The sequence below is a fragment of the Chrysemys picta genome, chromosome 16 (assembly GCF_011386835.1).
Source record: "Chrysemys picta bellii isolate R12L10 chromosome 16, ASM1138683v2, whole genome shotgun sequence".
Taxonomy (NCBI): Eukaryota; Metazoa; Chordata; order Testudines; family Emydidae; genus Chrysemys; species Chrysemys picta.
Genome location: NC_088806.1, coordinates 3,312,196 through 3,450,460, shown reverse-complemented (window position 1 = coordinate 3,450,460; position 138,265 = coordinate 3,312,196). Strand labels below are relative to the sequence as shown.

General features: G+C 53.9%; 3 protein-coding genes across 4 annotated transcripts; 2 read left to right on the top strand and 1 right to left on the bottom strand.

Annotated features, from left to right (window-relative positions):
• Positions 1–7,099: 7,099 nt before the first annotated feature.
• Positions 7,100–33,993, top strand: LOC101948565 (hydroperoxide isomerase ALOXE3-like). The gene is given in 15 exon segments (XM_065569300.1): positions 7,100–7,274; positions 14,971–15,175; positions 15,930–16,014; positions 17,869–17,991; positions 23,989–24,092; positions 24,469–24,641; positions 25,003–25,041; positions 25,043–25,147; positions 25,632–25,835; positions 26,182–26,268; positions 27,811–27,980; positions 29,975–30,096; positions 30,665–30,765; positions 32,949–33,119; positions 33,768–33,993. Coding segments are annotated over 15 exon segments (2,016 nt in total). The 5' UTR covers positions 7,100–7,127; the 3' UTR covers positions 33,948–33,993.
• Positions 33,994–71,593: 37,600 nt separating this feature from the next.
• Positions 71,594–102,151, top strand: LOC101942909 (hydroperoxide isomerase ALOXE3-like). Of its 2 annotated transcripts, none has more exons than XM_065569257.1 (14): positions 71,594–71,756; positions 83,858–84,062; positions 84,279–84,363; positions 92,510–92,632; positions 92,891–92,994; positions 93,421–93,593; positions 93,965–94,108; positions 94,616–94,819; positions 95,177–95,263; positions 97,054–97,223; positions 99,212–99,333; positions 99,853–99,953; positions 101,227–101,397; positions 101,870–102,151. In XM_065569257.1, exons 1-14 carry the CDS (start codon positions 71,733–71,735, stop codon positions 102,047–102,049), a joined length of 1,893 nt encoding a protein of 630 aa, XP_065425329.1. In that variant the 5' UTR covers positions 71,594–71,732; the 3' UTR covers positions 102,050–102,151. The 2 variants fall into 2 exon arrangements, with proteins under 2 accessions (XP_065425329.1, XP_065425328.1); XM_065569256.1 differs by lacking the exon at positions 71,594–71,756 and adding an exon at positions 76,921–77,188.
• Positions 102,152–105,004: 2,853 nt separating this feature from the next.
• GUCY2D (guanylate cyclase 2D, retinal) lies at positions 105,005–127,763 on the bottom strand. Its single transcript, XM_065570368.1, has 19 exons — positions 126,907–127,763; positions 125,222–125,523; positions 124,286–124,640; positions 119,957–120,041; positions 119,329–119,425; positions 118,735–118,842; positions 114,362–114,442; positions 113,959–114,135; positions 112,073–112,229; positions 111,774–111,923; positions 111,309–111,457; positions 110,750–110,913; positions 110,214–110,406; positions 109,535–109,709; positions 108,815–108,913; positions 108,531–108,625; positions 108,182–108,267; positions 107,750–107,870; positions 105,005–106,869 (listed from the first exon to the last, which is right to left on the bottom strand). The coding sequence occupies exons 1-18, from the start codon at positions 127,613–127,615 to the stop codon at positions 107,789–107,791; spliced, it is 3,264 nt and encodes a 1,087-aa protein (XP_065426440.1). The 5' UTR covers positions 127,616–127,763; the 3' UTR covers positions 105,005–106,869; positions 107,750–107,788.
• Positions 127,764–138,265: the final 10,502 nt, after the last annotated feature.

The following is a 138,265-nucleotide window of genomic DNA, read 5'->3' as shown; positions in this document are numbered from 1 at the left end:
GAAGCATGTCTGTGACCCCAGGAAGCAGCCATGGGATCCTGTTAAAATCTCCTACACTGGAATACCTCTGTTTGTGTTCCCCACGTGGGTACTTGGGGCGAGATCCTGACCGGATCTGACCTGAAGGAATGAACAGAACAGGTAATCATCAAGTGATCCATCCCCTGTCGCCCATTCCCAGCATCTGGCAAACAGAGGCTAGGGACACCATCCCTGCCCAGCCTGGCTAATAGCCATTGATGGACCTATCCTCCATGAACTTATCTAGTTCTTTTTTGAACCCTGTTATAGTCTTGGCCTTCACATCATCTCCTGGCAAGGAGTTCCACAGGTTGACTGTGCATTCTGTGAAGAAATAATTCATTTTGTTTGTTTTAAATCTGCTGCCTATTAATTTCATTTGGTGACCCCTAGTTCTTGTGTTATGAGAAGGAGTAAATAACACTTCCTTATTTACTTTCTCCACACCAGTCATGATTTTATAGACCTTTAGCATATCCCCCCTTAGTCGTCTCTTTTCCAATCTGAAAAGTCCCAGTCTTATTAATCTTTCCTCATATGGAAGCCATTCCATACCTCTCATCATTTTTGTTGCCCTTTTCTGAACCTTTTCCAGTTCCAATATATCTTTTTTGAGATGGGGCGACCACATCTGCACGCAGTATTCAAGATGTGGGCATACCATGGATTTATAGAGAGGCAATAGGATATTTTCTGTCTTATTATCTATCCCTTTCTTAATGATTCCCAGCATTCTGTTCATTTTTTTGACTGCCGCTGCACATTGAGTGGAGGTTTTCAGAGAACTATCCACAATGACTCCAAGATCTCTTTTGTGAGTGGCAACAGCTAATTTAGACTCCATCATTTTATTTGTATAGTTGGGATTACAGTTTCCAATGTGCATTATTTTGCATTTATCAGCATTGAATTTTATCTGCCATTTTGTTGCCCGGTCACCCAGTTTTGTGACTTAGGTTCTTATGGCTTCTTTTCCAAAGTTCTGGAAGTTCTACCAGACAAGTCAGTCCATTCTGCTATTGGAAAACTGAGAGACCTGGCATCCCTGATGCAAGAAGGGAAATGGGAAACTTCTCAAGATCTTGAGGAGTTAAAGTCGTTCACTGCAGTGGCCCTGGATAGCCACAATCTCATGGAGAGATCCAGGCAGACTATCAAATCAATGTGTCACCAAATGGCTGCACCAAGGAGAGAGAAACTGAGACACACACCATCGTTCTTTGCAGCATTGTTGTAGCCATGTGGGTCTCAGGATATGAGAGAGACAAGGTGGCTGAGATAATATATTTTATTGCACCACTTTTGTCAGTGGTAGAGACAAGCTTTTAAGCTTACGCAGAACTTGTCTTCAAGACCCAGTGGCTGACGGAGACGATGTTGAAAACCACTCTTCCATCTTCATGCTCACTGCTACAACCCAAAATACCTTGGAGGGACCATGCCATATTAAAGCAACAACAGGAAAGACAGTGACCAGCTATCATCCCAACACCGAGATCCAGCCTCCATGGAAACAACATAACTGGCCAGGGTGACAGGTCTGGAGACACCCTTATATCACATTGCGACACCTACCAGTGAAAAGTACAGATGTAATAGAAGGCACCTAAGACCTGACTGTACGAAGCCAACCACAGATACACAACAGACATCTAAATTGGAAGAATCACCCTAGCAAGCGGTACCTGTACCAGAGAAACCGCAATTAGAATTGACACCAACATCTTCTGAGACGCAGGTTGTATCAGATCTGTCTTTATCCTTGAGTTCCTTCAGGAACGAGATATTAAACAGGCACAACTGGACTCCAGAACGTTGTTTAAGGCCAGATTGGCAACACATCAGTGAAAGTAGTTGCAGATGTAAACAACCACATGCCAAAGTTTCACACCTCTTCTGTACCTGTCCAAAAATGTGTGCGTGCCTGGGATGCCATATTCAGTGCGCTCTCAACAACTCATAAGGGATGGAATGGGTTCCCTAGGGAAGTGGTGGAATCTCCATCCTTAGAGGTTTTTAAGGCCTGGCTTGACAAAGCCTTGGCTGGGATGATTTAGTTGGTGTTGATCCTGCTTTGAGCAGGAGATTGAACTAGATACCTCCTGAGGTCTCTTCCAACCCTAATCTTCTATGATTCTATGATGCCATCTTTCCTTCTCCACGCTTGTGTATTGGAAGGGTGCCAGATGGCTTGATATGACCAGTTCCCATTAAGAAATGTTTTAGTGGCTAAGAGTTAGCTTGAGAAAGTGGAAATCTGCAATTCCACCCTCATACACAGACCAGCTTCGTGAGCTCTGTACACCTGACTTCATGGGAAAAAATGACTAATAGGCACGCTTGGAAAAATATGATGCTGAAACTATTGCATACCTTTGGAGTTTAGTATATATTACTCCCTGATATGCATAGGCTATGGTCTCACTTATTTATCTATATAGTCACTTTAATAATTGATGCTCCGCGTGCTTTGGGGGCAGAGGTGGGTTTTGTTTGTTTGTGTTTTGTCCCCCCCCCCAGATTTTACAAATAATGACCATTGAATTTGGTTATTTAGATGCTATTTCCATCTTGTGCATGTATTTCTAGATGTCTCACTTCATTATGTGTTTCTATTTGATATACAAACCAATAAAAAGTTAAAAGAAAGTAAATTCCCAAGAATGAGGCCGAACACTGTTTCACTCGTAGTCTTGGCCTTCACAACATCCTCCGGCAAAGAGATCCACAGGTCGACTGGGTGTTGAATTTGCTGAGACTTGTATGGCAATTTTGTAGACTCCGCACCAATGGCAAAAAGTGAGCTCCACTGGGTTACGCTTCAGAGTAGCAGCCGTGTTAGTCTATATGCATCCGAAAAAGTGGGCTGTAGTCCACGAAAGCTTATGCTCTAATAAATTTGTTAGTCTCTAAGGTGCCACTAGTACTCCTGTTCTTTTTACTGGGTTACGCGCTAACCACCTCAGACGCACGCCGATTAAGATTGAACACGGTGTAACCAGCCCTCCTGGCATCGAGACCCGTGTTTGCAGGAGATGGTGTTTGTTGTGACAAGGTCGGTAGCTCACCGCTGCGGCGCCTCCTCCTGGTCGTCTCAGGGAATTAGTTTGAGCCAGAAGAGCGCCCTCTTTGGGTGGCGCCCCGCCTGTCGTCTCGCCTTTGTGAGGTGCACGGACTTGCGTTGCTCCCAATGTTCGGCGTCCTCTTCCGGAACACTGTCCTCTGACAGTGTCCCTCTGTCCATTCACACCCCCTTCCGGGTGGGGGGTAAACAACAGCCCTACACCTTCGAGTCGGATCCTCACAGTCCAGAACCTGGCATGGTTCTGGCCGGCCGCTCCCTGCGGCCTGTGGCTGTGCTTAGGGCAGCACAGCAAACAAAGGGGGGAAAAGGGGAGGGGGAACTCAGGCACGCCCACTACTCTGAGTCCTGGTCCAGAGGCCTCAGGCGACAGTCTTGTTGTCTTCCTTCTCTGACTATCCCTCTGGACCGCTTCCCCAACAGCCCTTCTCTACGCTAGGCCTCCTCCTCCCAGGCCTGCCGCCTGGCAGGCTATGGAGTAGGGCCTTCTCCCACTCTCTCAGGCTGGCCTACACTGCGCTGTCCGTGGTGCTGGCCTCCCAGCTCTGGAGACAGACAGACCTTCCCCTCTGAAGGCCTGGGACAGACTGACTGCTCCTGCTCTGGGCAGTCTTTTATATGGCTAAGCCGGGCCCTGATTGGCTGACCCAATCTGTCCTCTGATTGGCTCTCTGTAAGCCCTTCTCTTATTGGTTGCACGTCTGCGCAGGCGCCTAGGTCTGCCGCAGTCCACCCTCTCTGGGCGTGGGGCAGCCGCCCCACCACAGGCAGGATTTTGAGACCAAAGAATGGAAGATTTAGAATGTGTGTTATCACCGGAGGGGCCGCTGGCGCTCCTTCTCTCTCATGCTTCCACTGGCCCTGTTTTGCTTTCTCTTGCTCCCAGACACTGGCAGTCAGGCTCTGTGATGGGCTTGGTCTGGAAAGAAAACAAGCTGGAAGTGCTTGACTGCTAATTAGCACACAGCAAACAAACCAGCTGTGATTGAGTTCTGTCTTCGGGGCTAATCTCTCTTTCTCTGCAGAGCTCAACCAGCTGATTTTTCTTCAACTGTTGGTAATTCACTCCCCCCCCCCAGCCCTGCCCTGCCTTGGCCTCTCTTTTTGGCTCTTCCCTTTCCCTGAAAAGACTGTTGAGATGTTTGTCTCTCAGCTTTTCCTTGCACTGCTGCCATTCACACTGCAGATCCCACTACAACCACCATGTCTCCTGGTTCAGGGCAACTGCCCCTGGCCTTCCCCTCGATGATCCAGCAAGGGCACCCAGGCTCGGCTTTCATCTCCCCAGCTGTTGCCTCTCTTGGGTGGAGACCTGCCTCTGACTCACTTCTCGCTAGGGTGTCACTGTCTGCACACTGCACAGTGGTTTGAGCATTGGCTTGCTAACCCCAGGGTTATGAGTTCAATCCTTAAGGGGACCATTTGGGGAGTTAGGTGGGGATTGGTCCTGCTTTAAGCAGGGGGGTGGACTAGATGACCTTCCAACCCTAATATTCTATGATAATGTATCTTATGTGAGACAGGTCATGTGAGGTATCATTGGAAAGGCTGTGATTTACTGAATATGATGATCCCATTTCCCAGCAAAGACAATTAGCCTGACAGCCCTACTTGCTTTCTCTTTGGAGACTGACAATGGAGAGTTTGCCGCACTTATGTTACCACCAGGCTCTTTCGAGGCGAGCTGCTTTCTTCTTTAGGTGAAAGTGTGACAGAGGAAACCTATTACAAACAACACAGGCACCTACACGCCTGCTAAGAAGCCGCACCAGGGATCACTCCACCCTAAGGGTGTCTTTACGGTTACAAACTCATCAGACCTTCAGCTCAGAACAAGCACTTAATTTTATGGGGCCTATCAGTTCCCCACTCATGGGGTCCCTCTGTGGAACCTGGGGGTCCTGTCCATTTGAGGAGCAAGGCACTGAGTGAGTTTAAGACTCAAGCTTTTACCCAGAAGTCTGTTGGTCTCAGGAGAATCCAGTTGGAACTAGGGTGACAAAGCGGGGGATTTTTTTAAAATGTTTTTGTATGACTAGTGTGTGCGTGCCTCAGTTTCCCACTATGTGTTGCACAATTGACCAGGTGGTGGGACAAGGGTGTTTGATTATTGCAGAGATAGGGAGGGACTGCCCTCTCACTGCCTGGATATTTTGTAACGTAGCAACTGATGGCAGGGAAGGGCCCAACCTCTGCAAGAAGCCATCCAGCTATGACAAAGAGAGAGAGAGGTGGAGGCCTGGGGACCCGTTTTGCATGGGGGAAACTCAACCAAGAATGGAGGAAGTGCAACTGGGCATGACTGGTCCTGCCTGGGTTTGAGTCGGGGTGGTTCTAGGAAGGCTGATCATGGAGGTGTATGCAGGTTGGCTGTAGCCTTATCGGTCCCAGGATGCTGGAAAGACCAGGGGGGGTGAGAGATTCTCTTTTAGTGGAGCAACTCCTGCTGGTGGGAGGGACGAGCCTCTGAGCACCCCGCCCCACCTAACTAAAGAAGCCCCATCCTCTGCCACTGCAACCTGTGTCCAGTGGACCTTTTTAATACCACACCCCCCACACACAAGAGGTTAACCCTCATTTAGCAGGGTTTTGCTTAACTCTGTAACAATGAGCTTAATGCCGTTGGGTTTGTCCAGGGTATCAGGCCTGGGCTACATGCCACAGTCATGGCGGCGGATACCACCTTGTGTCCGCTTCACCCTGCAAGCGTCTTCACTTAAATCCGTCTTTCCCCTCTGACCAGCACTTCCCTACACTGGTGGGCCCCACCGATCAGCTCCTCCCCCTCCCAGTGTCTCCCACTCACCATGATCAGCCCTGTGGGAGCAGGAAGAGGTGTGGGAGGGGGCAGGAAGAAGCGGGGTGGGGTGGGAAGAGGCAGAGAGGGGATGGGAGATTGGGGGAAAGGGTGGAGTGGGGGCATGGCCTGGGGTGGGGGAGGGTGAGAAGAGGTGGGGGAGGGGGAGGAAGAGGTGGGGAGGGGTGGTAAAAGGCAGAGTGAGGGTGGGGGTGGGGCAGGAAGAAGTGGGAAGAGGTGAGAAAGGAGGCGGGAAAAGTCAAGATGGGGCGGGAAGAGGCAGAGTGAGGGTGGGGCCTTGGGGAAAGGAGCGGAGTAGGGGCGGGGCCTTGGGGCGGAGCAGGTGTTGAGCACCCACCCAGAAAGAAGAAAGTCAGTGCCTGAGTCTGGGGTGGCAAAAATTGGTCAGTGTAGCGAACCGATGACTCACTGCGCAACACCTCCTGCTGGTGATCCTGGGAATTAGCTCAACTTCAGCTCAGAGCGCCCTCTGCAGGCAGGTGTCTCGCCCGCCGTTGGCCCCATGTCCCCCCTGGACTCCAGTGCCCGTTACCTCAGGGTTTTGTCCCAGCAGTAACCCCACACTCTGTGTCTCCCCTCCCCGGGGAACCCCCAACCCTCTATCCCCACCTCGCCTCAGTGGCTACTGCCAGTCATCATCCAGCCCCCGCTCACTGGGGCAGACACTGTCTGTAATGGTCACTCATCACTGGCAATCAGCCTAGCATTTTTTCAGGAGCAGGAAAGGCTGGAACCGACCCATACCAATTGGAGGTTCTCGGAAGGCAACGGGGACCTGGACTGGAGAACTGATTCCTATCCGGAGAGCACTGAGCCTGGAAGACACATGGCTCAAGCCCTGGGGAGAGACGTGAGCTGAAGACACCTCTTGCTGTGGTATCCTGGCTTCCCCTGATTTTTGTTCCCACCCTGATGCCATCCCCGGAGAGAGAGTCCTGTCCAGCAGGAGGGGAACTCAGCAGGCAGGTTGCTGGAGGTGCAAATTAGCTGAGCCAGCCTCCATTTGCCTTGCCCTTGTCCTCCCCTAGGGCTGGGGAGTGACTGAGCCATCAAAGAACCCACAGTTGCGTCACCGAGGGCGAGCAGCGAATATAAAAACTACAGCCTGTCCAGGAGCAGGAGACAACAACGCCGGATCTCCAGAACAGACAGACAGCAGGACAAGGAATCCCACCAGATACGCTCCTCTGTGCCTCCCCAACTAAGATGGGCATCTATAAAGTCCGCGTTGCCACTGGGAACTTCCTGCTAGCTGGGACATTCAGCTCCATCTCCATCACTCTGGTGGGGACCCATGAGGAGAGCGACAAGAAGCCACTCGACAACTGCGGGAAGGACTTCAACCCCGGGACGGTGAGTACTAGTAGAACGGGGCCATGCTCTGTGGACAGATCCACCCCGTCGATATGGCAGGGTGTTTGATCATCAATCCCTAGCTTCTGGAGTCATGGGATCATGATGGAAGACACTCCCTTTTTTGTTTAAAAAAAAACATTCAGTCTCTAGCCCTCATGGGTGCATAGAAAAGCCTAAACCCATGAACGTGGAGCAGGTGAAAGTGTCTGGAGATACTTTATGTTTTTCTTAAAGCTCCAGCTCCTAGATTCGAAGGATCATGCTAGGAAGAATCACAGCTTTAGTTTTACAATATAAACTTTTAGCCCTCAGTAGTGTGGAGAAAAGCTTCCAAACTGCTTTTGGTACATGACATTTTTTGATGGAAACTTTTTTTGTTGTTTTTTTTTTAATGAAAAATGAAGATTCCATGTCCCTGAAACCTTTTTTTTTTTTTTGCAAATTTGTGTCCATTTTACCAAATTGTTTTGGTTAGGAGGGGAACCCTAAAAAACATCCTCCCCCTCAGGTCTTTTCTTTTGTTTTTAGTTCAAAATGATTTTTCCTTGAATTTTATTTTTAAGAAAGTTGAAAAAAAAAACTTCTTTCAAATGCCCCAAATCGAAACAACACTTTTCGCTTCAGGCCCTTCGTCCCGCCATTATTTTTCCCCTGCCTGTTTGATTCCCTGAAGATTTCATTTTTTGCTTTCACTCAAAAATGGCATTGTTTTATTTTTGTTCGTCAGAATTCCCCAAAGGGAGAAATCCTGTATTTACACAGTTGTACTAGGCAGAATGGTCCAGGCGAGAGGTAGTCAATTTTTTGTCAAGGTCCAAATTTCTTGGCCAAGGTCTAGTTAAGGTCCAGCCTCCAGAGAAATTAATAATAAAAACCCCAATAATGATAAGGAGAAAATAAAAAGATTTTGAGGTCTGTTCAAAAGCATCCGGCGGTCCAGATTTGGCCTGTGATTGGCTTATTGACTACTCCTGGTCCAGCGGTTATAGCAATCAGCTGGATTGTGGTTGATGAGGGTTCAGTGCCCTGTCCTGCCACAGCCTTCCTGCGTGACCCTGAACAAGTTACTTAGACCGTCTCTGCCTCAGTTTCCCCATCGGTACAATGGAGATAATAGCATAGCCCTGCCTTAGAAGGTGTGGTTAGGCTAAATAAATTACAGAGTGTGAGGTGGTTAAACTGGAAAATATGGGGATCCATATTAAAATTCAGAGGTGGATAAGGAATTTGTTATTGGGGAGAATGCAGCGGGTGGTATTGAAGGGGGAACTGTCAAGTTGGAGGGAGGTTACCAGTGGAGTTCCTCAGGGTTCGGTTTTGGGACCCATTTTATTTAATCTATTTATAACTGACCTCGGAACCAATTGCAGGAGTGGACTGATAAAGTTCACGGATGATACGAAGGTGGGAGGCGTTGCCAATTCGGAGGAGGATAGGGATATTCTGCAGGGAGACTTGAATGAGCTTGTGAATTGGAGTATCAGAAATAGGATGAAATTTAATAGTGAAGAGTGTAAGGTGATGCATTTAGGGATGACAAACAACAATTTTAGTTACAAGATGGGGACGCATTGGTTAGAAGTAACGGAAGAGGAGAAGGACCTAGGGGTTCTTGTAGACCGCAGGATGACTATGAGTCGACAATGCGACGTGGCGGTGAAAAAAGCCAATGCGGTCTTGGGATGCATTAGGCGAGGTATATCTAGTAGGGATAAGGAGGTGCTGCTTCCGTTGTATAAGGCACTGGTGAGACCTCATTTGGAGTACTGTGTGCAGTTCTGGTCTTCCATGTTTAAAAAAGATGAACTTAAATTGGAACGGGTGCAGAGAAGGGCCACTAGGATGATCAGAGGAATGGAAAACCTGTCGTATGAAAGGAGACTGGAGGAGCTTGGGTTGTTTAGTCTGACAAAACGAAGGTTGAGGGGGGATATGATTGCTCTCTTTAAATATATCAGAGGGATAAATACAAGGGAGGGAGAGGAATTATTCCAGCTTAGTACTAATGTGGACACGAGAACGAATGGATATAAACTGGCCGTGGGGAAGTTTAGGCTTGAAATTAGACGAAGGTTTCTGACCGTCAGAGGGGTGAAATATTGGAACGGCCTTCCGAGGGAAACAGTGGGGGCGAGGGACCTGTCTGGTTTTAAGATTAAGTTAGACAAGTTTATGGAGGGAATGGTTTAATGGTAAAACATATTAGCTGAGGAATACCAAGCAATGGTAGGTAAACAGTAGAATGGCTTACAAGGGTCAGGCTGGAGACTCTTGCCTACATGCTCGGGGTCTTACTGATCGCCAGATTTGGGGTCGGGAAGGAATTTTCCTCCAGGGTAGATTGGCTGAGGCCCTGGAGGTTTTTTGCCTTCCTCCGCAGCATGGGGCAGGGATCTCTAGCAGGAGGGTTCTCTGCCAATTGAAGTCACTAAGACACAGGATTTGGGGACTTCATCAGCAGAGTCAAGGAAAGGGTAGGGACGGTTTTGTGGCCTGCAGCATGCAGGGGGTCAGACCAGATGATCATAATGGTCCCTTCTGACCTTAAAGTCTATGAGTCTATGAGTCTATGAGTGGTGATGGGTTCAGAGAAATATTATAGATGACTCAAAAAGAAAAAAACAACAACACACGGAAAATATAAAGCGCCTGGAGTCATGTGAGAATCTCAGCTTTGGGGGGGGATTTGGCCCTGGGGAGGCCGCTGCTGGGGTCCTGAGTCCAGTTCTGGGGTCTCCCCCCAGTTCAAGAGGGATGTGGATAAATTGGAGAGAAGTCAGAGAAGAGCTACAAGAATGATCAAGGGCCTGGAAAACCTGCCTTAGAGGGACAGAAGCCAAGAACTCGACCTGTGTAGCTTCACAAAGAGAAGGACGAGGGGTGACTTGGTCCCACACCGTAAGTAGCAGAAATGTGACCACAAAGGGTCCTTTCCTCTATCAGAGACAGGTCTAAGAAAGCCAGTATCGGGACGCTGAAACTGGGCAAATAAGACACAGTTTTTGTTAACAGGGAGTGTAATTAACTAGTGGAACTTACAGCGAACCAGGTGATTGCAAATTTACCAGTGACAGAGAATCCCCCACTGCCCTCGACCGGGCATTAATTCAGCGCTGTTCTCTCAAGAGGTACAGCCCCTAGCGTAACGGGCTGCCGGTCCATAACCGGAACTGCTACTGCCCCAATGTAACAACCATAATAATGGCCAAAAAGAAAACAGGACAGTCAGCAAAAGGGGCAAAACTTGATCGGATGAAAGGACTTTACGTTCCCCCACCCCCGTCCAGGATCCAGGAGGTGGCTTTGCAAGAGGATTAAATACTTCTATGAACAACCGTAACAGCATCAGGCTTTCCACCTGCTGCAATAAACATGGGCCGGGGTTGTTCGCCCTCAGATCCCTGCTCTCCCTCCACTCCCTAAGCTCCCGGGGATGAGGGACAAACAGCATTTACGGGCAGGTTATTGCAACTTGGTCCTTGATGGGGTTTCTTGCTTTCAAGCAGCTGGGACTGGACATTGTGGGAGACCGGACACTGGGTTAGATAGGCCCGTGGGGCTGATCGAGGGCAGTAAGGGGCAGGCAGGATGCCAGGATAGATGGGCCCATGGTCTCATCCGGGAAGCAAGGAGCAGGCAGGATGCCAAGGTAGATGGACACATGGTATGATCCGGGAGTTCAAGGAGGAGGCAGGAGGCCAGGGTAGATGGGCCCATAGGTCTGATCCACTGAAGCAGTTCCAATATTTCTTTGCGGATTCATAGGCTGACTTCTAAAAACCAACCCATCTCCAGCAGGATAAGAGAGACAGGCCACCTGGTCTTTATATTTATTACAACAGGACCACAGTGTGCCAAGCGCTGCCCAGACCCCCCTGACCAAGATCAGGGCCCTGTTTTACCAGGCGCTGCCCAGACCCCCACCCCCACCCCCCGCACCAACACAGAGTGTGAGTCACTCCCTGAACTGACAAACCCACAAAGCAAATAAACAAGAAAAATAAGGTGAGGAAAAAAATGGAATATTAATTACAGGTCACATGCCTGGCCTGGCGCAGGTACAAATTACAGAACCTGTTTCGAAGACAGGGAACCTCAGTCACTCTAAGAGGCAGGAAATATGCCTATTGTAACACAGTGAGTTTCTTGGACAGAATCCAGGAGTCTGGCTCCAGCTCCCTCTCTTGGTCCCTTTGGGCTCCATTCCCCTCCCAGAGCTGGGGATAGAACCCAGGAGTCCTGGTTCCCAGCCACTTGTAGTTTCCCTCAGCTCAGACTTGTTCTCTTGAAGACAGACCCAAAGTTGCCGATTTCCCACACAGGTGTCTCATGCATCGATCATGTTCCGCGATTGCTCCCGGGGGGAGATTCCCTCCACGGCTGGAGGCTGGAATGGGCAGCTCAGCACTATAGTGGGCCTGGATGGGATGATCCACCCACATGGAGGGGGGGCAGGTTCCTGCATGGTAAACCCTAGTACTGTCCCAGAGATCATTAATTCCCCCACAGTGGGAACGGGCTCCCCCTAGTGGGGACCATTGGAAAAGCAGCCTGTTTAAAAATGGGCATGGGAGTCAACTGAGCTATGCTGATTTACACCAGCTGAGGATCTGGCCCCATTGACTCCAATGGAGAAACGCCCATTGACACCGGCTGGGGCATGGAGGCTGCGCTGACTGAAGAACAGGTTCGGCTTCCTGCCTCTCCCCGGGGGAACCGTGTCAGGATGTCTGGGGGATGTCTGCTCCAGATGTTAATGAAACTACGACTGCCCACACCCAGCTCAGCAGTTATCAGACCAATTCTAGTAATGAATCCTTGATTGGTATCCAAAATACTGAAGCTGCCTAATTGCATTGTGAGCTCCCTGGAAGGAACACCACCCATAGCCAAGAGTGATCAGCTCCTATTGTCTAGCCTAAAGAAAACCCTTGAGTCATCAGTTTACCCATAAACAAATCTAGTGTTCTCCCTTGAACCATTGTTGTTTCCCTACAAAAAAAACCCACACTCCAGTAAGTGTTCTGATGCCTGGATCCAAACTCTGCATCAGTTTCACCGGGATTTCATCTTCTCCTGACTGTTCAGGCTGGGGACTCTGCCTGTCTCCTGCCCTCAGGACCCTGAGCTACCACCATCACCTGGAACCTCGACCAGTCCAAGCTTCATGGAGCGGTGAGATCCCAACTCTCTCTCTCTCTCTCTCTGTTTTCTTTTCTACCTCAGGTATAACTTTCTAACCCTGACTTGTTTGATCAGGTATAATTTTACTTTTGCAACCTTTAATAATGTAACTGTTACGTTGGTTTAGGCTCTCCTTGGGTGGTTATCACTATTATTCAATAAATAACTTTTATGGTTAAGCTGGCTGCTTCCCTCCCTCTCTCTCTGAACTTTACTCTTTTGTGGTTTTGGCTTCCCCCATTGACGCTCCTCTTACTTAAGCTAAAGATCCCTGTAGTGACAAAAATACTCCAGGGTTTGCTCATCGGGTGGGTTACTACCAGTACAATTGTGATGTGAGAGTGGGGATAGGGACGTGCTGAACCTGGGACACACGAGGGTGGCAGCTTGGAAGTGCTGCTTCATCCAGCCCAGTGAGTCCAGAGACATATAAGGGGTCAGCTTGACAGTGCTGATTGACCCAATCCGCTCAGACTTGCTGTGTGTGTGTGTGTGTGTGTTCATCCGGTTCTAGGGCTGGAGAAACCCGGCCCTAGGGAACCTAGGTCCTGCAGGATAGCTCCATTGGGAGGGGACTTGCAGAAGGGAGAAGTAGAGCTCCTTATGAAAACACAAGTGACACAAGCAGTACACTGATAGAATTACAGAGACACACACACACACACACACACACCCCACACACAGAAGAGTAACCCTAATCAATGAGCATACCCCAAAGTGACGGGCGAATCTCACAACAACACCGGCTGGTCTCGAACCCAGGACCTCCAGCGCTAAAACCACCAGCTTCCCCTCTGGGAGGAAACGCCCACCCTTCCCCAGTCTGATTCGGAACAACGAGGCCAAGCCGTTCCAATCCAGGACAGAGGCACCGCTTCGGCGCGCCGATCTCGAACTGCCGCCTTTCCACACCGCGCCGATCTGCCCCTGCGCGAGGACTGAAACCTTTCGACCCTCGCGTGTTGACACCTCTAGTTTCCCCTTCTTCAGCCTGGCCAAAGGTTAACAAGAAGTTGCCTGTTGTGTCCGAGAGCCCGGAAAATCATTTGAATACCGAATACAAGTCCGAGCAAAATCAATCCAGAGGATCCTGTTGTCTTTTTACCTTCAAGACACGGATATCCACCTTGTCGGTCCCACGTACAAGGCCGGCCTGTGTGGTTTGCCAGGCTGGGGTAGCTGTGTCCGGCCCACAGTAGGAGGGCAGGTCGTATCTTTTATCGGCCCAACTTTAGCTGGAGACAGAGAGGCACTTTCAAGCTGACACAGAGCTCTGCTTCGGGTCTATCTCGCCAACGTCTGCCCCAGGGCTGGATTAACCATTCAGGGGCCCTGGCGCCCAGACTGTGGGCCTGCCCCCATTGTTCCCCGAGGCCCCACCCCCCGCCCTGCCCCCCCAGTCCTGGGGGGAGGGGCAGAGAGCAGTCAGTGAGGTGTGGAGGGGTGAAGAGGAGTGAGCAGTGGGGGGGGAGGTGCAGAAAGGAGTAGGTGTGGGGGAGGGGTGGAGAGGAGTGGGTGTGGGGGAGGGGCAGAGAGAAGTAATTGGTGGGGAGGGGGCAGAGAGGTGTGGGCAGCAAATGGTGGGGGACGGGTGGAGAGGAGAGAGTGGGGGGGATGGGTGGAGAGGAGAGAGTGGTGGGCAGAGAGGAGCGAGTGGGGGGTGGGGCCTCAGGGGGGAGAGGTCAAGCAGGGGGCGGGGCCACAGTCCAGTGACCAGGACCCCTTCTGAGTTCGGGTTGTGACAGAGAAGGCTCGCTTGGGGTAGAAACAGGAGGGGTCTCCTCCCTGGGCCATTGGACTCCTCCCAAGCTATGTCTGAGTAGGCCAGGAGCAAGGGCTGTCTCTGTGTGTCCCTAACCCTAATCCTGACCCTAACCCGGGCCGGCCAGGACCCTGAGATCCATCGGCGTCTGTGCAACGCCCGATTGAATGGGGGGCCGTAATCTCCGTTGGTGTCCGTGGATCTGCCAGCACAATGAAGCAACCCGGATTTGTTTACCCCCAGCAGAGGATCTCCTCCCCTGGGTGTCAGTGCCAAACGGCAGCAGCTGGGGACGTGGCTGCAAAAATTAGCTGACAGCAGGACATCGGCCTCTACTTTAACTGAGGCCAAGCTTAGATGCACAGGGCTGCTCTGACCCATTTGTGTCAGCTTCTAAAACATGGTGGGCACCGCTAGAGGGCTCACAAAGGCTTTAAAGGGATTGTGCCCTTCTCCTATACACTGCTCGGCTATGCTGAGGTACCTCAAGCTGTAGCCAAACCGGTAAACCTTGGCCTCTACCTCCAGGCTAATGAAAGGCAGGTGCTGAGTAGAACAGTAGTTGCAACAGTGACCTGACAGATCTGTGTTTCCTTGGAGACTTCCACACAATGGGGGCACAGTAGGCCAACATGTGTTTTATTTTGAGGGGGGGAGGAAACAGATGCTGACGGTTAACCCCTGAGTTGCTGGATTAATCCCTGAGTCCCACCCTCATCCTCCGGTTTGCCCCCTCCACCGCTGCAGGTGGAGGAGTTCAAGCTGTGCAGCCGGCGCTGGCTGGGGGACATCGTCCTAGTGCGGCTCCACAAGGAGCCCTACTCCTTCTACCCCACCGACAACTGGTACTGCAGCTTCGTGGAGGTCGTCTCCCCACACGGCCAGTGCTACCGCTTCCCCTGCTACCAGTGGATTGAGGGCTACCGCACCCTGGAGCTGCGGGAGGGCAAAGGTAGGGGCCTGCGGGCTGGGGGAAGGCACATGGGGGATGACCTGGTGTCACTTGGGGTCATAGATAGCTATCCCCGTACACACCCCTCTATCTGTCCATCCCCATGCACCCTTCTGTCTATCCATTCCCATCCATCTATCTATCTATCTATCCCCATCCACACCCCAATGTCTATCTATCCCCATCCACACCCCTCTATCATTCCATCCCCATCCCCATCTATCTATCCCCATCCACACCCCTCTGTCTATCCATCCCCATCCACCCCTCTTTCTATCCATACCCATACACACCCCTCTATCATTCCATCCCCATGCACCCCTCTGTCTATCCATCCCCATACCCATCTATCTATCCATCCCCGTCCACACCCCAATGTCTATCTATCCCCATCCACAGCCCTCTATCATTCCATCCCCATCCCCATCTATCTATCCCCATCCACACCCCTCTGTCTATCCATCCCCATCCACCCCTCTTTCTATCCATACCCATACACACCCCTTTATCATTCCATCCCCATGCACCCCTCTGTCTATCCATCCCCATACCCATCTATCTATCCATCCCCGTCCACACCCCAATGTCTATCTATCCCCATCCACACCCCTCTATCATTCCATCCCCATCCCCATCTATCTATCCCCATCCACACCCCTCTGTCTATCCATCCCCATACCCATCTATCTATCTATCTATCTATCCCCATATACACCCCTCTCTCTCTCTCTCTCATGTTCTCTCTCTCCCCCAGGCCAGACGGTTTGTGATGATGCCGATTCCCCGTTGCTGCTGGAGCAGCGGCAGGCTGAGCTGAAGCACCGACGCGAGTGCTATGGGTGAGTGAGATGCCGGAGGGGGTTGGGGGAAGCTCCCCGGGGCTCAGGCCTCTGTGGGGTTCTGACGATGCTGCCCCTGGGAGCCGGCTGAGGTCACTCAATTAGGGTGAACTGCAAATAGAACAGGGCAGACAAACTCCAAAAGTTGGTGGATATTCCAATACTTAGGTTTACCAAGCCAGCCCAAAACAGCCTCTGTATTACCTCACTGGTTACTCAGAAGTCCAAACAATGCAGTTCCCTTAAAGTACCCAGCCTCAGGCCTCCATCCAGACACACATGTCAGATATGGTGATGATTACTGAAAATCTTATTTCATCATATAAAGAAAAGGTTCTTTCAATCCCAAAGGATCAGCCACACACCCAGGTCCAATTATAACTTAGATCTTACCCAAAATACACGCTATAGTCAATTCTTGTTAACTAAACTAACATTTATTTAAAAAGAAAAGTGAGAGAGTATTGGTTAAAAGATCAACATACATACAGACTTGAATTCAATTCTTGAAGTTCAGGTACATAGCAGAGATGAGTTTGTAGTTGTCAAGAGTCCTTTTAGAAATAGGAATAGAAGATAAGGGTTAGAAGGGACCTCAGGAGGTAGCTAGTACAACCTGCTGCTCAGAGCAGGACCAATCCTCAAACAGATTTTTGCCCTAAATGGTCCCCTCAAGGATTGAACTCATAACCCTGGATTTAGCAGGCCAATGCTCAAACCACTGAGCTATCCCTCCCCCCATAGTTTATAGTCCAATGTCCATATTCAGGGTGACTTCAGTCAGTGACTGGGGATCTCAATCCTTATGGCTTAAGGTTTCCCCCTCTTGAACCCCAAAGCAGATCTGAGATGAAGCAGGATCATGTCCCAGGGTTTTTATACATTTCCAGCAGCCTTTTGGCCTGAGAAAACAATAGGCTTAACTTCCCTTCTCCCAAACATCATGGCAATTAGCACAGGGTAATCTATCCATTAAACAGTTCAGATACAGGGTACCATGTGGAAGCAGGGAAAGAAAGAGAGGGTTTAAGTGTAGCCATATAAGAGACAGAGCAATTGTTCTGTCAAGTCTTAGCCTAATATCGCGAGACCTGTAGAAGCCGGGCTCATGTCAGAAGCGAGTGGGAAACAGCAGAATAGTCAGTGTGACCCAACCTTGAGATAATGATGTTTGAGAAGAGAAAGTGAGAAAATACTGGACTAGATAGCAAATAGCCTAAATAAAATGCAGATGTTTTTAATTCATGCACGTCACAAACAGGTATAAATGCTTGTGTGATTTTGCTTGTACTTTGGAGAAACTGAGGCAGAGATGCTCTCTGTCAGCTGTATTCTTCCCTTGCAATTGCATGTCCTGAATAAAACTGTCTCTGATTTTGTTGCTTCCAACCTGAGAGTGGAGTTCGTTTCTTCCACAACCACCACTTTCAAAGAGACAATAATAGGATTTCATTCAAGTGTCTTCCTAAATGTTAATATTCCTTTTTTGATCTTTGAATCAAAGCCAGAGGAATAGACAAGACGTGGTTGCTGACATCACAAGACCTGAGCAAACACCTCCCCTTCTAGCTCTAACAATGCCGGCTGCATTTCAAAGCTCTGTTCATTTACAGATCTTCCTAACCAGTCTCTAAAGTTTGGCCATAGGTCAGGTCAGTTTGTGAGTTAATTAACTCTTTCTGGCCCTGTCATCTTTCAATGAGATATTATATTACACTCATAATGTCACAGGGGTCCCGGGGATGGAGCGGGTGATAGGAACTGCAGGACAGGTCAGCCTGGGACTATGGCTGGGGGATTGGCAGGGCAGTGGCAGGCCAGGGCTAACATCCCTCCCGGTCTCTCCCTGCCCAGGTGGAAGGAGTACGCTGCCGGACTGCCCCGGTGCCTGGCGGTGGAGAACGTCATTGAGCTGGACTGTAACACCATGTACTCCTTCACCAAGAGCACCAACTTCCTGCTGCGTGGAGGGAATGCGTAGGTGCTGCTTCCCCATGGCCAGACCTGTTCCCAGCACCTGCCCCAGGCCTGCCCTTAGAAACTAACCCCAACCCTCTACAGTAACCGTAACCCTGTACACAACCATGTACAGTAACCATAACCTTGTACACAACCCTAACGCTCTACACAACTGTCAAGGCTGGATCCCCACTTTGAACTTTAGGGTACAAATGTAGGGGCTTGCATGAAAACTTCTAAGCTTAACTACCAGCTTAGCTTTGGTTCCGCTGCCACCATCAATTTTCCCTCCCTGGGAAGCCTTGAAAAACCTTCACCAATTCCCTGGTGAATACAGATCCAAACCCCTTGGATTTTAAAACAAGGAGAAATTAACCATTCCCCCTCCTTCCTCCCACCAACTCCTGGTGAATACAGTTCCAACCCCCCTGGGATCTACAACAGGGAGAAATTAACCATCCCCCCTCCTTCCTCCCACCAACTCCTGGTGAATCAAGATCCAAACCCCTTGGATCTTAAAACAAGGAAAAATCAATCAGGTTCTAAAAAGAAAGCTTTTAATTAAAGAAAAAAAAGGTAAAAATCATCTCTGTAAAATCAGTATGGAAATTAACCTTACAGGGTAATCAAACTTAAAGAGCTCAGAGGACTCCCCTCTAGTCTCAGGTTCAAAGTACAGCAAACAAAGATAAACACTTTAGTAAAAGGTACATTTACAAGTTGAGAAAAACAAAGGAAAACTAACACGCCTTGCCTGGCTATTTACTTACAAGTTTGAAATAGGAGAGACTTGTTTAGAAAGATGTGGAGAACCTGGATTGATGTCTGGTCCCTCTCAGTCCCGAGAACGAACACACTCCCAAACAAAGAACACAAACAAAAGCCTTCCCCCGCCCCCAAGATTTGAAAGTATCTTGTCCCCTTATTGGTCCTTTAGGTCAGATGCCAGCCAGGTTACCTGAGCTTCTTAACCCTTTACAGGGAAAAGGATTTTGGAGTCTCTGGCCAGGAGGGATTTTATAGTACTGTACACAGGACAGCTGTTACCCTTCCCTTTATAGTTATGACACGCCCCCCAAATCACAGATAGTGTTGGACGTTCAGATCCACACTGGCTGTGATTTCTTCCTGGAGTTCTAGGAGAAAACAGAGTTAATAAGACACATGTACCTTTAGACATACTACTGATTATATAAAAACTAACAATATGTTTCATTCCAAGAACAATTGTTAACCAGTTAACTCTGGGAAACTTTCCCGGGAGAGTGCATCAGCCACTTTGTTAGAAGCTCCCGAAATGTGTTGTATTTCAAAATCAAAATCTTGGAGAGCTAAACTCCACCGAAGAAGTTTTTTGTTATTTCCCTTGGCGGTATGAAGCCACTGTAGCGCAGCATGGTCTGTTTGTAGTTGGAAACGCCGTCCCCAAACATATGGGCGTAGCTTTTCCAGCGCGTACACAATGGCATAGCATTCCTTTTCGCTGATTGACCAATGGCTTTCCCTCTCAGACAGTTCCTTACTGAGAAACACGACAGGATGGAATTCTTGATCCGGTCCTTCCTGCATTAAAACTGCTCCCACGCCTCGCTCGGACGCATCTGTGGTTACTAGGAACGGTTTGTCAAAGTCTGGGGCCCTTAGCACAGGGTCAGACATGAGTGTTGCCTTAAGCTGGTTAAAGGCCTTTTGACACTCATCAGTCCACTGAACTGCATTTGGCTGTTTCTTTCTGGTTAGGTCTGTCAGCGGGGCGGCGATTTGGCTGTAGTGGGGTACAAATCGCCTATAATATCCAGCCAAGCCTAAGAAGGATTGGACCTGTTTCTTAGACTTTGGAACCGGCCACTTTTGGATAGCATCCACTTTGGCCTGTAGGGGATTTATAGTTCCTTGACCCACCTGGTGCCCCAGGTAAGTCACTCTGTTTTGGCCTATTTGACACTTTTTAGCCTTAACAGTTAGTCCTGCCTGCTGGATGCGCTCGAAAACTTTTTCCAGGTGCTCCAGGTGCTCTGCCCATGAATCAGAAAAAATGGCCACATCATCGAGGTAGGCAACTGCAGATTCTCCCAATCCCGCTAGGAAACCATCTACAAGTCTTTGGAAGGTGGCGGGTGCATTTCGCAACCCGAAAGGGAGTACATTGAATTCATACACCCCTGCCTGGGTGACGAAGGCTGACCTTTCCTTAGCGGGTTCATCTAGTGGTACTTGCCAGTACCCCTTGGTTAAGTCTAAAGTAGAGATGAATTGGGCATGTCCCAATTTCTCCAATAGCTCATCTGTGCGTGGCATTGGATAGTTGTCAGGACGAGTTACAGCATTTAGCTTACAGTAGTCCACGCAAAAGCGTAGTCATGCATCCGAAGAAGTGAGGTTTTAACTCACGAAAGCTTATGCCCAAATAAATCTGTTAGTCTTTAAGGTGCCACCAGACTCCTTGTTGTTCATGCAAAAGCGTATTTCCCCATCTGGTTTGGGAACTAGAACCACTGGAGATGTCCATGCACTATTAGAGGGGCGGATTATACCCATCTGTAGCATGTCCTGGATCTCCCTTTGTATAGCAGTTTTGGCATGAGGTGACTCCCGGTAGGGTGGGGTTCTAATAGGGTGAGCATTACCTGTGTCAATGGAGTGGTATGCCCGTTCGGTCCATCCTGGAGTGGCTGAGAAAATTGGTGCAAAGCTTGTGCACAGCTCCTTGATCTGCTGTCGCTGCAGACGTCCAAGGGTCGTGGAGAGGTTCACCTCTTCCACGCCACCATCCTTTTTTCCTTCGTAGTAGACACCTTCAGGCCACTCCGCGTCATCTGTTTCCTGGGCTGTAAACTGGCAAACGTTTAATTCTCTGGAATAAAAGGGCTTAAGAGAATTAACATGGTATACCTTAGGCTTTATGTTGGAGGTGGGGGAGGCTATGAGATAGTTAACAGCTCCTAGGCGCTCCTGGACCGTGAATGGTCCTTCCCACGACGCTTCCATTTTATGGGCCTGGAGCGCCTTTAAGACCATGACTTGGTCTCCTACTTTGAAGGACCGTTCTCTGGAATGTTTATCATACCAGGCCTTTTGCTCTTCCTGAGCATTCTTTAGGTTTTCTTTAGCAAGGGCTAAAGAGTGTCGGAGGGTGCTTTGTAGGTTGCTTACAAAGTCTAGAATGTTAGTTCCTGGAGAAGGCGTAAAGCCCTCCCATTGCTGCTTCACCAACTGTAATGGCCCCTTAACCTCGCGGCCATACACAAGTTCAAATGGTGAAAACCCTAAACTGGGATGTGGTACAGCCCTGTAGGCAAAAAGCAACTGCTGCAACACTAGGTCCCAATCATTGGAGTGTTCATTTACAAATTTACGTATCATGGCCCCCAAAGTTCCATTAAACCTCTCCACCAGGCCATTGGTTTCATGGTGGTAAGGGGTGGCAACCAAGTGATTCACCCCATGAGCTTCCCACAGGTTTTCCATGGTCCCTGCCAGGAAATTAGTTCCTGAATCTGTAAGGATGTCAGAGGGCCAACCTACCCTGGCAAAAATGTCTGTTAATGCCTGGCACACACTTTTAGCCCTGGTGTTGCTTAAGGGTACTGCTTCCGGCCATCGGGTAGCAAAATCCATGAAAGTCAGTACGTACTGCTTTCCTCTGGGTGTCTTCTTTGGGAAAGGACCCAGAATATCCACAGCTACGCGCTGAAATGGGACCTCAATTATGGGTAGTGGCTGGAGAGGGACTTTAACCTGGTCTTGGGGCTTTCCCACTCGTTGGCACACCTCACAAGACCGGACATATTTAGCAACGTCCTTGCCCATTCCCTCCCAGTGGAAGGACTTCCCCAACCGGTCTTTGGTCCTGTTCACCCCAGAATGGCCACTGGGATGATCATGAGCTAAGCTCAAGAGCTTTACCCGATACTTAGTGGGAACTACCAACTGTCTTTGAGGATGCCAGTCTTCCTGGTGCCCACCAGAAAGAGTCTCCTTGTATAAAAGTCCTTGTTCTACAACAAACCGGGATCGGTTAGAAGAGCTGAGAGGCGGTGGGGTGCTCCGCGCCGCTGCCCAAGCTTTCTGAAGGCTGTATTCTGCTTCCTGCTCGGCCTGGAACTGTTCCCTTGATGCTGGAGACATCAGTTCCTCTTTGGACTGTGGACTGGGGCTTGGTCCCTCTGGAAGCGATGCAGGTGCTGGGGCTGTTTCCATTGACTGTGATCCACTGTCCGCTGGTGCACTATGTGGTATCTCAGGCTCTGGCTGAGCCTCTTGGGTAGGGTTATCTGCTGCTTCCGCCAGGTCAGGCTCGCTGGTGCCCTCTGGCATTGGAGTTGTAGACGGGTTTGCAAGCGCTGGACTCAGTGCTGGCAATGGTCCTGGTGCTGGTTGCGTTGCCAGTTCCGGTTCTGGGACTGGCTTTGGCTGGGTCTCTGGGAACACAGACGGGGCCCTGGTGGACGGCTCAGGAACAGGGATGGAGGTGAAAGCTTGCTTAGCCTTTGCTAGTTCCAATTCATGTTTCCTTTCTTTTTCTCTCTCCTCCATCTCTTTTTCTTTCAGCTCCATCTCTCTCTTGTGGGCCTCCTCTTTGGCTTTTTCTTTTCTTTCTTTTAGCTCCATCTCTCTCTTGTGGGCCCCCTCTTTGGCTTTTTCTTCTTTTGTAGTCATTTTCCTGTTTTCTTGTGCTGGGTCACCCCCTCTGCAGTTGACTGAAACTGGGAAGCTGTCAGCTCTGGCTGCTGCTGAGTTAACAGAGACTTTCTAACTAGCTACTCCCGAGGATGTAAAAGAAAAAAAACACAATTCAGCTTGTAAATTCCCTTTACCTTTGTTTGCCCATTGAACCCTTCTCTTGACAAAGGACCTGTTAAAAAAACTTAACACCTCTGCCTTCTGGCAAGGAGAGATAAGATATGCATCTATCTACCTCCAGCTCGGCTTTCCAAGCAGCTGGAAGGAAAAAATAAATCTCACTGGCTTTTGGGTTTAAAATGATCCCACCGCTCTGTCACCATGTCAAGGCTGGATCCCCACTTTGAACTTTAGGGTACAAATGTAGGGGCCTGCATGAAAACTTCTAAGCTTAACTACCAGCTTAGCTTTGGTTCCGCTGCCACCATCAATTTTCCCTCCCTGGGAAGCCTTGAAAAACCTTCACCAATTCCCTGGTGAATACAGATCCAAACCCCTTGGATTTTAAAACAAGGAGAAATTAACCATTCCCCCTCCTTCCTCCCACCAACTCCTGGTGAATACAGTTCCAACCCCCCTGGGATCTACAACAGGGAGAAATTAAACATCCCCCCTCCTTCCTCCCACCAACTCCTGGTGAATCAAGATCCAAACCCCTTGGATCTTAAAACAAGGAAAAATCAATCAGGTTCTAAAAAGAAAGCTTTTAATTAAAGAAAAAAAAAAGGTAAAAATCATCTCTGTAAAATCAGTATGGAAATTAACCTTACAGGGTAATCAAACTTAAAGAGCTCAGAGGACTCCCCTCTAGTCTCAGGTTCAAAGTACAGCAAACAAAGATAAACACTTTAGTAAAAGGTACATTTACAAGTTGAGAAAAACAAAGGAAAACTAACACGCCTTGCCTGGTTATTTACTTGCAAGTTTGAAATAGGAGAGACTTGTTTAGAAAGATGTGGAGAACCTGGATGGATGTCTGGTCCCTCTCAGTCCCGAGAACGAACACACTCCCAAACAAAGAACACAAACAAAAGCCTTCCCCCGCCCCCAAGATTTGAAAGTATCTTGTCCCCTTATTGGTCCTTTAGGTCAGATGCCAGCCAGGTTACCTGAGCTTCTTAACCCTTTACAGGGAAAAGGATTTTGGAGTCTCTGGCCAGGAGGGATTTTATAGTACTGTACACAGGACAGCTGTTACCCTTCCCTTTATAGTTATGACAACAACCCTGTACACTAACCCTGCCCTGCGCCCCATCCATCTCCGCCCCATTCCCGGGGACAGGCCCGAACCCCCGGCCTGTTCCCACACATTTGCTCTGCCCCCCCCCCCAGGCAGGCGGAGCTGCGGCTGAAGGGTTTCCTGAGCTGCACCAACTCCTGGGCAAAGCTGGACGACATCAACAAGGTTTTCTGCTTCAACAAGACCCCGATCACAGGTGGGTGACCCCCCGACCCACCCCCAAATCGCACTCACCTGGGCCCACGGGAGCCCCCCTGCAGAGAGCAGGGTGATTGGGACGGGTGTGACACAAGCAGCTAGAGACTCCAGTGCTGCTTGTGCTGGGTACTGCCCAGACACCCCCCGCCTGACCGTACTCAGGGACCCCCTTGTGCTGGGGGCTGCCCAGACCCCCACTGAGATTGGACCCCCCTCATGCTGGACCGTTAGCTCCGTTCTCCAGCGGGGGGAGGCCGTGGCCCCGAGAGACGCTGAAAGCTGCCCCAGGCACCTAGGGTAGGACTCAAACCCGGCACCCCTGAGCCCCGACAGAGCACATTAACCATGTGGGTGCCCTGCCCATGTCCCCCCAGAGTACGTGCTGGCGCACTGGCGAGAGGACACGTTCTTCGGGTACCAGTTCCTGAACGGGGTCCACCCGATGGTGATCCGGCACTGCACAGAGCTCCCCTGCAACTTCCCTGTCACACCGGCCATGGTGGCCTCCTCCCTGGGGGAGAGCACCAGCCTGCAGGACGAGCTGGAGGTAAGTGGGGTGCCAGGGACACCCCTGGGGGGACTCCGCCACGTCTGAGCTCTTGGCTCCCTCCCCAGCGTCACTCTGGGCATGAGCAGCCACAGGTCAGAGGTGTCCAGCTGGCCCTACTCCAGAGCCAGTGGCTGCATTCACACTGGCCACTCGGCTCCAGGGGCTAGTCCCAGGACACTTCTGTGGGAGGCTCACAGTGCTGGGAGAGGCACTGCTGCGTGGAAGCTCACAACGCTGGGAGAGGGCACTGCTGTGTGGAAGCTCACAGCACTAGCATCCCAGCTTTCCCCTATGCCCCGGGGTCCCCGCTCTGCACCCCCGGATACGCACTCTGCTCTCCTCTCCCTGTGCCTTGCAGAAGGGGAACATCTTCCTCACTGACTATAAAATCCTGGAGGTGCCTCCCAGCCAACACGATCAACGGCTACCAGCAGTACATCGCCGCGCCCCTCTGCCTGCTGCACCTGCAGCCCTCCGGGGAGCTCATCCCCGTGGCCATCCAGGTAACAGCCCCTGGCGCCCCCACACAGCCTTGACCCCTACACAGTCCCAGGGCTGGGCATTGCCGTCTAAGGGACCAGCCCAGGAGAGAACCCAGGAGTCGTGGCTCCCAGCCCCCCTGCTCTAACTCACTATCCCCCACTCCCCTTCCAGATCCAGGGAGAGAACCGAGGAGTTCTGGCTCCCAGCCCTGCCCTGCTATAACCACTAGACTACACTGCCCTCCCAGAGCTGGGGAGAGAACCCAAGAGTCCTGGCTCCCTAATCCCCCCACACCCTTCTGTGTGTGCCTGCGTGTGTGTGCACACACCCCAGCTGTGTGTCTCCTCTTCCTAACACTGGATTTGCTGTACCGTCATGTGCCCTCATCCTGGCAGCCAGGTCCCAGCCCCTGGGCTCCCCTGGGGAAGCAGCAGGATTCACACCCCCGGCATGCACCAACCCGGCCCCCCAATCCTCCTGTGTCTCTCTCCCACCCCCGCACAGCTCAGCCAATGCCCAAGCCCCGACAGCCCCATCTTCCTGCCCAGCGATTCCGAGTGGGACTGGATCCTGGCCAAGACCTGGGTGCGCTACGCCGAGTTCCTGGTGCACGAGGCCGTCAGCCACCTGCTGCTCACCCACCTGATCGACGAGGCCTTCGCCCTGGCCACCCTGCACCAGCTGCCCATGTGCCACCCGCTCTTCAAGGTGAGAGAGGGGCCGGGGGCCAGCTGTGCCCAGATGTGTGGGAGAGAAGAGCCCAGCAGGGGAAGTGTGCCAGAGGGGCCCCACTGCCAGCATCCAGCTGTGTCCAGCTGCACCTGCATGTGCCCGGTGGGCTGTGTGTGCCCGGCATACCAGGCTGGGCTTGCCCCCGCCGGCTGCATTCTACCCATCGCGGTCCAGCACATCCCCCACCTCCTGGATGACGGGGAGAAGGGTTCTTGGAGGGGCCGGGGCCGGGTCCTTGCCCCTCCCCGGATACGTGCAGGAGTGGGGGTGGGGGGTGGCTCCCTGCTTATCCTCACCCACTCCTGTGTCTCTTCCCCCCCAGCTGCTGCTGCCCCACACCCGCTGCACGCTGCACATCGATGTCATGGCCAGGACCCTGCTACTCAGACGCGGAGGGATCATTGAAAGGGTGAGAGGATGCCATAGTCAGGGGCATTGGACCCCGCTCCCCTCCCAGAGCTGGGGAGAGAACCCAGGAGTCCTGGCTCCCAGCCCCCCCTGCTCTAACCCACCAGCCCCCACTCCCCTCCCAGAGCTGGGGAGGGAACCCAGGATTCCTGGCTCCCAGCCCCCCTGCTGTAACCCACCAGCCCCCACTCCCCTCCCAGAGCCAGGGAGAGAACCCAGGAGTCCTGGCTCCCAGCTCCTTCTTCTCTAACCACTAGCCCCCACTCCCCTCCCAGAGCCACGTACTTGGCCTATCACCCGAGGTACCGGCCTCCTCTGGAAAGGGCAGAATTAGAAATCAAAGCAACTGTGACAGCTCAGAAAATTGGGCTGAAATCGACAAGCTGCAATTCAATGAAGAGAAGTGCAACGTGCATCACTATGGAAGGAAAATGTCAATGCCCATCTGCACAATGGGACATAACTGGCTGCCAGGGGTGGGGGAGGGGGGTCGTACTGCTCAAAAGGATCTGGGAGTTATATTGGGGTCCCAAATGGAATATAAGAGAACAATACGATGCAGTTGGGAAAAAGACTAATATAATTCTAGGCAGAATTAACAGGATTGTCGTGTGTAAAACCTGGGAGGTCATTGTCTGGCCCTGGTGAGACCTCAGCTGGAGAACTGAGGGGGCTGGGGTCACACTTTAGGAAAGATGTGGCCAAATTGGAGAGAGTCTGGGAAAGAGGAACAAACATGATAAAAGTTTTCAGGACCCTGACCCATGAGGCCAGGTTAAAAAAACACTGGGCACATTTAGTCCTGAGAGAAGACCGAGAGAGGGGACCTGATAGTCTTCAAATATGTTGAGGACTGTTGAGGATGGTGATCAATTGTTCTCTGGTCTTGCTAAAGGCAGGACAAGAAGTAATGGGGTTATTTAGTCTGCAAAAGAGAAGAGTGAGGGGGGATTTGATAGCTGCCTTCAACTACCTGAAGGGGGGTTCCAAAGAGGATGGATCTAGACTGTTCTCAGTGGTGGCAGAGGACAGAACAAGGAGTAATGGTCTCAAGTTGCAGTGGGGGAGGTGTAGGGTAGATATTAGGAAACACTATTTCACTAGGAGGGTGGTGAAGCACTGGAATGGGTTCCCTAGGGTAGTGGTGGAATCTCCATCCTTTCTCTCTCTAAAGGGCAGGCATGCAAGGGAGGGTGTAATATCTCTGTCCTTGAAGGTTTCTAAGAACTGATTGGACAAACACCATTCAGGCGTGGTCTAGGTTGACTTGGTCCTACCTTGGTGCGGTGGGGCTGGACTCAGTGACCTCTCAAAGTCCCTTCCAGCCCCACGATTCTACGTTTCTGTGAAAACACGGGTGTTATGAGTGATCGGTCATTTTGAGGTACAATGCAAAGTGAAACATCGGAGAGGCACATTTGTTATGGGGTGTATTGTCCATCGTTGTGTTGTGCTGAAATAGATCGTGGCGGTATTTCATTCTAACCCACCTCCTGGTCCAGTGGCTCAGAGGTTGAAGGCTCTGTCTCTGGTCCCTTCCCAGGCCATGGGCTCGGGGCTCGAGGGGACCAAGGTGCTGATGGCCAAGGGCATGTCCTGCCTGACCTACACCTCCCTCTGCTTCCCTGATGACATCCAAGAGCGCGGGGTTGACAGCATCCCCAATTACTACTACAGGGATGATGGGCTGAAGATCTGGTCGGCCATTGAGAGGTAAGGAGCAGGAGCCGGGGCAGAGGGTGGCGATGAAGCAGATGGCATGTGGAAAATTCCCACCAGCTCAGAGTTGCTTAGAACACTGCTTTCCTGCCACATAAAGAATTCTGAGTTAAAAAAAACTGGGATTCCCCAAAAGGCACTTTTTCCAAAGACACCGCCCCCCCCCCACACACACATACCCAGCTAGATTGCATGAATGATCCTTGAGCCACTCATGAATCACACAGAGAAGGGCAGCAGCCAATTCTCTCCAGCCTTGCACACAAGAATGATACCATCTTGCCCTGGTCAGAAGCCTGGTCAGTTTCAGTTTATTACCCAGTCCCTCCCTCCCTCAATGCGGAGAGGACATGCACCAGTCTTTGTACCTGAGCTGAGATTTCCTGAGCCCTTCAACCAAACCAAATTGTTTTAGGTAAAATATAAAACAGGTTTATTAACTACAGAAAGATAGCTTTTTTTAGTGATTATACGTGGTAGGCATAAGAGGTTAGAGATAGTTACCAAAGAAAATAAAAGGTAAGCGCACTGTCTGAATCTTAAACCTTATTACCTAGGCAGCATTTAGATCAAACAATTTTCTCATCCCACTGGATGTTACAGTTCTTAATACACAGGCCTCTCCCTGAAGCCTGGGACCAGTCTCCTCAGTTAAAGTTTTCGTCTTCCCAGCATTCTTGTTGCTTCCAGCGTAGGTGAGGGATGAGAAAGGCCAAGGAATGATGCCAATGTCCCTTATTTTATACCCTCAGTCCATGTGCCTAGAAGACACTGGCCTGGACATGCCCCGTTGGGCTTTGCTGAGTCACTGGGTTGAGCAATCCCCCTGGTGGTCTTGTGCAACTGAGTCAGAGAGTGGAGCAGTTCCCATTGTGCGATGCTTGGGCAGCCCTCATTGAAGTGTAAATTCCTTAATAACAATTCCCCTGTTTATTAATGATCATTGAACACCCTCCTGGGTGGGGTGCGGAGAAGTTCTTTGTATGTCACTAGCAAATTTACAGCATATTTCAATAACAACCACACAGCAAAATATCATAACTTCATACACACTAACGATATACATATTTGGAAAGAACAAGGGGTTTCAGCAAATCATGACCTTTCATATGATATTGTACATGGCATGCTTTGTATGAAATATGACAACTATATATGAATGATGCATATAGGTTTTACAGGGAGCTATTTTGAGGTACAGTGTGTCACAGATTCTATTCTTAATACCTGGAGGTTCCCTGGTAACAAGGCAGCGTGATCCCAACAGGCAGCTTTGGGCACTAAAAAATTAATCCTACCACAATGGAAAAGTCAACCACCATCAAACATTGATGCCTGGCTTGGCGATCTGGCTGATCACACAGCTAACGAATGGCTGGCATTCCAGAGAAAGGGAATGCCCGAAAAATTCAAAGCAATTTGGGCTGATTTATTAGAGGTCTATGATCAATGTAGACCCTGAAGATAGATATGTCACATCCCCTCCCCTGCCTTTATCCTAACCCCCGTTACTTACTTTGTGTGGTAGATTGGTTGGCATTGGAAAAATGAATGAAAATTTGTAAATACACAAAAATTGAGAGGAAATGTCAAATTTTTAGCAATTTTGTCCCAACCCAATTTCTGGGGAAAGATCACATTGGGGGTGAATGGAAACACTTGGTTTCAGTCAAGCCAAGACGTTTTGTGCCAGTGGCGACTCTTGTTTAACATATTAACTTCCACAAGAGCAAGTCCAATTTGAAATGAAAAGTTCAACTCTGCCGTAAACGAGATCCAGGATCACCTGGAGTTCAGGCCAGCGGCTTAGCCACCAGGCCATGCTCCCACAGCTAAGAAAGGGCGAAGTGGAGGGGACACTAGGTACCGGCAAGGGTGCATGGTAGCATTGGGCTGTTGGCAGTCACTGGCTGAGTGACGCTGGTGCACTAGGAAGCGATGAGGCCTGCATCGACCCATCCAGGCTGACACATCTCTGCTCTTTCCAGCTTCGTCTCCGGCATCGTCAGACACCATTACCACAGCGATGCCCACGTCCTGGCCGACTGCGAGCTGCAGGCCTGGGCAGACGAGATCTTTCGTGAAGGCTTCCTGGGGAACGAGGCATCTGGTAGGGACCATGTGAACCCAGAGCTGTGTAGCCGCTGGTCACCGGGCTCCATACGGGGGCCACTGGGGGGCATCTCTGGACTGCATGATTCAGGAGGCTGAACGACTGTCAGTTAGATCCTGGCTAGTGTTAATGGGCATCTCCCCATTGGAGTCAAGGGGCCAAATTCCGACTGATGTCAATGGGCGTCTTGCCATTGGAGTCAATGGGGCCAGATCCCAGCTGGTGTCAATGGGCGTCTCTCCACTGGAGTCAATGGGGCCAGATCCCAGCTGGTGTCAATGGGCATATCTCCATTGGAATCAATGGGCCAGACCCCAGCTCATATCAAGTGGCCCTGCAGGCAGGGGTCATAACCCCCGGACGGGGAGCAAGGTGTCCGACCCTGCTGGAACAGGGTGGCCTGGGTCACGGTGGTTGGATGGGGCCATGGGGTAACTGGGAATGGCCCCACTGTGGGAATGGGCAAGGGGGGGAGATGGCACATGGCCAAGCTGAGGCCCGGAGCAGCGGAGTGAGGCAGTGCAGGGCTGGGCCAGGTCACTGATGCCCACTCTCCATCCCGCAGGCTTCCCCTCGTCCCTGCAGAACATCCCCGAGCTCATCAAGTACCTGACCATGTGGATCTACTGCTACTCGGCCCGGCACGCCACCCTCAACAACGGGCAGGTAGGGAGAGGCCAGCCTGGGTGCTCGGGGCCCCATTCCCAGCCCCCCACGGGTCCTGGGGTCCAGCCACCAACACCCCCACCATGCCCCCCACAGCACCCTGTGGTCCAGCCACTGACACCCCCACCCTGCACCCAACACGGGTCCCTGGGGTCCAGCCACTGACATACTCACCCTGTCTCCCACCCCACTGACACCTCAATCCCCAGGACCCTTCTCAAGGCTGCTTCCCCACTCTGAACTTTAGGGTACAAATGTGGGGGCCTGCATGAAACTTCTAAGCTTAACTACCAGCTTAGATCTGGTCCGCTGCCACCACTCCCAAAGTGCTAATTCCCTTCCCTGGGTAGCCTTGAGAGACTGTTCACCAATACACTAGAGGGTAGGGATCGGATACAGAGGGACCTAGACAAATTAGAAGATTGGGCCGAAAAAAACCTGATGAGGTTCAACAAGGACAAGTGCAGAGTCCTGCACTTAGGACGGAAGAATCCCATGCACTGCTACAGACTAGGGACCGAATGGCTAGGTAGCAGTTCTGCAGAAAAGGACCTAGGGGTCACAGTGGACGAGAAGCTGGATATGAGTCAACAGTGTGCTCTTGTTGCCAAGAAGGCTAACGGCATTTTGGGCTGTATAAGTAGGGGCATTGCCAGCAGATCGAGGGACGTGATCATTCCCCTTTATTCAACATTGGTGAGGCCTCATCTGGAATACTGTGTCCAGTTTTGGGCCCCACACTACAAGAAGGATGTGGAAAAATTGGAAAGAGTCCAGCGGAGGGCAACAAAAATGATTAGGGGTCTGGAGCACATGACTTATGAGGAGAGGCTGAGGGAACTGGGATTGTTTAGTCTCCAGAAGAGAAGAATGAGGGGGGATTTGATAGCAGCCTTCAACTACCTGAAGGGGGGTTCCAAAGAGGATGGAGCTCGGCTGTTCTCAGTGGTGGCAGACGACAGAACAAGGAGCAATGGTCTCAAGTTGCAGTGGGGGAGGTCCAGGTTGGATATCAGGAAAAACTATTTCACTAGGAGGGTGGTGAAACACTGGAATACGTTACCTAGGGAGGTGGTGGAGTCTCCTTCCTTAGAGGTTTTTAAGGCCCGGCTTGACAAAGCCCTGGCTGGGATGATTTAGCTGGGAATTGGTCCTGCTTTGAGCAGGGGGTTGGACTAGATGACCTCTTGAGGTCCCTTCCAACTCTGATATTCTCTGATTCTATGATTCTATGAATTCCCTGGTGAATACAGATCCAAACCCCTTGGATCTTAAAGCAAGGAGAAATTAACAATCCCCCCTCCTTTCTCCCACCAACTCCTGGTGGATCAAGATCCAACCCCCTTGGATCTAAAAACAAGGAAAAATCAATCAGGTTCTTAAAAAGAAAGCTTTTAATTAAAGAAAAAGGTAAAAATCATCTCTGTAAAATCAGGATGGAAAATAACTTTACAGGGTAATCAAAGTTAAAGAGTCCAGAGGACTCCCCTCTAGCCTTAGGTTCAAAGTTACAGCAAACAGAGATAAACACTCTAGCAAAAAGGTACATTTACAAGTTGAGAAAACAAAGATAAAAACTAACACGCCTTGCCTGGCTGTTTACTTACAAGTTGAAAATATGAGAGACTTGTTCAGAAAGATTTGGAGAACCTGGATTGATGTCTGGTCCCTCTCAGTCCCAAGAGCAAACCACCCCCAAAACAAAGAGCACAAACAAAAGCCTTCCCCCCACCAAGATTTGAAAGTTTCTTGTCCCCTTATTGGTCCTTTGGGTCAGGTGTCAGCCAGGTTACCTGAGCTTCTTAACCCTTTACAGGGAAAAGGATTTTGGAGTCTCTGGCCAGGAGGGATTTTATAGTATTGTACACAGGAGGGCTGTTACCATTCCCTTTATAGTTATGACAACCCTGCTGTAGCAGCCAATCCCCCACCCAGCACCCAACCCCAGTGAGACCCTGGACACTTCTGGATCCTGTCCCAGCACCCCCAACCCCCACTTTGACTTTCCTAACCATTGCCCATGGGTGAGACTGTGACCAAGCCCTGGACGCCCAGATCCCTTGGCTGAGCCAGACCTTCCCTGTGCTGGTGTCCCCTGGGCTGGGCTGGGGGGTGGGGTCCTTAGCTGAGCTGGTAGGGGGTCCCTGGCTGCTCTGACTGTGGGGGGTCTCTCTGGGCCGCAGTATGACCTTGGTGCCTGGATGCCCAACTTCCCGTCCTCCATGAGGAACCCCCCACCCCAGGCCAAGGGCACCACCTCCCTGGAGAGCTACCTGGACACCATCCCGGAGGTCAACAGCACCAGCCACATTGTCCACACCCTTTGGGTCCTCTGCTGCGAGCCGGGAGACTCGGTGAGAACATGGGCACTAGGGGTCACTGTGGGGCAGGGAGCAGGGCTCGGGCTCAGCAGGGGCCACTCTCCCCTGGCAGGCAGGGCTGGCCCCAGGGTGGCACTAGGGGGCACTGTGGGGCAGGGAGCGAGGAAGGGAGCTCAGCAGGGGGCGCTCTAACCTGGCAGGCAGGGTTCGCCCCAGGGCGACACTAGGGGGCACTGTGGGGCAGGGAGTGGGGCAGGGGGTTCAGCAGGAGGTGCTCTCCCCTGGCAGGCAGGGGTGGCCCCAGGGCGGCGCTAGGGGGCAATGGGCTGCGCGTGTCTTTTCAATGAGCCGTTCTGCTGATTTCTCCATCCCCTCCTTTGTGGTGGCAATAAAGGACCCACTGACATTTCACATGAGCCAGGGGATGAACCGGGGTGTCCTGGGCCAGTTGCACTTTGGGGGATGCCCTGTTGTTTCAACCGGCTGCAGGATTCTCCTTCCCTCCCTGGCCTGAACTCTTCCCAGTTTTCCTACAGTTCTGTTAAACACCTGCCCTGTGCTCTAGGGCACATGAGGGATCCTTGTGTAACCGGCTGCCCCGCCCCAGAGGTGGCTGCATCTCAGCGCAAGGTGAGGGAGCCCTTCCGGGCTGTACCTCACCGCTCTACCATTCCCTTGCAGAGATCCCTGGGCACATACCCCGATGAGCACTTCACGGAGGAGGAGCCCAAGCGGCAGATTGCAGCCTTCCAGGGGCGCCTCACCCAGATCTCCCAGGAGATCCAAGAGAGGAACAAATCCCTGCCCATCTCCTACCGCTACCTGGATCCCCACCAAATCGAGAACAGCACGTCCATCTGAGCCCGACCGGCGAGCCCCAGGGACGGGCCCCCTGCGGCTGCTGGCAACTCTGTCCCGGAGATCCTGTCCCGGGAGCAATAAACCACAGCCTGGCTCCACTCTGAATGGCTGATTCTGTCTAGTGGGGTACAACACGGGGGGCTGGGAGCCAGGACTCCTGGGTTCTCTCCCTGGCTCTGGGAGGGGAGTGGGGGCTGGTGGGTTAGAGCAGGGTGGGTGGGGAGCCAGGACTCCTGAGTTCTATTGTCCATAAGCAACAGGGATAGGTCTCCTGTGCTCACTGTGCCTCAGTTTACCCCTCATCAAAAGGAGATGATATCCCCAAGCTCCTCCGCAGGGGGAGCTAAGATTAGCCTGGAGCAGGGCCAAGTTCTAACCTGGGTCAGACTCGGGGTCAGCCCCAAGTGGCAAGAACAGATCACCCCAGGGAAGGACACGCCTTGAAGTCTCTAGCCTGACCCTTTATTTACATGGTCACATACAGTTTTTAATGACTCCTGTCGTGAGGTGTCTTGTTCATCTCCTCCCCATGACACATTATATAGATAGATAGATTGATATTCCCCTGCCTTTCCCCCGCCATCCCGGCCGCTTCCCTCCCCCACAAGATATACCCAAAAGTTATTGCGCAAAAAAAAAAGTACAATTTGTACACAAGTCTATGAAAAATGATAGACAATCAGATTCCCAGACTGGGTGGCCGGCTCCTCCCTCACAGCTATGAGCATCCCGGACCTTTAAGACACAGCTGATCATGGACCATCCCTTTAAGAACATGTTTTTTGGTCTACAGACAAATATTTACCAAGCTCATTGAGTGTCATCAGAAATACAGGTTAGAGAACGATGACCTCTCACAGGCCACCCCTTTAAGAGATGGATGATCACATGCCATCCTTTTAAGAAACTTATTTTTTGGTCTACAGACAAATATTTACCAAGTACATCAAGTGTCATCAGAAATGCAAGTTAGAGAAAGATGGCCATTCACAGGCCATCCTTTTAAGAGATGTCCGCTCACAGCTCCCCCTCTCCTCAAGGAAAAAAATGTTTCGTCTGCAGACAAATACACCTCTACCTCGATATAACGCTGTCATTGGGAGCCAAAAAATCTTACAGTGTTATAGGTGAAACCGCGTTATATTGAACTTGCTTTGATCCACCGGAGTCTGCAGCCCCACCCCCCCGGGAGCACTGCTTTACCACGTTACATCCCAATTCGTGTAATATTGGGTCACGTTATATTAAGGTAGCGGTGTATCTTCCAAGGAAATCGAACCATCACAAAAAATGTAGCATAGACAAATGTTGCTAGACTCAGGCCACCCCTTTAAGGAAAAACAACTCTACAGATTAAAAAATGACCATCCCTTTAAGAAATATTTTTTTCCCCCGCAGACACATCCTGACCAGGTACATGAGGCACCACTAGTTCTGATACTATGGCCCATCAGAGGCCATCCCTTTAAGATTTTATTTTGTCTGCAGATTCACCAAGTCTATCGAGGACCACCTGAAACACAGGTCGGACTGCAAGTAAATATTGACCGAGTACTATGGCCGCTTGGCCTCCACCTCTGTATGAGTTTTACAGAGGGGAGTTTGTTGTTGGGTTGGGGGTGGGGGTGTTTGTCTGCAGATCAATATTGACCAAGTCTGTCGAGCAATGACAAAATCCCATGTGGAAGAACCTAGCCAATCAGCCTCTAGCCCTTTATGACTATATTTTTTGTCCACAGACAAATATTAACCAAGCGCACCTGGGCTGGCATTGCTATAATTTTCCAGACAGGTCACTGGATCCTGGGACCTCAAGGTCGGGCATATTACGATTATTTTGGGGCCAGTTTTTCATACAACATTGTGGCTGACTAACGATCTGGGCAGGTTATGACCCTGCCGAGGGGAAACCTGGTCACAAGGTGTTGGCATTTCCAACCATTTCATAACAACTACGAGGGCATTACTGTGGTGGCCGGCTATTTCACTCAAGCAACCAACAAACAGCGGGGAGAAAAGTCATCCCGGCTAAAGATTCGGCACAGCTAAGAACGCCGAAGACTTGCGATTCCAAGCAAAAAAACAACTGCGGAGGGCCCACATGCCTGTAGCCCCCATGGCCAGGGGCAGGAACCAAATGCAGGACCTCCAGCCCCACAAAGCAGCTGTGTTAGCAGGGAGTGAGCGGAATATTGTTCCTATCGGAGCCCCTAGAGGGAGCTCATCCCCTGGCACCCAGATTAATATATATATATATATATATATATATATATATATATATATATATATATATATATATATATATATATATATATAAGAAAACAAACCTTGAAGGCCCTCTTTACCCATCCCAAAGAAGCAAAAAAAGAGCAAAAAAATTATTTGTTCATAGATTCCAAAGCCAGCTGGGTCATTTTGCTCAGGTAGTTTGACCTCCAGGAGAACATAGGCCAAAGATCTGCCCCAAAAGCTCTTTAAAAACAAAAAAACACACCCAATCTTGACTGAAAACTTGCCCAGGATGGAGTATTCCCCCCACGACACTCAGTAACTTGTCCCAACAGTTTGTCCCCTTTAAATTCACACCAACACCTTTAAGATCAATGGTATGGTCCTTTTCTGCATCTGGGGATTACCATGGAGGAGAAGCTGGATATGAGTCAGCAGTGTGACCTTTGCTAATTGTCGGCCACCCTTTTGCCAAGAAGGCCAACGGCATATTGGGCTGTATTAGTAGGAGCATTGCCAGAAGATCAAGGGAAGTAATTATTCCCCTCTATTTGGCACTGGTGAGGCCACACCTGGAGTATTGTGTCCAGTTTTGATCCCCCCACTACAGAGGGGATGTGGACAAATTGGAGAGAGTCCAGCAGAGGGCAACGAAAATGATCAGGGGGCTGGGGCACATGACTTAGGAGGAGAGGCTGAGGGAATTGGGCTTCTTTAGTCTGCAGAAGAGAAGAATGAGGGGGGATTTGATAGCAGCCTTCAACTACTGAAGGGGGGTTCCAAAGAGGATGGAGCTCGGCTGTTCTCAGTGGTGGCAGATGACAGAACAAGGAGCAACGGTCTCAAGTTGCAGTGGGGGAGGTCTAGGTTGGATATTAGGAAACACTATTTCCCTAGGAGGGTGGTGAAGCACTGGAATGGGTTCCCTACGGAAGTGGTGGAATCTCCATCCTTAGAGGTTTTTAAGGCCTGGCTTGACAAAGCCCTGGCTGGGATGATTTAGTTGATGTTGGTCCTGCTTTCAGCAGGGGATTGTACTAGATACCGCCTGTGGTCTTTTGCAACCGTAATCTTCTATGATTCAATTCTATGATGATGCAGATGTACTGTGTGTGCGTGAGATTTTTATTTTATTTTTTAACCCGTGAAAAGCCAGGTGGGTAAAGAAAAGTCCAGTTGGAGCTGGGACCATGTCCCCCAGGGGAGCCGCTCTGCCATGATCCCCCACTTTTCTCTTGGACACCGTTTGCATGTTGCATGAGGAGACAATCCTGGGTGGGTCCGATGGGTACGTCCAGGAGCAAGGTCTCTGGTGTTAACCCCATGCAGGGGGAGGAGCGCTGCCCAGACCCAAGCTGGTGACCAAAACTCAATCCACGAGGAGACGGTAGATTTCAGTGTTACCGGGTGGATCCAGCCCTGGCTCCAAACGGATTCACTCCCAGCCCACTTGACTCAATTGCCTTCGCCCATCTTGAGCCAACCAGTCCCTGCCCTGGGGCCGGATGGGAGCCGGCGCCCCCTAGAGGGGAGAGGCCCCTGCCCCATTCCCTGCCCCCCTGAGCCAGCCAGTCCCTGACTTGGGGCCGGATGGGAGCCAGCACCCCCTAGAGGGGAGAGGCCCCTGCCCCATTCCCTGCCCCCTGGGGCCTGATGGGAGACCAAATATTACAGTTCTGGATACGTGTATACAGCCCACACAGCCATGGGTGGGAACTGAACCCAGGACCTCCAGCCCCCCCAAACATCTGTTAGCGGGGAGGGAGCTCCCCTCGCTGCCCCTAGAGGGAGCTAAACCCCCAGCACTCAGCTGGCAAACTGCAGTAACCCCATGGGGGCATCGCTCCATTCCCCCATCTTGTCTGTCCAGGGTTCTCTCCAGAAAGCAATTAGGGTCTGAACAAATCACCCACCCATCCCCATCTCCTCACAGTGGTACAGTCTGAACCCCTGAAGAAAGGGAGGAGAACAGCAGGTCCCAGGGGACGCTGCCCATTACAGGAATGAACATGAATTCCCAGGTCGGCTGATGTCCCATGATGCACCTGGGGTCCTTGGTTGAAGGTGAACGGCAGATCCCAGGTTGGCCGAAGTCTCATAATGCACCTGGATCTTCAGCTACAAAGCGAACAGCAATACCTAGATCGGGGCCACAGTCACACAATGCACCTAGGGAGGTAGGACCAGTGCATGAAAAGATGAGTTCATTTCTGGTAACCGGCACGAGTTGGGCACCAGTCCGGCCCATCTTCCTTCCACAGGACATGATGGGGGCAAGAGGGGGAGCAATTTGAGTCTGCCCCATGGCAGAAGGGCCCACAGGGACTGGCCGGGAAGTGTCAGGTGGTGTTGGCCATGGATCTGGATGGGGGGGGAGGGGAGGAAGAATTAGTCACATCAGAGCCACTTGGTCTCCCCCAGCTTCCCCCCCCCATCCTGCTATTATTGGGGAGGCACTCTAGGTCACATCTCTATGGCGAGGGAGAGCTGGAGGACTCTAAATGCAATAGAGCCCTAGGGTAACCATTGGGCCCGCCCACAGCCATAGAGCTTGGGCCAGGGCAATGGGCAGTAGAGTGGGCAGAGTAGCTCTATGCAGGTGGCTGCTCTGGGCCCCGTCTCTATGGTTAAGGAGAGTAGGAGGACTCTAACTGGAATAGAGCATTGGGGTGACCTCGGTGGGGGCAACCTGTAGGCCACCCACAACCATAAAGCAGAGCAGCTCATGGAGAGAGCCATGCTACCGTCTCAGGCATTCTAGCCCCGTCTCTATGGTCCATGGGATGGGAGACAGAACCAGGCTCCCGGTGGGGGCTCTGTGATAAGGGCGGGGTGTGGGAATTCGGAGATAAGGTGAAGGGGAACAATATGGTGGTGTTATGCTTATGATCTGGTGAATATTAATCAATATGTAAATGAGTGTAGTGCTCATTTGCATAGACCTGTGGTTTCCAGACCTGGCTGAGATGGGGGTCGGGGGTTAGGGATTTGCTTCCGAGGAAAGAGGAGATGCTAAGAGCTGCCGGCTGCCACAGATGGAGTGTCTAAGGGGGAAGAGCCCAGGGTAGCCCCGTCTTCCCGGAGGTGGGGCCAGGAGGCGCATGGCAGGTGCCTCTGGCTCCCAGCATGGCTTGGCCTTGCCGAGGTGCTTCTGGGGGTGACTTTATCCATGGGCGGGGCAGTTCAGAGCCTTATTGCAGCTCCCCTGTTCCCCAGCCCTGGCCTTACCTCCACCCAGCCCGGCCTCCCATTCGCTGGCCTCCCTCACTACTTGTTCTGCCGGGCTTTCTCCAGTTTCTTCCGACGGTTTGTGGGGATCTCATCCAGGCTGATACCATGGTTACTTGCCCTGAAGGAGGGGGGCAGAGTGAGTCCTGGCTCCCAGCCCACCGCTCTAACTACTAGCCCCCACTCCCCTCCCAGAGCCGGGGAGAGAACCCAGGAGTCCTGGGTCCCAGCCCCGCCCCAGCTCTAACCCACCAGCCCCCACTCCCCTCCCAGAGCCAGGGAGAGAACCCAGGAGTCCTGGCTCCCAGCCCCCTCTCACTTCATTTCTTTCCAGCCATCCCCTCCCATCTCCCTCAAGACCCTGGCTGCCCCACTCCTCTACCCTCAGGTCCCCTCTCAGGGTGGCCTCAGGGCCGGGCATGAATGGTGGCCACCCACCCCATCCTGTTCTTCCCCTCCCATCCCCCCAGGGAGGTCACAGGGGGCTCCACGCCCATGAGGCTCTTACCCCAGCTGCAGGTCGGGGGGCGTGGGGATGGGTTTGTTGAATCCATCTCGTCCCACCAGCCAGTACGTGTCTTCTATGCCTTTGCCCTACGGCAAAGCAAAGAGAGAGAGACTGTGAACCCAGAGCTGGAGTGGCGGGGCTGTGAGTCGGGAGTGTGGGGTACTGACAGAGCTGGGGGGCACAGGGCTGGGCTAGCAGGGATTGTGGGTTGGGAGTGTGGGGCATTGGCAGAGCTGGTGGGGGGCAGGGTTGGGCTGTGGGTCAGGAGTGAGGGGCACCAGCAGAGCTGGGGGGAGCCCAGGGCTGGGCTAGCAGGGGCTGCGGATCAGGAGTGAGGGGCACCATTACCTTGAGCTCAGTCTTGCCCCAAACATCCAGTTTGAATCCCTCCTTCAGCGAATGCAGGATGGTGACCGTGCGGATGTTCACGTGGATCCGGTAAGCTGGGGGGAAACACCCGGGACATGTGTGGTGAGCATCCCTAATCCCCAAACAAAATCCCCACCCTCTGCTCTGTCCACACATCCCCTGCCCCCCTCGTACAAACACCCTTGGATGCCACCCCAGGAGATTCTCTCCCGCCCTCCCTACCACTGCCCCGGGTCCTTCCAGAGTACGAGGGGGGGACTCAAGCAGGCCGGTGGACTCCATGCGGGAGGCGGTGTTGACGGTGTCCCCGAAGAGGCAGTACCGGGGAATGGTGAGCCCTACCACACCAGCCACGCAGGGCCCTGGGGGGAGACAGGCTGGGAGATGTGTTATGGTGGGATGGACGGATGGACAGGCTACAGGGTGCTGGCCTGGGTGTGACTGACCCAGCGATGCTGCCCGAGATTACAGAGAACCTGAACCCATTGCTCTGATGAGGGGAGATGCCCCCTGCATCTCAGTGGGGAGTTATCTCTGAACCCCATTACTCTAGGGGTCCCAGCCAGTTCCAATCCAACAGGGAGGTTGTGGGGGGCACCGCAGCTCTGCAGCCCTGATTCCCCACCACCACTCAGTCAAGTAAACCCCGGAGGAAGTACTGGGATCCCACTGCTGACACCAAAACCTCTCCATGGGTGGGGGTAAGGAGGGGTTCCTGGGCGGGATTGAAGGGCCCCATTATGCTACAACTCCAGATGGGGGCAAGCTGGGGCACAGGGGGCAGAGAAATAAGGGGCACACCCATCATGAAGTGGCGGAGGCAGACAGAGGGGGCGTGGCCATGGAGGAGGGGACGTGGCCAAGGCTCAGGGGGAACAGGGACGGGGAATGGCCATGGCACTGTGTCCCTCCTGCCCGTGCCATACTGGAATGCAGGCCGATGCGGATGCGGACGGGCACGTCAGGCATGTGGTGCATGCGGAAGGAGCCGACGGCGCTCAGGATGTCCAGCAACATGTTGGCAATTTCGCCCGCGTGCCAGTTCCCGTTCCGATGGGGCAGCCCTGAGGCCACCACGTAGGCATCTCCGATGGTCTCCACCTGCCGGGGGAGGAGGTCAGAGGGGGAGCCCTGTCCTCAACCTGTGGGGCACTCCACCCTGGAGCACCTGAACTCCCCTGTCCCTGTCCCCCAAATCTTTGCTCCCACCCCCCCCCAGTATTGGGCTCCCCAAAACCCACCCCCAACCTCCACCTGCCCCTGGCTGGGCCCCCCATCCTTGCCCCTCTGATCCTGCTCCCCTGTGCTGCCAGCCACTGCCCCCCATTTTGGGGGCCCCCAATCTCTGGTGCCTCCAGGGGGCCCCAGCATGGGGGGTGGTAATTGATCTCCCCTTCTCTGACTGGACTCTGGATCCCTGTTCCCCCACAACCTTTACCTCCCTCAGGCTGCCCCCCCATCTTGGCCACCCCCAAGTCAGGGCCCCTGCCCCCCCCAACCACTGCCCCCCATCTCGGGGGCCCCCATTCCCCTATGTCAAGATCTTCCCCGTGTCAATTCCCTGCCTCCCCCTCAGGCCAGGTCCTGCCCCACAGGCCAGGGGAGGCACCTTGTAGACATCGTGGGAGCCGATGATGGCATCGAAGAGGGTGTAGAGGTCATTGAGCAGGTCCACCACCTCGATGGGCTCCCTCATGGCCGAGGTGGTGGTGAAGCCCACGATGTCACTGAAGTAGAGTGTCACCTCCTCGAAGTACTCAGGCTCCACCGGAGTCCCCATCTTCAGCGCCTGTGCCACCGACCTGCATCACCAGGGGGCATCAGCGGGGCTGGGATGGACCCCGACCCCCCCCCCCCACTGGTCACTCACCACCTCCCCAGAGCCTGCGCACCCAGCCTCCAGTCTCAGGTAGAACCTGGTGGCCGTGTCATGCATTGTTTCTCTGGGTACCACAAGCCTGGGGATTCAGGGAGTGTCCAGTTGGGTGCGGGCCAGCCTCTGGGAGGACTTGGGGGGTTGTCTGGTGTACAGGCCCCACAAGCATGGCTGCATTGGCCTCGTGAGTCTGTCCTGTATGGCTCTGGGTTCCCCATCCCCCTGCCTGGCTGGCTCCAGGCTCCCTCCCCTCCAAGCTGTGACTCACGGTGGCAGCATCTGGGTGAGCAGCTTGTCCGTCTTCTGCTTCTCGATCTCCAGCTCCTCCGTCCGCTCCCGGATCAGGTCCTCCAGGTTGCTGGAGTACTGCTCCAGCATGCGCAGCATGGAGTCAATGATGTTGGTCTTCCGGCCTTCGTTGATGTTCTTGAACTGGTGGGGGGGAGGCATGAGAGGGACGGCTCCCACCTGGCACCAGTGCCCCTGCTCCCCCATCACTGCTGGTTCCGGCACCTCCCATTGGCTCCAGCATCTCTGCTCCCTCTCTGGGCACCTGCTCCAGCATCCCCATTCCCTATCAACTCTGGTTCCAGCATCCCTGCTCCCCTGGGCACTGGCTCCAACATTGCTGGCACCAAATGTCACCTGTTTCCAGCGTCCTAGCTCCCTGTTGGCTCAAGTATCTATGCTCCCCCCCCCCCAATCAGCTCTGCTCCTGGTGGGCAAGGCCAGCTCCGGTACCCTCCTTTCTGCCCCTAACCTACTGGGCTGGCTCATCCCCTGTGCCCCATCCCCCATGGGACCAGGCCACCCACCCCGCTACCTGGTCAAAGATCTGGTCAATGGTCGGCCGCCGCTCAGGCTGCTCGCTCCAGCACTGCTTCATCAGCTGGATGCACTCCAGCGGGGCCTGGTCCACCGAGACTGAGGGACGTCACAGCGGGGGCGGCTTCTCCACCTTCTGGATGATCTCTGCCCATGAGAGGAGACCCATGGTCACCACAGGCGCCTGCCGCCCTGCTCTGCCTCCACCTACTGCCCACCTGGAGCTCGGGGGCAGCCCGGAGCTTGGCTAGCAGGGGGATGCAGGACGGGAATGATGGGAACCGGCAGAGCTGGGCTAGGGGGTTGCGGGTCAGGAGTGAGGGGCACTGGCAGAGCTGGGGATTGCAGGGCTATGCTGGCAGGGGACTGCAGGTTGGGAGTGAGGGGAACCGGCAGAGCAGGGAGGCAGGAGCTGGAGGAGATGGGGGCACAGTCCCTCCCCCCGTACCATTGGCCGGCATGTCCAGCATGCAGTAGGGGGCACTGCGGCAGATCACCTCCTGCATGATGATGGAGATGCTGTAGACATCCCCACGGAAAGTGCCCTTGCGCTCTAGCGTCGGGTCCCGCAGCAGCTCCGGCGCCGTCCAGAACCGCTCTGGGGACAACAACAAGAAGGGCTGGCTCAGTCGTCTATAGCCCCCAGATTGGTCCGATAAATCCATCTGCCCCAGCCAGTTGATCTATCCAGTGGACCAGCACCTGGCTGATCCAGTAGATCCTTGTCATCACTAGATCTACTGACTGGGTTCCCTGAGTGTGTCTAATCAATAGATCCCAATGGTTTCCCTAATCAGCTGCATGAATGATTCAGTGGATCACTCTGGCCATGCCAATTGATCTATCCAATTAACATCTTTCCCGGTGTGTTTTGCCAGTGGGTCACAGATTTACCCTGTTTTGATCCAGTGGATTCCTCCACTCTAATCAGTTCAACTATCCATTGGAATCCTTGCCCTGTCAGTGTGTTGTACCAGTGGATCCCCAGCCAGAAGATCGATCCACTGGATCCCTTTGATCCTCTCCCTGAGTAGACCTCTCTGGCCAGTGGTTGGTTAGCCCAGTGGATCACCCAGCCCTACCAACGAGCACAGTCTGGGAGTGGATCCTATCCAGCCTCCCAGCCCTGGAGTAGATCCCCTTCCCCTTCTGTGAATGGATTCCCATGGACCTCCCAGCAGATCTCCTCCACCTGGTGCTTTGGGCATCAGGATCCCTTCCTGAAGCCGGGGCTGAATGTGAATGGATCCCCTCTGCCAGGATCCTGCAAGATCCCAGCAGATCCCCTCTGCTTAGCACTCTATGCGAGAGGGATCCCTTCCTGAAGCGGAAGCAGGCTCACTCTTCAAATGGATCTCCCTGCAACCTTCCAGCCAGCATCACCTGAAAATAGATCCCCTCCAAACACAGCTGGACCCCACCCTACCAGCAGACCTTCCCTGTGTGACGGGATCCACTTTGGCAGCTGATCTCCGGCAGTGGAACCCTGAGCTCCCAGCAGATACTTGGCATCACAGGATCCCCACTGGCTAGCCATCTTGCAAATGAATCTCCCCCATGCCCAATGAACAGCAGATCCTGGCCAGCAATTCATGCAACTGGATTCCCCTGCCTACCCCATCAGATCTGCCACATATCAGTGGATCCAGGCCAGCTTGGTGATCCCTGAAAGTGGATCTCCCAGGCCTCTCTGCAGATCTGTCATCTGAACAGGATCCCCTCTGGGTGGTGATCTCTGAAAGTGGATCTATTTCCCCCACCCCCGTTTGAGCATCTCTCCTAGCTGATACCCCATGTCCTTAAATTCACTCACCAGTGGATCCTCCGGTATCCTCCCCCACCAGGCCTGATTCCCGCCTCCTGCCCCAGACCCCAAGGCAGGATCCCAGCCCTGTCCCGCCCCCTTCCTCCTGGCTGTACCTTGATGAGGTCAATGAGCAGGGAGGACTTGAACATCCAGTCGAGCTTCATGTCCTCATTGCGGATGAGGTCCTCCAGGCTGCCGCGGGAACAGTGCTCCGAGACAATGGCAAACACCCCGCAGTCATAGAAGAACCCCAGGAACAGGTTCACGTTCTCATGCCTGAGGTCCCGGAGCTGGAGGCAGGGGAGACAGGGAAAGCCAATGGCCAGGGAGGGGAATGCACAGGGTCTATCGCAGCCCCCCGGAGCAGCAGTGACACCCAGTGGCCAGGCAGGGGAATGCTCCCTGTGTCTCAGAGCAGCCATTACAGTGACATGCTCACTGCCGTTCTCACTCACCTTGCAGAAGCTGGTTTTGGTGGCCGGCTTGATCTCTGTGTGCTTTTGCCCCGGGAACTTCTTCAGCCAAACCTAGTCCCCTAGGGGATGAGACAGAAGGGCAGTCCGGTAACCCCAGAGCCAGGCGAGTGGCAGATTCCCGCAGCCAGCCACACCAGGGCAGGGATCAGAACCAGCCAGATTTGTGACAAACAATAGCAGGTTTAGAAGCCAGCAACACCCCGCCCCAGCTCACGCCACCCGGATGGCACCAGCATGGCCTCCAGGGGCATCCAGTGGTAGGGCAGGGAAAGCTGGTCTTCCCAATGGTGGGGAGAAGACAGCAGAGATGCTGCAAGCATGGGGGTGGGAAGGGGAGCTGCCCACTGTATTTTCAGCACCAGGTCTTTGGTTCTTTATCCCTCACTGCATCAGGCTCTGGGCCCCCCATTCTAACCACCAGACCCCACTCCCCTCCCAGAGCCGGGGAGGGAACCCAGGAGTCATAACTCCCAGCCATTCCCCTTCTAACCACCAGGCACAAGGCTACTCATTGGTTAGTGCCAAAGCTTTAAAAAATGCATCCTCCTTTTTCACCCCCATCCCCTCCACCCCCGAGCAGAGATGGCACCTGACCCGGGGGGCTTGGGCTGGAGATGGGGATGGCAGAAGGGGGTTGAGTTGCTAGTTGCCCCTCCCAGCTGGCTAAGACCCACCATCAAAATCGCTGTATCCTGCAGCTGTGGCCTCATGACTTCAGCCTTGGCTGGGGAAAGCCAGGCCCACGATTGCCCACCCCAGCCAGAAAGAGAACAAACCCGGTGTGAGTGGGCAGCCACTCAGCCAGCTATGGCACCGTCCCACCAGTTGCTACAGGGGCTATGATTCATGGGGGGGGCAAGGTTTGCACCAGGCTAAGGTTTCCCTCTCACATCCCCTCATTTCACAGGCCTTTGTTGATCTCCCCCGAGTAGAGGCGGTAGGAAAATTCTCATCAAAAAAGTTTCCCATTGGCAGACGCCGTTTGGGCCACACCAAAATTTTTGGCATCAATTCTGACAAAATTTCATTCAAAAATTTGGGGAAGGGGCGAGGGGGGGGGTTGGGTGGGTTTTTTCCATTGTGAAATGACTTTTCATTACTCGATAGTCAAAGAGAATTCAAATCAACCATGGAAAATTTCAGATTGAGCTGAACAAAATGTTGGAATTCCTTGCGATAAGAGACTTCCAGCGGAAGCAAAATCTATTTCAGAATTGGGTTTCGCACAAAAAGACCCTGAAATTCTGAAATTTTGAAGGTTCAAAATATCCCCCCTCCGCAAAAATAAATTGTGTTGGATTTTTCCCCCCCCAAAAAAGTCTCAAAAAAGTAAAATTGCAAGACAGAAAATCAATTTCTGACCAGCTCGATTCAAAACTCCCTGATTCACCAGAGCACTCTGGCATGGACTCAGCTTTGAAAGTCCCACTCAGATGGAAGTGTGGCCAGAATCGGAGCAGAACACACCAATCCTGCGTGGGGCAGATCCATTGATAGGATCGGGGCCTCAGGACCCAAAAGACCAGAGCTGCTTTCGGAGGCGGGGGGAGGGGAGGGTGGTCAGTAGTATATGGCTCAATAGCATTCATCACCATATATTTCTGACAGGTTTCCATGTCCCATTTAGGGCTTATATCCTGCCCTCTGTCCCCTGTGTCAAAGTTTGGCGCCCTCGGCCATTTTGAAAAAAAAGTTGATTCTTTTTTTAAACTTTAAGTTCTCTCATTCCATTCTTTCAACCTTTTTCTCTAAACAAACAAACAACTGTATCAAAGCACAAGCACACAACATACCCCCTATTCAAACATAAAAAAATTCAAATGGCCGATGGTGCCAAACTTCGATGCCAATGGTAAGAAAGCCCAAAATGTTAGAGCCAGGGTTCAAGGATCATGGGCCCCAGTGGGGGGGGGGGTGTCATTGCAGGGTTTCAAAACCCTCGCATTCTTTATGGCTAAGTAACGGGTCGTTGGGCTCAGCACAGGGAGAAATTGTGTCACATGCAGGCAGTCGAACACATCTAGCCTCCAACCCTGTGAACTTTCTCCTGGAGCTGCAAAACAGGATGGGGTGTCCTCTTCCCACGGGGTTTTTCTGCCAAGGATACCACATGGGGTTGATTTCAGGCTTCCAGTCAAAGAATAGACATAAAAATCTGGCACTTGGCATAGAAGGAGCAGGGCAATTTGGACAGCGGCAGTCAGAAATTCACCCATTGCCATCACCGGACTGGCCACTAGTGGGAAGCAAGGAGTCACCCCCAGTGTTCAGAGAGACCCCCATGGGGAATTGTGGCTGGGAATCCCACTATTCCCACCTCGGAGCTGGGAAATCTCTGAGAGATTTGCCGGAGGCTAAAAGTTCAGCTCCTGGAGGTGCGGGGGGGGAGAAACTCCACATTGTCACTCCCTGCCCAAACCCTGCTGCCTAGCGAGAGGAAATTGAATCAGCATTAAGGAGACCCCACTGGCTGATGGGTCAATAGCTGCTGAATGTGGGCTCATGAGGGTTGCAATGTTGGTGGCGTGAGCTCCTGGAGTGGAGATCACTATGGGAGGATCACAGCCCAGATCTGGGTTGGGATCCGGGCACCGCCTGGCCCAACAGGGCCCTGATCTGGGTCAGGATCCAGGCAGCGCCTGGCATGACAGGGCCCGGATCTGGGTCCGGGTCCGGGCAGCACCTGGCATGACAGGGCCCGGACCTCAATTGGGGTCTGGGCAACGCCCAGCATGACAGGACCCCGGTGAGCAGTAACTGGCCCCATAACACCAATAGTAAGAAACACTCCCCCTTCCCCATGGTGTCCTCTACTGCGTGCTGCGTGCATCGCTGGGAGAAATTCTCGCTTTTTGCACCATTAAAAAAAAAATCAAAATACACTCCCCTGGGAAGGGGGAGTCCCCCCTGCCCGTGACAGGTGGATCCAATGGGCAGGCAATGCGGCCAATGAGGGAATTGGACCCAGGCCCAGTGGTGGCATTACCGACTCAACTCCAGGCGGTGGGGAATGGGGGGCGGCTAACGGGTGCCATAGCCGCTGCTTTCCCTCCTGTCCTTGGGAAAGGAGCAAAACCTGGGGGTAGGAAGGGAAGAAGCCAAGGGGGAGGACGCGGGAGCCCAAAGGCAGCACCTGGAGCCTTTGGCCGCTTACCTGCACGGCTGCCACTAGCCCTTGGTTGTTAAACAAAAGGAGGAGGAAGGGGACGTGGCTGTTGCATTTTTGCTTCTCATCTCCCTAGGGATGGCAGGAAGCAGCTGTCAATCACGTGGCCTGGCAGGGTGTGGGAGAGAGAGAAGCACGGGCAGGAGGTGCCCTGAATGCTGGTGGGGCAGGGGAAGGGGGTGGAGGTGGAGGAGCAAGGGGGGATCCCGTTGGGCTGGGCGGCACTGGGGGGAGGGTTCGCATGCCAGCAGGGCACTGGGAGGCAGTGGAGATGCACTGGGAGGATGGCAGCTGGGGGGTGGGAAGCACAGATGTGCCAGAGGGGCTTGCATGGCCAGGGGCAGTGGGCAGAGCCATCCCCGAGAGGCACGGAGGGAGTGAAGCCCAGGCAGATACTTACCCAGGGGGTATTTACCCAGGAAGGGGTATTTACCTGGGTGTCCTGGGGTATTTACCCAGTGAGGGACAATGCCTGGGGGTATTTACCTGGTAGGGGCACCCAGGGGGCAGTCCCCAAGGGGTATTTACCTGGTGGGGACACCTGGGGGAAGTGCTCAGGGAGTATTGACCTGGTGAGGGCACACAGGGGCAGTGCCCAGGGGATATTTACCCGGTGGGGGGGTCTGTGCCCTGGGGGCAGTGCCCAGGGGATATTTACCCAGTGGGGGGTCTGTGACCTGGGGAAAGCATCCAGGGGGTATTTGCCCGGTGGGGGGGGGGTCTGTGTCCTAGAGCCAGCACATAGGGAGAGGGCACTGGAGAGGCGGTGCCGGGGGTCTGGGAGAAGGTTACCTCAGCGACAGCCATGTTGGTTTTGTCGGGGGCAGCTGCCAGGCTCTTGAAGCTCCTCATGTCGGAGACGCTCTTCCCCGCCAGGCTGGTGCAGCTGTCGTCCATCTTCTGCCAGGACAAGGGGGCAGAGCATTAGGCTGGCTCTAGGGGTGGAGGGGGGCTCTGACCTCCAACCTCTGACCCCAGATCCCTTCCACCCAATGAACTCCCATTGGCATCTCTGACCCCTGACCTCTAGGGTGTGCCCCTGTGAACCCCTTCAGGGAGCATGACCCCCAGTTGGCATCTCTGACCCCAGGCCCACAGTCCTGAGGGAGTCTCTCCCTCTGACCCTCGGGGCACCACTGTCCAATGTCCCTGACCCCTGAAGCATGTCTGTGACCCCAGGAAGCAGCCATGGGATCCTGTTAAAATCTCCTACACTGAAACACCTCTGTTTGTGTTCCCCATGTGGGTACTTGGGGCCAGATCCTGACCGGATCTGACCTGAAGGAATGAACAGAACAGGTAATCATCAAGTGATCCATCCCCTGTCGCCCATTCCCAGCATCTGGCAAACAGAGGCTAGGGACACCATCCCTGCCCAGCCTGGCTAATAGCCATTGATGGACCTATCCTCCATGAACTTATCTAGTTCTTTTTTGAACCCTGTTATAGTCTTGGCCTTCACAACATCTCCTGGCAAGGAGTTCCACAGGTTGACTGTGCATTCTGTGAAGAAATAGTTCATTTTGTTTGTTGATGATTTAGTTGGGGATTGGTCCTGCTTTGAGCAGGGGGTTGGACTAGATGACCTCCTGAGGTCCCTTCCAACCCTGCTATTCTATGATTCTATTATTCTAAGAATAGCGTAGCTGAGGTCGATGTATCTTAGATCGACTTACCACCCGTCCTCACGCTGCAGGATTGATGGCCGCGGCTCCCCCGTCCACTCCGCTTCCGCCTCTCACCCTCGTGGAGTTCTGGTGTCGACGGGGAGCGCGTTCGGGGATTGATTTATTGTGTCTAGATGAGTTGCGATAAATCAATCCCCAATAGATTGCTCGCTACCCGCCGATCCAGCGGGTCTCGTTACCCTTAGTCTCTAAAGTGCCACAAAGACTCCTCTTTTTTTTTTTTTTTTTTTTTTGCTAAAATAGAGCATTTCCCTCTCATCCTGACAAGTAACGAGGTGCTTGGGATGTGCAGTTTAATAAGAAAAGGAATTATAGTCAGGCACCCATCTTTTTTTCTGCCCTGATCTGCACACCAGGTGGCCCCACACGGCTCAGTGGGATCACAGTTTCAACAATGCTTCAACAGTGGGGCTGGAGCCATAAGCAGCCACGTCTCACTTGAACAGTGGCTCTTATTTTGGATCATTTAAGGCCATTTTTAAAGGTCTTTCTCGCAGGGGAGGAAGACGGTGCCGCATTCTTAAAGGGACCTTTCAAATCCCACTCAACTCTGCAGGGTTTAGAACTCTCCCTTGGTCAAAATGCTGTCAGCTTGTCAGTTTCCTCCTGTGGACTCCAGAATATTGTGAATGGGCAGGAAAAGCAAACACCTCCTCTTATTTTCCTTTAACTTTCCCTCCTCCTAGCCCGGTTGTGGGTGCGCCTCTGCAGCTGATCCCTGCTGGGGAAGGGAGGAGAGGAAAGGGGATCCTCGACATCTGGGCTTAAACTTCAGAGAAGAGGGAGGCGGAGTGAAAAGGAGACTAGGAGAGAGATTGCAGGGAGTTGCTGGCGGGGCAGGGCACATGGGCAGAAGAGGGAGAGAGGGGCAGGTACGGTGTGGGGCTGCTCATAACAGCTGCTCTCCCCTGGGGCCAACAGCCTGCTCCCCAGGAGGCCCTAGCGTGACAAAGAACCCTCCCCTTGCTCTTTTCCCTTCCCAGCTTCTGCCCCCCCCAACTTCCCAAAGTCACGTGCCCGGTTCTACCCCCCGAGCTCGGCTCCCCCACTCTCTTCCCAGACTCAGGGTATCCCCCCTGCTCTGTTTCCAGCCTGGCCCACCTTCCCCCTCTCACTCACATGCAAACTTTCACTTCTGGTCCCGTGAGCGGCTGGCCGGCTGAGGAGTGAGGGGGCGGAGGGCAAGGCCAGGGGGTCGGGTCAGGGAGAAGCCCGCCGGCCCAGCACGGGGGACAGGCCAGAGAGGAGAGGAGTCCGTGCCGCAGCCAGCGAGGGGGCTGCCCCACATTTTCCGGTGCCCTACGCAGCCACATATGCTGCGTATGCCTCAGAACGGCCCTGCAAAGACTGTGTTGATTGCTTCCCCCACTCCAGTGCCTGGGAAGAGGCAACTCATCCCCTAATCTTGAATGCTGGGGGAAAGGAACAAAACCCCCTGACGAGCTGAAACGGCATCTGTTCGGCTGTTTGAGCTCTGAAGGGTCAGAGATCCCCAGAGCTGCCTTCCAGGGCTGCCCTGACAGATGCTTCGAACTGATGGATCACTACAACGTAGGGTTGTCAATGTTGCTTGGACAGATTCCTCACGTGACATCATCTTTAATTAAAGGTTTATCTTTAATTCCTGGAGACAACCCCGGAAGGTTGGCCGCCTGAGTACAATTCTGTGACTCTGTGGATTTCAACATCTTTATCAATGCTCTCTAGATGATGGAATGTATTGCACCCTCAGCAAGTTCTCAGATGACACTAAACTGGGGGGAGAGGTAGATTCGCTGGAGGGTAGGGATTGAGTCCAGAGTGACCTAGACAAATTGGAGGATTGGGCCAAAAGAAATCTGAGGAGGTTTAACAAGGACAAGTGCAGAGTCCTGCACTTAGGACGGAAGAATCCCATTGACTGCTACAGGCTGGGGAGTCTGGGGACCGACTGGCTAAGCAGCAGTTCTGCAGAAAAGGACCTGGTGTTGTACTTAAAGTACTGCACAGGATCTTTTCAGGGGGAATAAGGTAGCAGTTCTGCAGAAAAGGACCTGGGGATTAAAGTGGATGGAAGCTGGATATGAGTCAGCAGTGTGCCCTCATTGCCAAGAAGGCCAATGGCATATTGGGCTGCATTAGTAGGAGCATTGCCAGCAGATTGAGAGAAGTGATTATTCCTTTATTCGGCCACATCTGGAGTTTTGCATCCAGTTTTGGGGCCCCCACTACAGAAGGGATGTGGACAAATTTGAGACAGTCCAACGGAGGGCAATGAAAATGATTAGGGGGGTGGGGCACATGACTTAAGAGGAGAGGCTGAGGGAACTGGGCTTGTTTAGTCTGCAGAATAGAAGAATGGGGGGGAGAGATTTGATAGCAGCCTTCAACTACCTGAAGGGGGGGTTCCAAAGAGGATGGAGCTTGGCTGTTCTCAGTGGTGGCAAATGACAGAACAAGGAGTAATGGTCTCAAGTTGCAGTGGGGGAGGTCTAAGTTGTGTATTAAGAAACACTATTTCACTAGGAGGGTGGTGAAGCACTGGAGTGGGTTACCTAGGGAGATTGTAGAATCTCCATCCTTAAAGGTTTTAAGACCCAGCTTGATAAAGCTCTGGCTGGGATGATTTAGTTGGGGTTGGTCCTGCTTTGAGCAGGGGCTTGGGATGACCTCTTGAGGTCTCTCAACCCTAATCTTCTATGATTCTATGATTTCAGTGGTAGCTCATTGGTTTGTAGCTGTTTTCTGGCTTTCGCCTGTAAATAACTCTCTGATCCCTTTGTCCTAGTTAATGAACCTTTAGAAAGTTTATTCGAGGATCAGCTACAGGTGAGATCTAGGGGGACCAGTTGACCTGGGGTAAGGAACAGATCTCTTGGGACGAAAAGCAACTTGAATCTGGGGCATAGGCACTGACTTTTATTTCACCCCGTGGGTGCTCCGCTCTGAGGCCCCGCCCCTACTCCGCCAACTCTTCCTAAGCCCCGCTCTAGCTCTGACTTTTCCCGCCCCCTGCCCCGAGCACCTCCTGCCACTCGCTAAACAGCTGATCGGTGGCTTGAGCTGAGAGCTATTAAGGCAATTTCATGCCAATTGCCCCATTCATAACAATTTATGCCTTGGCTTTAATCTCCCGTCAGGGAGCCATCGGTCCTGAGGTGCTGAAATAAATGGTGCTCTGTCTTTATTAAAACATGCCCAAGCCAGGAGCTTACGGACGGGTGGGTCCGGAGAAGCTGCTAGGCAGGCAGAGTTGCTACGGACGCCGATTTTGGCCTACAAGCCATGAATCATTTCCCACAGGTGCCTACAATCAAAGGAAGGAGTGCGGAGAAGGAATACACAGGCGAGGAGTGTTGCCGGTTTGAGACTGATTGCGGGAGATTTGGGCTGGCCCTAGCACCCCCTCTGCCCCGGACCCCGCCCCCAACCACCCCTTCCCTCGAGGCCCCACCCCTGTCCTGCCCTGACTCTTCCCCCGCCCCGCCTCTTCCTGCCCCCACTCGGTCCCCGCCTTGCATCTTCCCTCCTCTTCCCACCCCTGCCTCTTCCCACTCCCACTCTGCTCCCGCCCCGCCTCTTCCCATCCCTGCCTTTTCCTGTCCCCACTCTGCCCCGCCCCACCTCTTCCCACCGCTCTCTGGCCCCACCCCGCTTCTTCCTGCCCCCACTCGGACCCTTCCTTGCATCTTCCCTCCTCTTCCCACCCCTGCCTCTTCCCACTCCCACTCTGCTCCCGCCCCGCCTCCTCCCATCCCTGCCTTTTCCTGTCCCCACTCTGCCCTGCTCCACTTCTTCCCACCGCTCTCTGCCCCCACCCCGCCTCTTTCTGCCCCGCGGTGGCAGGAAGAGGTGGGGATGGGGTGGGAAGAATTGGGACGGGGTGCTTGAATTTTGCTGAGGCCCTCGGGAGGAGGTGAGGCTGCTCCAGCTGCCTGCACATCGGCTATGTCCGATTTCCTTTGGCACCAGGAGGGGATGCAACCGAGTGACACGGGAAGCGAGACAAAGACCATAAGCAGCTGGAGCAGCCTCACCTGCCCCCGAGGGCCTCAGCAAAAGTCATGCACCCTTATTCCCACCACCTAGGTACTGGCGCAATACACAGGGAAACGGAGGCATGCACAGCAGTCATGCCAAACAGTAAGACTCACCTAGGTTCACATACAACATAATGAGGGAAAATGCTACTTCGTCACACCCTGCGCGCCCTCCGCTGCTCTCGGGTCGTGTCAGGACCCCATTGAAATGTGGGCCCAAAGCCAGGATCAACCCATTTGCTGCTCGAAATGCAGCAGTGTGTTATAGCAAAAAGATGTTCTGGTCTCCTAGACCTCCTCCCTCTTCTACATCCAAGAATATTAAATGCACTGGCACATGAAATTGCAAACCTGACAGCAAGCTGTGACGGAGTAGGGAGTGGGGTGGATTGACCTGGGAATGTTGCGTGGGAGTTTTCCTGGGACTGTCTGCATTGGTGATGGGGATATCAGGGTGTGACTTCACTTGTGGGATGATACCTGAGCCCAGGACGGGGGTTGGGGCCAGGTGACACCTTTGCCCGGGAAACTGGACAAAGGCTGGAGGAGGAGGAGGCTGGGTGAGACTGCTGGAGGGGGTTTCATTTTGGAGCTGTCTGGGGAAATGGAGGGAGGCCCAGATGGGGTCTAAGCTCCCTTCCCCCCAACATGGACTGACTGAGAGGGTCCTGTTGTCTGAACCTACAAGCTCTGTTTTGGACTGTGTTCCCATCGTCTAATAAACCTTCTGTTTTATTGGCTTCCTGAGAGTCACAGTGAATCACACGAAGTTGGGGGTGCAGGGACCTGACTCCCCCACATGCCATGACACAAGCCTTTTTAATGAATCCGTGAATGTGGGCGTCGTACCCTATGACTAGGGAATTGTTAATGTATTACCTATTTTTAAGGAGGCAGGGGAAATGATATGGGAAACTACTGGCCTGTTAGTTTGACCTCAATTGTACACCAGGACTTGGAACAAAGTTTGAGGAAAGAAAGCAGTTATGGACACAGAGGTTAACGGTAGTTGGGATAAAATACAAGATGGTTTTACCAAAAGCGGATCATGCCAGACCAAACTGACCTCTTTCATTGAGATGATAACTGATTTTTTGGACAAAGGAAATGCAGTAGATCTAATTTCCCTGGGTTTCAATGAGGCATTTGATACAGTTCCATATGGGAAATTATTAGTTCAATTGGAGAAGATGGGGATTGATATGAGAATTGAAAGGTGGGACACTACATGGGGAGGGCTCTGAGTTACTACAGAGAATTCTTTCCCCAGTGTCTGGCTGATGGGTCTTGCCCACACTCTCAGAGTCTAACTGATCACCAGCTTTGGGTTCGGGAAGGAATTTTCTCCTGGGTTAGATTGATAGAGACCGGGAGGGTGAGGGGGTTGCCTTCCTCTGCAGCATGGGGCAGGCGGCAGTTGCAGGTTGAAGCTAGAGTGAATGGTGGAGCATGAGTGGGTGCAGCTCTGAAGCCTGCAACATGCAGGATATCAGACTAGAAGATCGCGATGTGTATGAGTCTGAGTGAAGGTGTGGCAAACCGTACAAAAACCACAAGTCGGGTAATTATAGACCCGTCTGCCTGATGCTGCTCCCAGGCAAGATAATGGAGTGGCTGATATAGGTAATATCCGTAATGTCAATCAACGAAGGTTTATGGAAACTAGATCCCATCAAACTAACTTGATACCTTTTTATTTTATAATGAGATTAAAAGTTCTGTTTGCCAGAAGCTGGGAATGAGCAACAGGGGATGGATCACTTGGTGATCACCTGTTCTGTTCATTCCCTCTGGGGCACCTGACATCAGAAGACAGGACACTGCGCTAGATGGACCTTTGGTCTGACCCAGTCTGGCCATTCTTGTGTTCTTTTGATAAAGGTCAGGGAGTTGATGTAATCGACCTGGACTTCTACGCACCATTTGGGGTGGTACCGCCCAACGTCCCGATGAACAAACTAGAAAGTAAGACGGGGCATGTTCGATGGATTCAAAATTGTCAACAGGGAACCATCATTGAGTGAGGGCGCTGCTGGGCGGGTCCCACAAGGCTCAGTTCTTAGCCTTACATTACTTAATGATTTTAATCTGTGAGCTGGAAGGAAGCATAAAACCAGCCCCGATACGGTGTGCAGAGAACACCAAAAATCTGGGGAGTGGTAAATAGGGAAGAGGATGGTCCACTGCTCCCTCCCCCCACTCCACCCCACCCCACCCCGGATCTCCTCCAGCACATACCACCTGATGCTACCACTCCCGCCCACAGAGGTATGACATCTCTGCCAGCTCCTGCTCCCCAGAAAAGGACCTGGTTGCATACCCCCCGCCCTCCAAGGGGGAAGCACCCCACAGTTTGAAAACTTCACTAGCTCCGGGTGTATTCGGCGGCACTGAAGGGCCTGCTGCCGAAATGCCACCGAAGACCCGCGGAGCGAGTGAAGGACCTGTCACTGAAGTGCCGCCGAAGACCTGGAGCGCTGCCCCCTCAGTAAAAGGGCCACTCCCCCTGTTCGCTACCCCTGGCTATGGGGTTCAGGTTTGAGGGGGCTCAGGGCTTGGGAAGGGGGTTGGGGTGCAGGAGGGGATCAGGACTCTGGTCTGGGGGTGCAGGCTCTGGGGTGGGGCTGGGGATGAGGGGTTTGGGTTGCAGGAGGGGGTTCTGGGTTTGGCAAGAGGCTCACGGCTGTGGCGGGGGGTGGGGAGTGGGAAGGGATCAGTGCCCTGGGCTGCGGGTGCAGGCTCTTGGATGGGGTTGTGGGGCTTGGGGTGCCAGAAGGGGTTCTGGTTTGGGGGGCTCAGGGCTTGGGAAGGGTGTTGGGGTGCAGGAGGGGATCAGGACTCTGGGATGGGGGTGCAGGCTCTGGGATGGGGCTAGCTGGGGATGAGGGGTTTGAGGTGCGGGAAGGGGTTCTGGTTTGGGGGGCTCAGGGCTTGGGAAGGGGGTTGGGGGCAGGAGGGGATCAGGACTCTGGGATGGGGGTGCAGGCTCTGGGATGGGGCTGGGGATGAGGGGTTTGAGGTGCAGGAAGGGGTTCCAGGTTTGGGGGGCTCAGGGATGGGGCAGAGGGTTGGGGTGAAGGAGGGAGTCAGAGTTCTGGGCTGGGGCAGTGTGCAGAGCCCCTGGAGCCCCCACCTAGAAGCTGGACCCACTGGTGGTTGCTTCCAGGGCGCAGCGCAGTATCTGAGCAGGTACAGACTAGCCTGCCGTAGCTGAGTGGCATCACCGACAGGACTTTTAACGGCCCAGTCGGCGGTGCTGAGCAGAGCGACCCAGCACCTGACATGCCGTGACCCAGCACTGGGTTGCAGCAAGAACTTTGAAAAATGCTGTTCTAGAAAGAGACGCCCAAGTTGACTTAAGCCACCTCTGCCCTTGAAGGGGCTCTTTCAAATAAGAATAGTGCATAAAAATGGCCAGACTGGGTCAGACCAAAGGTCCATCTAGACCAGTGTCCTGTCTTCCAACGGTGGCCAATGCCAGATGCCCCAGAGGGAATGTGTGACAGTAACAAATTATGTTACTAATTTGCCTGGGGCTTTAGGTGATTACGCTGAGGCCGCAGGATTTTTAGGGCAGGTGATGAAGGAGCACACCAAGTGACTAAGTTTAAAGCTTTATTAACCAAATAACAGCTGTAAGTGCTGGGTGTACTCCACATCACTCAGAGGGAGGAAGAAAGCGTTAGTGCCTGAGCCCTAACCCACTTTCATGCTTACACACGCACAACCCAAGGCTGGCCAAGCATGGGTATAACATAAGAAGAAGAGAGTGTGGAAGCAGAGAAAGAACTGACAGGAGGGGATTGCAATGCATGACAGTTTGTTAGCAAGAGTCAGGCTAACTGTAACCCTCATAACGCGAGATCTGTAGAAGCGAGGATTGTGTGAGGCCAGTGGGAAAGTTCAGTGGGAAAGAACTGTGTGAGAAGTTGTTGCGACCTTGTGTAGATAATGTGCAGACAATATGGAATGTAGACTAAGAGTCTACATAAGTGAGAAAAACAAGATATCAATGTATAAAAAAAATGCAGCTGTTGCTTATTATTGTCTGTAACAAAAGGTATAAATGCTTGCTGTAATTGTTTACCTGTAGAGAGACCTGCCTAGGAGGGGGAGACCCTGTGTCCTAGTGCACTCTCTCCCTCTAACTAAATTGATAGAGAGAGAATAAAGTATCTGACTTTGCTGTACCCAACCAAAGAGTGAGAACTGTGTTATTCTCCGACAGGGGGAAGGGTACACGAGAGTTCTGCCCTGTGCACAGGTCGTCTAGGGTCCACTGTAAATCTCCAACTTGCTTCAGCTCTCAGGAGGGTTTTAAGCCTTGGGTTCTTCCAGGGGTGTTTTCGTCCAGGGACCCTCATTCCTCATGCTCTTGGTACCAGTCCGAACCAGCCTTCCATGTCTCCCTTAGCTTATCCAAAACACACCGGTTTCAGGGTCACAAGACTGTTGTGTTCCAACTCGCTGACCTTTGCAATCTTACTAGTTTTGCACCCCCTTCAATTCTGTCTGGCTTAGTTTTTCCTTTTTATGGCTGGCCAGGGTTAAAATACAGGCTTCAGGCTATTTATCGATAAACTAGGCAAATACAAATTAGATGGGGCTACTATAAGGTGGGTGCATAACTGGCTGGATAACCGTACTCAGAGAGTTGTTATTAATGGTTCCCAATCCTGCTGGAAAGGCGTAACGAGTGGGGTTCCGCAGGGGTCTGTTTTGGGACCGGCTCTGTTCAATATCTTCATCAATGACTTAGATATTGGCATAGAAAGTACGCTTATTAAGTTTGCGGATGATACCAAACTGGGAGGGATTGCAACTACTTTGGAGGACAGGGTCATAATTCAAAATGATCTGGACAAATTGGAGAAATGGTCTGAGTTAAACAGGATGAAGTTTAACAAAGACAAATGCAAAGTGCTCCACTTAGGAAGGAAAAATCAATTTCACACATACAGAATGGGAAAAGACTGTCTAGGAAGGAGTACGGCAGAAAGGGATCTAGGGGTTATAGTGGACCACAAGCTAAATATGAGTCAACAGTGTGATGCTGTTGCAAAAAAAGCAAACATGATTCTGGGATGCATTAACAGGTGTGTTGTGAGCAAGACACGAGAAGTCATTCTTCCGCTCTACTCTGCTCTGGTTAGGCCTCAGCTGGAGTATTGTGTCCAGTTCTGGGCGCCGCATTTTAAAAAAGATGTGGAGAAATTGGAAAGGGTCCAAAGAAGAGCAACAAGAATGATTAAAGGTCTTGAGAACATGACCTATGAAGGAAGGCTGAAAGAACTGGGTTTGTTTAGTTTGGAGAAGAGAAGACTGAGAGGGGACATGATAGCAGTTTTCAGGTATCTAAAAGGGTGTCATAAGGAGGAGGGAGAGAACTTGTTCACCTTAGCCTCTAAGGATAGAACCAGAAACAATGGGTTTAAACTGCAGCAAGGGAGGTCTAGGTTGGACATTAGGAAAAAGTTCCTAACTGTCAGGGTGGTTAAACACTGGAACAAATTGCCTAGGGAGGTTGTGGAATCTCCGTCTCTGGAGATATTTAAGAGTAGGTTAGATAAATGTCTATCAGGGATGGTCTAGACAGTATTTGGTCCTGCCATGCGGGCAGGGGACTGGACTCGATGACCTCTCGAGGTCCCTTCCAGTCCTATAATCTATGAATCTATGAATCTATGAATTTGGCAGCAAAGAGCCTGTTTGTGTGCACTGGCCTTGGGCTGCAGTTTCATTTCTTATTATGGGCCTAGCTAAATCATCAACACTTTCCTTTATCCCTTCCTCCCCCTTCGGCCTCTTGTAACCTGCAAAAAAATCTTCCACTCCACACACACTCATTCAACCCTTCCCAAAATCCTTTCCAATGCATATAAAAGCATTAGCAATATACAATGCTGGTGCTTACCCAGGTGACCCCAGGGAGGGATTTTTATTGTGACAAATGAACACAACAGGGCAATTATTGAGTGGTCCAGTCCCAGTGTCTGGCAATAAGAGGCTAGTGCAACCCAGAACATGATCAGGTTGCATCCCGGACAATCTCGGCTAACGGCGATGGACAGACCTATCCTCCAGGAATTTAGATAATCTCTAAAGTGTCATATTTCAAATTGGAATTTGTTTGGTTTAAACTGCCACCAGTTGGTTCTTGTTCTGACTTTCGCCATGAACCTTAAAAGCCCTTTAGTTACCGGGATTTTCTTGTTACACAACACAATGATCCTCTCTTTCATAAGATAAACCATATCTCCCTGTCACGTAATTTCTGCAGCCCTCAAATAACGTTTCATGGATTAGAGAGGGGGTATAGGGTTACAGTTATGGGTAGGGGTTAGTTTTAGGGCTATGGAATGGGGTATAGGGTTACAGTTATGGTTAGGGGTTAGTTTTATGGTTAGGGGTGGGGTATAGGGTTACAGTTATGGGTATGGGGTTAGTTTTAGGGTTATGGATGAGATATAGGGTTAAAGTTACGGGTAGGGGTTAGTTTTAGGGTTAGGGATGACGTATAGGATTACAATTATGGGTAGTGGTTAGATTTAGAGTTAGGGGTGGGGTATAGAGTTACAGTTATGGTTGGGGGTTAGTTTTAGGGTTGGGTGGGGTATAGGGTTACAGTTATGAGTCGGGGTTAGATTTAGGGTTAGGAATGTGGTATAGGGTTACAGTTATGGGTAGGGGTTAGTTTTAGGGTTAGGGATATGGTATACGGTTACATTTATGGGTAGAGGTTAGTTTTAGGGTTAAAGTTGGGGTATAGGGTTACAGTTATGGTTGGAGGTTAATTTTAGGGTTAGGGATCGGGTATAGGGTTACAGTTATGGGTAGGGGGTAGTTTTAGGGTTAGAGATGGGATATAGGGTTACAGTTATGGGTAGGCATTAGTTTTAGGGTTAGGGATGGGGTATAGGGTTACAGTTATGGTTGACAGTTACTTTTAGGGTTAGAGATGGGATATAGGGCTATAGTTATAGTTAAGGGTTAGTTTTAGGGTTAGGGGTGGGGTATAGGGGTATAGTTATGGTTGGTGGTTAATTTTAGGGTTGGGGTCGGGTATAGGGTTACAGTTATGGGTAGGGGGTAGTTTTAGGGTTAGGGATGAGATATAGAGTTACAATTATGGGTAGTGCTTATTTTTAGGGTTAGGATGAGTTATAGGGTTACATTGTGGGGTAGGGGTTATTTTTAATACTTGGAGTTAAGTTTAGGGTTGAATAGGGGCTTAGGGCTAGAGATGTGCTTAGGGCTAGTATGTTGCTGTCAGGGTTCCTTCCCCACTCTGAACTTTAGAGTACAGATGTGGGGACCTGCATGTAAACTTCTAAGCTTAACTACCAGCTTAGTTCTGGTTTTGCTGCCACCACTCCCAAGTGCTAACTCCCTTCCTTGGGTAGCCTTGAGAGATTCCTCCACCAATTCCCTGGTGAACACCGATCCAAAACCCCTTGGATCTTAAAACAAGGAGGAATTAATCATTCCCCCCCCCCCCGCCGCTTCCCTTTCCCCCCAGCAATCCTGGTGAGTCCAGATCCAACCCCTTGGATCTTAGAACAAGGAAAAATCAACCAGGTTCTTAAAAAGAAGGCTTTTAATTAAAGAAAGAAAGGTAAAAATCATCTCTGTAAAATCAGGATGGAAAATAACTTTACCGGGTAATCAGATTCAAAGAGCCCAGAGGAACCCCCTCTAGCCTTATGTTCAAAGTTACAGCAAACAGAGATAAACACTCTAGCAAAAGATACATTTACAAGTTGAGAAAACAAAGATAAACCTAACACACTGTGCCTGGCTGTTACTTACAAGTTTGAAATATGAGAGACTTGTTCAGAAAGATTTGGAGAGCATGGATTGATGTCTGGTCCCTCTTAGTCCCAAGAGTGAACAACCCCCAAAACAAAGAGCACAAACAAAAGCCTTCCCCCCACCAAGATTTGAATGTATCTTGTCCCCTTATTGGTCCTTTGGGTCAGGTGTCAGCCAGGTTACCTGAGATTCTTAACCCTTTACAGGTAAAAGGATTTTGGAGTCTCTGGCCAGGAGGGATTTTATAGTATTGTACACAGAAGGGCTGTTACCCTTCCCTTTATAGTTATGACAGTTGCTATTTACCCCTTTTTCATAACATGAAACCAAAGTGGCATGGCACAATGGGGGAGGGGCCCTGATCTGGATCAGGGTCTGTGTAGCACCTAGGGGCCGTGGTCTCAGCTGGGACCTCTAGGCACTACGGGAACGATATCAATAGTGCAATGAGTTGACATCCAATATAAAAGGAAATACATTTCCGGTGATGGATAACTCACTTGTGGAACTCCCTGCTGCAGGAAATATTTGAAGTCCAAAAGCTCACGTAGCCTTAACCTGCTGGTTGAATATTTTCCCTCATCATATGTCACATTCCAAAGAACCCAAACCACCTTTAACCACGCCTTCATGCAAGCCCATGAGTCATATACTGGCAACAAAAGGATCCTCCACTCCAGCAGACTCCTTGTCATGGAATCAGTGTGAACCAGGTGGCCTGACCTGTATGCTCTTTGATCTAGTGGCAACGTTCATCCCAGCTATAAATCACAAGTTAATGAGCGTTCTGATGAGGCTGGGACCTTTTGCAACGTGATTCAGGCAAGCACTTCCTGGCTGGAATAGCTTGCAGGCAAGACATCAACATAGCCACAGCACAGTGCATCAGGCGGGGAACAGGTCTGGGCAGCTGGGTAGGAGGATGCCGAGCAGGGCTGGATTAACCTTGTGTGTGCCCAGTGCCAAACATATTTGTGGGCCCCAATGGGGGCAATGGAGGGGGGGTTGGTCCCCAGAGCGAGGGGCCAGCCAGGAGCAATGGGGTGTGGCAGGGTTGGCCCTGCTCCACCCAGCCCAGTGCCAGGGTGCTATTTACAAAGCGGCAGTTGCCAGAAGCACAATGGCCCTCCTGACTCTGTGCTGCCAGTATGCCCCTTCCCCTTGGGGGTGGGCCCATGTCGTGCCACACAGCCTCCCCCCCCCGGCCCATAGAATCATAGAATCATAGAAGATCAGGGTTGGAAGGGACCTCAGGAGGTATCTAGTCCAACCCCCTGGTCAAAGCAGGACCAATTTCCAACTAAATCATCCCAGCCAGGGCTTTGTCAAGCCTGACCTTAAAAACCTCTAAGGAAGGAGATTCCACCACCTCCCTAGGGAACCCATTCCAGTGTTTCACCACCCTCCTAGAGAAAAAGTATTTCCTAATATCCAACCTAAACCTCTCCCACTGCAACTTGAGACCATTACTCCTTGTTCTATCATCTGCTACCACTGAGAACAGTCTAGATCCATCCTCTTTGGAACCCCCCTTCAGGTAGTTGAAAGCAGCTATCAAATCCCCCCTCATTCTTCTCTTCTGCAGACTAAACAATCCCAGTTCCCTCAGCCTCTCCTCATAACTCATGTGCTCCAGCCCCCTAATCAGTTTTGTTGCCCTCCGCTGGACTCTTTCCAATTTTTCCACATCCTTCTTGTAGTGTGGGGCAAACCAGAACACCCACCCGATTCCCTAGGGCCAGAGCCCCCCCAGACCCGCTATGCCCAGCACCTCCCCAGTCCCTGCCACAAATGCACAGTGCCCTCCACAACTTCCCAGCACCCACACAGAACCCCCACTCCCTAGTGCCCCAACAAACACCTCTTCTCCGCCCTCTCACAGCCCAGAACCCCCCCCCCAGACCCTCCAGAGACCCACTTCCCCAAGCCCTGCCTCCTGGCCATACTCACCGGCCCTGTGGGAGGTGACTGTGTCTGCCGGGCGGAGCCGCCAGCCGCAGCCAGGGCTGGTCCTGGTGGGGAATCACTCTGGCCCCTCGGGAGTGGCGCGATCAGCCAGGCCAGGGCCTGTCTCATCTGGGCTTCCCCAGGACCCACTTGCGTGGAGGGACCCAGCCAAGCTCCCCACACTGTCCCCCCCACAACTAGCCGAGACTGGCCAGGCTTCTGCACCAGTCCCAGGCAGCTCAGTTCCGGGGAGGCAGGTGGGGCCCCACAGGTGGTGGGAAGCAAAGACTGCCTGGAGCCAGAGGTGCACTGGGGTCCGGCCAGGAGGCAGAGAGAAGCCGGTGGGTGAGGCCAGGGGGCAGAGAGGAGCAGGGGGTTGGGTGGGGGAAGCCAGAGGGGGTCTCAGGGCACAGAGCAGGACACAGAGCAGGCTGGGCACAGGGCACAGAGTAGGCCAGGGCCCCTTCTGAGCATGGGCTCAGCTCCATGGAGCCACTGGTGCCATTGTAAACCCAGCACTGGCTGCGAGGGAGGCGTGGATACAAATAAGAGTGCAGGGGAATTCAGAGAATGATGAAAGGGTTAGAAAACCGGCCTTGGAGTGAGAGACTATTTAGATCAATTTAGCTTAACAAAAGGGAGGTTAAGGTGTTACTTGATCCCAGTCTATAGATACCGACATGGGGAACAAATACTGGATCATGGGCTCCTCAGTCCAGCCGACAAAGTAGAACGCGATCCAGAAACTAGGCAAACTGAGACTGGAACTAGTGGTGAGAGCAATTAACCGCTGGGACAATTTACCAAGGGCTGGAGTGGATTCTCGGCACCTGGCAGACCCTCAGCAGCAGGTGTCATGCTGTTTAGCCCACTCCAATGAGTTAGATCTCACTGCTTGCCTGCCTCCATCTCATGCATTGTAAACTCCTTGGGCTGGGCTGGGATTAGCTTTCCTTTCTAGGTGGCCCCTGGCATCATGGGGTTTGCAGGAAAATCCCTGGCAGGTTTCACCCAGAGATCTCAATGGAGGCCAGTATCCTTAACCTCATTTTATAGGTGGGGAAACTGAGTCATGCAACGGCGGAAGGGAGTCACCTGAGATCAGCCGGTAGGCCAGAGCTGGGAATAGAAAACAGGTCAGCTGACTGTAGGGCCCTTGGGCCACCCTACAACGCTATGGGACAGAAGTTTAGTTTCCCCACGCGTTTGTAAAAATGAGGCGGGGGGGGCATTCAGAGATTTCCCAGGCCAAAAGGGACCTCGGTGATAATCTAGTCTCTTAAAGATGGTTGAAGTATCACATGCACCTTTCTCCTTTAGTTCAGTCCTGAGTATTTCCAGATTCTGTAGTAAAACAAACATCCAAGTGAGGAACAAAAATGACACCTTGACATATTCCGGCATGACTTGACGTGTTCATATCAGCTGCAAGTTCCTCCTCATTCTCCTCTGGGATGACGGCTGAAGAGGAGCCAAAATTTGTGGTGCTCACCTCTCCACAAAGTGTTAATCGGGGGGAAAAAAAAACATAGCCCATGCTGAGTAGCTCACAGGATGCCATTAATCGTAGACATGTCGGACTGACAGGACCAAGTTAACCTAGACCATCTCTGACCGGTATTTGTCCAACCTCTTCTTAAAACCCTCCAGTGATGCTGATTCCACAACCTTTCTTGGATACCTAGAATCATAGAAGATTAGGGTTGGAAGAGACCTCAGGAGATCATCTAGTCCAACCCCCTGCTCAAAGCAGGACCAACCACTTATTCCATAGCTTAACTATCATTAGAGTTAGAAAGTTTTTCCCAATAGCTAACCTAAATCTCCCTCACTGCAGATTAAGCCCCTTACTTCTCATCCTGTCTTCTGTGGACACAGGGAACAATTCATCTTTATAACAGCTCTTATCATATTTGAAGACTAAACATGCCCATTTGTAACCTTTCCTCGTAGACCAGCTTTTCAAAACTGCTGATCCTTTTTGTTGCTCTCCTCCGGACATGGTCCAATTTCAACCCGTTCTCTCTGTAATACATAAGAACATAAGAATGGCCACACTGGATCAGACCAAAGATCCCTTTAGCCCAGTATCTTCTGACTGTGGTCAATGCCAGGTGCTTCTGAGGAAATGAACAGAACAGGTAACCATCAAGTGCTCTTTCTATTAATGATTGTGGCTAACGGGGGGAGGGATGGAATTTCTCAGCCCCTTGTTAATATCACCTCTTCAGTAACAGACCGGGCCCAATTTGCGGGCATCATATGAACCCCCAGCCTCAGCATCTGATGTTCCCTGTTCCCCTTTGTCTTTCCTCGCATTGCAGAGACAATAGCCAGCGCTGTCGGGAATAAAGATTTGTTTCAAATTTGGCCTTTCTCATGAACACAATGTTGGAGAATCCCCCACCCCCACCCCCGAGGTCTGGGGGAGTTTTCCCAATGGTTAATCACCTGCTCTGTTAAAAGTTGGCTCCTTCTTTCCAGTGTGGCTTTGTCTAGCTTCGACTTCCAGCCATGGGATGCTGTTAAAATCTCCTACACTGAAACGCCTCTGTTTGTGTTCCCCAGGTGGGTACTTGGGGCCAGATCCTGACCGGATCTGACCTGAAGGAATGAACAGAACAGGTAATCATCAAGTGATCCATCCCCTGTCACCCATTCCCAGCATCTGGCAAACAGAGGCTAGGGACACCATCTCTGCTCACCCTGGCTAATAGCCATTGATGGACCTATCCTCCATGAACTTATCTAGTTCTTTTTTGAACCCTGTTAATAACGTAGCTGAATTCGAAGTACCTTAGTCCGAACTTACCGCGGGTCCAGACGCGGCAGGGAGGCTCCCCCGTCGATGCCGCGTACTCCTCTCGCCGAGCTGGAGTACCAGCGTCGACGGCGAGCACTTCCGGGATCGATCCGCGATTGATTTATCGCGTCTTAACCAGACGCGATAAATCGATCCCAGAACATCGATTGCCAGCCGCGGGACCCTCCGGTAAGTGTAGACGTACCCATAGTCTTGGCCTTCACAACATCTCCTGGCAAGGAGTTCCACAGGTTGACTGTGCATTCTGTGAAGAAATAGTTCATTTTCTTTGTTTTAAATCTGCTGCCTATTAATTTCATTTGGTGACTCCTAGTTCTTGTATTATGAGAAGGAGTAAATAACACTTCCTTATTTACTTTCTCCACACCAGTCATGATTTTATAGACCTCTAGCATATCCCCCCTTAGTCGTCTCTTTTCCAAGCTGAAAAGTCCCAGTCTTATTAATCTTTCCTCATATGGAAGCCATTCCATACCCCTCATCATTTTTGTTGCCCTTTTCTGAACCTTTTCCAGTTCCAATATATCTTTTTTGAGATGGGGCGACCACATCTGCATGCAGTATTCAAGATGTGGGCATACCATGGATTTATAGAGAAGCAATAGGATATTTTCTGTCTTATTATCTATCCCTTTCTTAATGATTCCCAGCATTCTGTTCATTTTTTTGACTGCCGCTGCACATTGAGTGGAGGTTTTCAGAGAACTATCCACAATGACTCCAAGATCTCTTTTGTGAGTGGCAACAGCTAATTTAGACCCCATCCTTTTATTTGTATAGTTGGGATTATGGTTTCCAATGTGCATTATTTTGCATTTATCAGCATTGAATTTTATCTGCCATTTTGTTGCCCGGTCACCCAGTTTTGCGACTTAGGTTCTTATGGCTTCTTTTCCAAAGTTCTGGAAGTTCTACCAGACAAGTCAGTCCATTCTGCTATTGCTAAACTGAGAGACCTGGCATCCCTGATGCAAGAAGGGAAATGGGAAACTTCTCAAGATCTTGAGGAGTTAAAGTCGTTCACTGCAGTGGCCCTGGATAGCCACAATCTCATGGAGAGATCCAGGCAGACTATCAAATCAATGTGTCACCAAATGGCTGCACCAAGGAGAGAGAAACTGAGACACACACCATCGTTCTTTGCAGCACTGTTGTAGCCATGTGGGTCTCAGGATATGAGAGAGACAAGGTGGCTGAGATAATATATTTTATTGCACCAACTTTTGTCAGTGGAAGAGACAAGCTTTTAAGCTTATGCAGAACTTGTCTTCAAGAGATGTGGAATACTGTTCCGCCCAGTGGCTGACGGAGACGATGTTGAAAACCACTCTTCCATCTTCATGATCACTGCTACAAACCAAAATACCTTGGAGGGACCATGCCATATTAAAGCAACAACAGGAAAGACAGTGACCAGCTATCATCCCAACACCGAGATCCAGCCTCCATGGAAACAACATAACTGGCCAGGGTGACAGGTCTGGGGACACCGTTATATCACATTGCAACACCTGCCAGCGAAAAGTACAGATGTAATAGAAGGCACCTAAGACCTGACTGTACGAAGCCAACCACAGATACACAACAGACATCTAAATTGGAAGAATCACCCTAGCAAGCGGTACCTGTACCAGAGAAACCGCAATTAGAATTGACACCAACATCTTCTGAGACACAGGTTGTATCAGATCTGTCTTTATCCTTCAGTTCCTTCCAGAACGAGATATTAAACAGGCACAACTGGACTCCAGAACGTTGTTTAAGGCCAGATTGGCAACACATCAGTGAAAGTAGTTGCAGATGTAAACAACCACATGCCAACGTTTCACACCTCTTCTGTACCTGTCCAAAAATGTGTGTGTGCCTGGGATGCCATATTCAGTGCGCTCTCAACAACTCATAAGGGATGGAATGGGTTCCCTAGGGAGGTGGTGGAATCTCCTTCCTTAGAGGTTTTTAAGGCCTGGCTTGACAAAGCCTTGGCTGGGATGATTTAGTTGGTGTTGATCCTGCTTTGAGCAGGAGATTGAACTAGATACCTCCTGAGGTCTCTTCCAACCCTAATCTTCTATGATTCTATGATGCCATCTTTCCTTCTCCACGCTTGTGTATTGGAGGGGTGCCAGATGGCTTGATATGACCAGTTCCCATTAAGAAATGTTTTAGTGGCTAAGAGTTAGCTTGAGAAAATGGAAATCTGCAATTCCACCCTCATACACAGACCAGCTTCGTGAGCTCTGTACACCTGACTTCATGGGAAAAAATGACTCTAATAGGCACGCTTGGAAAAATATGATGCTGAAACTATTGCATACCTTTGGAGTTTAGTATATATTACTCCCTGATATGCATAGGCTATGGTCTCACTTATTTATCTATATAGTCACTTTAATAATTGATGCTCCGCGTGCTTTGGGGACAGAGGTGGGTTTGGTTTGTTTGTGTTTTGTCCCCCCCAGATTTTACAAATAATGACCATTGAATTTGGTTATTTAGATGCTATTTCCATCTTGTGCGTGTATTTCTAGATGTCTCGCTTCATTATGTGTTTCTATTTGATATACAAACCAATAAAAAGAAAGTTAAAAAAAGAAAGTAAATTCCCCAAGAATGAGGCCGAACACTGTTTCACTCGTAGTCTTGGCCTTCACGACATCCTCTGGCAAAGAGTTCCACAGGTCGACTGGGTGTTGAATTTGCTGAGACTTGTATGGCAATTTTGTACAGACTCCGCACCAATGGCAAAAAGTGAGCTCCACTGGGTTACGCTTCAGAGTAGCAGCCGTGTTAGTCTATATGCATCCGAAAAAGTGGGCTGTAGTCCACGAAAGCTTATGCTCTAATAAATTTGTTAGTCTCTAAGGTGCCACTAGTACTCCTGTTCTTTTTACTGGGTTACGCGCTAACCACCTCAGACGCACGCCGATTAAGATTGAACACGGCGTAACCAGCCCTCCTGGCATCGAGACCCGTGTTTGCAGGAGATGTTGTTTGTTGGGCAGTTGTGACAGGGTCGGTAGCTCACCGCTGCGGCGCCTCCTCCTGGTCGTCTCAGGGAATTAGTTTGAGCCAGAAGAGCGCCCTCTTTGGGTGACGTCCCGCCTGTCGTCTCGCCTTTGTGGGGTGCACGGACTTGCGTTGCTCCCAACGTTCGGCGTCCTCTTCCGGAACACTGTCCTCCGACAGTGTCCCTCTGTCCATTCACACCCCCTTCCGGGGGGGGGGGGTAAACAACAGCCCCACACCTTTGAGTCTGATCCTCACAGTCCAGGACCTGGCGTGGTTCTGGCCGGCCGCTCCCTGCGGCCTGTGGCTGTGCGTAGGGCAGCACAGCAAACAAAGGGGGGAAAAGGGGAGGGGGAACTCAGGCACGCCCACTACTCTGAGTCCTGGTCCAGAGGCCCTCAGGCGACAGTCTCGCTGTCTTCCTTCTCCTTCCTCCTCTGACTATCCCTCTGGACCGCTTCCCCAACAGCCCTTCTCTACGCTAGGCCTCCTCCTCCCAGGCCTGCCGCCTGGCAGGCTATGGAGTAGGGCCTTCTCCCACTCTCTCGGGCTGGCCTGCACTGCGCTGTCCGTGGGGCTGGCCTCCCAGCTCTGGAGACAGACCTTCCCCTCTGAAGGCCTGGGACAGACTGACTGCTCCTGCTCTGGGCAGTCTTTTATATGGCTAAGCCGGGCCCTGATTGGCTGGCCCCAATCTGTCCTCTGATTGGCTCTCTGTAAGCCCTTCTCTGATTGGTTGCACATCTGCGCAGGCGCCTAGGTCTGCCGCAGTCCACCCTCTCTGGGCGTGGGGCAGCCGCCCCACCACAGGCAGGATTTTGAGACCAAAGAATGGAAGATTTAGAATGTGTGTTATCACCGGAGGGGCCGCTGGCGCTCCTTCTCTCTCATGCTTCCACTGGCCCTGTTTTGCTTTCTCTTGCTCCCAGACACTGGCAGTCAGGCTCTGTGATGGGCTTGGTCTGGAAACCTGCCTCTGACTCGCTTCTCGCTAGGATGTCACTGTCTGCACACTGCACAGTGGTTTGAGCATTGGCTTGCTAACCCCAGGGTTATGAGTTCAATCCTTAAGAGGGCCATTTGGGGAGTTAGGTGGGGATTGGTCCTGCTTTAAGCAGGGGGGTGGACTAGATGACCTTCCAACCCTGATATTCTATGATAATGTATCTTATGTGAGACAGGTCATGTGAGGTATCATTGGAAAGGCTGTGATTTACTGAATACGATGATCCCATTTCCCAGCAAAGACAATTAGCCTGACAGCCCTACTTGCTTTCTCTTTGGAGACTGACAATGGAGAGTTTGCCGCACATATGTTACCGCCGGGCTCTTTCGAGGCGAGCTGCTTTCTTCTTTAGGTGAAAGTGTGACAGAGGAAACCTATTACAAACAACACAGGCACCTACACGCCTGCTAAGAAGCCGCACCAGGGATCACTCCACCCTAAGGGTGTCTTTACGGTTACAAACTCATCAGACCTTCAGCTCAGAACAAGCACTTAATTTTATGGGGCCTATCAGTTCCCCACTCATGGGGTCCCTCTGTGGAACCTGGGGGTCCTGTCCATTTGAGGAGCAAGGCACTGAGTGAGTTTAAGACTCAAGCTTTTACCCAGAAGTCTGTTGGTCTCAAGAGAATCCAGTTGGAACTAGGGTGACAAAGCGGGGTTTTTTTTTTAAATGTTTTTGTATGACTAGTGTGTGCGTCTCTCAGTTTCCCACTATGTGTTGCACAATTGACCAGGTGGTGGGACAAGGGTGTTTGATTATTGCAGAGACCCCCCCTTTCCCTAAAGGATAGGGGGGACTGCCCTCTCACTGACTGGATATTTTGTAACATAGCTACTGATGGCAGGGAAGGGCCCAACCTCTGCAAGAAGCCATCCAGCTATGACAAAGAGAGAGAGAGAGGTGGAGGCCAGGGGACCGGTTTTGCATGGAGGAATTGGAGCTCTTGGTCCAAGAGCTGAAACCAGATATCGTAGGAATAACGGAAACGTGGTGGAATGGCAGTCACGACTGGAGCACAGGTATGGAGGGGTATGCGCTGTTTAGGAAAGACCGGAACAAAGGTAAAGGTGGGGGGGTGGCATTGTATGTCAATAGTGAAATAAGCTGTAAAGAAATAATAGTTGATGGATTAGATAACACAGAGTCCGTCTGGGCAATACTCACACTGGGTAAAAGGACTACTAGAGCCTCTCCGGGGATAGTGCTTGGGGTGTGGTATAGACCGCCGGGATCGACCCAGGATATGGATAAGGAACTATTTAATGTGTTTAGAGAAGTAATTACTAATAGAAACTGTGTAATTATGGGGGACTTTAACTTCCCGGATATAGATTGGGGAACAAACGCTAGTAGCAATAATAGGGCTCAGATGTTCCTAGATGTGCTTGCTGATCAGTTCCTCCATCAAGTGGTAGCTGAACCAACAAGGGGGGAGGCCATTTTAGATTTGATTCTGGTAAGTAGTGAGGACCTCGTCGAGGAAGTGGTAGTAGGGGGCAATTTGGGCTCCAGTGATCATGAGCTAATTCGGTTTAAACTACATGGAAGGAGTAACAGAATTAAGTCAAAGACTAGGGTTTATAATTTTAAAAAGGCCAATTTTAACAAATTAAGGGGACTGGTAAGGGAAGTGGATTGGGCAAACGTATCAATGGATCTAAAGGCAGAAGAAGCCTGGGATTACTTCAAGTTAAAGATGCATGAGCTGTCGGAGGCCTGTATTCCAAAAAAGGGAAAAAGATTACTAAGCAAGAGATTTAGACCGAGCTGGATGAGCGACCGACTCAAAGGGGCGATTAGGAAAAAACAGAAAGCGTACAAAGAGTGGAAGAGGGGAGGGATCAGTAAGGAAATGTACCTAAGTGAAGTCAGAGAATGTAGAGATAGAGTGAGAAAGGCCAAAGGCCGTGTAGAGTTGGACCTAGCGAGGGGAATTAAAAGCAATAGTAAGAGGTTTTACAGCCACATAAATAGGAAGAAAGCAAAGAAAGAAGAAGTGGGACCACTGAAGACTATTGCCGGAGAGGAGATTAAAGACAATCTAGGCATGGCGCAATATCTCAATGAATATTTTGCATCAGTGTTTAATGAGGCCAATGAAGGTATTAGGGATACTAGCACCACTACAGAGGGGCATTCAGGATGGGGGATTACCGAATCCGAGGTAGAAACAAAACTTGAACACCTTAATGGGGCTAAGTCGGGAGGACCGGACGATCTTCATCCGAGAATATTGAAGGAATTGGCGCGGGAAATAGCAGGCCCATTAGCGATAATATTTAATGAATCTGTAAACTCGGGGGTGGTCCCGTTAGACTGGAGAATAGCTAATGTGGTTCCTATTTTCAAGAAAGGGAAAAAAAGTGATCCGGGTAACTACAGGCCTGTTAGTTTAACATCTCTAGTGTGCAAGGTGTTAGAGAAAATTCTGAAAGAGAAACTAGTTGAGGACCTGGAGGTTAATGGCAATTGCGATAAATTACAACATGGTTTTACGAAGGGCAGATCGTGCCAAACGAATCTGATCTCCTTCTTTGAGAAAGTAACGGATTTATTAGATAAGGGAAATGCGGTGGACCTAATATACCTAGATTTCAGTAAAGCGTTTGATACTGTACCCCATGAGGAATTATTGGTTAAACTGAAAAACATGGGGATCGATATGAAAATCCAGAGGTGGATAAGGAATTGGTTAATGGGGAGAATGCAGCGGGTCGTATTAAAAAGTGAACTGTCAGGTTGGAGGGAGGTTACTAGTGGAGTGCCTCAAGGTTCGGTTTTGGGACCCATTTTATTTAATCTATTTATAACTGACCTCGGAACCGATTGCAGGAGTGGGCTGATAAAGTTTGCGAATGATACGAAGGTGGGAGGCGTTGTAAATTCGGAGGAGGATAGGGATATCCTGCAGGGAGACTTGAATGAGCTTGTGAATTGGAGTATCAGAAATAGGATGAAATTTAATAGTGAAAAGTGTAAGGTGATGCATTTGGGGATGACTAATAACAATTTTAGTTACAAGATGGGGACGCATTAGTTAGAAGTAACGGAAGAGGAGAAGGACCTAGGGGTCCTTGTAGACCGCAGGATGACTATGAGTCGACAATGTGACGTGGCGGTGAAAAAAGCCAATGCGGTCTTGGGATGCATTAGGCGAGGTATATCTAGTAGGGATAAGGAGGTGCTGCTTCCGTTGTACAAGGCACTGGTGAGACCTCATTTGGAGTACTGTGTGCAGTTCTGGTCTCCGATGTTTAAAAAAGATGAACTCAAACTTGAACGGGTACAGAGAAGGGCCACTAGGATGATCAGAGGAATGGAAAACCTGTCGTATGAAAGGCGACTCGAGGAGCTCGGGTTGTTTAGCCTAACCAAATGAAGGCTGAGGGGGGATATGATTGCTCTCTTTAAATATATTAGAGGGATAAATACCAGGGAGGGAGAGGAATTATTTCAGCTCAGTACTAATGTGGACACGAGAACGAATGGATATAAACTGGCCGTGGGGAAGTTTAGGCTTGAAATTAGACGAAGGTTTCTGACCATCAGAGGGGTGAAATATTGGAACAGCCTTCCGAGGGAAACGGTGGGGGCGAAGGACCGGTCTGGTTTTAAGATTAAGCTAGATAAGTTTATGGAGGGAATGGTTTAATGGGATAACATGATTTTGGTCAAATGAACAGTGTGCCATCGCTGGTAAATAGTATCAATGGCCAATGAGGGTCTGGCTGGAGAATCTTGCCTACATGCTCGGGGTTCTACTGATCGCCATATTTGGGGTTGGGAAGGAATTTTCCTCCAGGGTAGATTGACTGAGCTTCTGGAGGTTTTTCGCCTTCCTCCGCAGCATGGGGCAGGGATCACTAGCAGGAGGGTCTCTGCCGATTGAAGTCACTAAAAACAGGATTGGGGACTTTAACAGCAGAGTCCAGGGAAGGGGTAGGGACAGTTTTATGGCCTGCAGCATGCAGGGGGTCAGACCAGATGATCATAATGGTCCCTTCTGACCTTAAAGTCTATGAGTCTATGAAACTCAACCAAGGATGGAGGAAGTGCAACTGGGCATGACTGGTCCTGCCTGGGTTTGAGTCGGGGTGGTTCTAGGAAGGCTGATCATGGAGGCGTATGCAGGTTGGCTGTAGCCTTATCGGTCCCAGGATGCTGGAAAGACCAGGTGGGTGAGAGATTCTCTTTTAGTGGAGCAACTCCTGCTGGTGGGAGGGATGAGCCTCTGAGCACCCCGCCCCACCTAACTAAAGACGCCCCATCCTCTGCCACTGCAACCTGTGTCCAGTGGACCTTTTTAATACCACACCCCCCACACACAAGAGGTTAACCCTCATTTAGCAGGGTTTTGCTTAACTCTGTAACAATGAGCTTAATGCCGTTGGGTTTGTCCAGGGTATCAGGCCTGGGCTACATGCCACAGTCATGGCGGCGGACACCACCTTGTGTCCGCTTCACCCTGCAAGCGTCTTCACTTAAATCCGTCTTTCCCCTCCGACCAGCGCTTCCCTACACTGGTGGGCCCCACCGATCAGCTCCTCCCCCTCCCAGTGTCTCCCACTCACCATGAGCAGCCCTGTGGGAGCAGGAAGAGGTGTGGGAGGGGGCAGGAAGAAGCGGGGTGGGGTGGGAAGAGGCAGAGAGGGGATGGGAGATTGGGGGAAAGGGTGGAGTGGGGGCATGGCCTGGGGTGGGGGAGGGTGAGAAGAGGTGGGGGAGGGGGAGGAAGAGGCGGGGAGGGGTGGTAAGAGGCAGAGTGGGGGTGGGGGTGGGGCAGGAAGAAGTGGGAAAAGGTAAGAAAGGAGGCGGGAAAAGTCAAGATGGGGCGGGAAGAGGCAGAGTGAGGGTGGGGCCTTGGGGAAAGGAGCGGAGTAGGGGCGGGGCCTTGGGGCGGAGCAGGTGTTGAGCACCCACCCAGAAAGAAGAAAGTCAGTGCCTGAGTCTGGGGTGGCAAAAATTGGTCAGTGTAGCGAACCGATGACTCACTGCGCAACACCTCCTGCTGGTGATCCTGGGAATTAGCTCAACTTCAGCTCAGAGCGCCCTCTGCAGGCAGGTGTCTCGCCTGCCGCTGGCCCCATGTTCCCCCTGGGCCCCAGTGCCCGTTACCTCAGGGTTTTGTCCCAGCAGTAACCCCACACTCTGTGTCTCCCCTCCCCGGGGAACCCCCAACCCTCTATCCCCACCTCGCCTCAGTGGCTACTGCCAGTCATCATCCAGCCCCCGCTCACTGGGGCAGACGCTGTCTGTAATGGCCACTCATCGCTGGCAATCAGCCTAGCCTTTTTTCAGGAGCAGGAAAGGCTGAAACCGACCCATACCAATTGGAGGTTCTGGGCAGGGCCGGCTTTAGCAAGAGTGGGGCCCGATTCCTGTTCGTCGGGCTTGGGTCCGGCCCAGAGCCCCTTGGCGGCCGGAGCCGAGCCGCGCCGCGGGGGCCAGGCCGGAGCTCCGCTGCGGGGGCGGGGCAGGGCCGGGGGCCGGACCCGAAGCCGCCCCGCGGGGGCCGGCCCGGGCCGGGGGACTGGAGCCACGCCGCAGGTTGGGCCGGCGCACTCAGCCAGAACCGGGGCCGGACTAGGCCGTGCCTCCCCGGAGCCCTCCTCGCGCCCCCCACCATCCCGGGTTATCTAGTGCTGCCTGCCCACCCCTGCTTCTTTTCAGACTTCCCGCGAACCTCTGATTCGCAGGAAGCAGGGGCGGGGAGGAGCAGGGGGCGGAGCGAGCAGGGGAGGGGAGAAGGGGGAAGTGATCTGGGGGCGGGGTGGAAAGCTGCAGCGCGGGGTCCTCTTGGCACGGGGCCCAATTCAGCCGAATCGGCTGAATCGGCCTAAAGCCGGCCCTGGTTCTGGGAAGGCAACGGGGACCTGGACTGGAGAACTGATTCCTATCCGGAGAGCACTGAGCCTGGAAGACACATGGCTCAAGCCCTGGGGAGAGACGGGAGCTGAAGGCACCTCTTGCTGTGGTATCCTGGCTTCCCCTGATTTTTGTTCCCACCCTGATGCCATCCCCGGAGAGAGAGTCCTGTCTGGCAGGAGGGGAACTCAGCAGGCAGGTTGCTGGAGGTGCAAATTAGCTGAGCCAGCCTCCATTTGCCTTGCCCTTGTCCTCCCCTAGGGCTGGGGAGTGACTGAGCCATCAAAGAACCCACAGTTGCGTCACCGAGGGCGAGCAGCGAATATAAAAACTACAGCCTGTCCAGGAGCAGGAGACAACAACGCCGGATCTCCAGAACAGACAGACAGCAGGACAAGGAATCCCACCAGATACGCTCCTCCGTGCCTCCCCAACTAAGATGGGCATCTATAAAGTCCGCGTTGCCACTGGGAACTTCCTGCTAGCTGGGACATTCAGCTCCATCTCCATCACTCTGGTGGGGACCCATGAGGAGAGCGACAAGAAGCCCCTCGACAACTGCGGGAAGGACTTCAACCCCGGGGCGGTGAGTACTAGTAGAACAGGGCCATGCTCTGTGGACAGATCCACCCCGTCAATATGGCAGGGTGTTTGATCATCAATCCCTAGCTTCTGGAGTCATGGGATCATGATGGAAGACACTCCCTTTTTTGTTTAAAAAAAAACATTCAGTCTCTAGCCCTCATGGGTGCATAGAAAAGCCTAAACCCATGAACGTGGAACAGGTGAAAGTGTCTGGAGATACTTTATGTTTTTCTTAAAGCTCCAGCTCCTAGATTCGAAGGATCATGCTAGGAAGAATCACAGCTTTAGTTTTACAATATAAACTTTTAGCCCTCAGTAGTGTGGAGAAAAGCTTCCAAACTGCTTTTGGTACATGACATTTTTTGATGGAAACTTTTTTTGTTGTTTTTTTTTTTAAAGAAAAATGAAGATTCCATGTCCCTGAAACCTTTTTTTTTTTTTTTGCAAATTTGTGTCCGTTTTACCAAATTGTTTTGGTTAGGAGGGGAACCCTAAAAAACATCCTCCCCCTCAGGTCTTTTCTTTTGTTTTTAGTTCAAAATGATTTTTCCTTGAATTTTATTTTTAAGAAAGTTGAAAAAAAAACTTCTTTCAAATGCCCCAAATCGAAACAACACTTTTCGCTTCAGGCCCTTCGTCCCGCCATTATTTTTCCCCTGCCTGTTTGATTCCCTGAAGATTTCATTTTTTGCTTTCACTCAAAAATGGCATTGTTTTATTTTTGTTCGTCAGAATTCCCCAAAGGGAGAAATCCTGTATTTACACAGTTGTACTAGGCAGAATGGTCCAGTCGAGAGGTAGTCAATTTTTTGTCAAGGTCCAAATTTCTTGGCCAAGGTCTAGTTAAGGTCCAGCCTCCAGAGAAATTAATAATAAAAACCCCAATAATGATAAGAAGAAAATAAAAAGATTTTGAGGTCTGTTCAAAAGCATCCGGCGGTCCAGATTTGGCCTGTGATTGGCTTATTGACTACTCCTGGTCCAGCGGTTATAGCAATCGGCTGGATTGTGGTTGATGAGGGTTCAGTGCCCTGTCCTGCCACAGCCTTCCTGCGTGACCCTGAACGAGTTACTTAGACCGTCTCTGCCTCAGTTTCCCCAACTGTACAATGGAGAAAATAGCATAGCCCTGCCTTAGAAGGTGTGGTTAGGCTAAATAAATTACAGAGTGTGAGGTGGTGATGGGTGCAGATAAATATACAAATATTATAGATGACTCAAAAAGAAAAAAACAACAACACACGGAAAATATAAAGCGCCTGGAGTCATGTGAGAATCTCAGCTTTGGGGGGGGATTTGACCCTGGGGAGGCCGCTGCTGGGGTCCTGAGTCCAGTTCTGGGGTCTCCCCCCAGTTCAAGAGGGATGTGGATAAATTGGAGAGAAGTCAGAGAAGAGCTACAAGAATGAACAAGTCCTGGAAAACCTGCCTTAGAGGGACAGAAGCCAAGAACTCGACCTGTGTAGCTTCACAAAGAGAAGGACGAGGGGTGACTTGGTCCCACAACGTAAGTAGCAGAAATGTGTCCACAAAGGGTCCTTTCCTCTATCAGAGACAGGTCTAAGAAAAGCCAGTATCGGGACGCTGAAACTGGGCAAATAAGACACAGTTTTTGTTAACCGAGAGTGTAATTAACTAGTGGAACTTACAGCGAACCAGGTGATTGCAAATTTACCAGTGACACAGAATCCCCTACTGCCCGCGACCGGGCATTAATTCAGCGCTGTTCTCTCAAGAGGTACAGCCCCTAGCGTAACGGGCTGCCGGTCCATAACCGGAACCGCTACTGCCCCAATGTAACAACCATAATAATGGCCAAAAAAAACCAGGACAGTCAGCAAAAGGGGCAAAACTTGATCGGATGAAAGGACTTTACGTTCCCCCACCCCCGTCCAGGATCCAGGAGGTGGCTTTGCAAGAGGATTAAATACTTCTATGAACAACCGTAACAGCATCAGGCTTTCCACCTGCTGCAATAAACATGGGCCGGGGTTGTTCACCCTCAGATCCCTGCTCTCCCTCCACTCCCTAAGCTCCCGGGGATGAGGGACAAACAGCATTTACGGGCAGGTTATTGCAACTTGGTCCTTGATGGGGTTTCTTGCTTTCAAGCAGCTGGGACTGGACATTGTGGGAGATGGGACACTGGGTTAGATAGGCCCGTGGGGCTGATCGAGGGCAGTAAGGAGGAGGCAGGAGGCCAGGGTAGATGGGCCCATAGGTCTGATCCACTGAAGCAGTTCCAATATTTCTTTGTGGATTCATAGGCTGACTTCTAAAAACCAACCCGTCTCCAGCAGGATAAGAGAGACAGGCCACCTGGTCTTTATATTTATTACAACAGGACCACAGTGTGCCAAGCGCTGCCCAGACCCCCCTGACCAAGATCAGGGCCCTGTTGTACCAGGCGCTGCCCAGACCCCCACCCTCCTCCCGCACCAACACAGAGTGTGAGTCACTCCCTGAACTGACAAACCCACAAAGCAAATAAACAAGAAAAATAAGGTGAGGAGAAAAATGGAATATTAATTACAGGTCACATGCCTGGCCTGGCGCAGGTACAAATTACAGAACCTGCTTTGAAGACAGGGAACCTGAGTCACTCTAAGAGGCAGGAAATTTGCCTATGGTGACACAGTGAGTTTGTTGGACAGAATCCAGGAGTCCTGGCTCCAGCTCCCTCTCTTGGTCCCTTTGGGCTCCACTCCCCTCCCAGAGCTGGGGATAGAACCCAGGAGTCCTGGTTCCCAGCCACTTGTAGTTTCCCTCAGCTCAGCCTTGTTCTCCTGAAGACAGACCCAAAGTTGCCGATTTCCCACAGAGGTGTCTCATGCATCGATCACGTCCCGCGATTGCTCCCGGAGGGAGATTCCCTCCACGGCTGGAGGCTGGAATGGGCAGCTCAGCACTATAGTGGGCCTGGATGGGATGATCCACCCACATGGAGGGGGGTTAGGTTCCTGCATGGTAAACCCTAGTACTGTCCCAGAGATCATTAATTCCCCAACAGCGAAGAACAGTGGGAACAGCTCCCCCTAGTGGGGACCATTGGAAAAGCAGCCTGTTTAAAAACGGCCATGGGAGTCAACTGAGCTGATTTACACCAGCTGAGGATCTGGCCCCATTGACTCCAATGGAGAAACGCCCATTGACACCGGCTGGGGCATGGAGGCTGCGCTGACTGAAGAACAGGTTCGGCTGCCTGCCTCTTCCTGGGGGAACCGTGTCAGGAGACTTCCTGTTCCTGGCCTGCCCATGATGGAGCACTGCTGTGAAGTGCCCGCAGCACTGCTGCTCCACTGCTTCCCTCCCTAACACGGCACCCATCACACAGGACGAGACCCACGTCTTCCAGCCCCCAGGATGGACGCTGATATCAGTCAGCTCTGTGTTCTTGGGGAACCAGGGCACAGTATCCAGCCTGTCTGACTCATGAAGGACACCCCTCCCGCCCGCCTCTGCTTGAACCAAAACCGATCAGAGGAAAAATTTGCATAGAGCAGTGAAGAGCGGATGGGAGACACACCTAGACCCCTCCTAACAAGGGTGATAGGATTAAGGCAACTCCCCATTGCCTCATCTGCATCAAAGATGGGACAGGGAGGCATCTCCATTAGCATACAGAATAGAGAACAGAGATTCCAAGGCAATAACCGCACTGAACTCTGGGACCAGAAAAAGCAGGGAAGCACTGCATCCTGGGGGATGTCTGCTCCAGATGTTAATGAAACTACGACTGTCCACACCCAGCTCAGCAGTTATCAGACCAATTCTAGTAATGAATCCTTGATTGGTATCCAAAATACTGAAGCTGCCTAATTGCATTGTGAGCTCCCTGGAAGGAACACCATCCATAGCCAAGAGTGATCAGCTCCTATTGTCTAGCCTAAAGAAAACCCTTGAGTCATCAGTTTACCCATAAACAAATCTAGTGTTCTCCCTTGAACCATTGTTGTTTCCCTACAAAAAAACCCACACTCCAGTAAGTGTTCTGATGCCTGGATCCAAACTCTGCATCAGTTCCACCAGGATTTCATCTTCTCCTGACTGTTCAGGCTGGGGACTCTGCCTGTCTCCTGCCCTCAGGACCCTGAGCTACCACCATCACCTGGAACCTCGACCAGTCCAAGCTTCATGGAGCGGTGAGATCCCAACTGTCTCTTTCTCTCTCTCTCTGATTTCTTTTCTACCTCAGGTATAACTTTCTAACCCTGACTTGTTTGATCAGGTATAATTTTACTTTTGCAACCTTTAATAATGTAACTGTTATGTTGGTTTAGGCTCTCCTTGGGTGGTTATCACTATTATTCAATAAATAACTTTTATGGTTAAGCTGGCTGCTTCCCTCCCTCTCTCTCTGAACTTTACTCTTTTGTGGTTTTGGCTTCCCCCATTGACGCTCCTCTTACTTAAGCTAAAGATCCCTATAGTGACAAAAATACTCCAGGGTTTGCTCATCGGGTGGGTTACTACCAGTACAATTGTGATGTGAGAGTGGGGATAGGGACGTGCTGAACCTGGGACACACGAGGGTGGCAGCTTGGAAGTGCTGCTTCATCCAGCCCAGTGAGTCCAGAGACATATAAGGGGTCAGTTTGACAATGCTGATTGACCCAATCCGCTCAGACTTGCTGTGTGTGTGTGTGTGTGTGTGTGTGTGTGTGTGTGTGTGTGTGTTCATCCAGTTCTAGGGCTGGAGAAACCCAGCCCTAGGGAACCTAGGTCCTGCAGGATAGCTCCATTGGGAGGGGACTTGCAGAAGGGAGAAGTAGAGCTCCTTATGAAAACACAAGTGACACAAGCAGTACATTGATAGAATTACACACACACACACACCCCACACACAGAAGAGTAACCCTAATCAATGAGCGTACCCCAAAGTGACGGGCGAATCTGGTAACAACGCTGGCTGGTCTCGAACCCAGGACCTCCAGCGCTAAAACCACCAGCTTCCCCTCTGGGAGGAAATGCCCACCCTTCCCCAGTCTGATTCGGAACGAGGCCAAGCCGTTCCAATCCAGGACGGAGGCACCGCTTCAGTGTGCCGATCTCGAACTGCCGCCTTTCCACACCGCACCGGTCTGCCCCTGCGCGAGGACTGAAACCTTTCGACCCTCGCGTGTTGACACCTCTAGTTTCCCCTTCTTCAGCCTGGCCGAAGGTTAACAAGAAGTTGCCTGTTGTGTCCGAGAGTCCGGAAAATCGTTTGAATACCGAATACAAATCCGAGCAAAATCAATCCAGAGGATCCTGTTGTCTTTTTACCTTCAAGACACGGATATCCACCTTGTCGGTCCCACGTACAAGGCCGACCTGTGTGGTTTGCCAGGCTGGGGTAGCCGTGTCCGGCCCACAGTAGGAGGGCAGGTCGTATCTTTTATCGGCCCAACTTTAGCTGGAGACAGAGAGGCACTTTCAAGCTGACACAGAGCTCTGCTTCGGGTCTGTCTCACCAACGTCTGCCCCAGGGCTGGATTAACCATTCAGGGGCCCTGGCGCCCAGACTGTGGCCCTGCCCCCACTGTGCCCCGAGGCCCCACCCCCCGCCCTGCCCCCCAGTCCTGGGGGGAGGGGTAGAGAGCAGTCAGTGAGGTGTGGAGGGGTGGAGAGGAGTGAGCAGTGGGTGGGGGGGGAGGTGCAGAAAGGAGTAGGTGTGGGGGAGGGGTGGAGAGGAGTGGGTGTGGGGGAGGGGCAGAGAGAAGTGATTGGTGGGGAGGGGGCAGAGAGGTGTGGGCAGCAAATGGTGGGGGACGGGTGGAGAGGAGAGAGTGGGGGGATGGGTGGAGAGGAGAGAGCGGGGGCAGAGAGGAGCGAGTGGGGGGTGGGGCCTCAGGGGGGAGAGGTCAAGCAGGGGGCGGGGCCACAGTCCAGTGGCCAGGACCCCTTCTGAGTTCGGGTTGTGACAGAGAAGGCTCGCTTGGGGTAGAAACAGGAGGGGTCTCCTCCCTGGGCCATTGGACTCCTCCCAAGCTATGTCTGAGTAGGCCAGGAGCAAGGGCTGTCTCTGTGTGTCCCTAACCCTAATCCTGACCCTAACCCGGGCCGGCCAGGACCCTGAGATCCATCGGCGTCTGTGCAACGCCCGATCGAATGGGGGGCCGTAATCTCCGTTGGTGTCCATGGATCTGCCAGCACAATGAGGCAACCCGGATTTGTTTACCCCCAGCAGAGGATCTCCTCCCCTGGGTGTCAGTGCCAAACGGCAGCAGCTGGGGACGTGGCTGCAAAAATTAGCTGACAGCAGGACATCGGCCTCTACTTTAACTGAGGCCAAGCTTAGATGCACAGGGCTGCTCTGACCCATTTGTGTCAGCTTCTAAAACATGGTGGGCACCGCTAGAGGGCTCACAAAGGCTTTAAAGGGATTGTGCCCTTCTCCTATACACTGCTCGGCTATGCTGAGGTACCTCAAGCTGTAGCCAAACCGGTAAACCTTGGCCTCTACCTCCAGGCTAATGAAAGGCAGGTGCTGAGTAGAACAGTAGTTGCAACAGTGACCTGACAGATCTGTGTTTCCTTGGAGACTTCCACACAATGGGGGCACAGGAGGCCAACATGTGTTTTATTTTGAGGGGGGGAGGAAACAGATGCTGATGGTTCACCCCTGAGTTGCTGGATTAATCCCTGAGTCACACCCTCATCCTCCGGTTTGCCCCCTCCACTGCTGCAGGTGGAGGAGTTCAAGCTGTGCAGCCGGCGCTGGCTGGGGGATATCATCCTGGTGCGGCTCCACAAGGAGCCCTACTCCTTCTACCCCACCGACAACTGGTACTGCAGCTTCGTGGAGGTCATCTCCCCACACGGCCAGTGCTACCGCTTCCCCTGCTACCAGTGGATTGAGGGCTACCGCACCCTGGAGCTGCGGGAGGGCAAAGGTAGGGGGGATGACCTGCTGTCACTTGGGGTCATAGATAGCTATCCCCGTACACACCCCTCTGTCTATCCATCCCCATCCACCCCTCTTTCTATCCATACCCATACACACCCCTCTATCATTCCATCCCCATACCCATCTATCTATCTATCTATCTATCCCCATATACACCCCTCTCTCTCTCTCTCTCTCTCTCATGTTCTCTCCTCTCCCCCAGGCCAGTTGGTTTGTGACGATGCCGATTCCCCATTGCTGCTGGAGCAGCGGCAGGCTGAGCTGAAGCACCGACGTGAGTGCTATGGGTGAGTGAGATGCCGGAGGGGGTTGGGGGAAGCTCCCCGGGGCCCAGGCCTGTGTGGGGCTCTGACGATGCTGCCCATGGGAGCCGGCTGAGGTCACTCAATTAGGGTGAACTGCAAATAGAACGGGGCAGACAAACCCCAAAAGTTGGTGTATATTCCAATACTTAGGTTTACCAAGCCAGCCCAAAACAGCCTCTGTATTACCTCACTGGTTACTCAGAAGTCCAAACAATGCAGTTCCCTTAAAGTACCCAGCCTCAGGCCTCCATCCAGACACACATGTCAGATATGGTGATGATTACTGAAAATCTTATTTCATCATAGAAAGAAAAGGTTCTTCCAATCTCAAAGGATCAGCCACACACCCAGGTCCAATTATAACTTAGATCTTACCCAAAATACACGCTATAGTCAATTCTTGTTAACTAAACTAAAATGTATTTAAAAAGAAAAGTGAGAGAGTATTGGTTAAAAGATCAACATACATACAGACTTGAATTCAATTCTTGAAGTTCAGGTACATAGCAGAGATGAATTTGTAGTTGCCAAGAGTCCTTTTAGAAATAGGAATAGAAGATAAGGGTTAGAAGGGACCTCAGGAGGTATCTAGTACAACCTGCTGCTCAGAGCAGGACCAATCCCCAAACAGATTTTTGCCCTAAATGGTCCCCTCAAGGATTGAACTCATAACCCTGGTGTGATCGGTGTCGGCCCACCTACCCGCTAGGCGGCGGTGGGGAGCTACGAGGTCACTGGCCGGCCTGGGTCACGCCTCCGTCAGCGGGGAATTAGCGGCGGGGCGGCCGCCAGCCAGAGTCTGTAGCGTGCCCCTCAGGCAGGGGAGCGCCGGCAACGGTCAGTAGCGCGCCCCTCAGGCAGGGGAGCGCCGGCAACGGTCAGTAGCACGCCCCTCAGGCAGGGGAGCGCCGGCAACGGTCAGTAGCGCGCCCCTCAGGCAGGGGAGCGCCGGCAACGGTCAGTAGCGTGCCCCTCAGGCAGGGGAGCGCCGGCAAAGGTCCCGGCGTGGCTCTGCCGGGTAGGGGAACGCAGGCCCACCCTACACCACTGCGCTCCAGCCCAGGGCCCTGACAGTGGCAGAACGAGGGTCCCACCACTGGGTCAGCGGGGTCGTCCCGCTACATAGACTCACCACTGTGCAGCTCTGTCCCTGGGCTACTTCCTACCCGATTGCTCGCCCGAATCCCTCTGGTCCCGTGAGTGCGTCGGGGTAGTCCGCTGCTGGCAGCTCCGGCTCCCCCTCAGGCTCAGGCTCCTCCAGCTCCTCTGGGTACTCGGCTGCTGGCAGCTCCCGCTCCCCCTCCGGCTCCTCCAGTTCCTCTGGGTACTCGGCAGCAGGCAGTCCTGGCAGCCCCAGTCCGTCCTCCAGGTGAGGTTTCCACGGGTCCAGGGCCTCCCCTGGTGTGGCAGCAGGCTCTGAAGGGAGCAGCCCGCGGTCTGTGTCTGCCTCCCTCCCTGGTGCTGCCCCAACTGAGCTAAGGGCCCCGCCCTTTATACTTCCTGTTCCACCCCTCCCCTTCCGGGGAGTGGAGCGAGCTTGGGCTGGCCCCGCCCACTCAGGCTGAGGGAAAGGCACTTTACCCTCAGGTTCGGAGGGAAGCCACCCTGGTTCCCTACATACCCCACCCCTCAAATCCAGCTCCCGAACCTCGGAGCTGGCGTCCTCAGCCTCCCCCAGACGGGAGAAGAAGTCCGCGTTGGCGTTGTCCCGTCCCGCCCGATGGTGGATCGTGAAGGCATAGGTTTGTAGTGTAAGATACCACCGCTGCAGGCGGGCATTCGCGTCCTTCATCTTGTTGAGCCACTTCAGGGGTGCATGATCCGTAACCAGTATAAAGGGGACCCCGAGGAGGTAGTAGCGGAGAGCATCAACCGCCCACTTAACAGCTAGGGCCTCCTTCTCCAGGACTGAGTAGTTCCGCTCCCGGGGGAACAGTTTCCGACTGATGTAAACAATAGGATGCTCCTCCCCGTCCACCTCCTGTGAGAGGACCGCCCCAAGCCCCACGCCGGAGGCATCGGTCTGGACAATGAAGTCCCGATCGAAGTCCGGGCTGAAGAGAACGGGCTCGCTAGACAGGCGGTCTTTGACAGTTTGAAAGGCCCTCTCGCAGTCGTCAGACCAGCACACTCTACGGGGGCTATCTTTGGTCAGGAGTTCTGTCAGAGGGGCCGTAATGGTTGCAAAGTGGGGTACGAACCGCCGGTAATAGCCGGCCAGGCCCAAGAATTGACGTACCTGCCTCTTCATGGTTGGCGCCTGACATTCCTGGAGGGCTTGAACCTTCCCGATGAGGGGGCGTACCTGTCCCCGCCCCAGGGTGTACCCCAGATAAGTGGTTTCTTCGCGCCCGATTTGGCATTTCTTAGGATTGGCTGTGAGGCCGGCGGCGCGGAGGTCCCGGAGGACAGCCGCCACTTGGTTGAGATGTTCCTCCCAGTTGCTGCCATAGATGACCACATCATCCAGGTAGGCGGCGGCATACTTGGTGTGAGGTTGCAAAACCCGATCCATCAAGCGCTGGAAGGTTGCTGGGGCCCCATGGAGGCCGAAAGGCATCCGAGTAAACTGGTACAAACCTGACGGGGTCGCGAACGCAGTCTTCTCCTTGGATTGGGGTTCCAAGGGGATCTGCCAGTACCCCTTGGTGAGATCTAAGGTGGTGATGTAGCAGGCTTCTCCAAGCCGGTCAAGGAGCTCATCGACGCGGGGCATTGGATACGCATCAAACTTTGAAATGGCATTGACTCTTCGAAAGTCAATACAAAACCGCCGGCTCCCATCTGGCTTCGGAACCAGGACGACAGGGCTCCGCCATTCGCTCTGGGAATGCTCGATAACACCCAATCCCAACATGGCCTGGACTTCCTCCTCCACAGCCTCTCGCATTCGCCTAGGCAATGGCTGGGTCGTCTCTCGGACCACCACCCCGGGGTCGGTCTGGATTGCATGGTAGGCAAGCGTAGTCTGTCCGGGCTTCGTGGTGAAGGTCCTGGGGAATGCCTTCACTAGGCAGAGGGCCTGTTCCCGCTGCTCAGCCGTGAGCGTCTCGGCTAGCTGGGGTTCCCCATTATCAGACTCTTCGGGGGGTTGTGGTCCAAGGTCTGGTTCAGGTGGGTATGGGGCAATTAGTAGTCCTTCCCGTTCCCGCCAGGGTTTTAAAAGATTCACGTGATAGATCTGCTTTCCCTTCCGGTGATCAGGCTGCCGGATTTCATAATTGACAGGCCCCACTTGGCGAAGGACTTCATACGGGCCCTGCCAGCGGGCAAAAAGCTTTGATTCCTCCGAGGGGAGCAGGAGGAGAACTCGGTCCCCGGGGGCAAATAATCGGACCTGGGTGCCCCGATTATATTGCTGCTCCTGGCCCCTTTGGGCCGTGTTTAAGTTTTCCCTCGCGAGTTCACCCACCCGGGCCAACCGTTCCTGCAGCTGCAAGACGTATTGTAAAAGGCCCTGCGTTGAGGATGGTGTATGTTCCCAAGTTTCTCTCAGGAGATCCATCACTCCGCGGGGCCGTCGCCCATAGAGGAGCTCAAATGGAGAGAACTTTGTGGAAGCCTGTGGAACTTCCCGAATCGCCAGTAGTAAAGGGGGAAGTAGTTGATCCCACTGACGGAGGTCCTGGGTGGGGAAGCGTCGCAACATTCCTTTAAGGGTTCGATTAAAACTTTCGACTAACCCATCCGTCTGGGGATGGTAAACTGAGGCCTGCAGCTTCTTAATCCCCAGCAGGGCACATACCTGACGGAACAACTTAGATGTGAAGTTGGTCCCTTGGTCAGTAAGTAACTCCCGAGGGAGGCCTACCCTGGCGAAGATCTTCACGAGCTCTGCCGCAATAGTGCGGGCAGTGATACTCCTTAAAGGGACAGCCTCAGGGAAGCGGGTGGCGTAGTCCAGCAAGACAAGGATGTATTGGTAGCCCGCCTGACTTTTCGGGAAGGGTCCGACCAGGTCCATCGCTACTCGTTCAAATGGAATGCCCACGGTTGGTAATGGAACTAGGGGGGCCTTCCGGATCCCGGCCGGGGCGGCGCGTTGGCAGTCCGGGCATGACCCACAGTAATCCTTCACTTCGCGGTGGATGCCGGGCCAGAAGAACTTGGCCAGGACCCTAGCTGCGGTTTTCTCCGGTCCTAAATGGCCTGCGGCTGGGATGTCATGGGCTAGCTTTAGGACCGCCCGTCGATGAATGGGGGGAACCACGAGTTGGGTCCGGACCTCTTGAGTTTGAGGGTCCCGCTCCACACGGTAGAGACGATCTTGGTCAAGCTCAAATCTAGGCCATTGGGTAGTCCGCTGGGCCTCCACGACCTTCCCCTCTACCCGTGCCAGCTGTTCATAGGCAAACCGGAGCGTAGGGTCCTCCCTTTGGTCTCGGCTAAAGTCCCGAATGTCCACCGGGGGGCCCCCTGTCTCCTGGCCGTCCTGCCTGGGTGAAAGGGATGGGTCGCCGTCGGGGTCGGGGCTCCGCCTGGGGCCTGGGTCCGTCGCAGAGGAGGCTCCCTCGAATGCCTCTTCCAGAGATAGGGACCGGAGCAGCTCGACGAATTCTGGCCAGTCCCGGCCCAGGATGATTGGGTAGGCAAGGGACGGGGCCACTGCCACATTCATTACCTGAGTCGCCCCGTCTACCGTGAGAGGGACCTGCACGGTGGGGTACGGTTTCACATCCCCATGTATGCACTGTATCCGTACCTCCCCGATGATCTGCTCGGTGTCCGGGAGGAGGGACTGGCGGACAAGAGTCTGCCCACAGCCCGAATCAATTAGACCCACCACAGGTGTCCCGGCGATGCTCATGGGGGCTGTCAATTTGGCCGCGGATGGTGTGCGGGCCCGGCTCTCCCCGGTGTACACCTGGCCAAAATCGCATTCCATCGCCGTACAGTCTCGTTGCAGGTGGCCGTACTCACCACACCAAAAGCAAGGTCCTACCTCTGTGCGCCCCAGCCGTGCCGGGTCACCCGGGTGGCCGCGGGGTTGGCCGGGGCCCGATGGGCGGGCCAAACGTCCAGACGGTGCGGGTTGTGGGGCCTCGGGCCGTCGGGGAAAAGTAGTGCCGCCGCCGTTTGGTCGTCGGGCTTGAGCGGGCACATTGACTTTGGGGGTGGACCCCCTTTCCGGCTTCTGAGTGCCGGGTCCAGAGCTTGGGGGTCGGGCTGTCGGTCCTATTGGGGCCTCGGCCTCTAGAAAGTTCTCCATAAGTGTGACTGCTGCACTTAGAGTTTGAGGTCGGTGCCGCAACACCCACGCCCTCCCAGGAGTCGGAAGGATGTGCACGAATTGCTCGAGGATGATCTGTTCTGTCACCTCAGCCACAGTTCGATGCTCGGGTTGTAGCCATCGGCACGCTGCATCCTTTAATTCCTGTGCCACGGCTCGGGGCCGGGCCCCCGGGGGGTACAGCTTTCCCCGAAACCGTTGCCGAAAAGTCTCCGGGGTGATGTTGAAGGCATCCAGGATAGCCGCTTTTACTCTGGCGTAAACACGGGCTTCATCGTCTGGTAGCCCCCGGTAAGCCTTCTGGGCCGGCCCCGTTAGATAGGGGGCAAGCAGGGTTGCCCATTGGTCCGGCGCCCAACCAGCTACTGCAGCAACCCGCTCAAAGGTCACGAGATAAGCCTCTGGGTCATCCTCAGGCCCCATCTTGGCCAGACGGATTGGTGGAGCAGGAGGGTTGGGGGTGGTCACCCCGCCCGGCTGGGCTCCACCGGGGCTCGGCCACAGGGTGGCAAGTTGCTGGAAACACTGAGTCTGTTGTTCGCGGTGCTGGGTCCCCAAGGTTTGAAGCAACTGCTGCTGGTGGGTACCCAGCTGCTGTATGAGTTGTTGCTGCTGCTGCTGCTGAGTCTCGGCCAGCACCTTGATAAGCCTTTCCATCTCCATCTTCTGTTTAGGGGCTGTCGCTGCCTCCTTGCTCTAATCCCTTCCGGCAGGGATAGGGGGCGCTGCCCGCATTCTCCACCACTTGTGATCGGTGTCGGCCCACCTACCCGCTAGGGGGCGGTGGGGAGCTACGAGGTCACTGGCCGGCCTGGGTCACGCCTCCGTCAGCGGGGAATTAGCGGCGGGGCGGCCGCCAGCCAGAGTCTGTAGCGCGCCCCTCAGGCAGGGGAGCGCCGGCAAAGGTCAGTAGCGCGCCCCTCAGGCAGGGGAGCGCCGGCAAAGGTCAGTAGCGCGCCCCTCAGGCAGGGGAGCGCCGGCTAAGGTCAGTAGCGCGCCCCTCAGGCAGGGGAGCGCCGGCAACGGTCAGTAGCGCGCCCCTCAGGCAGGGGAGCGCCGGCAACGGTCAGTAGCGCGCCCCTCAGGCAGGGGAGCGCCGGCAAAGGTCCCGGCGTGGCTCTGCCGGGTAGGGGAACGCAGGCCCACCCTACACCACTGCGCTCCAGCCCAGGGCCCTGACAGTGGCAGAACGAGGGTCCCACCACTGGGTCAGCGGGGTCGTCCCGCTACATAGACTCACCACTGTGCAGCTCTGTCCCTGGGCTACTTCCTACCCGATTGCTCGCCCGAATCCCTCTGGTCCCGTGAGTGCGTCGGGGTAGTCCGCTGCTGGCAGCTCCGGCTCCCCCTCAGGCTCAGGCTCCTCCAGCTCCTCTGGGTACTCAGCTGCTGGCAGCTCCCGCTCCCCCTCCGGCTCCTCCAGTTCCTCTGGGTACTCGGCAGCAGGCAGTCCTGGCAGCCCCAGTCCGTCCTCCAGGTGAGGTTTCCACGGGTCCAGGGCCTCCCCTGGTGTGGCAGCAGGCTCTGAAGGGAGCAGCCCGCGGTCTGTGTCTGCCTCCCTCCCTGGTGCTGCCCCAACTGAGCTAAGGGCCCCGCCCTTTATACTTCCTGTTCCACCCCTCCCCTTCTGGGGGGTGGAGCAAGCTTGGGCTGGCCCCGCCCACTCAGGCTGAGGGAAAGGCACTTTACCCTCAGGTTCGGAGGGAAGCCACCCTGGCTCCCTACACCTGGATTTAGCAGGCCAATGCTCAAACCACTGAGCTATCCCTCCCCCCATAGTTTATAGTCCAATGTCCATATTCACGGTGACTCCAGTCAGTGACTGGGGATCTCAATCCTTATGGCTTAAGGTTTCCCCCTCTTGAACCCCAAAGCAGATCTGAGATGAAGCAGGATCATGTCCCAGGGTTTTTATACATTTCCAGCAGCCTTTTGGCCTGAGAAAACAATAGGCTTAACTTCCCTTCTCCCAAACATCATGGCAATTAGCACAGGATAATTTATCCATTAAACAGTTCAGATACAGGGTACCATGTGGAAGCAGGGAAAGAAAGAGAGGGTTTAAGTGTAGCCATATAAGAGTCAGAGCAATTGTTCTGTCAAGACCTGTAGAAGCCGGGCTCACGTCAGAAGCGAGTGGGAAACAGCAGAATAGTCAGTGTGACCCAGCCTTGAGATAATGATGTTTGAGAAGAGAAAGTGAGAAAATACTGGACTAGATAGCAAATAGCCTAAAGAAAATGCAGATGTTTTTAATTCATGCACGTCACAAAGAGGTATAAATGCTTGTGTGATTTTCCTTGTACTTTGGAGAAACTGAGGCAGAGATGCTCTCTGTCAGCTAAAAGAAGAACAGGAGTACTTGTGGCACCTTATTCTTCCCTTGCAATTGCATGTCCTGAATAAAACTGTCCCTGATTTTGTTGCTTCCAACCTGAGAGTGGAGTTCGTTTCTTCCACAACCACCACTTTCAAAGAGACAATAATAGGATTTCATTCAAGTGTCTTCCTAAATGTTAATATTCCTTTTTTGATCTTTGAATCAAAGCCACAGCAATAGACAAGACGGGGTTGTTTACATCACAAGACCTGAGCAAACACCGAACCTTCTAGATCTAAAAATGCCGGCTGCATTTCAAAGCTCTGTTCATTTACATATCTTCCTAACCAGTCTCTAAAGTTTGGCCATAGGTCAGGTCAGTTTGTGAGTTAATTAACTCTTTCTGGCCCTGTCATCTTTCAATGAGATATTATATTACACTCATAATGTCACAGGGGTCCCGGGGATGGAGGGGGTGATAGGAACTGCAGGACAGGTCAGCCTGGGACTGTGGCTGGGGGATTGGCAGGGCAGTGGCAGGCCAGGGCTAACATCCCTCCCGGTCTCTCCCTGCCCAGATGGAAGGAGTACGCTGCCGGACTGCCCCGGTGCCTGGCGGTGGAGAACGTCATTGAGCTGGACTGTAACACCATGTACTCCTTCACCAAGAGCACCAACTTCCTGCTGCGTGGAGGGAATGCGTAGGTGCTGCTTCCCCATGGCCAGACCTGTTCCCAGCGCCTGCCCCAGGCCTGCCCTTAGAAACTAACCCCAACCCTCTACAGTAACCGTAACCCTGTACACAACCATGTACAGTAACCGTAACCTTGTACACAACCCTAACGCTGTACACAACCCTGTACAGTAACCCTGCCCCGCGCCCCATCCATCTCCACCCCATTCCCGGGGACAGGCCCGAACCCCCGGCCTGTTCCAACACATTTGCTCTGTCCCCCCAGGCAGGTGGAGCTGCGGCTGAAGGGTTTCCTGAGCTGCACCAACTCCTGGGCGAAGCTGGACGACATCAACAAGGTTTTCTGCTTCAACAAGACCCCGATCACAGGTGGGTGACCCCCCGACCCACCCCCAAATCCCACTCACCTGGGCCCACGGGAGCCCCCACGCACAGAGCAGGGTGATTGGGACGGGTGTGACACAAGCAGCTAGATACCCCAGTGCTGCTTGTGCTGGGTACTGCCCTGACACCCCCCGCCTGACCGCACTCAGGGACCCCCTTGTGCCGGGCACTGTATAGACACCCCCCTGATCATGCTCAGGGACCCCCTTGTGCTGGGGGCTGCCCAGACCCCCACTGAGATTGGACCCCCCTCATGCTGGACTGTTAGCTCCGTTCTCCAGCAGGGAGAGGCCGTGGCCCCGAGAGTCGCCGAAAGCTACCCCAGGCACCCAGGGTAGGACTCGAACCCGGCTCCCCTGAGCCCCGACAGGGCACATTAACCCCGCAGCTGCCCTGCCCGTGTCCCCCCAGAGTACGTGCGGGTGCACTGGCGAGAGGACACGTTCTTCGGGTACCAGTTCCTGAACGGGGTCCACCCGATGGTGATCCGGCGCTGCACAGAGCTCCCCTGCAACTTCCCTGTCACACCGGCCATGGTGGCCTCCTCCCTGGGGGAGAGCACCAGCCTGCAGGACGAGCTGGAGGTAAGTGGGGTGCCAGGGACACCCCTGGTGGGACTCCGCCACGTCTGAGCTCTTGGCTCCCTCCCCAGCGTCGCTCTGGGCATGAGCAGCCACAGGTCAGAGGTGTCCAGCTGGCCCTACTCCAGAGCCAGTGGCTGCGCTCACACTGGCCACTCGGCTCCAGGGGCTAGTCCTAGGGCACTTCTGTGGGAGGTTCACAGCGCTGGGAGAGGCACTGCAGCGGGGAAGCTCACAACGCTGGGAGAGGGCACTGCTGTGTGGAAGCTCACAGCACTAGCATCCCAGCTTTCCCCTGTGCCCCAGAGTCCCCGCTCTGCACCCGCGGATACGGTGGCCCCCACACTCTGGTCTGCTCTCCCTGTGTCTTGCAGAAGGGGAACATCTTCCTCGCTGACTATAAAATCCTGGAGGGCGTCCCAGCCAACACGATCAACGGCTACCAGCAGTACATCGCCGCGCCCCTCTGCCTGCTGCACCTGCAGCCCTCCGGGGAGCTCATCCCCGTGGCCATCCAGGTAACAGCCCCTGGCGCCCCCACACGCTGCCTAGTGGGACCCCCACGCAGCCCCCACCCCTACACAGTCCCAGGGCTGGGCATTGCCATCTAAGGGACCAGCCCAGGAGAGAACCCAGGAGTCGTGGCTCCCAGCCCCCCTGCTCTAACCCACTATCCCCCACTCCCCTTCCAGATCCAGGGAGAGAACCGAGGAGTTCTGGCTCCCAGCCCTGCCCTGCTATAACCACTAGACTACACTGCCCTCCCAGAGCTGGGGAGAGAACCCAAGAGTCCTGGCTCCCTAATCCCCCCACACCCTTCTGTGTGTGCCTGCGTGCGTGTACACACACCCCAGCTGTGTGTCTCCTCTTCCTAACACTGGATTTGCTGTACCGTCATGTCCCCTCATCCTGGCAGCCGGGTCCCAGCCCCTGGGCTCCCCTGGGGAAGCAGCAGGATTCACACCCCCGGCCTGCACCAACCCGGCCCCCCAATCCTCCTGTGTCTCTCTCCCACCCCCGCACAGCTCAGCCAATGCCCAGGCCCCGACAGCCCCATCTTCCTGCCCAGCGATTCCGAGTGGGACTGGATCCTGGCCAAGACCTGGGTGCGCTACGCCGAGTTCCTGGTGCACGAGGCCGTCAGCCACCTGCTGCTCACCCACCTGATCGACGAGGCCTTCACCCTGGCCACCCTGCGCCAGCTGCCCATGTGCCACCCGCTCTTCAAGGTGAGAGAGGGTCCGGGGGCCAGCTGTGCCCAGATGTGCGGGAGAGAAGAGCCCAGCAGGGGAAGCGTGCCAGACGGGCCCCACTGCCAGCACCCACCTGTGCCCAGCCGCACCTGCATATACCCGGCAGGGTGTGTATGCCCGGTGTGCCAGGCTGGGCTTGCCCCACGCTGGTTGCGTTCTACCCATCGTGGTCCAGCACGTCCCCCACCTCCTGAATGATGGGGAAGAAGGAGCCGCTGCTGGCTTATCAGAGGGGCCGGGTCCTTGCCCCCACCGGATACATGCAGGGGTGGGGGTGGGGGTGCGGTGGCTCCCTGCTTGCCCTCACCCACTCCTGTGTCTCTTCCCCCACAGCTGCTGCTGCCCCACACCCGCTACACGCTGCACATCAATGTCATGGCCAGGACCCTGCTACTCAGACGTGGAGGGAACATTGAAAGGGTGAGAGGATGCCATAGTCAGGGGCATTGGACCCCGCTCCCCTCCCAGAGCTGGGGAGAGAACCCAGGAGTCCTGGCTCCCAGCCCCCCAGCTCTAACCCACCAGCCCCCACTCCCTTCCCAGAGCCGGGGAGGGAACCCAGGAGTCCTGGCTTCCAGCTCCTTCTTCTCTAACCACTAGCCCCCACTCCCCTCCCAGAGCCACGTACTTGGCCTGTCACCCGAGGTACCGGCCTCCTCTGGAAAGGGCAGAATTAGAAATCAAAGCAACTGTGAAAGCTCAGAAAATTGGGCTGAAATCGACAAGCTGCAATTCAATGAAGAGAAGGGCAACGTGCATCACTGTGGAAGGAAAACGTCAATGCCCATCTGCACAATGGGACATAACTGGCTGCCAGGGGTGGGGGAGGGGGGTCGTACTGCTCAAAAGGATCTGGGAGTTATATTGGGGTCCCAAATGGAATATAAGAGAACAATACGATGCAGTTGGGAAAAAGACTAATATAATTCTAGGCTGAATTAACAGGAGTGTCGTGTGTAAAACCTGGGAGGTCATTGTCTGGCCCTGGTGAGACCTCAGCTGGAGAACTGAGGGGGCTGGGGTCACACTTTAGGAAAGATGTGGCCAAATTGGAGAGAGTCTGGGAAAGAGGAACAAACATGATAAAAGTTTTCAGGACCCTGACCCATGAGGCCAGGTTAAAAAAACACTGGGCACATTTAGTCCTGAGAGAAGACCGAGAGAGGGGACCTGATAGTCTTCAAATATGTTGAGGACTGTTGAGGATGGTGATCAATTGTTCTCTGGTCTTGCTAAAGGCAGGACAAGAAGTAATGGGGTTATTTAGTCTGCAGAAGAGAAGAGTGAGGGGGGATTTGATAGCTGCCTTCAACTACCTGAAGTGGGGTTCCAAAGCGGATGGATCTAGACTGTTCTCAGTGGTGGCAGAGGACAGAACAAGGAGTAATGGTCTCGAGTTGCAGTGGGGGAGGTGTAGGGTGGATATTAGGAAACACTATGTCACTAGGAGGGTGGTGAAGCACTGGAATGGGTTCCCTAGGGTGGTGGTGGAATCTCCATCCTTAGAGGTTTTTAAGGCCTAGCTTGACAAAGCCCTGGCTGGGATGATTTAGTTGGGGTTGATCCTGCTTTGAGCGGGGGCTTGCACTAGATGACCTCCTGAGGTCTCTTCCAACCCTAATCTTCTATGATTCTATGATTCTAATGGGCTAAATCAAGTAATGGGCTTAATCTGCAACAAGGGAGATTTAGGTTAAATATTAAATGTCTATCAGGGATGGTCTAGACAGTATTTGGTCCTGCCATGCGGGCAGGGGACTGGACTCGATGACCTCTCGAGGTCCCTTCCAGTCCTAGAATCTATGAATCTATGAATTAGGAAAAGCTTTCTCTCTCTAAAGGGCAGGCATGCAAGGGAGGGTGTAATATCTCTGTCCTTGGTGGTTTCTAAGAACTGATTGGACAAACACCATTCAGGCGTGGTCTAGGTTGACTTGGTCCTACCTTGGTGCGGTGGGGCTGGACTCAGTGACCTCTCAAAGTCCCTTCCAGCCCCACGATTCTACGTTTCTGTGAAAACATGGGTGTTATGAGTGATCGGTCATTTTGAGGTACAATGCAAAGCGAAACATCGGGGAGACACATTTGTCATGCGATGTATTGTCCGTCGTTGTGTTGTGCTGAAATAGATCGTGGCGGTATTTCATTCTAACCCACCTCCTGGTCCAGTGGCTCAGAGGTTGAAGGCTCTGTCTCTGGTCCCTTCCCAGGCCATGGGCTCGGGGCTCGAGGGGACCAAGGTTCTGATGGCCAAGGGCATGTCCTGCCTGACCTACACCTCCCTCTGCTTCCCTGATGACATCCAAGAGCGTGGGGTTGACAGCATCCCCAATTACTACTACAGGGATGATGGGCTGAAGATCTGGTCGGCCATTGAGAGGTAAGGAGCAGGAGCCGGGGCAGAGGGTGGCGATGAAGCAGATGGCATGTGGAAAATTCCCACCAGCTCAGAGTTGCTTAGAACATGGCTTTCCTGCCACATAAAGAATTCTGAGTTAAAAAAAACTGGGATTCCCTAAAAGGCACTTTTTCAAAGACACTGCCCTGCCCCCACACACCCAGCTAGATTGCATGAATGATCCTTGAGCCACTCATGAATCACACAGAGAAGGGCACCAGCCAATTCTCTCCAGCCTTGCACACCAGAATGATACCATCTTGCCCTGGTCAGAAGCCTGGCCAGTTTCAGTTTATTACCCAGTCCGCCCCTCCCTCAATGCGGAGAGGACATGCACCAGTCTTTGTACCTGAGCTGAGATTTCCTGAGCGCTTCAACCAAACCAAATTGTTTTAGGTAAAATATAAAACAGGTTTATTAACTACAGAAAGATAGCTTTTTTTAGTGATTATACATGGCAGGCATAAGAGGTTAGAGATAGTTACCCAAAAAAAATAAAAGGTAAGCGCACTGTCTGAATCTTAAACCTTATTACCTAGGCAGCATTTAGATCAAACAATTTTCTCATCCCACTGGATGTTACAGTTCTTAATACACAGGCTTCTCCCTGAAGCCTGAGACCAGTCTCCTCAGTTAAAGTTTTCATCTTCTCAGCATTCTTGTTGCTTCCAGCGTAGGTGAAGGAGGAGACAGGCCAAGGAATGATGCCACTGTCCCTTATTTCATACCCTCAGTCCATGTGCCTAGAAAAGACTTGCCGAGACATGTGCTGATGGGCTTTGCTAAGTCACTGGGTTGAGCAATCCCCTTGGTGGGTCTTGTGCAAATGGGTCAGAGAGGGGAGCAGTCCCCATTGTGTGGTGTTTGGGCAGCCCTCATTGAAGTGTAAATCCCTTAATTACAACTCCCCTGTTTATTAATGATCATTGAACACCCTCCTGGGTGGGGTGGGGAGAAGTTCTTTGTATGTCACTAGCAAATTTAAAGCATATTTCAATAATAACCACACAGCAAAATCTCATAACTTCATACACACTAACAATATACATATTTGGAAAGAACAAGGGGTTTCAGCAAATCATGACCTTTCATATGATATCGTACATGGCATGCTTTGTATGAAATATGACAACTATATATGAATGATGCATATGGGTTTTACAGGGAGCTATTTTGAGGTACAGTGTGTCACAGATTCTATTCTTAATACCTGGAGGTTCCCTGGTAACAAGGCAGCGTGATCCCAGCAGGCAGCTTTGGGCACTAAAAAATTAATCCTACCACAATGGAAAAGTCAACCCCCATCAAACATTGATGCCTGGCTTGGCGATCTGGCTGATCACTCAGCTAACGAATGGCTGGCATTCGGAGAAAGGGAATGCCCGAAAAATTCAAAGCAATTTGGGCTGACTTATTAGAGGTCTATGATCAATGTAGACCCTGAAGATAGATATGTCACATCCCCTCCCCTGCCTTTAACCTAACCCCCGTTACTTACTTAGTGTGGTAGATTGGTTGGCATTGGAAAAATGAATGAAAATTTGTAAATACACAAAAATTGAGAGGAAAAGTCAAATTTTTAGCAATTTTGCCCCAACCCAATTTCCGGGGAAAGATCACATTGGGGGTGAATGGAAACACTTGGTTTCAATCAAGCCAAGACGTTTTGTGCCAGTGGCGACTCTTGTTTAACATATTAACTTCCACAAGAGCAAGTCCAATTTGAAATGAAAAGTTCAACTCTGCCGTAGACGAGATCCAGGATCACCTGGAGTTCAGGCCAGCGGCTTAGCCACCAGGCCATGCTCCCACAGCTAAGAAAGGGCGAAGTGGAGGGGACACTAGGTACCGGCAAGGGTGCATGGTAGCATTGGGCTGTTTGCAGTCACTGGCTGAGTGACGCTGGCGCACTAGGAAGCGATGAGGCCTGCATCGACCCATCCAGGCTGACACATCTCTGCTGTTTCCAGCTTCGTCTCCGGCATCGTCAGACACCATTACCGCAGCGACGCCCACGTCCTGGCCGACTGCGAGCTGCAGGCCTGGGCAGACGAGATCTTTCGTGAAGGCTTCCTGGGGAACGAGGCATCTGGTAGGGACCATGTGAACCCAGAGCTCTGTAGCCGCTGGTCACCAGGCTCCATACGGGGGCCACTGGGGGGCATCTCTGGACTGCATGATTCAGGAGGCTGAACGACTGTCAGCTAGATCCTGGCTAGTGTTAATGGGCATCTCCCCATTGGAGTCAAGGGGCCAAATTCCGACTGATGTCAATGGGCGTCTCGCCATTGGAGTCAATGGGGCCAGATCCCAGCTGGTGTCAATGGGCGTCTCTCCATTGGAATCAATGGGGCCAGACCCCAGCTCATATCAAGTGGCCCTGCAGGCAGGGGTCATAACCCCCGGACGGGGAGCAAGGTGTCCGACCCTGCAGGAACAGGGTGGCCTGGGTCACGGTGGTTGGATGGGGCCATGGGGTAACTGGGAATGGCCCCACTGTGGGAACGGGCAAGGGGGGGAGATGGCACATGGCCAAGCTGAGGCCCGGAGCAGCAGAGTGAGGCAGTGCAGGGCTGGGCCAGGTCACTGATGCCCACTCTCCATCCCGCAGGCTTCCCCTCGTCCCTGCAGAGCATCCCCGAGCTCATCAAGTACCTGACCATGTGGATCTACTGCTGCTCGGCCCGGCACGCCGCCCTCAACAAAGGGCAGGTAGGGAGAGGCCAGCCTGGGCGCTCGGGGCCCCATTCCCAGCCCCCACGGGGCCCTGGGGTCCAGCCACTGACACCCCCACCCTGCACCCAACACAGGTCCCTGGGGTCCAGCCACTGACACACCCACCCTGTCTCCCACCCCACTGACACCTCAATCCCCAGGACCCTTGTCAAGGCTGCTTCCCCACTCTGAACTTTAGGGTACAAATGTGGGGGCCTGCATGAAACTTCTAAGCTTAACTACCAGCTTAGATCTGGTCCGCTGCCACTACTCCCCAAGTGCTAATTCCCTTCCCTGGGTAGGTTTGAGAGACTCTTCACCAATTCCCTGGTGAATACAGATCCAAACCCCTTGGATCTTAAAACAAGGAGAAATTAACCATCCCCCCTCCTTCCTTCCACCAACTCCAGATGGATCAAGATCCAACCCCCTTGGATCTAAAAACAAGGAAAAATCAATCAGGTTCTTAAAAAGAAGGCTTTTAATTAAAGAAAAAGGTAAAAATCATCTCTGTAAAATCAGGATGGAAAATAACTTTACAGGGTAATCAAAGTTAAAGAGTCCAGAGGAATCCCCTCGAGCCTTAGGTTCAAAGTTACAGCAAACAGAGATAAACACTCTAGCAAAAAGGTACATTTACAAGTTGAGAAAACAAAGATAAAAACTAACACGCCTTGCCTGGCTGTTTACTTACAAGTTGGAAATATGAGAGACTTGTTCAGAAAGATTTGGAGAACCTGGATTGATGTCTGGTCCCTCTCAGTCCCAAGAGCAAACCACCCCCAAAACAAAGAGCACAAACAAAAACCTTCCCCCCACCAAGATTTGAAAGTTTCTTGTCCCCTTATTGGTCCTTTGGGTCAGGTGTCAGCCAGGTTACCTGAGCTTCTTAACCCTTTACAGGGAAAAGGATTTTGGAGTCTCTGGCCAGGAGGGATTTTATAGTACTGTACACAGGAGGGCTGTTACCCTTCCCTTTATAGTTATGACAACCCTGCTCTAGCAGCCAATCCCCCACCCAGCACCCAACCCCAGTGAGACCCTGGACACTTCTGGATCCTGTCCCAGCACCCCCGACCCCCACTTTGACTTTCCTAACCATTGCCCATGGGTGAGACTGTGACCAAGCCCTGGACGCCCAGATCCCTTGGCTGAGCCAGACCTTCCCTGTGCTGGTGTCCCCTGGGCTGGGCTGGGGGGTGGGGTCCCTAGCTGAGCTTGTAGGGGGTCCCTGGCTGCTCTGACTGTGGGGGGTCTCTCTGGGCCGCAGTATGACCTTGGTGCCTGGATGCCCAACTTCCCGTCCTCCATGAGGAACCCCCCACCCCAGGCCAAGGGCACCACCTCCCTGGAGAGCTACCTGGACACCATCCCGGAGGTCAACAGCACCAGCCTCGCTATCTTCACCCTCTGGGTCATCTGCTGTGAGCCAGGGGACTCGGTGAGAACATGGGCACTAGGGGTCACTGTGGGGCAGGGAGCAGGGCACGGGCTCAGCAGGGGGCACTCTCCCCTGGCAGGCAGGGCTGGCCCCAGGGTGGCGCTAGGGGGCAATGGGCTGCGGGTGTCTGTTGAATGAGCCGTTCTGCTGATTTCTCCATCCCCTCCTTTGTGGTAGCAATAAAGGAGCCACTGACATTTCACATGAGCCAGGGGATGAACCGGGGTGTCCTGGCCCAGTTGCACTTTGGGGGATGCCCTGTTGTTTCAACCGGCTGCAGGATTCTCCTTCCCTCCCTGGCCTGAACTCTTCCCAGTTTTGCTACAGTTCTGTTAAACACCTGCCCTGTGCTCTAGGGCACATGAGTGATCCTTGTGTAACCGGCTGCCCCACCCCAAAGGTGGCTGCATCTCAGCGCAAGGTGAGGGAGCCCTTCCGGGCTGTCCCTCACCACTCTCCCTTTCCCTTGCAGAGATCCCTGGGCACGTACCCTGATGAGCAATTCACGGAGGAGGAGCCCAAGCGGCTGATCACAGCCTTCCAGGGGCGCCTGGCCCAGATCTCCCAGGAGATCCAAGAGAGGAACAAATCGCTGCCCATCCCCTACTGCTATCTGGATCCCCACCAAATCGAGAACAGCACATCCATCTGAGCCCGACCAGCGAACCCCAGGGACAGGCCCCCTGAGGCCGCTGGCAACGCTGTCCCTGAGATCCTGTCCCAGGAGCAATAAACCACACACTGGTTCCACTCTGAATGGCTGATTCTGTCTAGTGGGGTACAACACCGGGGGCTGGGAGCCAGGACTCCTGGGTTCTCTCCCCGGCTCTGGGAGGGGAGTGGGGGCTGGTGGGTTAGAGCAGGGTGGGTGGGGAGCCAGGACTCCTGAGTTCTATTGTCCATAAGCAACAGGGATAGGTCTCCTGTGCTCACTGTGCCTCAGTTTACCCCTCATCAAAAGGAGATGATATCCCCAAGCTCTTCCGCAGGGGGAGCTAAGATTAGCCTGGGGCAGGGCCAAGTTCTAACCTGGGTCAGACTCGGGGTCAGCCCCAAGTGGCAAGAACAGATCACCCCAGGGAAGGACACGCCTTGAAGTCTCTAGCCTGACCCTTTATTTACATGGTCACATACAGTTTTTAATGACTCCTGTCGTGAGGTGTCTTGTTCATCTCCTCCCCATGACACATTACATAGATAGATAGATAGATTGATATTCCCCTGCCTTTCCCCCGCCATCCCGGCCGCTTCCCTCCCCCACAAGATACACCCAAAAGTTATTGCAAAAAAAAAAATACAATTTGTACACAAGTCTATGAAAAATGATAGACAATCAGATTCCCAGACTGGGTGGCTGGCTCCTCCCTCACAGCTATGAGCATCCCGGGCCTTTAAGACACAGCTGATCATGGACCATCCCTTTAAGAACATGTTTTTTGGTCTACAGACAAATATTTACCAAGCTCATTGAGTGTCATCAGAAATACAGGTTAGAGAACGATGACCTCTCACAGGCCATCCCTTTAAGAGATGGATGATCACATGCCATCCTTTTAAGAAACTTATTTTTTGGTCTACAGACAAATATTTACCAAGTACATCAAGTGTCATCAGAAATGCAAGTTAGAGAAAGATGGCCATTCACAGGCCATCCTTTTAAGAGATGTCCGCTCACAGCTCCCCCTCTCCTCAAGGAAAAAAATGTTTGGTCTGCAGACAAATACACCTCTACCTCGATATAACGCTGTCCTTGGGAGCCAAAAAATCTTACAGTGTTATAGGTGAAACCGCGTTATATTGAACTTGCTTTGATCCACCGGAGTCTGCAGCCCCACCCCCCCGGGAGCACTGCTTTACCACGTTATATCCGAATTCGTGTAATATTGGGTCACGTTATATTAAGGTAGCGGTGTATCTTCCAAGGAAATCGAACCATCACGAAAAATGTAGCATAGACAAATGTGGCTAGACTCAGGCCACCCCTTTAAGGAAAAACAACTCTACAGATTAAAAAATGACCATCCCTTTAAGAAATATTTTTTCCCCCGCAGACACATCCTGACCAGGTACATGAGGCACCACTAGTTCTGATACTACGGCCCATCAGAGGCCATCCCTTTAAGATTTTATTTTGTCTGCAGATTCACCAAGTCTATCGAGGACCACCTGAAACACAGGTCGGACAGCTGGTCAAAAGGCCATCCCTTTAAGAGTTTTTGCTGTCTGCAAACAAATATTGACCATTACCTATGGCTGATTGGCAGCCACCCTTTTAAGAAATAGTTCCCACTGCAAGTAAATATTGACCGAGTACTATGGCCGCTTGGCCTCCACCTCTGTATGAGTTTTACAGAGGGGAGTTTGTTGTTGGGTTGGGGGTGGGGGTGTTTGTCTGCAGATCAATATTGACCAAGTCTGTCGAGCAATGACAAAATCCCATGTGGAAGAACCTAGCCAATCAGCCTCTAGCCCTTTATGACTATATTTTTTGTCCACAGACAAATATTAACCAAGCGCACCTGGGCTGGCATTGCTATAATTTTCCAGACAGGTCACTGGATCCTTGGACCTCAAGGTCGGGCATATTACGATTATTTTGGGGCCAGTTTTTCATACAACATTGTGGCTGACTAATGATCTGGGCAGGTTATGACCCTGCCGAGGGGAAACCTAGTCACAAGGTGTTGGAATTTCCAACCATTTCATAACAACTGCGAGGGCATTACTGTGGTGGCCGGCTATTTCACTCAAGCAACCAACAAACAGCGGGGAGAAAAGTCATCCCGGCTAAAGATTCGGCACAGCTAAGAACGCCGAAGACTTGCGATTCCAAGCAAAAAAACAACTGCGGAGGGCCCACATGCCTGTAGCCCCCATGGCCAGGGGCAGGAACCAAATGCAGGACCTCCAGCCCCACAAAGCAGCTGTGTTAGCAGGGAGTGATCGGAATATTGTTCCTATCGGAACCCCTAGAGGGAGCTCATCCCCTGGCACCCAGATTAATATATATATATATATATATAAGAAAACAAACCTTCAAGGCCCTCTTTACCCATCCCAAAGAAGCAAAAAAAGAGCAAAAAAATATTTGTTCATAGATTCCAAAGCCAGCTGGGTCATTTTGCTCAGGTAGTTTGACCTCCAGGAGAACACAGGCCAAAGACCTGCCCCAAAAGCTCTCTAAAAACAAAAAAACACACCCAATCTTGACTGAAAACTTGCCCAGGATGGAGTATTCCCCCCACGACACTCAGTAACTTGTCCCAACAGTTTGTCCCCTTTAAATTCACACCAACACCTTTAAGATCAATGGTATGGTCCTTTTCTGCATCTGGGGATTACCATGGAGGAGAAGCTGGATATGAGTCCAGCTTTGAGTGTGCCCTTTGCTAATTGGCGGCCACCCTTTTGCCAAGAAGGCCAACGGCATATTGGGCTGTATTAGTAGGAGCATTGCCAGAAGATCAAGGGAAGTAATTATTCCCCTCTATTTGGCACTGGTGAGGCCACACCTGGAGTATTGTGTCCAGTTTTGATCCCCCCACTACAGAGGGGATGTGGACAAATTGGAGAGAGTCCAGCAGAGGGCAACGAAAATGATCAGGGGGCTGGGGCACATAACTTACGAGGAGAGGCTGAGGGAACTGGGCTTCTTTAGTCTGCAGAAGAGAAGAATGAGGGGGGATTTGATAGCAGCCTTCAACTACTGAAGGGGGGTTCCAACGAGGATGGATCTAGACTGTTCTCAGTGGTGGCAGATGACAGAACAAGGAGCAATGGTCTCAAGTTGCAGTGGGGGAGGTCTAGGTTGAATATTAGGAAAAACTATTTCCCTAGGAGGGTGGTGAAGCACTGGAATGGGTTCCCTAGGGAAGTGGTGGAATCTCCATCCTTAGAGGTTTTTAAGGCCTGGCTTGACAAAGCCCTGGCTGGGATGATTTAGTTGGTGTTGGTCCTGCTTTGAGCAGCGGATTGTACTAGATGACCTCCTGAGGTCTCTTCCAACCCTAATCTTCTATGATTCAATTCTATGATGATGCAGATGTACTGTGTGTGCGTGAGATTTTTATTTTATTTTTTAAACCATGAAAAGCCAGGTGGGTAAAGAAAAGTCCAGTTGGAGCTGGGACCACGTCCCCCAGGGGAGCTGCTCTGCAATGATCCCCCACATTCCTCTTGGACACCGTTTGCATGTTGCATGAAGAGACAATCCTGGGTGGGTCCGATGGGCACGTCCAGGAGCAAGGTCTGTGGTGTTAACCCCCTGCAGGTGGAGGAGCGCTGCCCGGACCCAAGCTGGTGACGAAAACTCAATCCACGAGTTGACGGTAGATTTCAGTGTTACCGGGTGGATCCAGCCCTGGCTCCAAACGGATTCAATCCCAGCGCACTTGACTCAATTGCCTGCGCCCATCTTGAGCCAACCAGTCCCTGCCCTGGGGCCGGATGGGAGCCGGCGCCCCCTAGAGGGGAGAGGCCCCTGCCCCATTCCCTGCCCCCCTGAGCCAGCCAGTCCCTGACCTGGGGCCAGATGGGAGCCAGCGCCCCCTAGAGGGGAGAGGCCCCTGCCCCATTCCCTGCCCCCCTGAGCCAGCCAGTCCCTGACCTGGGGCCAGATGGGAGCCAGTGCCCCCTAGAGGGGAGAGGCCCCTGCCCCATTCCCTGCCCCCCTGAGCCAGCCAGTCCCTGACTTGGGGCCAGATGGGAGCCAGTGCCCCCTAGAGGGGACAGGCCCCTGCCCCATGCCCTGCCCCCTGGGGCCAGATGGGAGACCAAATATTACAGTGCTGGATACGTGTATACAGCCCACACAGCCATGGGTGGGAACTGAACCCAGGACCTCCAGCCCCCCCAAACATCTGTTAGCGGGGAGGGAGCTCCCCTCGCTGCCCCTAGAGGGAGCTAATCCCCCAGCACTCAGCCGGCAAACTGCGGTAACCCCATGGGGGCATCGCTCCATTCCCCCATCTTGTCTGTCCGGGGTTCTCTGCAGAAAGCAATTAGGGTCTGAACAAATCACCCACCCATCCCCATCTCCTCACAGTGGTACAGTCTGAACCCCTGAAGAAAGGGAGGAGAACAGCAGGTCCCAGGGGACGCTGCCCATTACAGGAATGAACATGAATTCCCAGGTCAGCTGATGTCCCATGATGCACCTGGGGTCCTTGGTTGAAGGTGAACGGCAGATCCCAGGTTGGCCGAAGTCTCATAATGCACCTGGATCTTCAGCTACAAAGCGAACAGCAATTCCTAGGTCGGGGCCACAGTCCCACAATGCACCTAGGGAGGTGGGACCAGCGCATGAAAAGATGAGTTCATTTCTGGTGACCGGCACGAGTTGGCCACCCGGTCCGGCCCATCTTCCTTCCACAGGACATGATGGGGGCAAGAGGGGGAGCAATTTGAGTCTGCCCCATGGCAGAAAGGCCCACAGGGACTGCCGGGAAGCATTAGGTGGTGTTGGCCATGGATCTGGATGGGGGGGAGGGGAGGAAGAATTAGTCACATCAGAGCCACTTGGTCTCCCCCAGCTCCCTGCCCCCATCCTGCTTTTATTGGGGAGGCACTCTAGGCCACATCTCTATGGCGAGGGAGAGCTGGAGGACTCTAAATGCAATAGAGCCCTAGGGTAACCATTGGGCCCGCCCACAGCCATAGAGCTTGGGCCAGGGCAATGGGCAGTAGAGTGGGCAGAGTAGCTCTATGTAGGTGGTTGCTCTGGGCCCCGTCTCTATGGTTAAGGAGAGTAGGAGGACTCTAACTGGAATAGAGCATTGGGGTGACCTCGGAGGGGGCAACCTGTAGGCCACGCACAACCATAAAGCAGAGCAGCTCATGGAGAGAGCCATGCTACCGTCTCAGGCATTCTAGCCCCGTCTCTATGATCCATGGGATGGGGGACAGAACCGGGCTCCCGGTGGGGGCTCTGTGATAAGGGCGGGGTGGGGGGTTGTTGGAGGGGGAATTCGGAGGGAAGGTGAAGGGGAACAATATGGTGGTGTTATGCAAATAATCTGGTGAATATTAATCAATATGTAAATGAGTGCAGTGTTCATTTGCATAGACCTGTGGTTTCCAGACCTGGCTGAGATGGGGGTCGGGGGTTAGGGATTTGCATCCGGGGAAAGAGGAGATGCTAAGAGCTGCCGGCTGCCACAGATGGAGTGTCTAAGAGGGAGGAGCCCAGGGTAGCCCCATCTTCCCGGCGGTGCGGCCAGGAGGCGCATGGCAGGTGCCTCTGGCTCCCAGCATGGCTTGGCCTTGCCGAGGTGCTTCTGGGGGTGACTTTATCCATGGGCGGGGCAGTTCAGAGCCTTATTGCAGCTCCCCTGTTCCCCAGCCCTGGCCTTACCTCCGCCCAGCCCGGCCTCCCATTCGCTGGCCTCCCTCACTACTTGTTCTGCCGGGCTTTCTCCAGCTTCTTCCGACGGTCTGCGGGGATCTCATCCAGGCTGATACCATGGTTACTTGCCCTGAAGGAGGGGGGCAGAGTGAGTCCTGGCTCCCAGCCCCCGCTGCTCTAACCACCAGCCCCCACTCCCCTCCCAGAGCCAGGGAGAGAACCCAGGAGTCCTGGCTCCCAGCCTCCTCTCACTTCATTTCTTTCCAGCCATCCCCTCCCATCTCCCTCAAGACTCTGGCTGCCCCACTCCTCTACCCTCAGGTCCCCTCTCAGGGTGGCCTCAGGGCTGGGCATGGATGGTGGCCACCCACCCCATCCTGTCCTTCCCCTCCCATCCCCCCGGGGAGGTCAGAGGGGGCTCCAGGCCCATGAGGCTCTTACCCCGGCTGCAGGTCGGGGGGCGTGGGGATGGGTTTGTTGAATCCATCTCGTCCCACCAGCCAGTACGTGTCTTCTATGCCTTTGCCCTACGGCAAAGCAAAGAGAGAGAGACTGTGAACCCAGAGCTGGAGTGGCGGGGGCTGTGAGTCGGGAGTGTGGGGTACTGACAGAGCTGGGGGGCACAGGGCTGGGCTAGCAGGGATTGTGGGTTGGGAGTGTGGGGCATTGGCAGAGCTGGTGGGGGGCAGGGTTGGGCTGCGGGTCAGGAGTGAGGGGCACTGGCAGAGCTGGGGGGAGCCCAGGGCTGGGCTAGCAGGGGCTGCGGATCAGGAGTGAGGGGCACCGTTACCTTGAGCTCCGTCTTGCCCCGAACATCCAGTTTGAATCCCTCCTTCAGCGAATGCAGGATGGTGACCGTGCGGATGTTCACGTGGATCCGGTAAGCTGGGGAAGCACCCGGGACATGTGTGGGGTGAGCATCCCTAATCCCCAAACAAAATCCCCACCCTCTGCTCTGTCCACACATCCCCTGCCCCCCTCGTACAAACACCCTTGGATGCCACCCCAGGAGATTCTCTCCCGCCCTCCCTAGCACTGCCCTGGGCCCTGCCAGAGGACGAGGGGGGGACTCACGCAGGCCGGTGGACTCCATGCGGGAGGCGGTGTTGACGGTGTCCCCGAAGAGGCAGTACCGGGGCATGGTGAGCCCTACCACACCAGCCACGCAGGGCCCTGGGGGAGACAGGCCAGGAGATGGGTTACGGTGGGATGGATGGATGGACAGGCTACAGGGTGCTGGCCTGGGCGTGACTGACCCAGCGATGCTGCCTGAGATTGCAGAGAGCCTGAACCCATTGCTCTGATGAGGGGAGATGCCCCCTGCATCTCAGTGGGGAGTTATCTCTGAACCCCATTACTCTAGGGGGGCCCAGCCAGTCCCAATCCAACAGGGAGGTTGTGGGGAGACCAAAGCTCTACAGCCCTGATTCCCCACCACCACTCAGTCAAGTAAACCCCAGAGGAAGTACTGGGATCCCACTTCTGACACCAAAACCTCTCCACGGGTGGGGGTAGGGAGGGGTTCCTGGGCAGGAATGAAGGGCCCCATTATGCTTCAACTCCAGATGGGGGCAAGCTGGGGCCTGGGGGTGCAGAGAAATAAGCGGCACAGCCATCATGAAGTGGCGGAGGCAGACAGAGGGAGTGTGGCCATGGCTTGGGGAGGAGGCACGCAGATAGGGCAGGTCCATGGAGGATGGGGTGTGGCCATGGAGGAGGGGACGTGGCCAAGGCTCAGGGGGCACAGGGAGGGGGCATGGCCATGGCACTCTGTCCCTCCTGCCCGTGCCATACCGGAGTGCAGGCCGATGCGGATGCGGACGGGCACGTCGGGCATGTGGCGCATGCGGAAGGAGCCGACGGCGCTCAGGATGTCCAGCGACATGTTGGCAATTTCGCCTGCGTGCCGGTTCCCGTTCCGATGGGGCAGCCCTGAGGCCACCATGTAGGCATCTCCGATGGTCTCCACCTGCCGGGGGGCGAGGTCAGAGGGGGAGCCCTGTCCTCACCCTGTGGGGCACTCCACCCTGGAGCACCCGAACTCCCCTGTCCCTGTCCCCCAAATCTCTGCTCCCACCCCCCCAGTATTGGGCTCCCCAAAACCCACCCCCAACCTCCACCTGCCCCTGGCTGGGCCCCCCATCCTTGCCCCTCTGATCCTGCTCCCCTGTGCTGCCAGCCACTGCCCCCCATTTTGGGGGCCCCCAATCCCTGGTGCCTCCAATTACCACCCCCATGCTGGGGCCCCCTGATCTCCCCTTCTCTGACTGGACTCTGGATCCCTGTTCCCCCACAACCTCCACCTCCCTCAGGCTGCCCCCCCATCTTGGCCACCCCCAAGTCAGGGCCCCTGCCCCCCCCAACCACTGCCCCCATCTCGGGGGCCCCCATTCCCCTATGTCAAGATCTTCCCCGTGTCAATTCCCTGCCTCCCCCTCAGGCCAGGCCCTGCCACACAGGCCAGGGGGGGCACCTTGTAGACATCGTGGGAGCCGATGATGGCATCGAAGAGGGTGTAGAGGTCATTGAGCAGGTCCACCACCTCGATGGGCTCGCTCATGGCCGAGATGGTGGTGAAGCCCACGATGTCACTGAAGTAGAGTGTCACCTCCTCGAAGTACTCAGGCTCCACCGGAGTCCCCATCTTCAGCGCCTGTGCCACCGACCTGCATCACCAGGGGGCATCAGCGGGGCTGGGATAGACCCCGACCCCCCCCCCCCCCCACTGGTCACCCACCACCTCCCCAGAGCCTGCGCACCCAGCCCCCAGTCTCAGGTAGAACCTGGTGGCCGCGTCATGCATTGTTTCTCGGTACCGCCAGCCTGGGGATTCAGGGAGTGTCCAGTTGGGTGCGGGCCAGCCTCTGGGAGCACTTGGGGGGCTGGCTGGTGTACAGGCCCTGCAAGCATGGCAGCATTGGCCTCATGAGTCTGTCCTGTATGGCTCTGGGTTCCCCACCCCTCTGCCTGGCTGGCTCCACGCTCCCTCCCCTCCAAGCTGGGACTCACGGTGGCAACATCTGGGTGAGCAGCTTGTCCGTCTTCTGCTTCTCGATCTCCAGCTCCTCCGTCCGCTCCCGGATCAGGTCCTCCAGGTTGCTGGAGTACTGCTCCAGCATGCGCAGCATGGAGTCTATGATGTTGGTCTTCCGGCCTTTGTTGATGTTCTTGAACTGCGGGGGGGGGGAGACATGAGAGGGACGGCTCCCACCTGGCACCAGTGCCCCTGCTCCCCCATCACTGCTGGCTCCGGCGCCTCCTATTGGCTCCAGCATCTCTGCTCCCTCTCTGGGCACCTGCTCCAGCATCCCCATTCCCTATCAACTCTGGTTCCAGCATCCCTGCTCCCCTGGGTACTGGCTCCAACATTGCTGGCACCCAAATGTCACCTGTTTCCAGCGTCCTAGCTCCCTGTTGGCTCAAGTGTCTACGCTCCCCCCCGCCCCAATCAGCTCTGCTTCTGGTGGGCAAGGCCAGCTCCGGTACCCTCCTTTCTGCCCCTAACCTACTGGGCTGGCTCATCCCCTGTGCCCCATCCCCCATGGGACCAGGCCACCCACCCCGCTACCTGGTCAAAGATCTGGTCAATGGTCGGCCGCCGCTCAGGCTGCTCGCTCCAGCACTGCTTCATCAGCTGGATGCACTCCAGCGGGGCCTGGTCCACCGAGACCGAGGGACGGCACAGCGGGGGCGGCTTCTCCACCTTCCGGATGATCTCTGCCAATGAGAGGAGACCCATGGTCACCACAGGTGCCTGCCACCCTGCTCTGCCTCCACCTACTGCCCACCTGGAGCTCGGGGGCAGCCCGGAGCTTGGATGGCAGGGGGATGCAGGTCGGGAATGAGGGGAACCGGCAGAGCTGGGGGGCAGGGCTGGGCTAGCAGGGGTTGCGGGTCAGGAGTGAGGGGCACTGGCAGAGCTGGGGATTGCAGGGCTATGCTGGCAGGGGACTGCAGGTTGGGAGGGAGGGGCACCGGCAGAGCAGGGAGGCAGGAGCTGGAAGAGATGGGGGCACAGTCCCTCCCCCCGTACCATCGGCCGGCATGTCCAGCATGCAGTAGGGGGCACTGCGGCAGATCACCTCCTGCATGATGATGGAGATGCTGTAGACGTCCCCACGGAAGGTGCCCTTGCGCTCTAGCGTCGGGTCCCGCAGCAGCTCCGGTGCCGTCCAGAACCGCTCTGGGGACAACAACAAGAAGGGCTGGCTCAGTCGCCTATAGCCCCCCCCTCCCCTGGACATGATGACCCCTCCAACCTGGCCCCCCTCCACCCACATGGGCCCCAGCTCTGCCCCCTTCCCCTGCCCAGACACTTCCCCGGGGCATCACCTTCAGGCCTGGGTGGGTCATGTGGGATCTTCTGGGCCTCCAGGAGCTCATTGTAGCCGTGGTCCGTCACCTTCAGCACAAAGCGCCCATCCACCACGCAGTTCCGTGATTTCAGCCGTCCATGGACCACGTCCCGGTGATGGAGGTACTTCATCCCCTGCAGGGGGGAGGAGGGAGAGAGACGAGGATGAGTACAACTTTCCCCACCCGCGGCTGGTCCCCAGGGCTGCCGACAGCACTGGGGTCCGTTCTGATTGTGTGACAGCCCTGATTGACCATGTGGGAGATCCAGTGGATCCCTCCAACCAAACCAGGGAGTTTGCTCCTCAGTTTATTTGGATCAGTAGGTCCCAGGGACTCTCTGGTCCTGATGCCAGGTCAAGTGAGTGGATCCCTCTGGCTGACCCAGGATTGAATGGATCTTATGTTCTTTGTGGGTGACTGGGCTCTGGTGCCTAAGTGATCCAGTGGATCCACCAGCTCGATCGATTAATTAGTCCAGTGGGTTTCCTCTCTGATCGATGCATTGAACCAGTAGGTCAACTGGATGCCCAATCTGCCCCCAGATTGGTCCGATAAATCCATCTGCCCCAGCCAGTTGATCTATCCAGTGGATCCCCTGACCAGTTTTTTTGGCCAGTGTATCCCAGTGGGTCCCTGACCAGCACCTGGCTGATCCAGTAGATCCTTGTCATCACTAGATCTACTGATTGGGTTCCCTGAGTGTGTTTAACCAATAGATCCCAATGGTTTCCCTAATCAGCTGCATGAATGATTCAGTGGATCACTCTGGCCATGCCAATTGATCTATCCAATTAACATCTTTCCCAGTGTGTTGTGCCAGTGGATCACAGATTAACCCTGTTTTGATCTAGTGGATTCCTCCACTCCAATCAGTTCAACTATCCATTGGAATCCTTGCCCAGTCAGTGTGTTGTACCAGTGGATCCCCAGCCAGAAGATCGATCCACTGGATCCCTTTGATCCTCTCGCTGAGTAGACCTCTCTGGCCAGTGGTTGGTTAGCCCAGTGGATCCCCCAGCCCTACCAACGAGCACAGTCTGGGAGTGGATCCTATCCAGCCTCCCAGCCCTGGGGTAGATCCCCTTCCCCTTCTGTGAATGGATTCCCATGGACCTCCCAGCAGATCTCCTCCACCTGGTGCTTTGGGCATCAGGATCCCTTCCTGAAGCCGGGGCTGAATGTGAATGGATTCCCTCTGCCAGGATCCTGCAAGATCCCAGCAGATCCCCTCTGCTTAGCACTCTGTGCGAGAGGGATCCCTTCCTGAAGCGGAAGCAGGCTCACTCTTCAAATGGATCTCCCTGAAATCTTCCAGCCAGCGTCACCTGAAAATAGATCCCCTCCAAACACAGCTGGACCCCACCCTACCAGCAGACCTTCCCTGTGTGACGGGATCCACTTTGGCAGCTGATCTCCGGCAGTGGAACCCTGAGCTCCCAGCAGATACTTGGCATCACAGGATCCCCACTGGCTAGCCATCTTGCAAGTGAATCTACCCCATGCCCAATGAACAGCAGATCCTGGCCAGCAATTCATGCAACTGGATTCCCCTGCCCACCCCATCAGATCTGCCACGTATCAGTGGATCCAGGCCAGCTTGGTGATCCCTGAAAGTGGATCTCCCAGGCCTCTCTGCAGATCTGTCATCTGAACAGGATCCCCTCTGGGTGGTGATCTCTGAAACTGGATCTATTTCCCCCACCCCTGTTTGCGCATCTCTCCTAGCTGATACCCCATGTCCTTAAATTCACTCACCAGTGGATACTCCGGTATCCTCCCCCACCAGGCCTGATTCCCGCTTCCTGCCCCAGACCCCAAGGCAGGATCCCAGCCCTGTCCCGCCCCCTTCCTCCTGGCTGTACCTTGATGAGGTCAATGAGCAGGGAGGACTTGAACATCCAGTCGAGCTTCATGTCCTCGTTGCGGATGAGGTCCTCCAGGCTGCCGCGGGAACAGTGCTCCGAGACAATGGCAAACACCCCGCAGTCATAGAAGAACCCCAGGAACAGGTTCACGTTCTCATGCCTGAGGTCCCGGAGCTGGAGGCAGGGGAGACAGAGAAAGCCAATGGCCAGGGAGGGGAATGCACAGGGTCTATCACAGCCCCCCGGAGCAGCAGTGACACCCAGTGGCCAGGCAGGGGAATGCACAGGGTCTATCGCAGCCCCCCGGAGCAGCAGTGACACCCAGTGGCCAGGCAGGGGAATGCTCCCTGTGTCTCAGAGCTGCCATTACGGTGACATGTTCACTGCCGTTCTCACTCACCTTGCAGAAGCTGGTTTTGGTGGCCGGCTTGATCTCTGTGTGCTTTTCCCCCGGGAACTTCTTCAGCCAAACCCAGTCGCCCTAGGGGATGAGACAGAAGGGCAGTCCAGTAAGCCCAGAGCCAGGCGAGTGGCGGATTCCCGCAGCCAGCCACACCAGGGCAGGGATCAGAACCAGCCAGATTTGTGACAAACAATAGCAGGTTTAGAAGCCAGCAACACCCTGCCCCATCTCACGCCACCCGGCTGGCACCAGCGTGGCCTCCAGGGGCATCCAGTGGTAGGGCAGGGAAAGCTGGTCTTCCCAATGGTGGGGAGAAGACAGCAGAGATGCTGCAAGCATGGGGGTGGGAAGGGGAGCTGCCCACTGCATTTTCAGCACCAGGTCTTTGGTTCTTTATCCCTCACTGCATCAGGCTCTGGGCCCCCCATTCTAACCACCAGACCCCACTCCCCTCCCAGAGCCGGGGAGAACACCTAGGAGTCCTGGCTCCCAGCTTCCCCCACTCTAACCCACCAGACCCCACTCCCCTCCCAGAGCCGGGGAGAGAACCCAGGAGTCATAACTCCCAGCCATTCCCCTTCTAACCACCAGGCACAAGGCTACTCATTGGTTAGTGCCAAAGCTTTAAAAAATGCATCCTACTTTTTCAACCCCACCCCCTCCACCTCCGAGCAGAGATGGCACCTGACCCGGGGGGCTTGGGCTGGAGATGGGGATGGCAGAAGGGGGTTGAGTTGCTAGTTGCCCCTCCCAGCTGGCTAAGATCCACCATCAAAATCGCTGTATCCTGCAGCTGTGGCCTCATGCCTTCAGCCTTGGCTAGGGAAAGCCAGGCCCACGATTTCCCACCCCAGCCAGAAAGAGAACAAACCCGGTGTGAACGGGCAGCCACTCAGCCAGCTATGGCACCGTCCCACCAGTTGCTACAGGGGCTATGATTCATGGGGGGGGCCAAGGTTTGCACCAGGCTAAGGTTTCCCTCTCACATCCCCTCATTTCACAGGCCTTTGTTGATCTCCTCCGAGTAGAGGCGGTAGGAAAATTCTCAACAAAAATGGTTCCCATTGGCAGACGCCGTTTGGGCCACACCAAAATTTTTGGCATCAATTCTGACAAAATTTCGTTCAAAAATTTGGGGAAGGGGCGAGGGGGGGAGGGGAGTTCCAAAAGGTTGAAAAACGTCTGATTTGGGAGTGCAACGTTTGGGTGGGTTTTTTCCATTGTGAAATGACTTTTCATTACTCGATAGTCAACGAGAATTCAAATCAACCATGGAAAAATTCAGATTGAGCTGAACAAAATGTTGGAATTCCTTGCGATAAGAGACTTCCAGCGGAAGCAAAATCTATTTCAGAATTGGGTTTCGCACAAAAAGACCCTAAAATTCTGAAATTTTGAAGGTTCAAAATGTCCCCCCTCCCCAAAAATAAATTTTGTTGGATTTCCCCCCCCCAAAAAAAGTCTCAAAAAAGTAAAATTGCAAGACAGAAAATCAATTTCTGACCAGCTCGATTCAAAACTCCCCGATTCACCAGAGCACTTTGGCATGGACTCAGCTTTGAAAGTCCCACTCAGATGGAAGTGTGGCCAGAATCGGAGCAGAAAACACCAATCCTGCGTGGGGCAGATCCATTGATAGGATCAGGGCCTCAGGACCCAAAAGACCAGAGCTGCTTTCGGAGGCGGGGGGAGGGGAGGGTGGTCAGTAGTATATGGCTTAATAGCATTCATCACCATGTATTTCTGACAGGTTTCCACGTCCCATTTAGGGCTTATATCCTGCCCTCTATCCCCTGTGTCGAAGTTTGGCGCCGTCGGCCATTTTGAAAAAAAAAGTTGATTTTTTTTTAAACTTTAAGTTCTCTCACTCCATTCTTTCAACCTTTTTCTCTAAACAAACAAACAACTGTATCAAAGCACAACCACACAACATACCCCCTATTCAAACATAAAAAAATTCAAATGGCCGATGGTGCCAAACTTCGATGCCAATGGTAAGAAAACCCAAAATGTTAGAGCCAGGGTTCAAGGATCATGGGCCCCAGTGGGGGGGGGGTGTCATTGCAGGGTTTCAAAACCCTCCCATTCTTTATGGCTAAGTAACGGGTCGTTGGGCTCAGCACAGGGAGAAATTGTGTCACATGCAGGCAGTCGAACACATCTAGCCTCCAACCCTGGGAACTTTCTCCTGGAGCTGCAAAACAGGATGGGGTGTCCTCTTCCCACGGGGTTTTTCTGCCAAGGATACCACATGGGGTTGATTTGAGGCTTATATAAAAACCTGGCACTTGGCATGGAAGGAGCAGGGCAATTTGGACAGCGGCAGTCAGAAATTCACCCATTGCCATCACCGGACTGGCCACTAGTGGGAAGCAAGGAGTCACCCCCAGTGTTCAGAGAGTCCCCCATGGGGAATTGTGGCTGGGAATCCCACTATTCCCACCTCGGAGCTGGGAAATCTCTGAGAGATTTGCCGGAGGCTAAAAGTTCAGCTCCTGGAGGTGCGGGGGGGAGAAACTCCACATTGTCACTCCCTGCCCAAATGCTGCTGCCTAGCGAGAGGAAATTGAATCAGCATTAAGGAGACCCCACTGGCTGATGGGTCAATAGCTGCTGAATGTGGGCTCATGAGGGTTGCAATGTTGGTGGTGTGAGCTCCTGGAGTGGAGATCATTATGGGAGGATCACAGCCCAGATCTGGGTTGGGATCCGGGCACCGCCTGGCCCAACAGGGCCCTGATCTGGGTCTGGGTCCAGGCAGTGCCTGGCATGATGGGCCCAGATCTCGGTCAGGATCCAGGGAGCGCCTGGCATGACAGGGCCCAGATCTGGGTCTGGGTCCGGGCAGCACCTGGCACGACAGGGCCCGGACCTCAATTGGGGTCTGGGCAACGCCCAGCATGACAGGACCCCGGTGAGCAGTAACTGGCCCCGTAACACCAATAGTAAGAAACACTCCCCCTTCCCCATGGTGTCCTCTACTGTGTGCTGTGTGCATCGTGGGGAGAAATTCTTGCTTTTTGCGCCATTAAAAAAGATCAAAATACACTCCCCTGGGAACGGGGAGTCCCCCCTGCCCGTGACAGGTGGATCCAATGGGCAGGCAATGCGGCCAATGAGGGAATTGGACCCAGGCCCAGTGGTGGCATTACCGACTCAACTCCAGGCGGTGGGGAATGGGGGGCAGCTAACAGGTGCCATAGCCGCTGCTTTCCCTCCTGTCCTTGGGAAAGGAGCAAAACCCGGGGGAGGAAGGGAAGAAGCCAAGGGGGAGGACGCGGGAGCCCAAAGGCAGCACCTGGAGCCTTTGGCCGCTTACCTGCACGGCTGCCACTAGCCCTTGGTTGTTAAACAAAAGGAGGAGGAAGGGGACGTGGCTGTTGCATTTTTGCTTCTCATCTCCCTAGGGATGGCAGGAAGCAGCTGTCAATCACGTGCCTGGCAGGGTGGGGGGGAGAGAGAAGCACGGGCAGGGGGTTCCCTGAATGCTGGTGGGGCAGGGGAAGGGGGTGGAGGTGGAGGAGCAAGGGGGGATCCCGTTGGGCTGGGTAAAGGATGGGGAGGCTGGCACTGGGGGGAGAGTTCGCATGCCAGCAGGGCACTGGGAGGCAGTGGAGATGCACTGGGAGGATGGCAGCTGGGGGGTGGGAAGCACAGATGTGCCAGAGGGGCTTGCATGGCCAGGGGCAGTGGGCAGAGCCATCCCCGAGAGGCATGGAGGGAGTGAAGCCCAGGCGGATACTTACCCAGGGGGTATTTACCCAGGAAGGGGTATTTACCTGGGTGTCCTGGGGTATTTACCCAGTGAGGGACAATGCCTGGGGGTATTTACCTGGTAGGGGCACCCAGGGGGCAGTCCCCAAGGGGTATTTACCTGGTGGGGACACCTGGGGGAAGTGCTCAGGGAGTATTGACCTGGTGAGGGCACACAGGGGCAGTGCCCAGGGGATATTTACCCGGTGGGGGGTCTGTGCCCTGGGGGCAGTGCCCAGGGGGTATTTACCCAGTGGAGGGGTCTGTGCCCTGGGGGCAGTGCCCAGGGGGCATTTACCTGCTGGGGGGTCTGTGCCCTGGGGGCAGTGCCCAGGGGATATTTACCTGCTGGGGGGTCTGTGCCCTGGGGTCAGTGCCCAGGGGATATTTACCCGGTGGGGGATCTGTGCCCTGGGGGCAGTGCCCAGGGGGTATTTACCCAGTGGAGAGGTCTGTGCCCTGGGGTCAGTGCCCAGGAGTATTTACCCAGTGGGGGGTCTGTGACCTGGGGGAAGCATCCAGGGGGTATTTGCCCGGTGGGGGGGTCTGTGTCCTAGAGCCAGCACAGAGGGAGAGGGCACTGGAGAGGGGGTGCCGGGGGTCTGGGAGAAGGTTACCTCAGCAACAGCCACGTTGGTGTTGTCGGGGGCAGCTGCCAGGCTCTTGAAGCTCCTCATGTCGGAGACGCTCTTCCCCGCCAGGCTGGTGCGGCTGTCGTCCATCTTCTGCCAGGACAAGGGGGCAGAGCATTAGGCTGGCTCTAGGGGTGGAGGGGGGCTCTGACCTCCAACCTCTGACCCCAGATCCCTTCCACCCAATGAACTCCCATTGGCATCTCTGACCCCTGACCTCTAGGGTGTGCCCCTGTGAACCCCTTCAGGGAGCATGACCCCCAGTTGGCATCTCTGACCCCAGGCCCCCAGTCCTGAGGGAGTCTCTCCCTCTGACCCTGGGGGCACCACTGTCCAATGTCCCTGACCCTGAAGCATGTCTGTGACCCCAGGAAGCAAGTCTGATACCCCCAGCCTCTCTACCCCACCACGGCTGTCCAACCTGACATCCAACCCTCCTCGTCAACCTCCTTCCACTTCACCCCACCATCCTGAACCCCTTCCTAAGACCCACTTCCCCAGCTCTGCCCCACACATCACCCTGGATGGCTCCTGCCGGTTCCCCCCCACCGTCCTTTGCCCCCCTGCTCTTCATCTTACTTTGTTGCTGCTCTGGGTGTGGATGAAGGTCAAGTCATCCATGGTCAGAATGATCTTGTTGGGCCCCTTCATCAGCTGGGCGTGCAGGATCCGGCGCCTGCAGGGTGTGGAAATACAGAGACATGGGGAGCAAGCCCCGAAGTGTGGGGGGGCATTGCACCTTCCCCCAGACTGCTGGGAAAGGATGGGGGGAGCCCACCTTGGGAAATGGGGGGACCTCACTTAGGCTACCTTCCGTGCTGGGCACTGGGGCACGGAAACACCAGACGACCCCCCCCCAGGATTAATTAAAAGGGGGAGTCTATGGAGCTAGTAGGGCAGCAGGCATGAATGTGGGGCCTCCCCCGAGCAACCTCTGCCTGTCAGTCCCAAGAAAAGCCAGGAGACTGCACAGTTGTCAATACGGTCGTTAGCCCATAGTTAGTGATAAGCAACAAGGATCCAATATGGCTACCAATTAAGTCATCAGACCATGGCAGGATGGGCTGGATCCAACATGGCCACCAGCACAGCCATGATCCCACAATGGGATGGGCCAGGGTCCAACATGGCCATCAATGACACTATTAGTCCATAGCAGGAAGTTGCCCACTCCAGCTCTGCCGGGCGAGCTGCTCCCAGCACTCACCTGATGTAGTAAGCAAGAATCGTTCCCCCAACAATCAAGCTGGAAACCAGGATGAACAGGAGCAGGATGAAGCTGGGGTCCACCCCTACAGGGGAGAGAGAGCAGGGGCGGGGTTAGCAATGGAAGGCGGGAGAGACTCCAGTTCCCCCACCCCCACTCAGGATCAGCCCTCCCTCTCCCCCTGAAACCCACACAGGGATGCCCCCATTTCTCCTGTCCCCCGCGATCCCCTACAAGGGGTTTCCTGTGTCTCAGCCCCCTTTTTTTCCCAGTTCCAAGACCCCCAAAAGTATTCTCCTCGTCTCCTTCAATCTCACCCATACGGACCCCTCCTCTTTCCCCCTTTCCCCTCAGCAGAACTCCTCTTCTTTCCCCTCCTCTGTCCCAAAAGGACACCCCATCACTCCCCACCACCCCACGGATGGAAGGAAGGCAGGGGAAGGGGATTCTCTGACTATTGGCCACATGCTCAAGTGGTCATGGGATAATTAAAGCTCCAGACCCGAGCAAGGACGTCCCAGGGCAACTGTCAGGCATCAAACTGGGCAAATCCATGACCAGCTGAGGAATTCCCGGCTGGTGCAGAGTAACCTGCTCCAAAAACACAGGCTCCAACCAAAGGAAATCTCCAGGAATAGGAGCAGTATAGGGTCTATGACACACAGGGGAGGGGGCTCTGTGCCCAGCCAATAAAGGTCAGCTCAAACTAAAATAGCTAGTCCATTGCATTCTTAGTGCACAGCAGGAAATGCCAGGATCCAATATGGGCTCCAATGTATTAACAAGTCCACAACAGGAAGTGCCAGGATTCAACATTGCCACCAATAAAGTCCTTTGCCATGAACAGGAATTGGACAGAGACAGACAGTTTGATGCGTGTATGGAAATGGGTGGAAATGCGTGGGGATGCGTGATTGGACGGAGAGGTGGGTAGAGGGACAGACAGATGGGTGGGTGTGGGGAGGGCGGGACAGACGGATGGATGGGTGAGTGAGTGAGTGAATGGATGGACAGATAGGTGGGTGCATGTGGGGATGGGTGGATGGATGAACAGATGGGTAGATGTGCATGGGACAGATGGATGATGGATGGGTGGACAGACAGATGGGGGGTGCATGGGGATGGATGGATGGACAGATGGATGCATGGATGGATGGGTGTGCATGCAGAGGGATGGATGGAGGGATGGATGGACAAACAGACTGGAGAGTGCATGTGGGGAGGGAGGTGGATGGACGGGTGGGTGCACGGGAGATGGATGGGAGGTTGTCGGGTGAATGCACATGGGGATAGATGGATAGACGGGTGGATGGACGGAAAGACGGGTGGGTGGGTATACATGAGGATGGATGGGTGGCTGTGTGTGGGGATGGGTGGATGGACAGTTGGATGTGTGTGAAGATAGACGGGTGGATGGGTGGATGGGTGTGCATGCAGAGGGATGGATGGACAGATGGATGGGTGGATGCACTTGAGAATGGATGGCTAAAAGGACAGGTGGGTGCAGAGGTGGTTGGGAAGATGCACATGGAGACAGATGGCTGGACAGATGGGGGATGGGCGCACATGGGGACAGATGGCTGGACAGACAGACAGATGGCTGGAGACAGACAGATGGCTGGAAAGATGGACAGATGGGTGCGCATGGGGACAGACAGATGGCTGGACAGATGGGTAGGTGGGTGGGGGCGCATGGTGACAGATGGCTGGACGGACAGGCTCATGGGTGCCCGTGGGAATGGATGGGCGTACGGGTGCATGTGGGGACAGACGATTGGATGAACGGGCAGAAGGGGACGTGTGACATTATTGATATAACCTGTGACCATATAGATCATTGTTGCAACCACTGTTATATATTTGCAGCAAATATTGTACAAAGGTTGTCGTGTAAGGTGTCTATGGAAAGGTTATAATTTGCTGATTATGATTATGCTATCTGTATGTGTGTAGCATTTTTGTAGTTGAAGTTATGAATATTGGCTATGTACTTGTATATCAATGTGTTTTGATTCTAAGTAGCCTCAGTGAAACATTTGGTCAGCTTCTTGAGAAAGGACTATTCTCAGTAAGTGCCCAATCAAGAAACACTTAACTGACAATGGACTTTGGGAGACACCAATCCACATCTGAGCTTTCCTGGGAACATTCAAACTAACATGTAAACAATGGCGTCCGCCTGCAAACTGAGTCATGCATGGACATGTGACTTGCCCATGTGACTCCAGGCTCCATCTTGCTGCTGTGATCGTCCACAGGACAGAGGATATAAAAGGCTGCTGCATCTCCTCCATCTTGTCTTCAATCCTGCTTCTTACCTCTGGAGGGACTTTGCTACAAACTGAAGCTCTGAACAAAGGACTGAATGACCCATCCCAGCTGTGGATGGACTCCAGAGACTTGATTTGAACCTGCAGCTTATTCCATCACTGCTACAAGCCTGAGCCAAGAACTTTGCCATTACTGTATGTAATCGATTCCATTTAACCAATTCTAGCTCTCATCTATATCTTTTTCCTTTTATGAATAAACCTTTAGATTTTAGATTCTAAAGAACTGGCAACACCGTGATTTGTGGGTAAGATCTGACTTGTATATTGACCTGGGGCTTGGTCCTTTGGGATCAGGAGAATCTTTTTCTTTTACTAGGGTATTGGTTTTCATAACCATTCATCCCTATAACGAGTGGCACTGGTGGTGATACTGGGAAACTGGAGTGTCTAAGGGAATTGCTTGGACTGTAACTGCCCTGCTTTAAGTGATTTGTCCTGAATTGGTACTCTCAGTTGGGTCCCACCAAAGCGAGCATCATTACAGGGTTCATGGGGACAGATGGCTGAACGAACAGGTGGAAGGGGGCAGGTGGGGACAGATGGCTGGACGGACAGGTAGGTTGGTGCGTGTGGGTACGGATGGCTGAATGGATGAGGGGGTGGTGCACGTAAGAACGGATAGATAGATGAACGGGGATAGATGGATAGATGGACAGGTGGATGGGTGCACATGGGGATGGATAGCTGGACAGATGGGCAGATGAGTGCACATGGGGATGGACAGATAGACGGACAGGCAGAAGGGGGTGCGTGGGGATGGATGGCTGGACAAATGGGCATGCGTGGGGACGAATGGCTGGATGGACAGATGGGCGGATGGATGCGCATGGGAATGGACAGCTGGACAGATGGACGGGTGTGCATCAGAACGGATTGCTGGACGGGCGGGCGGGTGTGCCTCAGAACGGATGGCTTGATAGACGGGCAGACAGGTGCGTGTGGGGACGGATAGCTAGATGCACAGGTGGAAGGGTGCATGTAGGGAAGATTGGCTGGACGGACAGGTGGGTTGGTGCACGTGGGAATGGATGGTTGGACGGACAGGCGGACAGTTGCGTGTGTTGACAGATGGCTGGACCAATGAGTGGCCAGGTGCACATGTGGACAGATGGCTGGACGGACGGGCGTATGGGTTTGCGTGGGGACAGATAGCTGGACGGATGGGTGGATGGGTGCGAGTGGGGATGGATGGCAGGGCAGATGGGCAGACTGGTGTGTGTGGGGACAGATGGAAAGACGGACAGGTGGATGGGTGCATAGGGATGGATGGTTGTATGGATGACCAGAGGGGTGCTCGTGGGGATGGATGGATGGACGGACAGGCAGATAGATGAATGAGGTAATGAATGGCTGGATGGACAAGGGGGTGGCATGCGTAGGAATGGATAGATACACGGACGGGCGAGTGCACGTGGGGACAGATGGATAGACGGACAGGTGGATGGGTGCACGTGGGGATGGATGGATAGATGGATGGGTGGATGCATGCATGTGGGGATGGATGGCAGGGCGGATGGGTGCACGTGGGGACAAATGGCTGGAAGGACAGGTGGATGGGTGCACATGGGGATGGATGAACAGACGGGTGGATGGGGGCCCGTGGGAATGGATGGCTGGATGGATTGATGCACGTAGAGATGGATGGATAGACGGACGGGCGGATGGGTGCATGTGGGGATGGATGATGGAAGGACGGGCAGATGGGCGCAGGTGGGGATGGATAAACGGATGGGTGGATGGGTGCGCATGAGGATGGACGGATGGGCGGATAGGTGCATGCAGGGATGGATGGAGGGGTGGATGGGTGCGCGTCAGGACAGATGGCTGGACAGACAGATGGATGGGTGCATGTGTGGACAGATGGCTGGACAGACAGACAGATAGGTGGGCATGCACGGGGGTGGATATCCGACTAGACAGAAAGACAGACCAGATGCGTACGGGGAGGAACACATCGGGAGGCCGGAAGATAGATGGCCAGACAGCGAGCGCTCACCCCCGGAACAGACGGACGTTGGGTCGAACCAGCAGCTCGAGTCGGAGCTGGGGCTGGCACTGTGGGGCCAGTGGATGGTGTGCCCCATGTAGCGCAGCCCCTCGGGCCCCGTGGCCACGCTGTAGGTGGGCCAGAGACGGTTGCCTTTGCCATCTGTGTCAAGGATGATGTAGCTCACCATGGGGTCGCCGTCCTCGTCGGCCGCCAGCGGCTGGCAGAAGCCATCCAGTTGGAAGTCCCGGGCATGCTCGGCGATGCTGGAGCCCATCACCCAGCGGCTGGCCTGACGAGTGCGCTCCACCGCCTTGGCCAGGTAGTAGATGGAGTTGTAGATGGTGCCGAAGAGCGGGTGCACCTGGGGCCAGAGGGGGAGCGGGGTCAGGGGGAGCGAGGGCAGGTTGTAGGTCTTGGCACACACCCTCCAGCATCCCAACAGTGCTGTATCCTCATTGGCCACAGCTGGGCGCCAGTTGACTCCGCATTAGCCACGCCACTCCTTTCTACCTCCCTATTGGCCACGGCTGCACATCAGCCAACTTTCCTGCTTTCATTTTCCTGCTGTTTCCCCATTGGCCACGTGTGCACCTCCATTCCACCTCCCCATTGGCCACCCCTGTGCCCCTCCATCCCACCTCCCCAATGGCCATGGCTGGGCACCTCCATCTCACCTCCCCATTGGCCACCCGTGTGCACCTTCCGACTCTGCATTGGCCACAGCCATCTCTTTCTGTCTTGCCATTGGCCTCAGCTGTGCACCTACTGTATCCCTATCCTCCCCTCTTCTCATTGGCTCAAGACCATAGCCATCTTGTGCCTCCATTGTCTCAACCCTCCCACCTCCACATTGGCCATGGTCCCAAGACCCCCTACCTCTCCGCCCATCCCAGGGTCACGCCCAGCACCCTATGGCCTGTGCCCTCTGTGTCTGGTGCCCACCTGCGTGGGGTCCAGGTGAGCCGGCAGCTCATGCGCCTGCTGGGCGTCCTGGAAAGCCTCGCGGAAGCCGCGCTCAGGGGCATCGATTGTGACGGTGAGCACGGCGTCGTAGGCCAGCCGCAGCTTGGTGTTGTTACCCAGTACAGGGTAGGGAGTCCGGCGGTAGGGCAGGCTGTACATCAGCGCATCGTAAGGGATGAAGACGAAGGTGCCGTCCGTCATGCGCAGGTCCTCGGCCTTCTCCAACAGGAGGCGCTGCTCCTCCCCACCCAGCAGCACCGAGTGCATGCACATCACCACCACTGTGGGGAGCGGAGGGCATGGGGGACAAGGGGACATCAGGCGGAAGGGGAGGGGAGGAAGACACAACGGAAGGCTGAAAAGCACCCAAGTGAGAGCGGTGGGTGGGGCTGGCCCCCAGCCCTCCTCAGCTTGGGATCAGGCTTCCCCTTGCACCAAGACATCGGGATTCCACCCATCACCCCACAGGGTCCTCTGACCACCCATCCCCACACACTCCTCTATTCCCCCCATGCCTCTGTCTCTCCATCCATCCCCACACACCTCTCCATGTGTCCATCCATGCCCCACAGGCCCCATGCATTCATCCACCCCACACACCTCTCCATCTGTCCATCCATCCATCCCCCACACACCTCTCCATGTGTCCATGTCTCCATGACCTCTCCTGAGGTCCCTTCCAACCCGGATATTCTATGATTCTATGTGTCCATCCATCCACCCCATGTGCCTCTCCATCTGCCCATCCATCCATCCCCCGCACATCTCTCCGTCTGTCCATCCATACATTCCCCCCACACCTCTCCATGTGTCCATCCATCTCCCACAGGCCCCATCCATCCATCCACCCCACATGCCTCTCCGTCTGTCCATCCATCCATCCCCCACACACCTCTCCGTCTGTTCATCCATCCATCTACCCCCCACACAAACCTCTCCATGTATCCATCCATCCCCCACAGGCCCCATCCATCCACCCAACACACACACCTCTCCATCTGCCCATCCAACCATCCCCCCATGCCTCTCCATCTGTCCATCCATCCATTCCCACACACGCCTCTCGGTCTGTCCATCCATCCATCCATCCATCCATCCATCCATCCCCCCACACACCTCTCTGTCTGTCCGTGCATCCATCTCCACACACTCCATTCTCTATCCATCCCTCCCCATGCCTCTCTATCCACCCACCCCCATACAAACGTTCTTATGAATTTATCTATCTATCGCCCCTGCATTTCTCTGTACGTCCATCCCCCTACACCCACATCCATCTTCTCTCTCTACCTAGGCACCCAGCCCCTGGTAAATTTACACATCTCCAGGCCAGAGGGCCAGCAGGACTGGCCAGAGCCCAGGAGACCTCACTGAGCCCTCCCACTGTTGAACCCGCAGCTTCCAGCTCAGCCAGCGTGTCCCCTTAGCCTTGAAAGTCTCCCAGTGATGGGGCATGCTCCCTCCCTGGGGGCCCGTTCCCAACAGCTGATCCCCCTCCCAGGACAACGTGGCCCCCTTAGTTCTTGTCTGAATTTGTCCAGTTTCAGCTCCCAGCCATTCCTGACCCAGGAATCCTGGCTCCTCTGCTCTAACCACTAGACCCCACACCCCTCCCAGAGCCAGGTAGAGATCCCAGGAGTCCTGCCCCTCCCCTGCCAGCGTACCTCTGACATTATCGGCCCTCTGCACCTTCCGCAGGGCATTCCGAGCCCCATCAGCCCCGGGCTCCATGGTGGTCACCACGCCCACGGGCAAGCCAAACTCACGCAGGGAGCTGGCCAGGCCCTGCCCCACCTCCACCCACAGGTCCTGCCGGGAGGTGACCACAGCCACGTGGGCCCAGCGGAAGAACTTGAGGACAGCGTAGAGGACGGACGAGGCCCGGGGCAGGGGCCGGGCAAAGGTGCCCCACCGCTCCACCTCGGCGTCCCCGTTCAGGCAGGCCCAGGAGAAGACAGGCTTGTTCCAGGCCCGGCCCAGCAGCCCGGCCGCCCCGCAGGCCCCTGGGTTGAGTGGCCCCACGAAGCCCGAGGCGTAACGCTCGGCGTTGACCAAGGCCACCAGCACCTGGCTGGTCTGGCACTCCTCGTTCAGCAGCATGTAGTCAAACCAGTAGCCCTGGTTCATGGTGGGGTCTCTGTTGAGCCGCCCAATGGCCAGCTGGGCAGCCACCTCGGGCAAGGCCTGGGCGAAGATGGGGTCACAGGTCCAGGGCCCCATCACCCCCACCTTGAAGGTGGCCGGCTGGACCCAGGCGGGCCAGCCCAGGAGCAGGAGCCAGAGCAGGGGAGCCTGGGGCCGCCGTCGTCCCCACCTGGGGTGGTTGGAGAGGCGCAGCAGGAACCTGTGGAAGCCAAACCAGGCGGGAGGCATGGCTCAAGGGAGCCGGGGGGGCGGCCACAATGTGGGGAGAGGGCACCGGGCTCTTTAGCCCCTCGGGGGCCAGGCCCTGGAGGCTCGGGTGGAAAAGGGTCCAGTCACTGCGCCCGACATCACGGGAGGAGAGGTCGCTGCCGCCGGAGCTACGGGGAACAGTGCACCTGGAAGAGAGAGGAGACAGGTGTCAGAATGAGAGACAGAAAGTGGGGGAGCTGGGAGCCAAGACTCCTGGGTTCTCTCCCCGGCTCTGGGAGGGGAGTGGGGACTAGTGTTTAGAGTGGGGGGGCTGGGAGCCAGGACTCCTGGGTTCTTTCCCCAGCTCTGGGAGGGGAGTGAGGTGTACTGTACTGTCTTGCTACCCATCTTACTGCCAGGGGCAGTCCTCTTGTTGCCAGTGGCAACCACCCTACTTCCAGTAGTGGACTTCTTGCAGCTAGGACCACCCATCTTACGGCTGATGGAGACCATCTTGATGTCAACAGTGACCACAGCACCAACCACAGCAGCTGTATTGCCAACAAAGGTAGCCATATTATTAACAACAGTGGCCACCAGCCATATTGTCATGAATGGCAGCCATATTGCTAACAATGGTGGCCATATTCTTAACTTTGGTGGCCAATCCCCAAGGGACTGTGCATAAATGACACAACATTTAGTGGGTGGGTCCTGACTTTTGCAGGTTTGTTTCAGCATCGCAAAGCGTTACAAGGGGTGGGTGGCTCTTGAAAATCACCAGAAAAGCATGTTGCGTCATTTATGGCCAGCCCTCCTAACATGTTGCTAACAACAGCGGCCATATTGTGTACTGTAGACATACTCTTAACAACGGCGGCCATATTTGTGAATAACAGCAGCTATATTCCCGACCTGCTGGCAATATGGCCACCAGAGGTGGCCATAATGCTAACAATGGCAACCATCTTTCCAGCGCGCAGGTCCCACAGCCTGTACCAGCCCACCATGACCTTCAAAGAGGCGTCCCTTGCCTTGACAGCAGGCAACCCCATCCCCCCATCCCTCCCGCCCCACATGCATGGGGCCTTGCATGGCACGTTTCCACGGCAGGCCAAGGCGAAGGGTCACGGCGGGCGAGGACAGCTGTCCTGGCCTAAATCCACCTGATCTCATCAGCCTCGGCTGGTATTAGCCAAATGACGGCGACACGTGCCGCCCGGCACTTCCATAAACCTGCCCACTCCCCTCCCCCCCAATCCTAATCCCCCAGATGAACTAAACTGGGATTAACCCTTTGGCCCCAGCTGCCCGGTCGCATTAGGTGTGAAGCAGCCCAATGGCCCAGGCAGCCACGTGTGAGCTCATCTCTGGCAGCCCCAGCCTGCATGTCGCCTGCCCCACGTGGATGGGCTGGCGGGGGGGGGAAGAAGCCACGGGCAAGGTGGGGAAGGATGGAGGGAATGGATGGGTCACCGGGGGAGGTCAGTGGTGACCTTGGTCCTCAGTCAGCTCTCGGCCGAAGCAGGGAAGAGAGCCAGGGAGAAGGGCAGGGGCTCAGCAGGGGGTGCTCTCCCCTGGCAGGCAGGGCTGGCCCCAGGGCAGCACTAGGGGGTGCTGTGCTGCAGGGAGCGGGGCAGGGGGCTCAGCAGGGGGTGCTGGGTTGCAGGGAGCGGGGCGGGGGCAGTAGGGGGTGCTGGGCTGCAGGGAGTGGGGCACTCTCCCCTGGCAGACAGGGCTGGCCCCAGGGTGGCACTAGGGAGTGCTAGGCTGCAGGGAGCAGGGTGGAGGGCTCAGCAGGGGGTGCACTCCCCTGGCACTGTGAGTATGAGGCTGGAGGAAACCATATGATTGTCTAGGGTAACCTCCTGCATAGCACTAACTAACTAACACACCCAACCTCTGACATTAAACCACGGTATCCCAGCCCTCAGGTGACTCAACTGGCCGAGAACAGGTGAGACCAAGGTGTCCTCTGTGCCCAAGGCCCTGCCACAGCAGGGAACTGACTATGTGAGACATGCCCAGATGAGCCCCACGGGGTATCAGCGCCCTATGCTACAGAGGAAGGCGTAACCACACACCCACATGGTCCCTGCCACTCTGACCCAGGGGGGAAATTCCTTCCCAGCCCAAATCAGGTGATTGGCTGGATCCTGAACCTGTGAGCAAGACCCACCAGCCAGGCTGCTGGCATGAGGATTCTCCGAACCATGCCTCGTGTCCCATCTAGGCTGTGTCCAAGTGCTGCTGCCTCAGAGGAAGCAAGCACACAGATGCATGAACAGCACCAGGAGACACCAGGATGGGTACCCTTCTTGACCCTTGCAGCTGACCGGCTGAGGCCCTGAAGCATGAGCATTAGAACATGAGACCTAAACCAGGAGGAGAATGGGGGTCCCAGAGGTTGGCAAGCCCTGCCCCCGATCTTCACCAGCAACCCCCTCATTCAACCCCCCTCAGATATTTCTCTAGCTCTTTTGCAAAATGAATTAAGCCATTTGGCCCCCACAGCATCTCATGGGAGGCTGGTCCAGACCCTCCCATCTCCGGTGGGTAGAAACCTTCTGCTCTCTGGCCTCCACTAATCCCTGGCCTGTTTAGCCCCATTCGTTCTGGTGCCATTACCCTAGGAAAGGCCCCCACGTGCCCCCCCCCATGTGTCACCTCTGTCTTTGGGGACAGGGGTTCAAATCTCCCTCAAGGCTCCGTGTTTCCCAGCATCCACCATTCAAGACGGATGTTGACAAATTGCCAAGGATCCAGCATGCTTCTGTTCCTGGTGTGACCGCTGCTGGAATCCTGTGCCCAGTTCTGGTGCCCACGGTTCCAGGAGGAGGCAGGTCAATTGGAGATGGTGTGATGGGTTGGGTCACAGAGACCCCCTTGGGACTGCCACCTGATGTGATGAGCCCATTTTCCCTGCCAGCTTGGGACTTCAGTACCCTGCCTTCTTGAGCCATACACACCAGCCTGCTACAAACACAGACCCAGATCTGAACCACATCCCCCAAAAGCTGCAGACTTAACAGAAAATGGCTTAGAAAGTGCTCCTGTCTCTAGCACCCAGATACCCAGTTCCCAATGGGATCCAAATCCCAAATAAATCAGTTTTACTCTTTATAAAGCTTATACAGGGTACACTCATAAATTTTCCATCCTCTATAACACTGATAGAGAGATATGCACAGCTGTTTGCTCCCCCAGGAATTAATTGCTTACCCTGGGTCAATTAATAAGCAAAAGTGATTTTATTAAGTATAACAAGTAGGATTTAAGTGGTTCCAAGTAATAACAGACAGAACAAAGTAAATTACCAAACAAAATAAAACAAAAACATGCAAGTCTAAGCCTAATACAATAGGAAACTAAATGCAAGTAAATCTCATCCTCAGAGATGTTCCAATAAGCTTCTTTCACAGACTAGACACCTTCCTAGTCTGGGTCCAATCCTTTCCCCTGGATAGGATGATAGAGGCCGGAAAGGGTAAGATGAGGGTGGCAGAAGAGTCGTACCTGGGCCACAAGGTGGAAAGCAACTGCCTAAAGCCAGAGGCAGCCAAGGTGTAGGCAACCAGAGATTGGCCCATTCCTCAAACCAAGACACAGGTCTCTAATGGGATGGCAGGGTACCAATGAAGGTTTGTACCCCACTTTCGCTCCCATTACGAAGATCAGTAAGTTGGACAAGCCAGATGAGGTGGTCTGGACCGAGCTGTGCCAGCGGGTTGCTCTGTGCGCTGAAGGAGGCTCTCACCCAGGGGCTGGGGCTGGTAAACCCAGACTTGGACAAACCCCTTTAGGATGTTCACCGACACACCTCAGACACGGGGCTGGGTGCGGTGCTGACGCAAGCCAATGCGAAGGGGGAAAGACACCCCATTGGGTACCTGAGCAAGAAGCTGCTCCTCCCGGGAGCAGAACTATGCAGCCATAGAGAAGGAATGCCTGGCCCTGGGATGGGCTCTTAAAAAGCTGCAGCCAGATCTATTTGGGTGGCTCTTTATGGTGTACACTGACCACTTGCCCCTGACCACTTGCCCTGATGTGGCTGCACTGAATGAAAGGGGCCAATGCCAAACTCCTACGGTGGAGTCTGATCTGCCAGGATGTTCATATGGGGGTGGTCCATGTTAAGAGGAGTGCAGATGTTATAGCTGATGCATTATCCCGGAGATGGGGGGGCCTGACCTTCCCCAGGTCACTAGCTGGAGTGACCCTGCTCGGTTCAGTCTCGAAGGGGGGAGAGATGTGAGGAAGTTGGGGATTTTTGTAGTGTTTTATGTGAATAGTGTGTGAACGCCTCAGTTTCCCCTTGTGCTGCATGTGTAACAAGGTGGTGGGAGAGGGTTTGTTGTTGCAGAGGACCAGGTGTGACCTCGCCTAGCAGCTGGGATCCCCAGACAACGGCGTGGAGATGGGGAACACTCACAACTGGTGACTAAGAGGCCCTCCCCAGTTTGGCAGTCAGCTGGTTCTGGCCAGCGGGAGGACAAAGGGCTGAGGAGAGAGGACCCCGGTGACCTGGTGAGCTGGTTCCCACCAGAGGGGAACAAAGTACGAAAGAGAGAGAGCCCCAGTGACCTGTTTACTTGGGATGAGAGACAAAGGACAAGGGAGGAGCTGTTGGGGCCGGTGAGATCAGATGCCCAGCTGGGTCTCTGGATGGTAGAGAGGAAGCAGGCAGAGCCCACCTGGATCCAGGGGAGACTTAAATGTACTGGGCTGAGGGAGGCCAGGCCTGAGGCCCAGAGAGTTCCCTATGCTGTGTTCAAACGCTCAATAAACCCTCCTGTTTTATGCTGTCTGAGAGTTGCTCCGGTCTAGAGAACAGGGTTTCATTATTCCCTCTGGGAGTGGAGGCCCCGGGGGTCCAGAAGCGAGTGGACTCCCTGAGCGGCCCACGGCGAGAGACAGGCATGCTAAGGCTCAGAGAGGTGCGGTTCCAGGAGGTGGAGGGGCTTAACCCCCTAGAGAGAGTGGACCCCCAAGAAAGACTGTCGCACTGAAGAGGGTTCCCCCCACGGACCGCAGGGGGCCAAGAGTGGGCACGACCTCTGAGTCTGTGACAGGGGAACAGAAGGACAGAGAAAGGGGAGTGAGGGGCATGCACAGACAGAGAAAGGGGAGTGAGGGGGATGGATGGACAGATGGAGAAAGGAGAGTGAGGGGGACGAATGGATGGATGGAGAAAGGGGGATGAGGGGGATGGTGTTGCGGAGTGTGGGGGAGTCAGGGCCCTGCACCCCTCTTCCTGAGATTCACTGCGACTCTCAACCAGCCAGTAAAGCAGAAGGTTTATTTAAGGACAGGAACACAGTCTCAAGCAGAGCGTGTAGGTACGACCAGACCCCCTCAATCAGGTCCCTCTGGGAGGTTCAGGGAACTTAGACCCCAGCTTGGGGTTCCCTGCGTTGCACCACCCAGCCCAAACTGAAACTAAAAACCAAAACTCCTCCTGCTGCTCCTCTCTTCCCCCTCCCCCCAGCTCCTCCTCTCCTTTGTTCAGTCTCCCGGGCAGAAGGTGTTAATTCTCCCCACCCCCATTCCTGGCTCAGGTTACAGCTCAGGTAGCTTCCTTCAAGGGAAGTCCCACATCCCCACTGCAACCCCCCTGCAACATTCCCAGGTCAAATCTGCCCCGCTCCCTGCTCCGTCACATCTCTCCCCCCTTCGAGACTGAACTGAGCGGGGTCACTCTGACCAGTGACCTGGGGAAGTTCAGGGCTCCCTCTCCGGGACAATGCGTCCGCTATCAGGTTGTCACGTCCCTTCACATGGACCACGTCCATGTCATAATCCTGCAGGAGCAGGCTCCACCTCAGGAGCTTGGCGTTGGCTCCTTTCATCTGGTGCAGCCAGGTCAGGGGAGAGTGGTCGGTGTGCACGGTGAAGTGTCGCCCAAAGAGATATGGCTCTAGTTTCTTGAGGGCCCACACCATGGCCAGGCATTCCTTCTCGATGGCCGCGTAGTTCTGCTCCCGGGGTAGCAACTTCTTGCTCAGGTACACAATGGAGTGTCTCTCCCCCTTTTCATCCTCCTGCATTAATACCACCCCCAGTCCTGTGTCTGAGGCGTCGGTGAAAACCATAAAGGGCTTGTCAAAGTCTGGGTTTGCCAGAACTGGGCCACTGACCAGAGCCTCCTTCAGCGCCCGGAGAGCCTCCTGGCACTCCTCGGTCCAGACCACCTTGTCTGGCCTGGGACATGTGGTCCTCCCAGGTCTGGCTAAAGACACAGATGTCATCGATATACGCCACGGCAAAACTCTCCATCCCCCTCAGTAGCTGATCCACCAGGCGCTGGAAGGTGGCCGGCGCTCCCTTGAGGCCGAAGGGCAGGGTCAGGAACTCATAGAGCCCCAGAGGAGTGATAAAGGCCGATTTCAGCCTGGCATCTGCATCCAGCGGCACTTGCCAATAGCCCTTTGTAAGATCCATGGTGGTAAGGTACCGAGCACCTCCCAGCTTGTCTAGGAGCTCGTCAGGCCTGGGCAAGGGGTAGGCATCGGCTACAGTGATGGCATTGAGCTTCCGATAGTCCACACAGAACCGGATCGACCCGTCCTTTTTGGGGACCAGCACCACCGGCGAGGCCCAAGGGCTGGAAGACGGCTGGATCACCCCCAAAGCCAGCATGTCATTGACCTCTCTTTCCAGGTCCTGAGCAGTTTTCCCTGTGACTCGGAAGGGGGAGCATTTTATAGGCGGGTGCGATCCTGTCTGCACCCGGTGGACAGTCAGATTAGTGCGTCCAGGCTGGTTGGAAAACGGCTGTTGGTACAGATGCAGCACCCCTCCGATCTCAGCTCGCTGCGCAGGGGTTAGCCGATCAGAGAGGGGAATTGCTTCCAGGGGGAAGCCAGCTCTTGTCCCAGGGAATAGATCTACTAAAGGGTCATCTCCCTGCCCCTCCCAATGTCCACACACGGCCAACACCACATTCCCCCTGTCATAATATGGCTTCATCATATTCACATGGTACACCCGGTGGTGGTGTGCCTGGTTCGACAGCTCCACCACATAGTTTACCTCGTTTAGTTGCTTGACAACCTTGAAGGGCCCTTCCCAGGCGGCCTGGAGTTTGTTTTTCCTCACGGGGATGAGGACCATCACCTGATCCCCAGTAGCGAAGGCGCGGGCCCGTGCTGTGCAGTCATACCAGACCTTCTGCTTCCTCTGGGCTCTGGCCAGACTCTCCCTGGCCAGGTCCATGAGCTCGGCAAGTCGTTCCCGGAAGGTCAGGACATACTCCACCACCGACTCTCCATCAGGAGTGGCCTTCCCCTCCCATTCGTCTCTCATCAGGTCCAGGGGCCCCCTTACCCGCCTTCCATATAGCAGTTCGAAAGGCGAAAACCAGGTAGACTCCTGGGGTACCTCCCTGTACGCAAACAGCAGGTGAGGTAAGTACATGTCCCAGTCCTGCGGGTGCTGATTCATAAATGTTTTCAGCATCATTTTTAGCATCCCATTGAACCTCTCCACCAGCCCATTGGATTGGGGGTGATATGCTGAGGCCCAGTTGTGCCGGACCCCACATCTCTCCCACAAGCACCGGAGTAGGGCCGACATGAAGTTGGACCCTTGGTCCGTCAAGACTTCCTTGGGGAACCCCACTCGGCTGAAAATGGTCAGCAGCGCATCTGCCACAGTGTCTGCTTCGATGGACGATAAGGGCACTGCCTCGGGGTAGCGGGTGGCGAAATCTACCACCACCAGGATGTATTTCTTCCCAGACCGGGTCGTCTTGCTGAGAGGTCCCACTATGTCCATGGCCACCTTCTGGAAAGGCTCCTCTATGATGGGCAAAGGTCTCAACGCTGCTTTCCCCTTGTCCCGGGCCTTCCCCACCCTCTGGCAGGGGTCACAGGATCGGCAGTACTGCCGGACGTTGGTGAAGACCCCGGGCCAGTAAAAGTTCTGTAGCAGCCTCTGCCTGGTGCGCCGGATCCCCTGGTGCCCGGCGAGAGGGATGTCATGGGCCAGGTACAGTAGCTTGTGGCGAAACTTCTGGGGAACCACCAGCTGCCTCCTGATCCCCCACGACTCCACTTCCCCTGGGGGAGCCCACTCTCGGTACAGGAACCCCTTCTCCCACAGGAACCTCTCCTTGCATCCTCTCATCATGGTCTGTACCACACTGAGGTCAGCCAGGCCCCTTAGCTTCCGCAGGGAGGGGTCCTTCTGCAACTCGGCCTGGAACTCGGCGGCTGGGGAAGGGATGGGGACCTGCTCCCTCTCGTCGGCTGGGTCGGAAGCCCCAGCCACCCAGAGCCTTGTCCTTGGGTGTTCCCTCCCCACCCGGGTAGGGTTCGGTGCCTCCGGGGTGACATCCTTCCCAAGGTCAGGGCGTAGTGCCCCTTGCCGGCTCTGGCTACGGGTCACGACTAAGGCGGTCTGGGGGCTGCTTGGCCAGTCCTCTAGGTCCCCCCCCATCAACACCTCAGTGGGCAAATGGTGGTGCACTCCCACGTCCTTGGGGCCCTCCTTGGCCCCCCATTTCAGGTGTACCCTCGCTACGGGAACCTTGAATGGGGTCCCGCCCACCCCGGTCAGGGTCAGGAAGGTGTTGGGCACCACCCGATCTGGGGCCATCACCTCGGGCCGGGCCAGTGTCACCTCTGCGCCCATGTCCCAGTATCCATAAACTTTCTTCCCATCCACCTCCAGGGGAACAAGGCACTCGCTCCGCAGGGACAGCCCCGCGCCAACCCTGTAAACGGAGAACTTTGAATCCGGAGCATCTGGCCCCCCAGAGAAGCTGGCTTGGGGCCCTTCTCTCTCTTGAGCAGTTGATAAGCTGCCAGCCCCTCTTGCGTGAGAAGCCTGCCCCTCGTCCGTCTGGGCCTCTACCAAGTTAACCCGGTGCGGGTTCGGTCTGCTCAGTCTGTCCTTGAGCTTGGGGCACTGGGCCCGAACGTGGCCTCTTCGGCCGCAGTAATAGCAGCTCATGTCCCGTGGGTCCCCTCGAGCCGGTCGGTTGTCCCTGACGCTGGGCATTCCCCGTGGGAGGGGATTCCCCATATTCCCCCTTTGGGAGGCCCCAGGGTGACTCTCTCTCTGCATCGCGGCGGGCCTGTTCCTTTGGGGCTCCTCCCTGCCACCCCCTCTTTACAAACTCATTGGCCAGCCGCCCTGCGTGTCGCGGGTTCTCTGGCTTTCTGTCCACCAACCACAGCCTCAGGTCGGATGGGCACCGCTCATACAGTTGCTCCAGTACCAGCAGTTTAATCAGGTCCTCCTTCGTCTGGGCCCCATCAGCCCACTTGCTGGCGTATCTTTCCATGCAGACGGCTAGTTGCAGATATGAGATCTCAGGGGTTTTATCTTGACTCCGGAACCTTTCCCGGTACATCTCAGGAGTCAGCCCAAACTCTCGTAGCAGGGCCTTTTTGAATAGTTCGTAGTCCCCTTTCTCTGCCTCTTCCAGTTGGCGGTACAATGCCACGGCTTTGGGGTCCAGTAAGGGGGTAAGGACCCGGAGTCTGTCCGCGGGATCAACCCGGTGCAGCTCGCAGGCCGTCTCAAAGGCCTCCAGGAAGTCATCCATGTCCTCCCCCTCCTTGCGTGGGGCCAGGATGCACTTATCAAAGCTCCGTGCAGTCCTGGGTCCCCCCTCACTCACCGCAGCCGGGGGTTCGCTGCCCTTCAGTCTTGCCAGTTCCAGTTCATGCTGACGCTGTCTCTCTTCATGCTGTCTCTGTCTCTCCTTCTCCTCCCGTTCATGCTGTCTCTGTCTCTCTTCATGCTGTCTCTATTGTTCACGATCCTCCAGCTCTCTCAGTTTTAGCTCTTTCTCCCATTCCAGCCAATTCCGCTCCCCGGATGCCGAACGTCGCCGGGAGGATCCTCTGCTGGCCGGCGAGCTTCGCCGGGAGGATCCCCTGCTGGCCGGGGGGGTCACGGCGCCCTCGGTATTTGCTGGGCTCCTCCCCACCCTTCCCCTAGGCATAGGAAGGAGGGGTCTCGGGAAGCCCTCAGCAGCTGGCTGACCACTCCCAGCTGGGACAGACACTGGTGCCTGTGCTGCATTTGCCAGGCTGCTTCCCTGAGACACAGGGAGCAGTTCATTCGCGCGATCTTCCGCCTCCAGCCGGGCAATGAGCTGCTCTTTGGTGAGCCTCCCACTGCGCAGCCCCCTCTGCTTGCACAGCTCCACCAGGTCGCTCTTAAGCCGCTTGACATACATCTTCCTGCTAGCCACTCACCGGCCTGTGCACTCACAGCTCCCCACAGTTCCCAGGGAGACCCCTAGTGTGCCAGCCCTTCTCAAGGTCACCACCTCTCTGCCAGGGTCGAGCTGCAGACTCCTCCGCCCCTGGGACCACTCGCTGCGATTCCCCCGGGGGACCCTGTTACTGCAAAAGTCCTTCTCGCTGGTCACACACTCCCAGGGGTAATAACCGTCTCTCTCTCACTCTTCAGCATGCCTGGTCCCCGTCAATCCCCCTTCGTTTTACTGCTCCCCAGTCACTTACTGCAGGAAGCGCCGTCCACGGGGTGCAGTAGATCCCACCGCTGCCACCAGTTGTTGCGGAGTGTGGGGGAGTCAGGGCCCTGCACCCCTCTTCCTGAGATTCACTGCGACTCTCAACCAGCCAGTAAAGCAGAAGGTTTATTTAAGGACAGGAACACAGTCTCAAGCAGAGCGTGTAGGTACGACCAGACCCCCTCAATCAGGTCCCT

Coding starts and splice junctions, on each gene's coding strand:
- LOC101942909 (XM_065569256.1), top strand. CDS start 77,042: ATGGGCATCTATAAAGTCCGCGTTGCCACTGGGAACTTCCTGCTAGCT. Junction 84,364..92,509: donor CACCGACGTGAGTGCTATGG/GTGAGTGAGATG, acceptor CTCCCTGCCCAG/ATGGAAGGAGTACGCTGCCG. Junction 99,954..101,226: donor CCGCCCTCAACAAAGGGCAG/GTAGGGAGAGGC, acceptor TCTGGGCCGCAG/TATGACCTTGGTGCCTGGAT.
- GUCY2D (XM_065570368.1), bottom strand. CDS start 127,615: ATGCCTCCCGCCTGGTTTGGCTTCCACAGGTTCCTGCTGCGCCTCTCC. Junction 110,407..110,749: donor CTCACCCAGATGTTGCCACC/GTGAGTCCCAGC, acceptor CTGGTGATGCAG/GTCGGTGGCACAGGCGCTGA. Junction 108,268..108,530: donor GGGGCAAGACGGAGCTCAAG/GTAACGGTGCCC, acceptor GCTTTGCCGTAG/GGCAAAGGCATAGAAGACAC.